Source organism: Bombina bombina, chromosome 2 (assembly GCF_027579735.1).
Source record: "Bombina bombina isolate aBomBom1 chromosome 2, aBomBom1.pri, whole genome shotgun sequence".
NCBI classification, from domain to species: Eukaryota; Metazoa; Chordata; class Amphibia; order Anura; family Bombinatoridae; genus Bombina; species Bombina bombina.
Window position 1 is genome coordinate 539,628,317 of NC_069500.1, and position 144,179 is coordinate 539,772,495.

The window sequence follows — 144,179 nt, forward strand, 5'->3', positions numbered from 1 at the left end:
AAATAGAGGCCAAAGTGTGCAAAAAGAGACTGCACACTGAGTGGCACTGGCCTTGTGGACAAGCACAGAAGTTTTTCTAGCTATTGTTCTGTCTCAGTGAGTGTGTCTCTCTATTTTCTTGATTAAATATAGAGGTGTGTAAGAAACACTACACATGAAATAGGTCATAGCATTGGGACATTCAAAAATGAAAAATAAATTATTACTCTTTACCTCAGCAATGTGAAGACAATGGTCCATATTTATCAAAGGTCTTGCGGACCTGATCCGACAGTGCGGATCAGGTCCGCAAGACCTTGCTAAATGCGGAGAGCAGGAGGACAGGGTTATGGAGCAGCGGTCTTTGTGACCTGAAGGCTCGCCAGAACACGGGGCATCAAGCTCCATTCGGAGCTTGATAGATAGGCCCCAATGACCGGCATTTATTAACTGACAGACAGACAGTGTTCGTTCACATGAGCCTGTCTGACTGTGATCGCAGAATGTGGGCAGCATATAGTAATACGCTGCCCGTATTTAACAATGCCACCTCCTGCTCAGACTAGCCCAATGGTGTGCGAGTAGGGGGTTATCAATCACCCCGGGGCAAACGTTTTCAGGTTGATTTATTCCGTCAACTAATAGCTGGAGTACTGGTTAGAAAGCTGCGGTCTTCTGACCGCTGCTTCCTAATTTTTGGCTGCAGGCTCGCTACACTTTGCATGTAATGTCTATTTAGATAGCCAATTAGCCTTTTATTTTTCTGCCTTTTTTCAAAATGTGTTGCTCATACTGCAGCTCATAAACACACTGTAGTTTATTGTATTAGAAATTAAAGGGACACTCTAGTCAAATTTAAACTTTCATGATTCAGATAGAGGATGCAATTTTAAATATCTTTCCAATTTACATCCATTAACAAAATGTGTCTTTCTATATTTACACTTTTTGAATCACTAGCTCCTACTGAGCATGTGCAAAAATACACTGAATATATAGATATATGCATTTGTGATTGGCTGATAGCTGTCACATGATACAGGAGGAGTTGAAATAGACATCATTTTGAAATTTGTCAGAAAATAAATCTACTACTCATTTGAAGTTTACACTAAGGGGTAAATTTATCATACCCCGGGCTGACATGATTCGATATAGTGAATCATGTCCACCATGCATTGCTGAATGCCGACAGCATACGCTGTCGGCATTTAACATAGCACAAGCAGTTCTGCAGATTCGCGGCCAATCGTATTCGATCGGGTGGATTGATGTCTGCAGCCTCAGAGGCTGCGGACAAGTTAAGGAGCCTGCTTCTTAACTCCTATTTCCTGCATTAGGCACCGTTCGGGGTTTGTTAAATCGGCCCCTACGTGCTATTGTATTGTCTTGTTATTATGCATTTGTTAATTATGCAAATCTACTGTATTTTCTGGTCCTTTAAGAGTTATGTGTGATTCACAATGTTGAGACTATTGAATTGTTTGTTATGACTTCAAGCAAGTATTGGCTGAAAAAAAACCCTATCTATATGTAACCTAGTAACAAAACAATATTTGTGTTATATAATTGGACAACCATATGCAATGTTCCTTTTAATTTTGTTTGCTCAATTGAACTGAATCTATAAACTGCATATTTAATTTTCAGATTGAATGTCATTTTGTTGTTCTTTTCTTATTTATTACACTTTCTTGTTTGCCATCTATCGTACTCATATTTCTGTGAAGTAAACTAAAATAATTAATAATATAACCAAATAAATACATTGTGTTCATATGATTACAGATAAAGTACAGTAGTAAATCAGTCAGTACTATTAACCTTCACCACAAAATATTAAAGGTACATGATCTTATTCTATAAGCCAGAGGCATTTTACAACTGTTATTGCTGTTTATGTTAGTCTGTTCAAGCAGAGATATATTGGATAAGATCAGCCTATGCTGTTTTACAGAAGTTGGTTATAAAACATTGCTGGGCTTTTCTAGAATAGTCACACAGACTACATAACCATGAGTATGTAACACTCCTCATTGCATAAATATCGTTTGGACCAAATAGCTGAGGAGTGTATATAATTAATCAGTGTCAGGTGATTTAAAGGTAAAAAAAAGGTTTGTTTCTGTATTTGCATAACACAATGACTTGTGTATGGGGCTTCCTAACAACATTACTGTATCAAGTACCAACACCAATATATAAGACAAATTAACTTTTTGACATCTGCATAGTTGTCTCTAGGGAGAGATGGGGGGGAAGCTGAATAATAGCTAACCCATGTGTGTAGAGGTAGCCCTCAGTTTACACAAGATTCCATTACTAAAGGAACTTCTATAAGTTAATAAGTTAATAAGTTGCATTTAAAAAAATGACTAAAGTTATAAAGTGCTTTGTTGAAAATGTAAAAACTACATTTTGTGATTAAATTTAAAACTATAAGCTTTGTAAATCTTTACACTGTAAACTAATTTGATACATAAAAAATACGTTACATCTTGCTAAATGTTGAAATTTGTAATGTAAAGATGTCTCCCCTTTAATTTGTTAAAAATGATCGATGTACCTGCCTTAAAGGGACACTAAACCCAAATTGTTTCTTTAATGATTCAGATAGAGCATGCAATTTTAAGCGAATGTCTAATTTACTCCTATTATCAATTGTTCTTTGTTCTCTTGCTATCTTTATTTAAAAAGCAGGAATGTAAAGAGCCGGCCCATTTTTGTTTGAGAACCTGGGTTATGCTTGCTTATTGGTTTGCTAAATGTAGCCACCAATAAGAAAGCGCTATCCAGGGTGCTGAACCTAAAATGGGCTGGCTCCTAAGCTTCAAATTCCTGCTTTTAAATAATGAAAGCAAGAGAATGAAGAACAATGAATAGTAGGAGTAAATCAGAAAGTTGCTTAAAAATGCATTCTTTATCTGAATTATTAAATACAAAAAATTGGGTTTAGTATCCCTTTAAACTGTTTACAGACAGCTTTTTTACTATAGCTGATTTTGCTTGTTGAAATTACCAGCTATACTGATAATACTGTAGTTATACTTAGAGAAAAGGCAGTCAAAATCAACTTCTCACTGGTTTGTGGAAGAGAGAGACCTCAGCAATTCACAGGGGAGAACGGGAAATGTTTGGCCCAGGGGACAAATACAACAGTCAATGGTATGCGAATCCGCCTACTTAAATTCTTTATTTGATTATGTATATTTATGTATACTGACGTGTGCAATTAAAGGGCACTATAATGACATTTAATGAGTGCTAGCCTGTTTGTTGAGTGTGCATCTATGTGTATCATATATATATATATACAGTATATATACATATATATATATATATATATATATATATATATATATACACACTCACTCACACAGATACATACCCAAAAAAGTCTGCAAAAATAGAAGAAATAAGCAACCTGCAGGCACTGCTTTCCACTGTAAGCACATCGCCAATTTTAAAGTGTGTCCTGTTTGCTTCCGCTGGCCCTGATTTCATTACTGATAGCGACCCAGGGGGAAATTGCCACCCTGCCCCCTGGCCCAGTCCACTACTGGCTCAGCACATTTGAAAGGTTGTTCATACAGCATCTTTTAATATAAAAAAACTAAACACACTCACACAGTTTTAGATAATTATGTATTGCTGATAATTTATTAACAAAAGCTCACAAAAAACTCCTCATGTTCCATTTTCGGATGTATGTTGCCAGTGATCTGAATACTATAACTTCTCACACACTGATACACACATACATACACACACTCAGAGACACATGCGCACATACACTCATAGACACACACACACACATTTACTAAAAAATTCACACACTAATACACACACACACACACTCATGCTCTTACACACTCACACATACACATACACACACTCATAGACACATAAACACACACACTTATAGACCCATGCACACACACACTCATACACACACTCACACACTAACAAATTCACACACATACACTCACACACATACACACTCATTCACACACTCACACACTAACATATTCACACACATACACTCACACACTGACACTTACACACTCATAGACACATATACTCACACACTCAGATACAGATGCATACACACACACACTCATGCAGACATACACTCATACACACATACACACACTCACACACACTAACACATTCACACACATACACTCGCACACTAATACACACATAGACACACACACTTACACACTCATACACACACACACACCCATACACACATATACACATACACACATGCACATATACACACACACACACACTCACACACACATACACACTCACACAAATACAGGTTACCCCTTCATTATTTAATTTGTAAGTTATTGGCATGGGCAGTTTTTAGTAGCCCCTCTATATCAGACTTTTTAACCCTACACACACATCCACCTCATCATCAAAAGTGTTGTTTCTGGACCTGACTATGGACAGTTGTTATCTATTTACAGATAGGGACCAATACCTGTTAAACTGTGAACACTTAGGGCCAGATTACAAGTGGAGCTAGAAGTAAGCTTTTTGTGCGTGTTGGGTAGTGATTGTATTAACAAGTTGAAAGTAAACTGTTTTCGCAGAGGCAATAACATCATGCGTGCAAAAAGCCAAACTTAGAATATCGCACGCGCAATAACGTATTTCCCCAAAGGAGTCAATGGAGCAAAAAAAGTTGAAAAACCCTACTTGCGCGCAAATCGCATATTCTCAAGTGCGCTAACCCGTAATACACTTACTGGACCCTTTTGCAGTCCAGAACATGGACATCACAGAAGTTTTCCCATTTTTGGTGGGCCAATCTTTGTTGATGTGATATTTTGTTTGGAGGATACTCCCTTTATATTCTATTGTTTTTCTAAGATATTATAGTATTGATAAAGGTCCAATTTGGGGCTGAAGCATGTCGACAATTACAGACATTTTCAGCTTGAGTTTTCCACTACTATTGTGGGGGTCCGGTAAGCCTATTAGGTTTAGGGCAAGAGCATCTATCACTTTGGTATTGCACATTTCCTTAGGTTCTAATTCACATGGGATCATTTAGACACACTGCAGATTATAATTATTTTTATTTAATATTTATTTATATTTTTACAATTTTTCATTGAGGAACATTTAATTACTATTTTTTGCCTTGTGGACATTTTATTACAATTTTACTTCATCTCAGGGGATTAGCAAGAAATAAGTACACCCCCTTTTTTGAGGATTATCTTAAAACTACTTATTTTTCTATGACTTTCCATTGATTTATTTATTTCAGGACACAGAGTCACTTATCACCTATCTCTATTTATAGTGACACAAATTTATATTCAAGGATATATTTTTCCGGCCCCCAAATATTTGGTCAGCCTTTTTTATACATGTACATATATTCTTATCTTATGTTTTTCTTTTATGTATGTGATTGTATCATCCATATAATATTGATTTGATTTATCTATATAAATAACCAGTATTTGTTTTGTATATACTATATGCTCACACTGAGCCTCATTAGACACTCTTATTATGAGTGTAACTGTACTTTGTAATGTATTTTAAATGTGTTTTGTGACACTTATTTGTTTTGTGAAACAGTAAACCAGAGCACTGAGGATGCGCTATCCCAGCGTGTGTTAACTTCAATTGCGCTAAAGGGATCATGTTTACTTTCAACTTGTAATACTCGCGATAAACTCTAAGTGCATGTGCGTAACTGTTAATGCGCCACTTGGACTCTGACACTTATTTAGGTAAATGGGACAATTTCACATTGAATCCTGAAAATATGATCGATATTCCTGTTAAAGGGCCACTGTAAGTAAATATTTTCTATGCCTGTTACTAACTAACTACCCCAAATATGCTTTTTATCAATAGCATTTCTTTAACATATCTCTACTGTATATCAGAAATCTTGTCTGCAAATTTAATTGTTTTCCAAACCCCCTCCATGGGTATCCTTTGCTCTGTACCAATCCGTTTACAATACCTAGGTTTCAAAATGGCGCTTTAAACACAAAGTTATTGGTTTAAGTATTTTGAACACTCAGTGCTGAAAATAGTGGGCAGGATAACGTGACATCATCGGCGAATAAAAGATATAACTTTTAGAACGTTATGAAACTTCGTTTTGGAGAAAATATAGGTCAGGAGGTTTTAATTAATGTTTATTAACTTTAATATGTTAGTTGTTTAGCTTAAAAATTATAACAGAAAGTAATCCTTTAAGGAAACACCAAAGGAACTTGAAAAATAAAGCAAAATAAATGTTTATTGTTCAGAATGAATAAACTTGTTAATATTAAAATATTGGCCACTGATCTAGCTTTAACTCGTTCCTGTGTGGGTTTTAACACGTCTTTGTATCAGCCTAGCCTGAAGTGCTATTTGGTTGTAAACAATGACGAGTTTCACTCATGTTCATAGAAACAGCAGCCCCCAAGAGAATTGGCATTTAACAAGCTTTTATTTTAAATTCCTGGTACTTGGCTTAATCAGAAAAACAAACAATAGCCACTTGAGCTAACTATGTCAAAAGCTTTTGATAAAGTGCATCATGTTCCAGAAAATACATTTTTGCAGAAAAAAATGGATGGTTGATATATTAATTGCATTCTGTAAACATTTTAGCTGTTATTACATTAATTCTTCATTAGGGTTTAAGCTTAACACTCCCATATGTAAAGATCTTAAAGGAATATTAGACTGTATGAAATTGTAAAATAAACTATTTAATTATGTGTAGTTAAAACAACTTTTCAATTTACTTTCATTACAAGTATAAAACCATTTTTCCAAACTGCTTGGGACTGGAAGAAGTTTAAAGTTTTGGAATAGTTTGAACTTTGAAAATGTGTATATTTGCATCTGTAAAATAGGACAGCTTGGAAAGGGAATGGGACCAAATATAAACGACAGTAGCTTCTGTCATTTAGGCAATATTTACATGTCATAATACTGCTTATACGTTATACCATTTGTAATACTTGTGTATACATAGTACCATCAGAAAGATATTACAGTACTGTAATCAGAAAGGTGATGGTCATTTTAATTATATATAGACTCATATTTGCATTTTAGAATCCAAAAACAAACCAAAGATGAAGGCAGAATTGTGTTTGGCTTGCAGGGAACATGGTCATTTAAAATATATATATATATATATATATATATATATATATATATATATATATATATATATATATATATATATATATATATATATATATATATATATATATAAATCAGAATTTCTGAAAAATTCTAGATTTTGGAATTTATTTTTCCAATTTTCTTGTGATTTTATAATGGTCATTGCTATATTTCAACTTTGGTCAGTTAGGGTCAGATTTAAGACAGGCAATAAGGCTGTGGGGAACATAGGATTATTTAAGTAATTATTTAACAGTGTTTCCACACAGCCTTGTTTACCTACTCTATTTTATTGCCCTACTTAAATCTGACTCAAACTATCCTCAGTAGAAGAGAGAGGTAAATAGAAAACTTAAGTTCAAATATGGTGGCGTCTGTTACTTTATAGCAACTAAAGCTCTTTATAGAAACTAAAGCTTTATACATATATTCAATATTTAAAAACTGATATAATTGTAAAAAAATATATCAACATGTTGTTCTCAGGCTAATCTTTAGCTGAATACATCATTATGGATAATATTTTTTTACTGCTTAAATAGCCCTTTAATAACAAAGCATAGAACTTCAAGGACGTTAAATGCAAATAAAATATGTAAATGCTGCATATAAAAGAGCTCTGTTTAAAGATGTTATTATTTTTTATCTATTTATTTATTTACATATTTATTTATTGTCAAATCATTATCCCCATGGGAGGTTGATTTCTGCTGTCTCCCGTTTACATATTTTTTCCAAATTGCAGTATTTAAATGTTCAGTATGCGTGTCAATTTCAACAGGCAAAAGCAGCTATTTCATGTGACAAAAGATTATCAGGAGTGGACCCATTATAAGGTGATAAGATTTAACATTACATTGTCCCATTAAAATGAAAATGTATTTGTTATGTTTACCAATAAGAATGGCATTCAAATTTGGCAAAAGGTTCAGTGGCAAGAGATCTGTCCAGTAGCAAAATTTGTTAGGGAGAAAGATTTCCTGATTACGGGTAAATGATGTCAGCACTTTGTATGTAGTGTACAGAGCCATGATATTACTTAATACCGTAAAGTGTAACTTACAGTATATCATAAGCTGCAATGTGTAACAACTGCCTGTTACACCATTTCCCATTTTAAAACCATTATTGTTCTGTTTTTCAATGATAGGGAAATGTTTGGATAGGCCACTGAAATGATGACCGCAGACATAAACTAACAATAAATAATGTACAAGTAATAAATGATAAACAATCACTATTCTTTAAAACTGATATGTCAAGGTAATAAATAAATATAATATTTTTAAAGTAACACTGTAGGATAAAAATATACATGTAACAAACAATTTAATATCAAACTAAAACCTGCATGAAACATATGCTACATACTGCAGCATTCATTATCACAGGAGGATAGAGACTACAGCTTTATAAGTGCATAGGAACAAACTTTCATAATTCTCATGAAAAAATTGGGAATATATGGCACATGAATATTTCTTTTTCAAGAAAAAATGTACAATATTTTTAAAAATTTTACAGGTAGAAAAAATACAATATGCATAAAATAAAACATGCACTCATTTTATTTACTTGATAAACATTGACATTATAGATTACATAATAAATAGAACTATAACCCATTCTAAAAAAAAATTAAAAACTGTCAGCTTTGCTTATTATCGCATTTACAGGTGAAACTCTAAAAATTAGAATATCGTACAAAAGTTAATTTATTTCACTAATGCTACTTAAAAGGTGAAACTAATATATGAGATAAACTCATTACATGCAAAGCAAGATAGTCCAAGCCGTGATTTGTCATAATTGTGATGATTATGGCTTACAGCTCACGAAAACCCCAAATCCACAATCTCAGAAAATTAGAATATTACATGCAATCAATAAAACAAGGATTGTACATACCTGTAGAACAGTGTCGGACCTCTGAAAAGTATAAGCATGCATACTGTATGTACTCAGTACTTGGTTTGGGCCCCTTTTGCAGCAATTACTGCCTCAATACAGCGTGTCATGGAAGCTATCAGCCTGTGACACTGCTGAGGTGTTATGGAAGACCAGGATGCTTCAATAGCGGCCTTCAGCTCTTCTGCATTGTTTGGTCTCATGTCTCTCATCTTTCTCTTGGCAATGCCCCATAGATTCTCTATAGGGTTCAGGTCAGGCGAGTTTGCTGGCCAATCAAGCACAGTAATCCCACGGTCATTGAACCAGGTTTTGGTGCTTTTGGCAGTGTGGGCTGTGGTGACATTTAAAATCCCTTCCCCCAGGTACACCTTTCTCTCTGAACTATAGACACTCCCAAGGGCCTCTTGAGTGGCAGTTGAAAGGCCACTCCCCTTTTGAATTGGGGTATAAAATACTGTAACACCAGAACCTCTCTCTCTTTTTTTTATCTTGGGCATGCTGTAAAGATGGCTGACACTCTGAAGAAATATGGCTAAGTACATTCCTATGATTATTTTAGCAGTATTGAACAAATTGGGGTTAGTGTAGTAAAGTTGCCCTGTATCTTAAAATGTGGACTGTATCTGTAAAATAGATTTATATATATATATACCTGTAAATATTTATCATATTATTAACATATATTGATTCCTAAATAAACTGTTTGGCAAATAATGGAGGCCCTCTTATAGAGTTTATTTCACAATTTATCTGTGTTGGTTTTAGTGGTTTCACCATAGAGATTTAGTATATTATATTTAGTAGAAAGTAAAGATTATTTTAAATTAATAGATAACCACATGGGCAGGTGCCAAGTCCTGCTAGAAAATGAAGTCAGCATCCCTATAGAGCTTGTCTGTGGAAGGAAGCATGAAGTGCTCCAAAATCTCCTGGTAGACGGCTGTGTTGACCCTTGACTTAATGAAGCACAGTGTACCAACACCAGCAGATGACATGGCTCCCCAAATCAACACAGACTGTGTAAACTTCACATTGGACTTCAAGCATCTTGCAGTGTGTGCCTCTCCATTCTTCCTCCATACTCTGGGTCCTTGGTTTCCAAATGAGATGCACAATTTGCTCTCATCAGAAAAGAGGACTTTGGACCACTGAGCAACAGACCAGGTCTGTTTTTCTGTAGCCCAGGTAAAACACTTCTGACGTTGTTTGTTGTTCAGGAGTGACTTGAAAAGAGGAATACGACATTTGAAGCCCATGCCCAGGATCCATCTGTGTGTGATGGCTCTTGTGAAAGTCCCCAACACTTTTGAATGGCCTTTTCCTGACAATCCTCTCCAGGCTGCGGTCATCCCTGCTGCTTGTGCACCTTTTTCTTCCACACTTTTCCCTTCCACACAACTTTCTATTAATGTGCTTTGATACAGCACTTTGGGAACATCCAACTTCTTTTACAATTACCTTTTGAGGCTTTCCCTCCTTATGGAGGGTGTCAATGATGGTTTTCTGCACAACTGTCAGGTCAGAAGTCTTTCCCATGATTGTGATTCCTACTGAACCAGACTGAGAGACCATTTAAAGGCTCAGGAACCCTTTGCAGGTGTTATGGCTTAATTAGCTGGTTAGAGTGGGACACTTTGAGCCTAGAATATTGCACCTTTTCACAATATTCTAATGTTCTGAGATTGTGGATTTGGGGTTTTCATGAGCTGTAAGCCATAATCATCACAATTATGACAAATCATGGCTTGAACAATCTTGCTTTGCATGTAATGGGTCTATCTCATATATTAGTTTCACCTTTTAAGTTGCATTAGTGAAATAAATTAACTTTTGCACGATATTCTAATTTTTCGAGTTTCACCTGTATTTTCCTTGTATTTTGTTTATTTTAGTTCCACCCCTCTAATGCACATAAGCTCTTACTAAAGACAATGCATATCCAATTGTGTGTGGCTTCCGGAGGTCCCTTTACCTTTGTCTCAGGTTTTCTCACTGTACTTTGGGATTACTAACCATTTCATGCTTTGCTATATACCTTCATATGAATTAATGTCACTTATCCTATATGTATATGCTTGACTTCTACTTTACAAATATAATTATTTTTATATTTATCATCAGTATCATTTATTTATTATGCACTGCCATGTACTTGCCAACTGTAACTAAGTTCCTTGGACAGTGCCAATTTTTGGCCTCCTTTCATGTGGTATAATTATCCCACGCTATAAAAATCTGCCCTGCGGTTGGTGCTTAGCATCAATGTCTGTGGTCATTGTAGTCCATCATAATGTCTTTTCTGGTCTTTTGTATATATTTGTTTGCATACTGTGGGTGGCATCTGAGTCTTCTGTACTTTATATTAGAGCTGCAAAATAATAAAGTAATACATCTAATTTGGTGAAACTTCTGCAGCTTAAAGAATGGACTGAATAATACTTTGTACATATTCTGTGCAATTTACTTTGCATGTTACGAGGTAGAGCGCTGAGGGCGGAGCTATGAAAACAGTAGGTGAATGTGGTCAATACTACCATAACCAGCTTTCTTGATTGCTTTGCTGCCATATGTTGTTGGAATGTATTTTTCTCAAATGTTGGCAACTATAGAGCTCCAATAAAACTCTATTAATCCATACTTCATGTGGCTTTGTACCTCACTATAGGAAGCTAACAATGATATAAAAGTACACTTACACCAATAATGTTTCCTTTTGACATTGTTTGGATATTAATTTCACACCCCTAGAAATGTTATTGCTGTAATGAAAGTATTTCACTGCAGTTATGTTGCATCTAACATTTACAATCCAAGAAGGTTAAGCTTCTATCTCCCACACTCAGCCTATACCCTATTCCTAATCCTCAACCTTAAACCTAAGATCTCAAACCAATGGTATTGGTGTTATGCAATCTTCCAAGTGCATTCTGTGTGCTATTTGGCCAGCAACATTTACACTGATATTAAAAGATGAGCTCCCATCCTAGATAAGAAGATCTGCAGAAGAACTACAGTGGTAGAAATAACGCTGCTTCCCATATTATCATAGCTCACTCCACAAACAGCACTTAAATATGCCACTATTTCAGCTACAGATCCAGAAAAGAATGAGACTGTGTAATAGTCAGATTCCTCATTGCCGACTGGGTGTCATGAAGGGTCAATGCCCCCTCCCTGCTGTGTAATGGTTACTGAGTGCATAAAATATATGTTGAAAGTCTCTGGAGGTTGTGCATACAGTGAAAGAATACTCAGTGGGTGAATGCAAGAGTAGGAGACTAGGAGAGTGCTCAGGGGTGGGCATAAGGTCTTCTGAATTTAAAAACATTTCCAATTTACTTTTATTATCCAATTTGCTTTGTTTGCATTTTATTATTTGCTGAACATATATCTAGATAGGTAGAGATCACTACACAGCAGGAAAAAGTGCTGCCATCTTGTGTTCTTGCTAATGAATAACAGTCTTTCAAAACTGATGAGATATAGTGATGTAGACATGTGTAAGATCTGAGTTTACCTAAAGGATAACAAGAAAACAATGAACACTTGACAATAGAAGTACATTGTATGTATCTGAATCATGGAGGAACATTTTGGTAGTTTATGTCCTTGTAAGGGTGGTAGAATGGCTGAATGTGAGTGTGAATTAGGGTGAGAAGAGGGTCTGCATTTAAGTATGTAAGCACGGGAGAGTGCCCACATTGGTACACAAGAGTGGGAGAGCATCTGGGGGTTTGCCTAAGGGTGGCCTTGTGTACGTTTTGTATGTGTGGAAGAGTGCTTCTTCCTTATTGCTGCCCTGGATACGTCCTCCATACCTGGAGGGTTCCAGGCTGGGTTATGATTGATGTAAGTGCAGCCCCCCTCTCAGGAATTTCTAAGCTATAACATTACTATAGGGGCAAGAAATGCATATATTAATTTCTCTATCCCTGTCATTAAGAGGCCTGGGAATTTGTCAACATAAAGGACAAATATCAAACATAAGGATCTTACATATATATTCCTTCTAGTATTGTACAACTGTATAACTCACACTCCTTTCTTTCTTTTTTTTTAATGGAAAGCATCTGCTCACTCAACATTAAAAGGAAGTATTATCAAATATATTCTATAAGTTATGCACAATAAGTTATGCACATTTGCAGAAACTAACATATATTAAATACTTAAGATAGCTAAGAAATTAAGCATTTTGTGGCTTTTAAACCATACTCCATCAGATCAGGTTTGAATGATACCTTCCCTACCCCTTTAGACTAGAGAACCTGGGTTTCTAAATAAAATGTAACTATTATTTTAATAATTCAGATCTACAGTCTGGGAGCCACAATGTGATTAACCAGCATATTTTATTTGTCCCTCAACTTGTGCAGCCTGCAAGCAAACTGTGTCTGAACAAGAAACAGATTATTGTTATTTATCTCATAATTGAAGTATTAATCTTCAAGCAGAGAAACTGCACAAACAGCCCTAGGAGAAATGTATTTGATTATTTGAGGGTTGTTTATACATAAATGCACTGCATATTTTATTACTATTTCTAGAAATTGGTTTACTATCTATCTATTTATCTATCTATCTATCTATCTATCTATCTATCTATGTGTCGTTGTTGGTTCATGTTATATTTTAACTTTTTGCCAATAAAGCTGTTTCAAAAATTGCACCACAACTGCCTGGGCAGAGTCTCTTAGGGAGGTTAAAGTGGATCCTTGAGACAATGGCGTCAATGAGTGCAACATAGCACTCACTATTAAAGTTTTAATTGCCAGGGCGCTCTTTAATTCAAAACTATAATATTTAAACTTAGAGCACACTAGTTGTATTACAATTATTATCACTTTTATTATTATTATATGTGAGGTTTCAGGGTATCACCCCTGTCTTCAGAAAAACTATTGTTTGAAGCAACTATATGCAATGCATTGCTCATCTGTTAGTCAGGAGGACTAGACTTCATTTCTGGAAGCATTGATAGTTGTCTATGGGTCCCTTTTCTCATAGGGAATTGCTTACTGACTGGTCAAATTATAAAATATTGTATTATCCTATCTATTATCTAAAATTTAGTATTTTGTCTAGTACAGCCAATAGGAAACCAGTGTACATCTGGTACTGATCATGGTTAACTGACGTGTTGTTCTCCAAAAATGAAACAAAATAGTAAAGACATTGTGTATCATAGATGGCAAAAAATCAGGTTGCTATGAAAATAAAATAAGAACTGGTTGATTTGTTCACTGTTCTTAAATGTTGTTTACTTATCATTATGATGATATTATATATTTAGAACCTAAGAAAGAAATTATATGAGGTATATCATGCCCATGCAAATTGCAGTCCTTGTATCCATGGCTATAATTGAGTATAATTAAGTATTTTTGTATGTCAGTGATAATTTCAAAACACTGTGTTGTACAAAAACACAATTAATACAGTATGTGGCACTCTGTTAAAAGTTTGATGAAATCTTTCTAGGACTGGATATATTGTTTACAAGCTGAAAAAAACATTACTGAAGACAATTTGTAAAATATAATTGCATTGTATGAACAAAGAGAGTACAGTCCCTGAAAACAGTACGTACAAAAGTGGAAAGGAAGCTTTAGCAGTATTTTATGTAAGTGTACTCAGTAACTTCAAGTGCGGACAAGTCCCCGCTCAATGCTGTAAACAAGACAGCTGCTGCAACTATCCCACTTGCAAGTTATGGACACCTGGATGTGACAAAGAAATCCATTTCATTATTAATATAAAATACAAATGAAAAGTATTTTATATAGAGTATAAGTAATCCCCACACCCGGCATCAGCGAGAAAGGGATACCCAAATGAAGCAGGCAAACGACAGTATATATACAAAAAACCTTTATGTAATAACAGAAAGACAAGGGCCTTAACCCATAATCAGGACGTTTCGGCTCTCACAGGAGCCTTTTTTTAAATGGAGGGCTCACACACATACACACACACATATATATATATATATATATATATATATATATATATATATATATATATACACACACATACACATACACATATATATATACACATACACATACACATATATATATACACATACACATACACATACACATATATATATATACACATACACATTCAGCACATACATATAAACAAAGTAAAACAAAATTAGTGCGACTGGATTAGTGCGCATATTATTATTAAGTTGAAAGTAAAATGTTAGCGCACAAGTGACTCGGGCGCACTAGCTCCATGATTTCAGATATTGCAACCTCACTAACCCCCTCTCCCCATAAAAGCATTTTTATTTATCACTCATGCGCTAACCAGACACTGCGCTAAAGCCAAAGATGCAATTCCTATGTTCTTCATTTAGAAAATGTTCTTTTATTTAAAAAAAACTTTCTCTCTCTCTCTCTCTCTCTCTCTCTCTCTCTCTCTATATATATATATATATATATATATGGGATATGAATTTTTTTGTAAAATATCTCTCTCTCTATATATATATATATATATATATATACAGTATATACAGATATATAAATATATATACATATTTTTATTTTTAAGTGAAGAACATATTAAATATGTTAAACATAATATGCATGTTTCAAGTTGTTTGACTGTGAAGAGCTCAAAAGTGTGTGTGCATATATGTGTGTGTGTGTATGTTTTTATATGTGTATATATGTATGCGTGTGTGCACATACATATTTACTCATATAAACACATAAATACACAGGTATATTACACACACACATACAGTATATATATATATAATTTTATTTGTATTAATTTTTTTCTAGCGCAATTTTGGCTTTTGCTTGAAATAACCAGCCTCATGACTTCACTGAAGGAGCAAAGAATTTTTCGGTTATTAAGAAAACACTGTTTTTTTCAGAAGAACAAAATATTGATTTTAATGTTTCCTTATAAATAGCTCAGATTTGTATTATTATTATTATTATTATTATTATTATTATTATTATTATTATTATATCATTTTTTTTTATTATTTCACTTTTATAGAACTGAACATGCGCATGTTACATAACAAGCCAAAAGCAATGGTTGTCTGAGTTTTGTAACCTATAGTAGTGGAGTTTGTAACATAAAGACAGTATTACAGAGTGGCACGGGGTATCCTAACTGGGTTTTACATCTGGCTTTGCAGCTGCAACAACAGAGCTAATTTATAATGGTCAGACTATTCGATGTGGCAGAACAGGTGCTAAACCGACTCTAACACTTGTGGTGCAAGTCAATCACAGGACAGAAGGAGTAGGATTATATTAGAGTGAGGCTGCTTAGATCAGTCAAACTGTGCACCCTAGAACCCAGGTATACAATGTTATGTGACTGGAGGTTCTACAAGAAGATTGCTCTCAAAGGTTTTCTACCTGATATTACATAGAATGAAAGTCTTGCTGCCCACTACAATGAGTCAGAGGATGCTCATTGGAGCAAGGATACTTCACATTAGCAGTTGTTGCTGGTTGACAGGATTACACATGTATGCTAGTATAGATGTCACCAGGTGCAGACTATGCTATACAATATTGAATAGCTAAGGGTCTTCTGACATTACAGAAACTGAGAGAGAGCAACACGTACATGTTTATGTAGCAGTTTTAGGGTGTTAGGAAGGTGAGAGGTTATGGAGAAAAACTGTGCATTTTTGGCTCTGAATTGAGTGTTTCGGGACCTTAAAGGACCACTCAATGCAGTAGAATTGCTTAATTAACAAGTACATAATAAAAAGGCAATGCAATAGCACTTACTCTGAATTTCAAATAAGCAATAGATTTTTTCATGACAAATTTATTTTTTTCTCCCATTTTCCGGCCACCTGTATCATGTGACAGACATCAGCCAATTACAGACTAGTGTATGTATACCCTGTGAACTTGTGCACATGCTCAGTAGGATCTTGTTCTCCAGAAAGTGTGAATATAAAAAGACTGTGTAAAATTTGATAATGGAAGTAAATTGGAAAAGTGTCTTAAAACTGCATGCTCTGTCTGAAGCATAAAAGTTTATTTTGACTTGAGTATCCCTTTAAGGGTTATGGTTTGCTAGGGGTTCTGCTGTTCTATCAATTCTTTTCTTGCCTTAAAAGATGAGAATAGCAGAATTAGTAAGGAAAACACTCATTTTTTCTTTGCATAAATGTTTTGTAGATTATCTATTTATATAGCCCATAAAGGTTTTTTTTTTTTAAATAAATGTATAGTTTTGCTTATTTTTAAATAACATTGCTCTGATTTTCAGACTCCTAACCAAGCCCCAAAGTTTTATGTGAATACCGTCAGCTACCTTCTCCAGTTTGCTCCTGTTTGTGTAAAGGGTCTTTTCATATGCAAAAAGAAGGGGGGGGGGAGTGTCTTATTCCCACTTGCAGTGGGCTTTCCAGCTACCTTTTCAACAGAGCCAAACTGACAGCTTCTAAGTAAGTTTTTAAACCGTTTTATACTGGATTTTTATATCAGTATCTGTGCATCTTATTCTTTATAGTAGTTTCTATTACATGCAGTTAAATGAAAATGAGTGTATACTGTCCCTTTAAAGGGATAGGAAACCTAAATGTGTTATTGATTCAGATAGATCATGTCATTTTAAACAACTTTACAATTAAAAGCTGCTCAGTAGCAATGCACTACTGGGAGCTATCTGCTGCTTAGTGGCTGCACATATATGCCTCTTGTTAATGGATTAGCAAATTTGTTCAGCTAGCTCCCAGTAGTGCATTGTTTCTCCTTTAACAAAGCATACCTAGAGAATAAAGAAAATTTGATAATAGACGTATATTAGAAAGTTGTTAAAAATGGTATGCTCTATCTAAATTATGAAAGAAAAATATATTGTAAGGCACCACCGTTTGTATGTTGTATATGTATCTCTCATTGTATGTAATTTAAGAAAGTAAATATATCACATTTTATTAAGAAAATTGAAGTAAGGTTGTAATAATTGCAGATTTGTGTGTTTCTCTTGCTTCTATGTGTTTTTGTCTTTCCAAAGCTGTCATTTTTTTCATTTAGAGTCACCACTTGACTGACATATCGAAGGAGTTGAAGCTGCTGGGGATTTCTTCAATAATACTCAGTTTGCTTAGATTAGTTACCTATCAATGGTCTAGATGTCATTTTGAATATGTTTAATGATCATATTATGAGCCAGAACATTCAGGCCTAGATTACAAGTGGAGCATTGTTGATAGCACGCTGGGCACTATCAATATAGCAGGCCTGGGCTAACTATAGAGTACAACCTGGTACTACAAGTCCATGGTAAAAAAAGGAATTGTTATTAGAATGTTTAGCGCGGCAGACATATTTTTAATACACCCTACACTTTAAATGGATAGTGCTGACGCACTAAACATCATCCAAATTGCAAGAGGTAAGTTATATGTTGTATTAGAGTGCAGCACAAAACAACTCTAAAAAAAGTTGGAATAAAAACCTGAAGTGCTAGGGATACCATAAAAGTATATAGAAAAATCTGAAAACAAATTCAAAAATGGTATATGACAAGCTGTTGGAACAGGAAGGGCTCAAAGGTGTGTGTGTGTGTATATATATATATATATATATATATATATATATATATATATATATATATATATATATATATATATATATATATATATATATATATATAAAACAATAGCAGATAATCCCCATGGCTGGCAATTTATTTTAAATTGTATTTAACTGGGTTCTTCAATACACGATATTGTGTACATCAGACATAAACTGCTAGTAAATATTCAGAAAAATAAATATTCAGAACCTTAATATTATGCATTAATAACACCATGTTTTAAATGTAAAAAATATATATAATATAAAATTCAGTGCAGCTTTATTCTATTAGATGTAACATTGTGTACTTCATTTGTTGCAAAATTAAGGAAAACGTAATAAATATGTAAAGCACACTTTACTTATCTTCATTGCAAAATACAGCAACACATTTGAATTGTTGCTGTATTGTAGTTGGGCCTTCCTTGTATCTATATGTTCTACTGAAGCAATTTCCCCTTTCTGAGGAGAATGTTTGCCATTTGTGTGTTCTGTCAGAGCTAAGCCAATCAATATTATGCAAGGACATGACATACCTCTGTTATGTTGTCACAGAAGAGAAAGGACAGCTGGAAGCCATACCTCCCATACAGCCTGGTCTACATCCTGAAGTACTCATACATGTTTAATGCTGTTAAAATAATTTATTTAAAGGGGCATTGTGGTATTTAAACTCTATTTCCATTGGAATATCCGTAAAAAAAAATTGGGAGCTACAATGCACCTCCAATCCTTATTTTTACATCCCCAAGACTCTAACTTGCCAGCTGGCCTGAATTGGCAAAGTAGTATCTTTTTACATATCCAGTGAACTATACATCACAAAGTGAAAGATAAAAGGGTACTTTTTTTTAATGAACCAAGTTTGCATAGTAAATTTTAAGGTATAGATAGAATAACTCCATACAACATGAAATACCCTTTTGCATCCACCAATAAGGCAGATGACTGTGTGTACAATAATTATAAATAATATTGTATGCACGTGCACAGCATTCAAGGCTAATTGATGAATAGTGCTGGGATCTCCATATGGAGTGAAAATATTTAAAATAACAATATTTTTCATAGTTGTAGTATATTTTGCATATGGAGCAGAGCTGTCCGTATTTAGATTAAATAATACAACTAACTCAATTTATAATTACAATGTGCCTTAAAGGGACACTGAACCCAATTTTTTTCTTTCGTGATTCAAATAAAGCATGCAATTTTAGCAACTTTCTAAGTGACTCCTATTATCAATTTTTTTTTTCGTTCTCTTGCTATCTTTATTTGAAAAAGAAGGCATCTAAGCTTTTTTTTTATTCAGAACTCTGGACAGCACTTTTTATTGGTGGATGAATATATCCACCAATCAGCAAGGACAACTCAGGTTGTTCCCCAAAAATGGGCCGGCATCTAAACTTACATTCTTACATTTCAAATAAAGATACCAAGAGAATGAAGAAAATTTGATAATAGGAGTAAATTAGAAAGTTGCTTAAAATTTCATGCTCTGTCTGAATCACGAAAGAAAAAAATTGGGTTCAGTGTCCCTTTAAGTTTGTGTTCTTTAAATTTAAATTGCCATGTTTGTTTTTGTTTTCTGGTGGTGGTGGTGGTGGTGTGTGTGTGTGTGGGGGGGGGGGGGGGGTTTACACTCTCAAGTCATGCTTTATTCATGCAGCAAATCATGCAGTCTTGGAGAAAACCCTGTAAAAAACGCTATCTAGAAAACAAAAAGTTAATGTACTAACATTTTAAAAAATTCTGAACTGAAGCAGTTTGTAGACATTTGTTTCTATTTAAACAAAACATTTAGGGATTTTTCTATGAGTTCCTCACACAAATCATATTTTCCCCGACACCTTCCTTAAAAGTTTGCAGAAATAAAATGAGCGGGGATATAATCTGTTAAAAAAAAAACCTTGTTACTTGTATACTTAAAATATAACAGTGAATAATTATCTATGCCTCTAGCTATGTGTGAATGAAATTAGTTCTTGGATTTGAAATCTGCTTTTTTTTGTGCTGTTTATTGGCAATGGCAGATAAGAACACAATTGAAATCTATGATTCTAACATAACAGTAAGTACAGTAATTAACATAAGACATGTAAAGAGTTGATTTCCAGTTTAAGGGTCTGCTAATGACAGCAACATACAATGAGGAGATATTGGATATTTCACCTCATTACCCATTAATCAATATGCAAGGGGGTGTGAATGCTGAGTCTGACTCATTCTCTGTGCAAAGGACAGTGTGTGGAGGATGTGTTAGACTTAGATGTGTTCTCTGACCTAAGGGACAGTGTACAGAAATTTTAATATTACTGCATATAATAGACAATAAAGAATAATATGCACAGATACTGATATAAAAATACAGTATATAACCGTTTAAAAACTTACTTAGAAGCTCCCAGTTTAGCTCTGTTGAAAAGATTAGCTGGAACACCCACTGCAAGTGGTTCTATAGCACAAAAACTGTGTGGAATATAACAGTGTTCTTCCCTTCCATTTCCAACAGGAACTGAACAGCTCACAATTCCAGAATGGAATTACAGGAAAAGGGTACAAAATAAATAATGAAAGTATATTGCAGAGTTTTTATTATTATATATATATATATATACAATTTATCATTTTATATTATTATCTCAAAGTATTTAATGTCTCTTTAAGAGAAAGTAAGAAGGAAAAAAAGCACAACGTTTTTAAGAGCAATGCAATTTTTAAGAAACTAAACAAAGGGTTATACAAAAAGACAAAACTAGGATAAAGAACTAGATAAAGTTGAAAACTAAGTAATTTTGTTGCCCAAGCAAATGTGCATCAAAGAAATTGACTGAGGAGAAATGGACCAATCAGTGTTAGGCTAATGCACATAGCTTGCTGCCACTTCAGTTAATTTAAATTGCACAATCTGCCACTGTATCCATTAAAACCTATTTGAAGAATAATTTCACAGTATGTAGAGAGGAACTGGTGATAACCTGCACCAGATGTGCAGAAGGCTAATAAGAACGCAGCCCAGACTAGCGGAGCCGTCTGATACCAAGCAGAGAACAGAACATAATGTACAGGGGCAGACTATCATTCTCTCTTCGTCACGTACATGTTCCTTTACTGTAACTCGTCCTCTGGTCCCCTATGTTCAGTTCATTCAGTCTGGTTGGCACAGTTTTTACTGTATTTAACTGAGCTGAAACACTGTCTCAGGGGAATACGTATGCTTATCTCTTTGCTAACCTACAGTGAAGACTAAAAGGCTGCTAATTAATGTTAATTACCCTTTATAATAAGTATAACACATTTCATTTAGTGTGTGTGGAAAATGGCTGAGCAAATAGCAATTAGACAAGCAAACAAAACTGACAAATGTCCATGACAGTTAATTCTCAGATAACCTTAGATTACAAAATTGCAACTATATTTTAACATGTAAGACATGTATATACAGATAGACAGACAGACAGATAGATAGATAGATATATAGATAGATAGAGGGGTCTATTTATGTAGGTGTGGACAGACATGATCCGCTATAGCAAATCATGTCCGCCGCACATCGATAAATGCCGACAGCATACGCTGTCGGCATTTATCATTGCACCAGAGGTTCTAGTGAACTGCTGGTTCAATACCGCCCCCTGCAGATTTGCTAGCAGGGGGGTGTCAATCAACCCTCAGAGGTGGCGGACGAGTTAAGGAGCAGTGGTCTTAACTTCTTAACTTCCGCTTCAGTCGGAGTTGAAGCGGAGAGGGTCAGAAGCAGCATCTGCTACTTCATAAATAGACCCCAGAGAGATAGATGATAGATTAGATAGATAGATAGATAGATAGATAGATGATATATTAGATAGATAGGGATAAGTAAACACAGGTATATATGTATATATATATGTGTCCAATATGATAAACAAGTATGGACCACTAATACATTTAAAGGGGCAGTCTACTTTAAAACATTTTATTGTTTAAAAAGATTTTAAAAAATCCCTTTATTACCCATTCCCCAGTTTTGCATAGCCAACACTGTTATATTAATATACTTTTTACATTTATGATTACCTAAATCTAAGCCCCTGCAGACTGACTAAGCCCCTGCAGACTGACCTTTACATCAGTGTTTTTTTTTAATCTTGCATTAGCACAATGTTAACTATATGGCACACATGAACTAGCAATGCCTGGCTGTTGTGTAAGATTGTTTTAAAAGTCTCCCATAAAATTTCCGTTTTTATATCTGGTGATGCATTCGTTTGTAAAAACTCTACCCATTTTATTCTTAGCCATGTCTTAAATTGTGTGTTGGCCACTAAATACCTGGGGAAGAAGAATCTGCTTAAATTACCTTCTTGTGGGTTTCTTATTTTAAGGTTTAGTGTAATGATGGCATGATCTGAGATAATAATTTCTTGTATTTCAGCCTTCATTTCTAATTTTAACAATTTTTCACTTATTAGAAAATAATCTATCCTAGACATTGTGTGATGTGCATATGATTCACACGTGTATTTTCTTGTGTCTGGGTTTTGCACCCGCCAGATATCTTTAAGACATAGTGGATTACAAAAGTTCTTGTAAATATTAATTTCTTGTTTGCTGTTCCTATTTAGTGCTGGTCTCAGTCTATCCAGGGTGGGGTGCCTGACTATATTAAAATCCCCTGCAATAATCAGGTTATCTGCAGCAATAGCAATTAACTTGGTCTGCAGGTTTGCCCAGAAAGTTCTATCTATTTTATTAGGGCCATAGATGTTACACACTATTAGACTGGTACCTGCTATCTCCAATTGTATAATAAGGTATCTTTCTTCCGGGTCTAGCTCTTTTCCTGTAATTTTATATTGAAGCTTTTTATGAAACAGAAATGTCACCCCCTTTTTCCTATTTGCACATGGTGTGCCTATGACTTCCCCCACCCAGTCGGATTTAAGTTTACTCAGCTCAATGTCGTTTAGATGTGTTTCTTGTAGGAGTGCGACGTCTATTTTATGTCTTTTTAATTGTGCTAGTATCTTTTTTCGTTTTTGTGGCGATGTAATACCCCCTACATTCCATGAGGCAAAATTAATAGAATTAATCATTTAACTATAAAATGGGGTATCATCCCAGCCTGACTCTTGCATGTTTAAAGCTCTAAGAAGCCTGGTGGCGCAGGGGGGCGAGAAGAGAGAGGGGTAGAGGGGGGGCAGAAGAAAAAAAAAAAAAGGAACACAAAACAAAAGGGTACGTAGGACCCTGCAGAAAAGAGAAAAATATTTGAGCATCATCTGGTTCTTTCACCTGTACATATTCCAAAGACAACATGATCTAAGGATTAAAGTTATCTGGCACAGTCATTTTATCTATCACGTTCTCAAAGTAGAATGGCTTTCAATTTTGCATATTCCCTAACTTCCTCAGGTGTGTGCAGAATCTTATTTTCGCCCTCTGTCAAGATTTTAATTTTAGCAGGGTATATGACCGTGGCTTTTATCCCTGCCTGAATTAGCTTTGTACATAGGGGCGTAATTTCTCTGCGTTTTAATGAGGTCTCTATTGAGTAATCTTGGAACATTAAAATAGATTTGCCTTCCCTTGAAAATGGGGCCTTCTGTTTATATTGTTGCATTAACTTTACCTTGTCTTGGAAATTAAGAAACCTGGCTATAATTGGTCTACTCTTAATTGTGCCATCCGGTAATGTTTTTAGTGGGCCTATACGGTGTACTCTTTCAATTACGAAGGGCAACTCGTTAATTGCTATTCCTAATTCCTGCGGAATAATCATTGAAATAAGCTTGTCTAGATCTTGGTTCACACTTGTCTCTGGTATCCCCAGGAATCTCACATTATTCCTGCGGACACGATCTTCTAGATCATTTATTTTATTTTGTAAATTTGCTATATGTGAACCTTGATCCTTCAATGTTTGATGTTGTACTATATTCGCATCTTCCAAATCGGAGATGCGATGTTCTGCCTCATTTAGCCTCATTGTGAATTGTTTAATTTCTACCGTTAGATTACTAATATCTGTCTTAATTTGTTCAAATTGTGGTAACATAAGTTCAGCTATCTGCTTCACTATGTCCTGTGGTTCGAAATTAGAGGCATCTGTACTGGTACCTAATAATGGGGTATTTACAATATTATCCATACTAGTTCTGTTTTTTTTTTGGTCTCTTGTTTTGGCCGGCATGTTTGATGGTTGTGTTTTATAATTGGTCATAAACCTCTCCATGTAGAAGAGAAGGTGGGCAAGAGGAGTGCAAAAAAAGTGAACAGGGTGAACAGGGTGCAATGAAAAAGACAAGGGTGTAATGAAAGACAAAAAAAAGGATTTTTTTCCCCTTTTTAAAAAGAGGAAAACATGTGTTTGTATTATCTATTTAAGTGTATTAACACTACTATGGGTGTTTTATCTATATGTGTATATTTGTTTATTTTTTTTTTTTATTATTTTTTTTTTATTTGTGTTTTTTGGTGTGATTGGATTGTGGTTCAAAACTATAGTAGTTCTTACAGGTTACAGAAGCTTACCTGTAAATTGTACAAATTCTTTTACAGGAGTAAGTTTGGCTACTTAGATAGACCTGTAGCTTAAGTGAGACTCTTATTATTTTCAAGCTATTTTGGCAAAAGACAGAAAAAAGGTAGAAAGAAAAGGGAGAAAAAAAAAAAAAAAAAGCACAGCAGGGCTATGGGGTCAACAGGGGTTCCCTTTCGAGTGTTATATGCTTTCCCGTTGAAACAATCAGCCAAATAATCAATTAGCCCTTATAGACAATAGATTATGGGTGTATCCCATGTACCAGTTTTGAAAACTAGCCCTGACTAGTATCAATTTGACATACTTTGACTAATATTAGTAAATCTGTATAGAACAATATACGTTAACCCTTTTGCATTATCTATCCATTTGTATATACACTGTATCATGAAGTAAGAAATAATTATAGGGTATTTTGTTATTTGTGGTCATACATTTACCTTATTGAAATACCGTTAACATCAGTCTATAACCATCAGCCTATAACCAATTTACTATGTATAGTCAATATTTGTTCTGGTACAATTAATAGAGGAACCCTTTCCCGTTTAAGGGAAAGCAGGGAGAAATATTAAGGAGGAATAGGTGTACACAGTATGCAATCTCCTATATCTAGCAGTGAGGATAACTCAAGTTAACGTATTTACAGTTATTGATAGTAGATCTATATTTTTTTATTTTTTTTTTATGTAACAAGCAAAATTATCCAAATACCAATCGTGTTGTCTGTTTACAGTCAAACATTGCCCCTATTATTTATATGCCACTATTCACATCAGGGTGCACAAGCAGATCGCAAGGGGTGGCATTCTGTACACAGGGGTGCGCATACATGTACTGTGTGAGGACACCACTGATAAGCGGGATGCAGTGTGGACAAGAAAATATCACAGTGCTAATTTAATCAGTTCCTTCAGTATTTAGGAATTTTTCAAAACGTTATTGTCCCTGTGAGAAGCAGGCAAGCACAAAAGAAAAAAAAAAAGGACCTTTTTCTGGGACAGTCTCAGTTGTTATTAGCCAGTCAGACTCCAAGTTATTAGCTGGGTAATAGGGAGTGCAACTGGGCCTGTGCAGTATACTTGTACTGGGCTTTAGACCAACTTTTCCCTCCTTCACCCTTTACTGGACTGACTTTGCTGGAATTCTCACTTGTACTCCAACACACTTGAAATCACAGATTTGTGCCCCTCTCAAGGTTTCTCTTATTAAACAGCAACAGTACCTTATATGTAGCTTGTAGGTGTGTGAGGCAATAGTCTTGTTGAGTTCAGTGACCAAAACTGCGCTCACCTCTCTTGGCCGCTGTATTGGCTCCCCTCTCTGATTTCCTTACCAGAGTCCACAAACACGCGGGGGGGATTCCTCTCGGCAAGTGGCTTGTTGTGTTGTGTAAGACGCTGTGCGGGTAATCACCTCCGTGCCTCTATCGTCACGGCTCTTGCAGGCTAGGTACGGTTCCAAGGCGCTGTGTTGGCGTTAAACTCACGCCCACCTCTAGCGTCGCTTCCGATGATACTCAGTAGGCCCAGGTGGCGAGCCTCCATACACCTGAGGTATAGGCCGGGTATTGAGCAGGTGAGTCCCAGTGTAGGAACTCTGGTGTTGAAACTGAGAGATTTCCAAGGGGTCGATTTAACAAGGGCCGAATGGCCCTTGGTCCCCTTGTTTCTGCGCAAGCCTTCAGACTCGCCGGAAACAGCAGTTATGACGCAGCGGTCTAAAGACCACTGCTCCATAGCTTGTCCACTGCCTCTGAGGCTGCGGTCTTCAATACGCCGGATCCTATACGATCGGGCTGATTGACACCCCCGCGAATCTACAGGGGGCGGCACTGAACAAGCAGTTCTGGTGAACTGCTTGTGCAATGATAAATGCTGACAGCGTATGCTGTCAGCATTCAGTGATGTCTGTCGGCATGATATGCTACAGCGTATCATGTCGGACAGACATTGCTAAATCTACTCCCAAGGCTGCAGTCAAGTTTAAAGTTATAACATGAATCATGCCTTACTGACTAAGAGTCTTTCTATGGAAATAGGTGATGTGCTTGTCTGTATATCCTTTGCAATAAATGCCAATACATGTAATTTCTTTGTTTGTCATATTTTGGGGGTTAAGTTTTATTACAGTAAACACTATGGCCTCTAGATATCAAGCCGTCGACTTTATTGCATTCGACGGCACCAATACGCTCGCCTAAGATCGCCTAACATCACTGCCGCGGACCTGAATACGTTCTTCAAAATTATCAAAAAAGCTGTCAAAAAGCCGCACACCAAGTACGGGGCGATGAGCAGAGGACTGTTGGTAACTAACAGTCATCAATCTCGCTGCTCTTCGGCTTTTTCACAGCTATCTTGCTACCCTGTCACTAAACACCCACACTATACTATACTGTTTACCCCTATACCGCCGCTTCCGGAGCCCCCCGCAACTAAATAAAAATATTAACCCCTAAACCGCCACTCACGAACCCCGCCGCAACTCTAATAAATGTATTAACCCCTAAAACGCCGCTCCCGGAGCACACCGCCACCTACATTATACTTATTAACCCCTAATCTGCCCCCCCTACACCACCGCAACTATAATAAGCATATTAACTCCCTAAACCTAAGTCTAACCCTAAACCTAACACCCCCTAACTTAAATCTAATTTAAATAAATCTAAATAAATATTCCTATCATTAACTAAATAATTCCTATTTAAAACTAAATACTTACCTATAAAATAAACCCTAAGATAGCTACAATATAACTAATAGTTACATTGTAGCTATCTTAGGGATTATTTTTATTTTACAGGCAACTTTGTATTTATTTTAACTAGGTACAATAGTTACTAAATAGTTATTAACTATTAATAGCTACCTAGTTAAAATAAATACAAAAGTACCTGTAAAATAAAACCTAACCTAAGTTACAATTACACCTAACACTACACTATAAATAAATTAATTACCTAAATTAAAATAAATTAATTACAATTAAATAAAATTAACTAAAGTACAAAAATAAAAACACTAAATTACAGAAAATAATAAACTAATTACAAGAATTTTAAACTAATTACACCTAATCTAATCCCCCTAATAAAATAAAAAAGCCCCCCAAAATAATAAAAATCCCTACCCTACACTAAATTACAAATAGCCCTTAAAAGGGCTTTTTGTGGGGCATTGCCCCAAAGTAATCAGCTCTTTTACCTGTAAAAAAAATACAATACCCCCCCAACATTACAACCCACCACCCACACACCCAACCTTACTCTAAAACCTACCCAATCCCCCCTTAAAAAAAAACTAACACTAACCCCTTGAAGATCACGCTACCTTGAGACTTATTAACCCAACCGGGCAGAAGTGGTCCTCCAGACGGTCCGAAGTCTTCATCCTATCCAGGCAGAAGAGATCCTCCAGACGGGCAGAAGTTTTCATCCAGACGGCATCTTCTATCTTCATCCATCCGGAGCGGAGCGGGTCCATCTTCAAGACATCCAACACGGAGCATCCTTCCAGGCCGACGACTACCCGACAAATGAATATTCCTTTAAATGACGTCATCCAAGATGGCGTCCCTTGAATTCCAATTGGCTGATAGAATTCTATCAGCCAATCGGAATTAAGGTAGGAAAAATCCTATTGGCTGATGCAATCAGCCAATAGGATTGAAGTTCAATCCTATTGGCTGATCCAATCAGCCAATAGGATTGAGCTCGCATTCTATTGGCTGATTGGAAGAGCCAATAGAATGTGAGCTCAATCCTATTTACTGATTGCATCAGCCAATAGGATTTTTCCTACCTTAATTCCGATTGGCTGATAGATTTCTATCAGCCAATCGGAATTCAAGGGACGACATCTTGGATGACATCATTTAAAGGAATATTCATTAGTCGGGTAGTCATCGACCTGGAAGGATGCTCCGCGTTGGATGTCTTGAAGATGAACCCGCTCCGCTCCGGATGGATGAAGATAGAAGATGCCACCTGGATGAAGACTTCTGCCCATCTGGAGGACCTCTTCTTCCTGCATAGGATGAAGACTTTGGACCGTCTGGAGGACCACTTCTGCCTGGTTGGGTGAAGACGTCTCAAGGTAGGGTGATCTTCAAGGGGTTAGTGTTAGGTTTTATTAAGGGGTTTGGGTGGGTTTTAGAGTAGGGTTGGGTGTGTGGGTGGTGGGTTGTAATATTGGGGGGGTAGTTTTTTACAGGTAAAAGAGCTGATTACTTTGGGGCAATGCCCCGCAAAAAGCCCTTTTAAGGGCTATTTGTAATTTAGTGTAGGGTAGGGATTTTTATTATTTTGGGGGGCTTTTTTATTTTATTAGGGGGATTAGATTAGGTGTAATTAGTTTAAAATTCTTGTAATTATTTTATTATTTTCTGTAATTTAGTGTTTGTTTTTTTGTACTTTAGTTAAATTTATTTAATTGTAATTAATTTATTTTAATTTAGGTAATTAATTTAACCCCCCTAACTTAGGTTAGGTTTTATTTTACAGGTACTTTTGTATTTATTTTAGCTAGGTAGTTATCAAATAGTTAATAACTATTTAATAACTATTGTACCTACTTAAAATAAATACAAAGTTGCCTGTAAAATAAAAATAAACCCTAAGCTAGCTACAATGTAACTATTAGTTATATTGTAGCTATCTTAGGGTTTATTTTATAGGTAAGTATTTAGTTTTAAATAGGAATAATTTATTTAATGATAGGAATATTTATTTAGATTTATTTAAATTATATTTAAGTTAGGGGGGGTTAGGGTTAGACTTAGGTTTAGGGGTTAATACATTTAATGTAGGTGACGGCGGTGTAGGGGGGCAGATTAGGGGTTAATAAATATAATGTAGGTGGCGGCGGTGTAGGGGGGCAGATTAGGGGTGTTTAGACTCGGGGTACATGTTAGGGTGTTAGGTGTAGACACTACCATAGGAATCAATGGGATATCGGGCAGCAGCGAACATAAGCTTTTGCTGCTGTCAGACTCCCATTGATTTCTATGGCATCCGCCGCCTCCAGGGCGGCGGATTGAAAACCAGGTACGCTGGGCCAGAATAGTGGCGAGCGTACCTGCTAGTTATTTGATAACTAGCAAAAGTAGTCAGATTGTGCCGAACTTGCATTCGGAACATCTGTAGTGACGCAACCATCTATCTGTGTCGGACTGAGTCCGGTGGATCGTATGTTACGTCACTATATTCTACTTTTGCCAGTCTGTAGGGTTTGATAACTAAGGTGAATCAGGCTATACGGAAAGGAAGCCGGCTAACCATCCGCCAATAAATCCAGAGAGGAATAGTAGGTAAGATGCAAAAAACGGGTTTATTTCACAGGTACAAACAGTGCTAAAAATCAAAAAGGGCTGCAGAGAAAAGCACCAAACGGAACAGGTCCGAAAGGTTACAGTACAGTAACAAACATACGTGTTTCGTGAGGGACTGCCTCACTTGTTCACTGCTTAAACTGAATACTGATCTGTAAGCCTATATAGAGGGGTGTCTATGTTAATTGAACAGCTGTGTTCTGTTAAATACTTAATCAGATTTTTAATTTGGTGAATCAGGCTCGCCACAAATACGCTGCGGAATTCCAGCGTATTTGCGGTTGACAGCTTGATAAATAGAGGCCTATCTCTTAACTGGCTATGGCACATGTGAGTAAAGAAATGAGGGCAATAAGGGAGAATCTCCTAAAAGATAAGAGTGAAAGACTGCACTATGAAGAGGTTCTGTTTCATGTCATCATCCTTCTTCTCATTCCTTTTATAGTCCTCACAGGAAAGGTGCACTGTACTTCTTCACAGCAATGGTCAGCCATCTTGGTACTGGGATACAGTGGTACAAATAAACATAGATACCATGTTGGCATTCTGTTTCTTGAAGAAAAAAAACTTTAATAAATGATTTGAGTTAAATTAGTACTAATGATAAGTATGCTGTCTTTTCATTAAATATAGAAGAATTGCTTAATGTGACAGCCATCAGCCAATAACAAAATGCATATATGTATATATTGTGCACTTTTGCACATGCTCAGTAGAAGCGAATATCTCAGAAAGTGTGCATATAAAAACATTGTGCATATTTTGATAAGGGAAGTAAATTGTAAAGCTTTTAAATACCGAATGCTCCATCTGAATCAGAAAAGTTTAATTTTAACTTTACTGTTGTTGTTATTGTTGCTGTAACAGAAGGAAAGTTATGAAAGACTTTATAGATAGTGAATAAGTCAAAATGATTGGTGGTTTTGGTGGTCTGGAACGTGTGAGTAGTAGGTGTATAGTGAATAGGTAGAGGGACTTACATATGTTTTAGTCTACAAGAGATGTTTAGACAATGGGGCCGAATAATCATTGTCTAACGTTTGGCCCTTGATAAATGGGTCCCAATTAGTGGTTTAGAGGAATAAACAATGCGGTGTATCAGGTGAACACTATTATACATGTGTTATGGATTTGTGCATTTACAGAGGAGGTTTGGAGGGAGCTTATGAAATGTGATTTGATTGATATGAGTCTGTATTAAATTATGAAATGAGGATGTATAATTTGTATAAGGAGAAACTGAGAGTTTTGTGGTTATCAGTGAAATATAAAAAGGAGGTTGAAAGGGATATTAGAAATATTCCGATCTTCTAACAGAATAGCAAACATATCAGAAAAGCAAACGGAAGTGACTTCCGTCAGCTGTCTGATCAAAAATACACACAGCGCATGCAAACCTCTGAAGCCTGTTTGTAGACGCATGCGCTCTAACAAGTATCCAACAATCTGATGGCTATGTTGTTAGTGCGCACGGCTGCACTAACAACATAGAATCTGATGGGTTGTGACGTGGAGGCATTGGAAGAGCACATTGGAAAAGCGCATGGGCGGTGTGTATTTTTGATCAGACAGCTGACGGAACGTCACTTCCGTTTGCTGATCTGATATGTTTCCTATTCTGTAAGAACACCGGCATCTGAGAGAGATACAGAGAGAAATCTGAGTTAAATAAGTATTTGGTATGACTGCAGGTAAGTCATTTTCATATTTTTCTTTGGAATTTAGGAGACTTAAGATGGCTGACTCTCAGGGTATTGATGTACATAACTTACATATAATGTAAATATATTCCTGAAGCAAAAATATGGTTTGCGTCTAGGTAAGATAAAAGGCTTAGCAGGCCTTGGGTGAAGGTTAGACAGAACCCTTAAAAGACAATATTAAGGTCTGGTTAAGGGTTAGTCTTGTAGGGGATAGGTGTGTATGTGTGTGGGGGGGCTCTAGTTTATAAAAACTGTTATTTTGGGAATTATTATTACGGCTTTAATAGTACATATTGAGCCAGCTTACAAGTGGAACGCTTATTAACGCTCCTCCTCGAGCGTTAAAGGTATATTTTAGCCAAAATTGGAAACCACATGGGGGCATTTCGATATGGAACATTAGCAAAAATGCTTCTAAGAAAATCTATAGCTGTTTCAAAAGTGTATTTAAGTATGCACCGTGCACCAGCATTTTAAACACAGCACTTGCTCAGAGCCTAAGGTGCTTGTACCATCTGGTAATAACTCAATTTGTTAATTTGCTGGCATGCTACAAGCCTCAATGATGATCTGGACAGCTGCATTATTTAAAATGTGGGTGCAGTGACAATATCCAGCTATGCTTCACATGCACGTGCAGAGAAAAATGTTAACACTAAAACAGTGATAACTTTTAATAGAAGCATTTTTACCATTACATGTATATTGCAAATATGTTTCTATTCAAAGATGCAATAAATCTATGTGCATTCAAATTTTGACTGGAATGTCCCTTTAATTGCGCTAGAAGTCAGCTTTTTTCTTGCGTCGGGTTGCTCTTGCATTATGAGTTGAAAGTAAACTGCTAACTCGAGGAGCGCAAAAAGCCAAACTTAGAATATTGCATGCACATTTTTGTTTTCACCCATAGAAGTCAATGGAGACTCCACTCTCGTGCAAACCCAATCGTATATTCACAAGTGCGCTAACCCGGAATGAAAATATGAATATTTCACATTCCACTGTTCTTCACATAACAGAACTGATTTTTTTTTGTACAATATATAACTTTACCTATATATATATATATATTTATAAATATATGATTATAGATATAGATATATACATGTATATATATGAATATCTATTTATAAATACATAAAATATATTCTGCTAAGTGTAGAACATTGGAATGACAAATATTTACAGTAAGTACATAGTTAAAACCTTTATTAAAAATGAATATTGCATAAATATGCTATTTTATATTTTCATTTACTTAACTGCAAAGGGTTCCAATGCAATGCACATATATACACATATAAATACATATATACACACATATTTAGACATGTATATGTATGTATGTATCTCTATGTTAAAGCTCTTCCATAACACCTGAGACCTCCTATCTTTGAGCCCTTATAAATTTTTTTTGTGTGCAATATTTCCTTTGGATAATGTTTATTATCCAGGGTGAGTGTAAGTGTACTGTGTAATGTCTTTTTGATATGTTGTGTGCAACGTTTTTGTTTTGCGAAACAGATAACCATAGCTATGAAGTCGCGGTAATAATTCTAGTGTAAATAGTGATTGCACTCAAGCGATCACATTTACTTTCAACTCATAATACCAGCTTTAATCCCAACGAGCGCAAACACCCACAATAAACCCCTTATTGCTTGCGTGCAAATGTTTGCGCTCCACTCGTAATCTGGCCCATTAAACTGTTTGAATGCTATATTGAAGGGACAATAAAGTCAAAATTAAAGTTAAATTGATCAGATAGAGCATGACGTTTTAATGTTTTAAACAATTTTCCAATTTACTTATCAATTTTGCTTTGTTCTCTTGGTATCCTTTAATGAGTAACCATAGGTAAGCTCAGGAGTGTGCACATGTGTTAAGCTACCTGGTAGCAGTTTTTGCACCATTTTTTATAGTAATGTTACATAAATAGTTATAACCACTGGTGCCATAGACCGTTATAGAAATATACACGCGCCTAAGCACCTATTAGTCGACCTAAGTTTAGTCTTTAACATGGAATATCAAACGAACAAAGCAAATTTGATAATATAAGTAAATTGGAAAGTTGTTTAACATTGTATAATCTATCTCAATCATGAAAGTTTAATTTTGATTTCACTGTCCCTTTAAGCATAAATATTTAGAGGTAGGCAGGTTCTAAAATGTGAGAGCAAAAATGGGAGGCATTAAGAACCTAATTTGCATATCATTACCCAGAACTCCATGATACAGTAGAAATTTTGTTTTCTGTACTAAAAATTACCTTGTCTGTTCTGATGTGCAGATGTGCCATACACAGTCACACATAAATACACACATGCACACACACACACACACATACTCATAAACATAAATACACACATGCACATTGCACACACATACACATAAATACACACATGCACACACATACACAGGCACACACATACTGTACACATAAATACACACATGCACACACATACACAGGCACACACATACTGTACACATAAATACACACATGCACACACATACACAGGCTCACACATACACATAAATACACACATGCACACACATACACACACATACTCATAAACATAAATACACACATGCACACACATACACATAAATACACACATGCACACACATACACATAAATACACACATGCACACACATACACAGGCACACACATACTGTACACATAAATACACACATGCACACACATACACAGGCACACACATACACATAAATACACACATGCACACACACACATAAATACATACATGCACATATATACACAGGCACACACATACACATAAATACACACATGCACACACATACACAGGCACACACATACACATAAATACACACATGCACACACATACACAGGCACACACATACACATACACATAAATGCACACACACACGCACACAAATACACACATGCACATACATACACAGGCACACATATACATAAGCAAACACTATACAGTATATATATATATTTTTGTAGAAAACTCAAGGTATTAATCTAGGCCCATTTTGGTATATTTCATGCCATTTTTGCCGCCAAATGCAATCATATAAAAAAATGTTAACTTTTTTTCACAAACTTTGGGGTTCTCACTGAAATTATTTATATTTGTGTGTTTGTATGTGTGTGATGATGTGTGTATGTCATGTTTACACAAATGTGTTTGCTTACATTTGTGTGTGTGTGTGCACTGTGCATCTGTGTTTGTGAAATGTGTTTGTTTAATTCTGTGTGTGTGTATGTGTGTTTGTGCAAATGTGTGTGTGTATGTGCATGTTTGCGCATGTGTGTGTAATCTTGTGCGAATGTGCATGCTTGTGCAAATGTTTGTGTCTACATTTGTGTGTATGTGTGTTTTTTGCTGTTTACACAAATGTGTATATCTAAATTTGTGTGTGTTTATGTGTATGTGCATGTTTGTGCAAATGTGTGTGTTTAAATGTGTGTGTGTGTGTGTATGTGCATGTTTGTTTGTGAATATGTGTGTGTATGTGTGTATTTGCATGCTTACATTTCTGTGTGTATGTGTGTGCATGTGTATAAGGGCATGTTTACATTTGTGTGTGTGTATGTGTGTGCTTGTGTGTATATACATGTTTACATTTGTGTGTGTATATATATTTGCATGTGTGTATGTGCATGTTTACACAAATTTGTGTATTTAAAATAGTGTGTGTTTATGTGTATGTGCATGTTTGTGCAAATGGTCGCCTAGATTACGTGTTTTGCGTTAACAGGGGTGCGTTGCTAACTTGCAGTTTTTTCTCACCACTCACTTCCCTGCAGCGCTGGTATTACGGGTTTTTATCAACCCGGTGTTAACAGGCAAGAAGTGAGCGTAGAGCAAAATTGTGCTCCACTCCAATACCAGCGCTGCTTAAGTCAGCGGTGAGCTGGTTGTACGTGCTCGTGCACGATTTCCCCATAGACATTAATGGGGAGAGCCGGCTGAAAAAAAGTCTAACACCTGCAAAAAAGCAGCCTAAAACTCAGTAACGCAGCCCCAATGATATCTATGGGGAAACTAAAGTTATGTTTACACCTAACACCCTAACATGAACCCCGAGTCTAAACACCCCTAACCTTACACTTATTAACCCCTAATCTGCCGCCCCCGACATCGCCGACACCTGCATTATACTTATTAACCCCTAATCTGCTGCTCCGGACATCGCCGCCACCTACATGATATTTATTAACCTCTAACCTGCTGCCCCCAACATCGCTGACACCTACATTATATTTATTAACCCCTAATCTGCTGCCCCTAACATCGCCAGCAACCTACCTACATTTATTAACCCCTAATCTGCCACCCCCAATATTACTGTCACTATTCTAAATTTATTAACCCCTAAACCTAAGTCTAACCCTAACACACCCTAACTTAAATATAATTTAAATAAATCTATATAAAATTCCTATCATTAACTAAATTATTCCTATTTAAAACTAAATACTTACCTGTAAAATAAACCCTAAGCTAGCTACAATATAACTAATAGTTACATTATAGCTAGCTTAGGGTTTATTTTTATTTTACAGGCAAGTTTGTATTTAAAGGACCAGTCAACACTTTAGATTTTCATAATCAACAAATGCAAGATAACAAGACAATGTAATAGCACTTAGTTTGAACTTCAAATGAGTAGTAGATTTTTTTATAACAAATTTCAAAGTTATGTATATTTCCACTCCCCTTGTACCATGTGATAGCAATCAGCCAATCACAAATGCATATACGTATAGTCTGTGAATTCTTGCACATGCTCAGTAGGATCTGGTGACTCAAACATTGTAAATATACAAGACTGTGCACATTTTTTTTAATGGAAGTAAATTGGAAAGTTGTTTAAAATGACATGCTGTATCTGAATCAAGAAAATTTAATTTAACCTGAGTGTCCCTTTAATTTAATTAGATAGAATAGTTACTAAATAGTACTATTTACTAACTACCTAGCTAAAATAAATACAAATTTACCTGTAAAATAAAACCTAACCTAAGTTACACTAACACCTAACACTACAATTAAATAACTTACCTAAATTAAATACTATTAAATAAATTAAACACAATTAGCTAAATTACAAAAAAACAAAACACTAAATTACAGAACCTAAAAAACAAATTATAAGATATTTAAACTAATTACACCTAATCTAAGAGCCCTATATAAATAAAAAAAGCCCCCCCCAAAAATAAAAAAAAACCCTAGCCTAAACTAAACTATCAATAGCCCTTAAAAGGGCCTTTTGCGGGGCATTGCCCCAAAGAAATCAGCTCTTTTACCTGTAAATAAAAAATGCAAATACTCGCAACCGTAAAACCCACCACCCACACAACCAACCCTCCAAATAAAACCCTAACTAAAAAAACCTAAGCTCCCCATTGCCCTGAAAAGGGCATTTGGATGGGCATTGCCCTTAAAAGGACATTTAGCTCTATTGCTGCCCAAAGCCATACCTAAAAATAAAACCCACCCAATACACCCTTGAAAAAAATCCTAACACTAACCCCCGAAGATTCACTTACCGGGAGAAGTCTTCATCCAAGCCGCAAGATGTCCTCAATGAAGCCAGCAGAAGTGGTCCTCCAGACGGGCAGAAGTGGTCCTCCAGACGGGCAGATGTCTTCATCCAGACGGCATCTTCTATCTTCATCCTTCTGACGCGGAGCGGCTCCATCTTCAAGACATCCGGCGCGGAGCATCCTCTTCAATCGACAGCTTCTTCGGAATGAATGTACCTTTAAGTAACGTCATCCAAGATGGCGTCGCTTAGATTCCGATTGGCTGATAGAATTCTATCAGCCAATCGGAATTAAGGTAGAAAAAATCCTATTGGCTGATGTAATCAGCCAATAGGATTGAACTTCAATCCTATTGGCTGATCCAATCAGCCAATAGGATTGAGCTCGCATTCTATTGGCTGATTGGAACAGCCAATAGAAAGCCAGCTCAATCCTATTGGCTGATTTTTTTTCTACCTTAATTCCGATTGGCTGATAGAATTCTCTCAGCCAATCGGAATCTAAGGGATGCCATCTTGTATGACGTCACTTTAAGAAACATTTATTCCGAAGAAGCTGTTGATTGAAGAGGATGCTCCACGCCGGATGTCTTGAAGATGGAGCCGCTCCGCGTCAGAAGGATGAAGATAGAAGATGCCGTCTGGATGAAGACTTCTGCCCATCTGGAGGACCACTTCTGCCGGCTTCGTTGAGGACATCTTGCCGCTTGGATGAAGACTTCTCTCGGTAAGTGAATCTTCGGGGGTTAGTGTTAGGATTTTTTTAAGGGTGTATTGGGTGGGTTTTATTTTTAGGTTAGGGCTTTGGGCAGCAACAGAGCTAAATGCCCTTTTAAGGGCAATACCTATCCAAATACCCTTTTCAGGCCAATGGGGAGTTTAGGTTTTTTTCGTTAGGGTTTTATTTGGTGGGTTGGTTGTGTGGGTGGTGGGTTTTACTGTTGGGGGGTATTTGTATTTTTTATTTACAGGTAAAAGAGCTGATTTCTTTGGGGCAATGCCCCGCAAAAGGCCCTTTAAGGTAAGTTATTTAATTGTAGTGTAGTGTTAGGTGTTAGTGTAACTTAGGTTAGGTTTTATTTTACAGGTCAATGTGTATTTATTTTAGCTAGGTAGTTATTACATAGTTAATAGCTATTTAGTAACTATTCTACCTAGTTAAAATAAATACAAACTTGCCTGTAAAATAAAAATAAACCCTAAGCTAGCTACAATGTAACTATTAGTTATATTGTAGCTAGCTTAGGGTTTATTTTATAGGTAAGTATTTAGTTTTAAATAGGAATAATTTAGTTAATGATATTAATTTTATTTAGATTTTTTTAAATTATATTTAAGTTAGGGGGTGTTAGGGGTTTTTAGGGCTAGGGTTAGGTTTAAAGGGTTAATACATTTAGAATAGTGGCGGCGACAGTGGGGATGGCAGATTAGGGGTTAATAAATGTAGGTAGGGGCGATGTTGGGGGCAGCAGATTAGGGGTTAATAATATTTAACTTGTGTTTGCGAGGCGGGAGTGCGGCGGTTTAGGGGTTAATATGTTTATTATAGTGGCGGCAATGTCCGGAGCGGCAGATTAGGGGTTAAAAAATGTATTATAGTGTTTGTGATGCGGGAGGGCCTCGGTTTAGGGGTTAATAGGTAGTTTACAGGTGTTAGTTTACTTTGTAGCACTTTAGTTATGAGTTTTTTGCTACAGCTTTGTAGCGTAAAACTCATAACTACTGACTTTAAAATGCGTTAGGAATCTTGGCGGTAGAGGGTGTACCGCTCACTTTTTGGCCTCCCAGGACAAACTCGTAATACCAGCGCTATGGAAGTCCCATAGAAAAAAGGCTTTATGAAATTTACGTAAGTTGGTTTGCGGTAAGGCCAAAAAAGTGTGCAGCACACCTATACCTGCAAGACTCGTAATACCAGCAGGCGTAAAAAGCAGCGTTAGGACCTGTTAACGCTGCTTTTTTACCTTAACGCACAACTCGTAATCTAGCCGTATGGGAGCAGAGTTTGCAACTATGTGTAAAATTGTTATAGACATTGTAGCAAACACTACTGCCAAACACTTCTACTGCTAAATACACATGCACGCTCAGGAGCTCACCTTGGATAACTCTTTAACAAAGGATGCCAAGAGAACTAAGCAAAATTGTTGAAAGAAGTAAATTGAAAAGTTGTCATGCTCTATTCATTCCATTTAAGTTTAGTTTTTACTTTACTGTCCCTGGATTTTTAACAACAATACCCTTAGTGAAAAACACAAGAAATATTTAGGGCTAGATTACGAGGGGAGCACAATATTGAGCTTACGCAATTGCAATATTTGCGCTCCACTCAGTAATACCAGCGCTCGAGAGCGCACTTCAATAGCTTTCAATGGGGAGCCTTGTTTAAAAGCTGATAGACACGGCAAACCACCTAGCGCAGCGCAGAGGGGAAATCGTGCAGCGTTGGGCAGCAATAGATAAATATGTATGTGCTTATATACATTTATATTTATGTGTTTATATGTATATACACATATTAACACATACATATATATGTGTATAAGCACATACATATATATTTATAGTGAAAACACAGTTCCCCATTGACCTCAATGTAAAGGCACTTTAGGTGGCATTTTTTTTTTTTTTTTTTCAAACTCCGCTCACTTTAACCCCTTATCAGTGCATTGTGCAGTTTTCTTTTTTTTTTTTTTACAAAAATAAAAATGCTAATATTTATATTCAATGATAATGTTTTTTTTCTTTTTAACCAACAATTGTTGTGTACAAAGTGAAAATGTTGTTACATTTGGAAAGGTGTTCTATACCTGCCAAGTGACAACCTTTAACAATGTAAAGAGTGGATGGAGGGCTAAATTACAAGTGTCAAGCTATTGGAATTATTTTTAAAGAAAACAAAAACATAAAAATAACATACAAATAAAGTATTACAATCACATATACACTATCTGGTACAAATTGTTATTAAAAATATTAAAGAAAATTATTTTATGGGTTAAAAGGTATATGGTTTATGATAATGTGTTTGACTAGAAAGGGCTATCATGTGTATATACACATGTCTAAATATGTATATGGGTCTGTATATATATACACATACAGTATATATATATATATATACATATATGTGTGTATACATGTGTATTTATGTGTTTATATATGTATATACATATATAAACACATAAATTCACATGTACACACACACACACACACGCAGACCCCTTCCTCAGACCAGATGATATATATATACACACACAAACTTTGGAGCCCTTTCCAGTCAAATACTTAAAAAAATGGATATACTTTTTTAATTAAATATTAATAATTATGTGTTTTTAATGTATACATATATAAACACATGTATACACATGTACACACACACACACACACACACACACTTTGGAGCCCTTTCCAGTCAAATACCTGAAAACATGAATAAAGTTTTTTTATTAAATATTAATGTTTATGTGTTTTAATGTGTTTTACATATACATATTTTAGAATCCAATATTCTTCACATAGAAAATGTTCTTTTTATTGCTAAATATTTGTTATATATATATATATATATATATATATATATATATATATATATATATATATATATATATATATATATATATATAAAGATAAAACAAACATTTTCTTAAATGTAAAGAACATTAGAATGTAAAATTCCTTAAAGGGATACTAAACCCATTTTTTTTTTCTTTCATGATTCAGATAGAGCATACAATTTTAACCCTTTGAGTGCTAATGACGGCTCTGAGCCGTCACAGAGTTTCCCACTCTGGTGCTAATGACGGCTCAGAGCCGTCACTAGCACTCTCCCACCTTGAGGGAGATCTGGGGGCTCCCACCCGCTCCTACCCCGGCGATCGTGCCTGCATAGTGACAGGCATCACCGGGGCTTCCCGCCGCTTTGTGTGGTGACGTCACGCGCAATAACGTGATGACGTCACCGTGCAACTTTATTAGGAGCAGGGAGCATGCTGCTTAGAAGCCTGTATCTCAGGCATCTAAGCAGCTACAGACCCACAGGACCCACCATTGGAAAGGTAATCGCCTCACCTTTCCAACAGTGTAAGTCTTGGGGTTCTAAAAAAATAATAAAAAAGTTAAAAAAAAATGTTTAAAAAATAGAAAATAAAAAAAAACATTAAAACCTCTTAGCACCCAGATGGGAAAGTGCTTAGCACTCAAAGGGTTAAGCAACTTTCTAATTTACTCTTATTATCAATTTTTCTTGCTATCTTTATTTTAAAAGCAGGATTGTGATGCATAGGAGCTGGCCCATTTTTGGTTGAGAACCTGGGTTCTGCTTGCTTATTGGTGGGTAAATGTAAGCCTCCAATAAGCAAGCGCTATCCATGGTGCTGAACCTAAAATGGGCTGGCTGCTAACATTTACGTTCCTGCTTTTAAAATACAGATAGCAAGAGAACGAAGAAAAATTGATAATAGGAGTAAATTAGAAAGTTGCTTAAAATGTCATGCTCTATCTGAATCATGAAAGAAAAAATTTGGGTTCAGTGTCCCTTTAAAGTTAGCACTGTAGGTTGAATGCGGTGTGGGGGTTTCACTTGCTCAATAACCTTTTACATTTAACTTATAATATGAAAGCTAACTCGCCTGCGTTACAAGTTTACTTTCAGTAGTATTAGTGCTTGAGCGGTAGCGCTAAATCTAGCCCACAATAAGAAAATAGGTATATTTAATCATACATCACTTCAACAAATTGTTTTTCTACAGCTCTATAACTTTAAATATAGAAAGGTCAAAGTTAAATGTGCATGGGTGCATTTAAAATTTAAAGGGACATAATACTCATATGCTAAATCACTTGAAACTGATGCAGTATAACTGTAAAAAGCTGACAGGAAAATATCACCTGAGCATCTCTATGTAAAAAAGGAAGATAATTTACCTGTGTAAAAATTTATACTCAGCTGCTCCCAGCTGCAGGTAAAAAAATTTAAAAAAATGAAGAAATGAACAGCAGCCAATCAGCATCAGCAGTGCTGAGGTCATGAACTCTTACTGTGATCTCATGAGATTTGACTTAACTCGCATGAGATTTCATAGCAAGCTTCCTTTACCTGATTGGTGAAATAATATGAGAGTGCACGATGCTCATCCCTTCAGATGTCCCAGGACAGACACACTAAAATGCTGCTTAGAAATCCTTTACAATGGGAGGTGGCTACTGAGGAACTTTTGAGGTAAAATATCTTTCTTTTTTACATAGAGATGTTCAGGTGATATTTTCTAATCAGCTTTTTACAGCTATGCTGCATCACTTTCAAGTGTTTAAACATTTGGGTATTATGGCCCTTTAATTATAATTTTTGTTTTGCTTATGCTGTGAATATCCCATCCACTAGCATTTGAACACCTCAGGGCCCATTTATCAAGCTCTGTATGGATCTTGAAGGGCCATGTTTCTGGCGAGCCTTCAGACATGCCAAAAACACCAGTTATAAAGACCGCTGCTCCATAACCTGTCTGCCTGCTCTGAGGAGGCGGACAGAGATCGCTTGAAATCAACCCGATCGAATACGATCAGGTTGATTGAGACCCCCTGCTAGCGGCCAATTGGCTGTGAATCTGCAGGGGGCGGCGTTGCACCAGCAGTTCACTAGAGCTGCTGATGCAATGCTGAATGCAGAGATCGTATTGCTTTCTGCATTCAGTGATGTCTGTCGGACATAATCCGCTGATCGGATCATGTCGGACAGACATTTCATAAATAGGCCCCCTCATCCTCTCCAAGAGCAGTGGCTTGTTTGACACAAATGAATTTTTCACTGATGTAATACTCATCACCGTCAGTTCCCTATGCTTCACATCACAAACCTTGCCATATATCTCTCCTTAATTTGCAGTTTGCTATCTTAAGTTTTCCGCTGATGACAAACAATGGATATTGAATTAACACAATGACAATGACAAGCCCTGACTTCTTCACACTCAAGTCCAGATTGGTTACTCCAAATAAGGGAACTGGTGGCTGGAATTTTACCACTTAAAAAACTGTTAATCTGCTGCAATATAGTTCAGACTCCAATGTCTGTCATGCGCTCTTACAGATGTCAGAACTGGAAACTCCACAATTTTCATGCTTAAATTACAGGAAAGGGGTCTGAATAAGTAATGAAAATATATTGTAAACTTTTTTTACTATATATAGTTTAACTTTTTATGTTGTAATATCGAAGAATTTTTTTCATCTTTAATGGTCTCTTTTAGACATATTAACTTGCAGTTTTCGGGAGGGAGGTACTGCCATTCACTACTGTAGCACTCCAAGTCTTAAAGGGACATGAAACCCAATTTTTTTATTTCATGATTTAGAAAGAGCACACAATTATAAACAACTTTCTAATTTACTTCTATTATCTATTTTGCTTCATTCTCTTGATATTCTTTGCTGAAAAGCAAATCTAGATATGCTTAGTAGCTGCTGATTGGTAGTTGCACATAGATGCCTCCTGTGATTGGTTCAACTTGTGCATTGCTATTTCTTCATTAAAGTATATCTAAAGAATGAAGCAAATTAGGTAATAGAAGTAGATTGGAATACTGTTTAAAGTTGTATTCTCTACCTTAATCATGAACGAAAATGTTTGGGTATAGTGTCCCTTTAACAGTGCCAGATGCCAAGAATTTTTAAAGGGACATTGTACAATAGAATTTTCTTTGCAGAAATGTTTTGTAGATGAACCATTTATATAGCCCATCTGGGGGTGTTTTTCTAACAATGTATAGTTTTGCTTATTTTTAAATAATAGTATGCTAATTTTCAGCCCCAAAGTTTTATATGTATACTGATGTCCACAGACTCCTGGTTGTGTAATGGGTCTTTTCATATGCAGGGGAGGGGGGAGTGTCTGCTCTTCTTGCTTTTCTAGCCCCTAGGTCTTATACTGGATTTTTAAGTCAAAATCAATGCATATTCTTATGTATAGTGGTGTTGTCTATTACATGCAGTTATATGAAAATTGGTGTATAGAGTCCAGAATTAAAGCAAAGAGATGGGTGATTTAAAAAAGTAGATTTTATTAGGAATACATAGCAGAAAGGTGACTTCCCCACAAGGACATTCTGCACCCTTGATATTTAGTTTTGGGGTCAAATTTTTCCCACCCCCAGATTTTAATTTATTTTTTTAGAACAATGAAATTAAAACAAATCACATTGTATGCAGCACTGTAAGTGTTAAAATATAAAAGATTCTGCTGAAATCACAGCTTCACTTAGCTTGTGTTCTTATATTATATAGTGCATGATCAGAACGAGATATGTACTCAGCCAAGTGTTTTATAATGCATGAGTACTGTACATTAGTCATATAACACCCCCTTGGTGATCAATATATTGGTCATGATTTCATAGTACAGCATATTTTATGATCCAAGTCTACTCCTGTTAATTAGAAAAGTAATCTCTTTTCACAAGTAACTGGAGAGTCTGTGGGCGACATGTGAGCTCTTCGCTCTATGGTAGGGGTAATACTGTTATGTTTGAAAAGGTCATGTGTTGTTAATAAAGAGACAGAGCTGGATGGATAAAAGCTTTACTGCTTGTAGATAGGATTTTCAAATGATTTCTTATCTAGCAAAGGACTAACTGAGGTTGTTGAAATATGCAGCAGTACATGTTAATATGTGAAACAGAGCAGCATTAGTGCTACAAGATAGACTGATCTCTAACTACTAACTGCAGAGTATTAAATGTATGGGAAATTACTCTTTTATGTTTATTTTTGTATTTGAAATAACTGTTTGTACTATAAAACCACCGCACATTGTTCTCAAAAACATGCCCATTCAAATGTGCTTAAAACATAGGAAATTCTGACCTCTTTATATTTTCTATATCTATATAGACAAACCAATTATAAATGTGGTACTCATTTTCCCCATCCCCACTGGGTGGCAGATTTATCCTGCTGCCTCTAGGTTACACAGCTTTTCTATAAAGAATACTGCAGTATTAATAATACAGGCTGTTTCAACAGGCAAAAACAGCTATTTCATTTGACAAAATAAAAGTAAAGGAGCTATTTGTAAACATCAAATACACTCCAACAGGTTAAAATACATAATTGGGAACATGTTAAAGAGGGGGAAATACTATACAATGTCCCTTTAAGAGTATTGCACTGAGACTCAGACATACCAGGCTTTAAAAAAAATGCTAAGAAAAGGGCTAGACAATGACCTGTTGCAAGACAGACCACCTTGCTTCCAAAGCAAGTTCTGTAATATTCCTTAGATTTCCACTTCTGCCAGCCAAAACTTTTTTTTTTTTTGTAAAGATCTACGGAAATGTTTTCCCCTGAGCTTCTCCTATGTTTAGCAAGCAAATGAGACAGCTCTTTGATCCGTTACCAGACAGTCAACACCCCTTGGCCTGAACATAAAAAAGAATAAGCAAAAATTGGGGATTTTGCTCTTATCAAGGAGGAAAGGGAGCCACTAACAGTAAAATGATTTTATATTTTTCTTTTTATCTTAGATTTGTTTTTAACCCTTCCATTGCATTATATGGTTGTAACATTAAACACATCTAGATACTTTATTATTGGCACTTTTTAATAGCAAAGTTTAATGCAATAGCTGGGTTATGGCAAGAATTTTAAACCCTGCTAAAAATAGAATGCTACCTTTTAAAAGCTGTACGTTTACTTAAAGGGATGTAAAAACCCCACATGTTTCTTCCATTATTCAAATAGAGCATACAATTTTAAATAACTTTCCATTTTACTTCTATTATCAATTTTACTTCATTCTCCTGAACAAATCAGTAAGCCAATGACAAGACACATATATGTGCAGCCACTAATCAGAAGCTAGCTCCCAGCACCTGAGCCTACCTAGGTATTCTCTTCAACAAAGGATAACAAAAAACTAAGCAAATTAGAAAATATAATAAATTGGGAAGTTATTTAAAATGACATGCTTTATCTGAATAATGAAATAGAAATGTTGTGTTTCATATCCCTTTAACGGCTCTTGTGACATTGCTAAAATGAGCTAGATAGACAGTATGGGCCCTGTGATAGGTTTGCAGGACCATAGGTCTGATATGTGGTATGTAACAATAAGTGGGACTGTAGTTAGGAACTTGTCCCACCTTGAATGTCGCCCCTGACTAGTTCTGTGTCTTTGTGTATGATGAGGTTATGCTGCTCGGAGGCTGCGACTTCCCACCATAAAGATAGAGGACAGGAGTGGTCTGTGCTTGACAGAGTCTGACCCAGTCACTGAAGTGCTGCCCCTTGTGAAGTGCTGCCTAGGTCCAGTGGACCCACTTGGTCCCATGGCTGAGCCGGCCCTGCACAGTTGTGTTACAAATGAGCAGCATTAAAATGTTCCAAATCAGCTCAGCACATGGGACTTCCATCAGACCCACAACCTTGTAGTTCTGGTCAGCTTTGTGCCAACAGCATTAGTTGCATGAGGGTAGGCAGGCTTTGTAGTAGACTTGTGCACGGCGGAAAAATTAGTTTCAGTTTGGATCGATTCGGATGTTTTTGAATTTCGGTTCGGATCGATTCGAATTTGGAAAAATTTGAATGAATTGGTTTCGGATTTGTTTCGGATTAATTCGGATTCGAATAAATTTGTTTTGGTTCGATTCGGAAATTCGGAATTTCGGTATGTGTTAGGTGGGATGTGCTGTGTATTTGACTAGTATTATGTACTGTATATTAGGTGTAACCCATAGCAGAGTGATATAACCTAATATACTGTACAATACTAGTGTAATCCATGGCCATCTGAATGTAACAAATAAATCCGAACTAATTTGGATTTATTCGGTAGATTCGGTACTACCGTAATTCGGAAATTCGAATCGATCCGAATCTCCGAATTTAACAAATTCATCCAAATTTCGATTAGAAACTAATCGAACCGCACATGTCTACTTTGTAAGGTCAGCAGCCAGTTTAGCAGGTTGATATGCTAATCAGTAATGTCACTACCGAGTGGGGCATCATTTAATTCTCGGACCAAGGCAGCAAAATATATTGAGCCAGCCCTGCTACCATGGGCCATTTTTCAGTGCAAAACCTACACATATTGTATTTGATTTTTTTTTTTTTTTTCAGCAGACCCAGCAGATTCAAACTGTACCATTATTTTATATATATATATATATATATTTTTTTTTTTTTAAGTGAGAAATCTACAACAAAAGGTGTGCAAAAATATATATTTTATTAAAATTTTGATAAACAAGGTTGTAAGCTATATTATTATTATTATTATTATTATTATTATCGGTTAGTTGTAGAGCACCAACAGATTCCGCAGCGCTATAAACATAGTTGGAATACAATTATAGGGATCAAACGGTTAGAGGGCCCTACCAAGAGTTGCACTGTTGTAGTCAGCTCTTAAGAAGGTGATCTACAAACAGCTGGACTCTTAGGCTTACATGCTAAGGGGATTCAAAGGGATAGCAATGGAGGAGAGGAACTGGTGTAAAGAAAGGTTAGTGTAGGTTGTATGCATCCCTGAACAGTAGAGTCTTTAGGAAGTGCTTGAAGCTTTCAAAAATAGAGGAGAGTCTTGTAGAGCGAGGCAGAGAGTTCCACAAGATGGGAGCCAGTCTGGAGAAGTCCTGTAAACGGGAGCGTGAGGAGGTAACAAGAAAGGAGGAGAGTAGGAGGTCAGGAGCAGAGCAAAGGGGACGGGAGGGAGAGTATCTGGAGACAATTGGGCCGATTTACCAAATGGCGGGCGGACATGATTTGCTGTAGCGAATCATGTCCGCCTAACATCGCTGAATGCCGACAGCATAAGCTGTCAGCATTTAACATTGCACAAGCAGTTCTGGTGAACTGCTTGTGCGATGCCGCCCCCTGCAAATTCACTGCCAATCGGCCGCTAGCAGGGTGTGTCAATCAACTCGATCGTATCTGATCTGTCTCTGAGGTAGTGGGCTGGTTTAAGGGATACTGAACCCAATTTCTTTTTTTTTCGTGATTCAGATAGAGCAAGCAATTTTAAGCAACTTTCCAATGTACTTCTATTATCAATTTTTCTTTGTTCTCTTGTTATCTTTATTTGAAAAAGAAGGCATCTAAGCTAAGGAGCCAGCAATTTTTTGGTTCAATACCATGGACAGCACTTGTTTATTGGTGCTGTCCAATCAGCAAGGACAACCCAGGTTGTTCACCAAAAATGGGCCAGCATCTAAACTTACATTCTTGCTTTTCAAATAAACATACCAAGAGAATGAAGAAAATTTGATAATAGGAGTAAATTAGAAAGTTGATTAAAATTGCATGCTCTATCTGAATCACCCTTAATAAATCGGCCTCAAGATCTGAGATATAGGGGGGAGCAGTGCAGTTGAGGGCTTTGTATGTGAGAGTGACAATTTTGTGTTTAATCCTGGAGGCAAGAGGAAGCCCGTGAGCCTGTGAAGGGATTGGCAGAGAGGTGCAGCAGATGAAGAGCGACGTGTCAGGAAGATGAGCCTGGCAGAGACATTCATTATAGATTGTAAAGGAGTTAGGCGGCAGATGGAGAGACCGGAGAGGACAGAGTTGCAGTAATCGAGGCGGGAAAGGATGAGAGAGTGGATTAAAATCTTAGTTGTGTCTTGTGTAAGGAAAAGTCTAATTTTAGAGATGTTTTTATGGTGGAGGCGGTAGGATTTAGCCAAGGACTAAATGTAAGGAGTGAAAGAAAGATCTAAGTCAAATGTGACCCCAAGACATCGAGCATGCAGGGTAGGTATAATGATGGAGTTGTCGACAGTTATAGATGGATTGGGGTGGAGATTTTGGAAGAAGGGGGAAAAATTAGGAGATCAGTTTTGGAGAGATTTAGCTTGAGGTAGTGAGAGGACATCTAGGAAGAGATGTGAGAAAGACCGTTAGTGACACGGGTTAGCAAGGAGGGAGATAGGTCTGATGAAGAGAAGTAGATTTGGGTGTCGTCAGCATACAAATGAAAATGTGTGGTTTTTTTTCTAAACTCTATAGTAATAAGAAGAAAGGTTTATCCCATAGGTGTATGGAGCTGATTTTATTAGGGTGTGCTCTTAGAGATTTTTTTTTAGGTGACAAAATACATGAAAAGCAAGGATATTCATTTTAATTCATTATAATGAAAATAAAACTACATGAACATTTAAGGGAAGAACTTTACTTTAAGATACATTCACAACAAATATTACACAAAATGCCAACATTTCCTAGTAGTAATAACCAAAATTTGTATAAACTGAGAAAACTATCTTTATACGGACCTAAAGCAGTGGATCTCAGCTCCGCCCACACAGGCTGCCCAGCTGCAGTGTAGGGAGACAGTGACTGCCAAGGGCACTAAGATATTGCCTCCTTGTGCGGCTGAGGCTGTTGACTCATGCTAAAAACTGTGCATGACATGGAGACTACTAGCCATGCTGAAATTAAAGCACAATGGTAGCTACAGCAATGGCAGGGAGTTAATTGTGCCCTAGTCTAGAGGGTGAGCAGGGCCTGCCCTTGTCTCCTGATGCCAGTGACCCTTAACACTCCCTATTGCTTCTGAGAGATTGTGGTGTCATTCAGCTTAGTCTAGTGACTTGCTAGTGTCAGCTGCATTAGGGAGTGCCTGTACGCACACTTATGGGTTATCCTTATATAAATAGGGGCCTTTATATAGTTTTGATCTGCACATGCCCCATGAGCCTCCATGCAAATAAATTGATGCCAAGTGATTACAATTACCTCAATGATTACCTAGCTGTTAGAACCTACATAGGGGCTTAGTTTAAAGATGACATTTTGGCCTTTAAAATGGTGTGTCTTACGGTTTATTGGCCTTTTAATGGCCTGCTATAAGTGCCTAAAACACCTCGTTAATTTTTTTTCTTTTTTAACCAAAAGACACACACTTTAAAACAGAAGGGGTTGCCTTTCAAATGGTTTTCAGGGGTTTCTACAGCTTATGGGAAATTATTGATGGGTTTGAATGCTCCCTAAAGCTGTTTGTAGCAGCCTGACACTTCCCTGACAATGCTAAGCCTGACCACCTCGCATAGCAGGAAGTGGCTGAGGTTAGTTCCAAATAGTGGTGCCCCCTGTGTTGATGACATATAGTCGCCATGACATCATCCACTCTAAAAGCATGATGTAGGCACATAGCTGACTGGCGCTAACAAGGCTATGTGTCTGATCTGAGGGCTGATGTGAGCATATAGTTAACAGGGGCTTGAAGGCTTTTGGTCTGATCTAAAGTCTGACATGTTATGAGTCTGTTAAGGGGTCCGATATAGACAAATAACTGGCATCCTATTTATTCTAGGGAAATGTTTAAGGCAGTCATGAAGCTGCACAATTGTCCCTTCCCTCAGCTATCACTGCCTACAGACTCTTTTCACCAGGAGTCACATCTCTTGGGCATTGCCAATAGGGCTACAATGTTCTGTAGACCAGCTGCCTGCACAAGTCATCCGTTCCCTCGACCAAAAAAAGGAGTGAAGTACTCATAGCAGATCACAGACCATAAATTAAAGCATAGTGAAGTTAAATAAGGACAAACTGGGTTATTTGGTCTTCCAGAGGAATTTGAAATGTTCAGAAATGTACACTATTCAGCTGCTGTGGCCTCCCAATGAATGGACCTAAGAGCAAGAACCAGTTTGCAAAATGTTAAAACTTAATCCCATTTTATATTTGCTATGTATTTAAGATCTCTTTTTCTTTTTTTAAATTATTTAGCTATGTGTAACTTCACATTAACTAGGGGAAAAGTGAGAGTCATTTAATTAGTGCAAACTACCTTTTAACCCCAATTAACCCATTGTTTTTCAAAGAAGGGTACAGTACATCAGTTTAGTTTGTTATTAGAGACCAGGATTTTCTAAAGCAGTGAAGATCTACCAATATCAATAAAAGGGGGTACCTATGCAGACCCCAAAGTCCTCCAAAGGGCTCTATTGCACTTTTATTTCTTAAATCACTAGGATAGCAAAAGTTTAATTCCCAAAAGTGTGACAGTAGATTAAGAATGTATTATTATTGTTATTTTTATCGTGGAATTTACCCACCAAAATTCCAAAGATTTAAAAATGTGCCCAAAATCTAAATTCCTAAATCATTTACAGCATGAATAAAGTTTTTTAGATCACAATACAAATCCACAAGATGTTTATTTCTATTGAGTTATATTTGGCTGAGGGGAAACACGGAGAGAAAGTGGAAAATGATTCCATATTTTTTTTCTGCTGAAATCCAGGGAGTTTCCCTGACAAACAGTTAGAATCGTTGAGTATATGCATAGAGTGTCTGCAGCATTCCTGGCGTCTTGACAGATGACCCATCGTGTCTCTCTCTCTGACTGAGTCATACTGAGTTTCCCTGCACCTAGTGTTGCTATTACTGAAACTAGGAGTTAACACAAATAAGCAGACAGGTTTCATGGGAATTTACCTCCCTTTCGACTGCTTTAAAATAGTAATTACCAAGTGCATGTTGTCTGTCTTGTCACAAGCTTTGCTTAAAAAAAGATTTAGTTTTTTTCTCATTTTGAGCTGTATTGAACCATTTAAGGAGCATAAAGAGATGAGTTTCCTTTCCAGGAAGTCATTAGACTCCCTGTCTAGCTAGCAGTAAAATAAAACTTTGTATGTATATTCTCACATGTCCTCTTGATATAAAAACACAATAGCTTTCAGATGTAGCTAATCTTGTTAGTGAGTGACAATATTACTTCCCCTTCTCATAGGAAACTGGACATTAGCACACAGTAATAGCTATTAATATTATAGGTAAAGCTAATATATTCGCATAAATGTTGTAACTGTTAGAGCAAACAAATACAATTAATTATGTTACGCACAAAAGAAAGTGTTTTGGTTAATCTGATCAAATGAACAGGGCTGCATTTCTCAAATTAGATAAGTAATTTCATACACCTTATCTCAGAATGGCACTTGTCTGGCAAATCAAGGACCATTTGATGTGAATGGTAACTGCAACTGTCAGTACCCTCTGGAGAACTGTTGAAAGTTAAAGAGGGTGCGGTGTGTGTGCAGTGAGAATGAAAGTGCTCAGAATGCAGTTAAAATGAGGGTGCTGTGTGAGCAGTGAGAATAAGGGTGCTGTGTGTGCAGTAAGAATAAGGGTGCCTTGTGTGCAGTAAGAATAAGGGTGCCTTGTGTGCAGTGAGAATAAGGGTGCTGTGTGTGCAGTGAGAATAAGGGTGCTGTGTGTGCAGTGAGAATAAGGGTGCTGTGTGTGCAGTGAGAATAAGGGTGCTGTGTGTGCAGTAAGAATAAGGGTGCCTTGTGTGCAGTAAGAATAAGGGTGCTGTGTGAGCAGTAAGAATAAGGGTGCTGTGTGTGCAGTGAGAATAAGGGTGCTGTGTGTGCAGTAAGAATAAGGGTGCCTTGTGTGCAGTGAGAATAAGGGTGCTGTGTGTGCAGTGAGAATAAGGGTGCTGTGTGTGCAGTAAGAATAAGGGTGCCTTGTGTGCAGTAAGAATAAGGGTGCTGTGTGTGCAGTAAGAATAAGGGTGCCTTGTGTGCAGTAAGAATAAGGGTGCTGTGTGTGCAGTAAGAATAAGGGTGCCTTGTGTGCAGTAAGAATAAGGGTGCTGTGTGTGCAGTAAGAATGAGGGTGCTGTGTGTGCAGTAAGAATAAGGGTGCTGTGTGAGCAGTGAGAATAAGGATGCTGTGTGTGCAGTAAGAATAAGGGTGCTGTGTGTGCAGTGAGAATAAGGATGCTGTGTGTGCAGTAAGAATAAGGGTGCCTTGTGTGCAGTGAGAATAAGGGTGCTGTGTGTGCAGTGAGAATAAGGGTGCTGTGTGTGCAGTAAGAATAAGGGTGCTGTGTGTGCAGTAAGAATAAGGGTGCTGTGTGTGCAGTAAGAATAAGGGTGCCTTGTGTGCAGTAAGAATAAGGGTGCTGTGTGTGCAGTAAGAATAAGGGTGCCTTGTGTGCAGTAAGAATAAGGGTGCTGTGTGAGCAGTGAGAATAAGGATGCTGTGTGTGCAGTAAGAATAAGGGTGTTGTGTGTGCAGTGAGAATAAGGATGCTGTGTGTGCAGTAAGAATAAGGGTGCCTTGTGTGCAGTGAGAATAAGGGTGCTGTGTGTGCAGTGAGAATAAGGGTGCTGTGTGTGCAGTAAGAATAAGGGTGCTGTGTGTGCAGTAAGAATAAGGGTGCCTTGTGTGCAGTGAGAATAAGGGTGCTGTGTGTGCAGTGAGAATAAGGGTGCTGTGTGTGCAGTAAGAATAAGGGTGCTGTGTGTGCAGTAAGAATAAGGGTGCCTTGTGTGCAGTAAGAATAAGGGTGCTGTGTGTGCAGTAAAAATAAGGGTGCCTTGTGTGCAGTAAGAATAAGGGTGCTGTGTGTGCAGTAAGAATAAGGGTGCCTTGTGTGCAGTAAGAATAAGGGTGCTGTGTGTGCAGTGAGAATAAGGGTGCCGTGTGTGCAGTAAGAATAAGGGTGCTGTGTGTGCAGTGAGAATAAGGGTGCTGTGTGTGCAGTAAGAATAAGGGTGCTGTGTGAGCAGTAAGAATAAGGGTGCTGTGTGTGCAGTAAGAATAAGGGTGCTGTGTGTGCAGTAAGAATAAGGGTGCTGTGTGTGCAGTAAGAATAAGGGTGCTGTGTGTGCAGTGAGAATAAGGGTGCTGTGTGTGCAGTAAGAATAAGGGTGCTGTGTGTGCAGTAAGAATAAGGGTGCCTTGTGTGCAGTAAGAATAAGGGTGCTGTGTGTGCAGTAAGAATAAGGGTGCCTTGTGTGCAGTAAGAATAAGGGTGCTGTGTGTGCAGTAAGAATAAGGGTGCCTTGTGTGCAGTAAGAATAAGGGTGCTGTGTGAGCAGTGAGAATAAGGATGCTGTGTGTGCAGTAAGAATAAGGGTGTTGTGTGTGCAGTGAGAATAAGGATGCTGTGTGTGCAGTAAGAATAAGGGTGCCTTGTGTGCAGTGAGAATAAGGGTGCTGTGTGTGCAGTGAGAATAAGGGTGCTGTGTGTGCAGTAAGAATAAGGGTGCTGTGTGTGCAGTAAGAATAAGGGTGCCTTGTGTGCAGTGAGAATAAGGGTGCTGTGTGTGCAGTGAGAATAAGGGTGCTGTGTGTGCAGTAAGAATAAGGGTGCTGTGTGTGCAGTAAGAATAAGGGTGCTGTGTGTGCAGTAAGAATAAGGGTGCCTTGTGTGCAGTAAGAATAAGGGTGCTGTGTGTGCAGTAAAAATAAGGGTGCCTTGTGTGCAGTAAGAATAAGGGTGCTGTGTGTGCAGTAAGAATAAGGGTGCCTTGTGTGCAGTAAGAATAAGGGTGCTGTGTGTGCAGTGAGAAGAAGGGTGCCGTGTGTGCAGTAAGAATAAGGGTGCTGTGTGTGCAGTGAGAATAAGGGTGCTGTGTGTGCAGTAAGAATAAGGGTGCTGTGTGAGCAGTAAGAATAAGGGTGCTGTGTGTGCAGTAAGAATAAGGGTGCTGTGTGTGCAGTAAGAATAAGGGTGCTGTGTGTGCAGTAAGAATAAGGGTGCTGTGTGTGCAGTGAGAATAAGGGTGCTGTGTGTGCAGTAAGAATAAGGGTGCTGTGTGTGCAGTGAGAATAAGGGTGCCTTGTGTGCAGTAAAAATAAGGGTGCCTTGTGTGCAGTAAGAATAAGGGTGCTGTGTGTGCAGTAAGAATAAGGGTGCTGTGTGTGCAGTAAGAATAAGGGTGCTGTGTGAGCAGTAAGAATAAGGGTGCTGTGTGTGCAGTAAGAATAAGGGTGCTGTGTGTGCAGTAAGAATAAGGGTGCTGTGTGTGCAGTGAGAATAAGGGTGCCTTGTGTGCAGTAAGAATAAGGGTGCCTTGTGTGCAGTAAGAATAAGGGTGCCTTGTGTGCAGTAAGAATAAGGGTGCTGTGTGTGCAGTGAGAATAAGGGTGCTGTGTGTGCAGTAAGAATAATGGTGCTGTGTGAGCAGTGAGAATAATGGTGCCGTGTGTGCAGTGAGAATAAGGGTGCCGTGTGTGCAGTGAGAATAAGGGTGCTGTGTGTGCAGTAAGAATAAGGGTGCTGTGTGAGCAGTGAGAATAATGGTGCCATGTGTGCAGTGAGAATAAGGGTGCCGTGTGTGCAGTAAGAATAAGGGTGCTGTGTGAGCAGTGAGAATAAGGGTGCTGTGTGTGCAGTGAGAATAAGGGTGCTGTGTGTGCAGTAAGAATAAGGGTGCTGTGTGAGCAGTGAGAATAAGGGTGCCGTGTGTGTAGTGAGAATAAGGGTGCAGTGTGTGCAGTAAGAATAAGGGTGCCGTGTGTGCAGTGAGAATAAGGGTGCTGTGTGTGCAGTGAGAATAAGGGTGCCGTGTGTGCAGTGAGAATAAGGGTGCTGTGCGTGCAGTGAGAATAAGGGTGCTGTGTGTGCAGTGAGAATAAGGATGCTGTGTATGCAGTGAGAATAAGGGCGCCGTGTGAGCAATGAGAATAAGGGTGCCATGTGAGCAGTAAGAATAAGGGTGCTGTGTGAGCAGTGAGTATATGGGTGCTGTGTGTGCAGTGAGAATAAGGGTGCTGTGTGAGCAGGGAGAATAAGGGTGCTGTGTGTGCAGTGAGAATAAGGGTGCCGTGTGAGCAGTGAGAATAAGGGTGCTGTGTGTGCAGTGAGAATAAGGGTGCCGTGTGTGCAGTGAGAATAAGGGTGCTGTGTGTGCAGTAAGAATAAGGGTGCCGTGTGAGCAGTAAGAATAAGGGTGCTGTGTGAGCAGTAAAAATAAGGGTGCCATGTGTGCAGTGAGAATAAGGGTGCCATGTGTGCAGTGAGAATAAGGGTGCTGTGTGTGCAGTAAGAATAAGGGTGCCTTGTGTGCAGTAAGAATAAGGGTGCTGTGTATGCAGTGAGAATAAGGGTGCCTTGTGTGCAGTAAGAATAAGGATGCTGTGTGTGCAGTAAGAATAAGGGTGCCGTGTGTGCAGTGAGAATAAGGGTGCCTTGTGTGCAGTAAGAATAAGGGTGCTGTGTGTGCAGTAAGAATAAGGGTGCTGTGTGTGCAGTGAGAATAAGGGTGCTGTGTGTGCAGTGAGAATAAGGGCGCCGTGTGTGCAGTGAGAATAAGGGTGCCGTGTGTGCAGTGAGAATAAGGGTGCCGTGTGTGCAGTGAGAATAAGGGTGCTGTGTGTGCAGTAAGAATAAGGGTGCTGTGTGTGCAGTGAGAATAAGAGTGCCGTGTGAGCAGTGAGAATAAGGGTGCTGTGTGTGCAGTGAGAATAAGGGTGCTGTGTGTGCAGTGAGAATAAGGGCGCTGTGTGTGCAGTGAGAATAAGGGTGCCGTGTGTGCAGTAAGAATAAGGGTGCCATGTGTGCAGTGAGAATAAGTGTGCCATGTGTGCAGTGAGAATAAGGGCGCTGTGTGTGCAGTGAGAATAAGGGTGCTGTGTGTGCAGTAAGAAGAAGGGTGCCGTGTGTGCAGTAAGAATAAGGGTGCCGTGTGTGCAGTGAGAATAAGGGTGCCGTGTGAGCAGTAAGAATAAGGGTGCCGTGTGAGCAGTGAGAATAAGGGTGCCGTGTGAGCAGTAAGAATAAGGGTGCCGTGTGAGCAGTGAGAATAAGGGTGATGTGTGTGCAGTGAGAATAAGGGTGCCGTGTGAGCAGTAAGAATAAGGGTGCCGTGTGAGCAGTGAGAATAAGGGTGCCGTGTGAGCAGTAAGAATAAGGGTGCCGTGTGTGCAGTGAGAATAAGGGTGCCGTGTGAGCAGTAAGAATAAGGGTGCCGTGTGAGCAGTGAGAATAAGGGTGCTGTGTGTGCAGTGAGAATAAGGGTGCCGTGTGCGCAGTGAGAATAAGGGTGCAGTAAGAATAAGGGTGCCGTGCGTGCAGTGAGAATAAGGGCACCATGTGTGCAGTGAGAATAAGGGTGCCGTGCGTGCAGTGAGAATAAGGGCACCATGTGTGCAGTGAGAATAAGGGTGCTGTGTGTGCAGTGAGAATAAGGATGCTGTGTGTGCAGTGAGAATAAAGGCGCTGTGTGTGCAGTGAGAATAAGGGTGCTGTGTGAGCAGTGAGAATAAGGGTGCCGTGTGTGCAGTGAGAATAAGGGTGCTGTGTGTGCAGTGAGAATAAGGGTGCCGTGTGCGCAGTGAGAATAAGGGTGCCGTGTGTGCAGTGAGAATAAGGGTGCTGTGCGTGCAGTGAGAATAAGGGCACTGTGTGTGCAGTGAGAATAAGGGTGCTGTGTGTGCAGTGAGAATAAGGGTGCTGTGTGTGCAGTGAGAATAAGGGTGCTGTGTGTGCAGTGAGAATAAGGGTGCTGTGTGTGCAGTGAGAATAAGGGTGCTGTGTGTGCAGTGAGAATAAGGATGCTGTGTGTGCAGTGAGAATAAAGGCGCCGTGTGTGCAATGAGAATAAGGGTGCTGAGTGTGCAGCGAGAATGAGGGTGCTGCTGCTGAGTGTACAGTGACAATGAGGATGCTGAGTGAGATGTGAGAATGAGGGTGCTGAGTGTGCAGGGAGAATGAGGGTGCTGAATGTGCAGTGAGAATGAGGGTACTGAGTGTGCAGTGAGAATGAGGGTGCTAACTGTGCAGTGAGAATGAGGGTGCTGAGTGTGCAGTGAGAATGAGGGTGCTGAGTGTGCTGTGAGAATGAGGGTGCTGAATGTGCAGTGAGAATGAGGGGGCTGAGTGTGCAGTGAGAATGAGGATGCTGAGTGTGCAGTGAGAATGAGGTGCTGAATGTGCAGTGAGAATAAGGGTGCTGAATGAGTAGTGAAAATATTCTTTGGCTGCCCATGGGGGTGTCTCTGAACATGGAAGGAACAGTGAGCGACATGGGGGTGGGTGTCACCTGGAGTTACTTTAATGCTATAAGTTTTACAGTTAATTACAATGTTTATTACACAGGGTTACAGTAACTTACAGGTAAATGGAAGCAAACATATTTTATGTATATTAGAAGTCCAGGGGTGATAGGTTTATATGTGAGCTACAGCGGAGTCCTGAGGCTGCAGTTGCACCCTGAAGACAGTCATTTAATATGCACAGGAAGCAGGAACAGTAAATATTTTTACATTGTTCACAGGTTCAAACTGTGGCCATTTATGAGAAAACGCTGCTGAGGATGTCTTGATCAGGGATCAGGACTACAGGAAATTTAAAGGGCCATAATAATAAAAATATGAGATGCTCTAATTTGTTAGAGCATCTGTAATTGTAAGACTATCAACCCTGCACTACTGTGTGCTTAACCCTTGCCAAGTGGTTAAACACACAGTAGAAGCAACACTTGGAACCTGCAGAGCTCTGGAAAATGCTGCTGATCTAATCAGCATCTCTAGTTCAACATCTGAGTCATGCAAGTCTGTGAATAGTGCAGCTGATCAGATCAGCTGTGTTTTCTGCTCGGGACCGGCAGTCCTGTGTGTGACCCGAGCAGTACTTCTACTGTGTGTTTAACCCATCTGCAGCAGTTAATCAGTAGTGCAGGGTTGATAGTCTTAAAATCATATGCTCTAATGACTTAGAGCACTGGTTTTGAAACCTGTGCTCAGGTCTCTCCAATAGACCAGATTTTCAGGATTACCTTGGATGTGAGCAGGTAAAATAACCAGTTTTACAAATCAGATGATAATTTCACCTGTGCTCTAGTTCAGATATCCTCAAAATCTGTTCTGTTAGAGAGGCCTGAGGACAGGTTTGAAAACCAGTGAGAGAGAGCATGTCATTTTTCAACTATTATGGCCCTTTAAATCTAAGGAAATACATTATCTGTATATTAGAAGTTCACAGGCGATGCCATGATATGTGAGCTACTGTGCAGTCCTAAGGCTGCAGCTGCTCCCTGGGGACAGTACTTTAATATTCTGAGGAAGCAAAAACAGTCAATGCATTATTACAATTTTCACAGGTCCAAGCTGTGGCCATTTTAGTTAAGGGAAGCTAAGAGAAAACACTACTGAGCAAGTCTTCTGTTGTTTTTTTTTCTACAAACTAAGGCCTAGATTTAGATTTTGGCGTTAGCCGTGAAAACCAGCGTTAGAGGCTCCTAACGCTGGTTTTAGGCTACCGCCGGTATTTGGAGTCACTCAAAATAGGGTCTAACGCTCACTTTCCAGCCGCGACTTTTCCATACCGCAGATCCCCTTACGTAAATTGCGTATCCTATCTTTTCAATGGGATTTTTCTAACTCCGGTATTTAGAGTCGTTTCTGAAGTGAGCGTTAGACATCTAACGACAAAACTCCAGCCGCAGGAAAAAAGTCAGTAGTTAAGAGCTTTCTGGGCTAACGCCGGTTTATAAAGCTCTTAACTACTGTACTCTAAAGTACACTAACACCCATAAACTACCTATGTACCCCTAAACCGAGGTCCCCCCACATCGCCGACACTCTAAAAAAAATTTTTAACCCCTAATCTGCCGACCGCCACCTAGGTTATCCTTATGTACCCCTAATCTGCTGCCCCTAACACCGCTGACCCCTGTATTATATTTATTAACACCTAATCTGCCCCCCTCAACGTTGCCTCCACCTGCCTACACTTATTAACCCCTAATCTGCCGACCGGACATGAGCGCTACTATAATAAAGTTATTAACCCCTAATCCGCCTCACTAACCCTATCATAAATAGTATTAACCCCTAATCTGCCCTCCCTAACATCGCCGACACCTAACTTAAATTATTAACCCCTAATCTGCCGACCGAATCTCGCCGCTATTCTAATAAATGTATTAACCCCTAAAGCTAAGTCTAACCGTAATACTAACACCCCCCTAAGTTAAATATAATTTAAATCTAACGAAATTAATTAACTCTTATTAAATAAATTATTCCAATTTAAAGCTAAATACTTACCTGTAAAATAAATCCTAATATAGCTACAATATAAATTATAATTATATTATAGCTATTTTAGGATTTATATTTATTTTACAGGTAACTTTGTATTTATTTTAACCAGGTACAATAGCTATTAAATAGTTAAGAACTATTTAATAGCTAAAATAGTTAAAATAATTACAAAATTACCTGTAAAAGAAATCCTAACCTAAGTTACAAATAAACCTAACACTAGACTATCAATAAATTAATTAAATAAACTACCTACAATTAACTACAATTAACCTAACACTACACTATCAATAAATTAATTAAATACAATTGCTACAAATAAATACAATTAAATAAACTAGCTAAAGTACAAAAAATAAAAAAGAACTAAGTTACAAAAAATAAAAAAATATTTACAAACATAAGAAAAATATTACAATTTTAAACTAATTACACCTACTCTAAGCCCCCTAATAAAATAACAAAGCCCCCCAAAATAAAAAAATGCCCTACCCTATTCTAAATTACTAAAGTTCAAAGCTCTTTTACCTTACCAGCCCTGAACAGGGCCCTTTGCGGGGCATGCCCCAAGAAATTCAGCTCTTTTGCCTGTAAAAAAAAACATACAATACCCCCCCCAACATTACAACCCACCACCCACATACCCCTAATCTAACCCAAACCCCCCTTAAATAAACCTAACACTAAGCCCCTGAAGATCATCCTACCTTGTCTTCACCATACCAGGTTCACCGATCGGTCCAGAAGAGCTCCTCCGATGTCCTGATCCAAGCCCAAGCGGGGGGCTGAAGAGGTCCATGATCCGGCTGAAGTCTTCATCCAAGCGGGCCAGAAGAGGTCTTCCATCCGATTGAAGTCTTCATCCAAGCGGCATCCATCCGGAGCGAAGCGGCAGCATCCTGAAGACCTCCACCGCGGAACATCCATCCTGGCCGACGACTGAACGACGAATGACGGTTCCTTTAAATGACGTCATCCAAGATGGCGTCCCTCGAATTCCGATTGGCTGATAGGATTCTATCAGCCAATCGGAATTAAGGTAGGAATATTCTGATTGGCTGATGGAATCAGCCAATCAGAATCAAGTTCAATCCGATTGGCTGATCCGATCAGCCAATCAGATTGAGCTCGCATTCTATTGGCTGTTCCGATCAGCCAATAGAATGCAAGCTCAATCTGATTGGCTGATTGGATCAGCCAATCGGATTGAACTTGATTCTGATTGGCTGATTCCATCAGCCAATCAGAATATTCCTACCTTAATTCCGATTGGCTGATAGAATCCTATCAGCCAATCGGAATTCGAGGTACGCCATCTTGGATGACGTCATTTAAAGGAACCGTCATTCGTCGTTCAGTCGTCGGCCAGGATGGATGTTCCGCGGTGGAGGTCTTCAGGATGCTGCCGCTTCGCTCCGGATGGATGCCGCTTGGATGAAGACTTCAATCGGATGGAAGACCTCTTCTGGCCCGCTTGGATGAAGACTTCAGCCGGATCATGGACCTCTTCAGCCCCCCGCTTGGGCTTGGATCAGGACATCGAAGGAGCTCTTCTGGACCGATCGGTGAACCTGGTATGGTGAAGACAAGGTAGGATGATCTTCAGGGGCTTAGTGTTAGGTTTATTTAAGGGGGGTTTGGGTTAGATTAGGGGTATGTGGGTGGTGGGTTGTAATGTTGGGGGGGGTATTGTATGGTTTTTTTTACAGGCAAAAGAGATGAATTTCTTGGGGCATGCCCCGCAAAGGGCCCTGTTCAGGGCTGGTAAGGTAAAAGAGCTTTGAACTTTAGTAATTTAGAATAGGGTAGGGCATTTTTTTATTTTGGGGGGCTTTGTTATTTTATTAGGGGGCTTAGAGTAGGTGTAATTAGTTTAAAATTGTTGTAATATTTTTCTTATGTTTGTAAATATTTTTTTATTTTTTGTAACTTAGTTCTTTTTTATTTTTTGTACTTTAGCTAGTTTATTTAATTGTATTTATTTGTAGCAATTGTATTTAATTAGTTTATTGATAGTGTAGTGTTAGGTTAATTGTAGGTAATTGTAGGTAGTTTATTTAATTAATTTATTGATAGTCTAGTGTTAGGTTTATTTGTAACTTAGGTTAGGATTTCTTTTACAGGTAATTTTGTAATTATTTTATCTATTTTAGCTATTAAATAGTTCTTAACTATTTAATAGCTATTGTACCTGGTTAAAATAAATACAAAGTTACCTGTAAAATAAATATAAATCCTAAAATAGCTATAATATAATTATAATTTATATTGTAGCTATATTAGGATTTATTTTACAGGTAAGTATTTAGCTTTAAATTGGAATAATTTATTTAATAAGAGTTAATTAATTTCGTTAGATTTAAATTATATTTAACTTAGGGGGGTGTTAGTATTAGGGTTAGACTTAGCTTTAGGGGTTAATACATTTATTAGAATAGCGGCGAGATTCGGTCGGCAGATTAGGGGTTAATAATTGAAGTTAGGTGTCGGCGATGTTAGGGAGGGCAGATTAGGGGTTAATACTATTTATGATAGTGTTAGTGAGGCGGATTAGGGGTTAATAACTTTATTATAGTAGCGCTCAGGTCCGGTCGGCAGATTAGGGGTTAATAAGTGTAGGCAGGTGGAGGCGACGTTGTGGGGGGCAGATTAGGGGTTAATAAATATAATATAGGGGTCGGCGGTGTTAGGGGCAGCAGATTAGGGGTACATAGGGATAATGTAAGTAGCGGCGGTTTACGGAGCGGCAGATTAGGGGTTAATAATAATATGCAGGGGTCAGCGATAGCGGGGGCGGCAGATTAGGGGTTAATAAGTGTAAGGTTAGGGGTGTTTAGACTCGGGGTACATGTTAGAGTGTTAAGTGCAGACGTAGGAAGGGTTACCGCATAGCAAACAATGGGGCTGCGTTAGGAGCTGAACGCGGCTTTTTTGCAGGTGTTTGGTTTTTTTTCAGCTCAAACAGCCCCATTGTTTCCTATGGGGGAATCGTGCACGAGCACGTTTTTGAGGCTGGCCGCGTCCGTAAGCAACTCTGGTATCGAGAGTTGAAGCTGCGTTAAAAATGCTCTACGCTCCTTTTTTGGAGCCTAACGCAGCCTTTATGTGGACTCTCGATACCAGAGTTATTTTTATGGTGCGGCCAGAAAAAAGCTGGCGTTAGTTTTTCGGGTCGTTACCGACAAAACTCCAAATCTAGGCCTAAGTAAAATTTAAAAGGACAGTAAACACCTTGCAATTACAAGCCCTATCTGTTGTGGTGCTAAAGAATAACATATCAGCTAAATCTAAATGTTTTTAAAACAAATTCTGCAATTATGTTTCAATAGCCAAACTCCACCCTCAATTTGCCTTCTTTGGAGGAGCTCACCTGGGCTTTAATCAGCAGACTACCAGGCTATCCATGGTCATAGAGTTAGCATAAAATGTATTTATCTGCAATTGTTATCAGTTAAAGCCAATTAGGGCCATATATGTAGCAGAGTTAGCCTTGAAAGTCAGCAGGGTACATTTCAAGCTCTAAGTATTAGAAATTGCTCAATTTTCAGAGCTAAATTACAAGAAAAAGGGTCAAAATAAATAATGAAAATATATATTTCATTACACATAAATTAACATTTTATATAAAATCTCAATGTGTTTACTGTCCCTTTAAAAGGTTGGGCAAGATTACATATGCGGCGTCTCCTGCAAAAGCCGGTGACGTCGGTTTTTACGTGGTTTTGGTATCACATATACAGCGCCGCATATAAATGCGGCGCATATATTTCACCTGTTGCCCGCAATTTTTACTCCCATAAGCTAACATAGAACCGCGTCGCAAATCGGTATCACATATTCAGCGCAAGGACTTACGCAGCAAAAATGGAGACATTTTACTCCATTTTACCTCGCCACACATAGGCAGACGCAGCAAGCTTTATGCTGAAAATGTGAGCACCGGAACTCTTGTAACTGCCTGAAAATATTAACTAACACCTAACGCATGCGCAATATCTATCTACCTGTCAACCGCCAACCCCCACCGCAATAACTAATAAACTATATTAACCCCTAATCCGCCAACCCCCACATAACAAAACATCTAATTAACCTATTAACCCCTAATCCACCAACCCCCCACAAAACTATATACCTAATATTGTGATTAACCTCTAAACCGCCATTACCCCACAACGCAAAATATACCTTAATAAACTATAAACCCCTAATCCGACATTCACCCATATCGCAAAGTACCTATTAAAACTATTAACCCCTAAACTGCCACCCCCCACCAATACAACAAACCTAACAAATCTATTAACCCCTAATCTGTCAACCCCCCCAATTTAACACCCCCTAAATTAACCCCAATTATCTAAATTAAAAAAATACTAAGTTACAAACAATTAAAATAAAAAAGCTAACTTTACTTAAAAAAATTTAAAAAAACTAAGATTAAATTAATCTAAGATTACAAAAAATAAAAAATTCTAACATTACATAAAATAATAAACCAAATTATCAAAAATCCCACCAAACACCCCAAAATAAAAAAAAACTAACACTGAGAAATCCTAAACTACCTATTTCCCCTAAAGGCCAATTAAATCCCTAATCTAAAAAAAAAAAACAAAAAAAAACTTCACTGTTCCAGAAGTCCGGCGGTGAAGTTTTCTTTCAAGTGGCGATATCATCTATCTTTTTCCATTAACAAGCTGGCGTGGAGCTCAGCGCAGAACTGAAGACCCGCGACCGCGGAGCCATGGAGCATGGAGATCCTCTTTGTATGATTACCGCCGCACACTGAGGATTGAATTCAAGGTACGCGTTTATATATCGGTTACCTAGCATTCCTATTGGCTAATTTGAGTCTTCAAATTCAAATGAGCCAATAGGATGAGAGCTACTGAAATCCTATTGGCTGATTTGAACAGCCAATAGGATTTCAGTGCTCTAATCCCATTGGCTAATTTGAATTTGAAGATTTAAATCAGCCAATAGGAATGCAAGGTACCCCATATTATCCTTGGTCTTCCTTGGGTATGTATTCATACAGTTGGCCTCCTGGATTACCTTGTAATGCCTACTGGGCTGTGTAATGCCCCTGCTGTCTTCCAAGCATTTGTTAATGATGTCTTCCGTGACCTCCTTAATCGCACTGTCATCGTCTATTTGGATGACATACTCATATTCTCTTCCACCCTTGAGGAGCTTCACGAGCATGTAAAACAGGTACTTCTTTGCCTCAGAAACAATTCTCTAGTAGCCAAAAAGGAGAAATGTGAGTTTGATCAAGTTCAGATCCAGTTCCTTGGCTATGTCATCTCGAAGGAGGGTTTTGACATGGATCCTACAAAGCTAACCGCAGTTCTGGAATGGACTCAACCCACCTCATTAAAGGAACTACAGAGATTCTTGGGGTTCTCCAACTGTTATCGCAAGTTCATTAGAACTTTTCACAAATCGTTGCTCCACTCACTGAGCTGACAAAACAAATCAGAGACTGCAAGAATTGGCCTCCTGTAGCTGTGGATGCTTTCTCTCATCTGAAAAAAGTATTTTGTTCTGCTCCTGTGCTCCGCCATCCTGATCCTGACCTGCAATTCACTTTAGAGGTTGATGCCTCCGAGAAAGGAGCTGGTGCAGTCTTAACCCAAAGGGACCCTTTAACCTCCAAGTTGCACCTGGTGGGCAATTGTGAACTCTTAGCCATTAAGATGGCCCTGACTGAATGGTGTCATTGGCTAGAGGGTACCACCAACACCATTCAGATTCACTGACCACAAGAATCTGACGTACCTAGAGACTGCTCATCAACTCAATCCTCGACAGGCCAGGTGGGCCCTATTCTTTTCTCGTTTTAATTTTATAGTCTCTTACCTTCCTGGGACCAAGAATAAAAAAGCTGATGGCCTTTTCCGTCAGTTTCCCCAGTCTAGTGACTATTCTGAAACTCCTATCGAGCACATTATATCCCCCTCCTGTGTGGTTGCTTAGCTCAACACCTCTTTTCTTCAAAGACTGCAATGAGCCCAGTCAAGAAAACCTACTGAAGCCCCTGCGGCTACTGAGATCCATTATGTTACTCCAAACCTTCGCTCTCCTGTATTATCCTGGGCTCATGACAGCAAGCTGTCAGGTCATCCTGGTTTGACAAGAACCTTTAAACTCCTTTCCCAACATGTGTGGTGGCCTACAATGAAGTCGGACTCTCAGGATTATGTGAAAGCTTGTCAGACTTGTGCTGTTAATAAGACTCCCCATTCCCTACCACATGGTCTACTTCAATCATTGTCGATACCTAAACAACCATGGACACACATAGCTATGGATTTTGTTGTAGACCTCCCTCCTTCTGACCATCATACAGTCATATGGGTGGGGGTGGATCGGTTCTCCAAACTTGCTCATTTTGTACCTTTAACGAAGTTACCTAAGTGGTACAACTACATGGTATACCCATAAATACTGTCTCAACAGAGGACCTCAATTTATTTCTACCTTTTGGAGAGGCTTTTGCAAATTGCTTGGAACCACTGTTTCTTTGTCCTCAGGATATCACCCCCAGACTAACGGGCAGATGGAGAGAACCAATCAGGATCTTGAAGCTTATCTTAGAGCATATGTTAATTCACAGCATCCTAAATTGTCTGGTTTGTTACCCCTAGCTGAACTTGCAAAGAACACTTATTGGCATTCTTCTCTACGATGCTCTCCTTTCCAGGCCACAGCTGGTTATCAGTCTCGTGTTTTTCCTCTTTCTGCTCAATCCACAGGAGTCCCTGCTACAGAACATCGCTTCACTGACCTCACTACCCATTAGCAATGAATACACTCTCAGTTACACTCAACCACCTCCATATATATGAGGTTTGCCAATATTTGTGCCTTTGTTGCCGGTGATCGTGTCTGGGTCTCTACCCAACACATCCGCTTATGTCAAACTTGTCACAAATTGGGACCTCGGTATATTGGTCCTTATAAAGTCCTCAAAAGACTTTCTCCTGTTGCCTACAGAGTGGCCTTGCCTAGGACCTTGCACATTCACCCAGTTTTTCACATCTCCTTGCTCAAACCCTACGTCACAAATAGGTATACTCGACTCAGACGTCCTCCTCCACTTCTTATTCATTGCAAACCAGAGTATGAGGTTGCCAAAATCCTGCATTCCAGAATCAGGCACAGGCACATCCAATACCTCATACACTGGAAGGGATACTCTGTGGCGGAGCATTCCTGGGTTTCTGCTTGTAATGTGCATGCTCCATCTTTGGTCTCTAAGTTCCATGCTGCTCATTCTTCGAAGTCGACTCTGGTTCCCGGAGGGAACCCTTGAGTGGGGGGCTATGTCATGCCACTCCTTGCGCCGTTCTGGCTGTTGCCAGTGACGTGGTGGTTGCTGTGAGTGTGCGGCGATGATGTCATCGCCGCACGTCTATTCCCCTCTCAAGCCGGATCCTTTGAACTCCTGTCTACAATGAATACTGCTTACCTCATTTCTTACACTCGCTTTGTTCTGGGATATTTCCTTATCCTTCCACTTGATGCTGGGATAAGAAGACTATTGGCTAAATTTGGTCTGATAGGGAAATATCCCACAAGCATTACACCCACAGTCTTTCTTTCTTTTTTATGAACCATAAATGTATTTATTGAGCTAGTGAATAATGATGTAAAAGCATTGAGAGACAATCTAATACAAAAACAAATATATGGGAGGGTTAATAATAAAAGTAACTTTCTAAGGGAGACCATAAAGCACTAGAAAATATAAAAGAGAGGGTGTAATCTCATGTTTGATGTTTACACAAAAGAGACTGATAGAAACACATTATTAAATTATAACAGCTTTTACCCTAAGAGGCTAATAGATTATTTACCTAAAAGCCAACTTTTAAGGGTTAAGAGAATAGTGAGCGAAGAAAGTACATTAGAGAAAAGACTAAGGCCCTGGTATTCAAAGGTTCTCCAGCTTGGAGAAAAATTGCACTACAAACTTCACAAGGGCTGAACTCACTGAATATTCAAAAGAAAAAGGGCAGAACTTTCCAGCACTGCAAGATCTCTCTCATTTCTTTATATGAAGGAGAGAGAAGTCCAGTGCAATACAGCACTGCATGATATGAGAGTTTTGTTAGACTTCTGTGTTATTTTAACAAATTAGGATCCTACTTTGTATATTTCTGTTTATATATACAAATTGCATTGCACCTTGAATTTCCTGCATTGCAAACTAATACTGACACTTTCAGAAAGTGGGAGGAAGAGGGCAGATCCCTGGGCAAAAATGAGTTCCCAGGGTATGTCTAAAGCTCTCTCTCCAGTCTTGTGAAATTTTCTAAGCATTTTTTTGTGTTTTATATATATATATATATATATATATATATATATATATATATATATATATATATTTATATTTATATATATATATATATATATATATATATATATATATATATATATATATATATATATATTTATTTATTTAACAATAGCTTTTATTGAAGATTGTACAGAGCCACCCCAATGGGGTTTGTGATACATACATTGAGTGTCATCATTAACCAATAAGTCAGATATGAGTAAAAAATTAAATGGTTAGACAATCAATCATCAATATAACAAGAGTCTATGATGTGAAACAATGTGGAGGAAGAAACAAATCTCTGGTTGATGTTGATTAATAGTTTATGCCATGTGCACTGGTGCATAATAAATAGCCAAGGAGATAGTGGGATTGCAGTGTCCAGTAGAAAATTTAAAGTTCAATGCGTTGTAGCCACTAGTATAAGTTGCTATCTATTGTTGAATATTCAATGAAGACCAAGGAGTGGGAACATAGAAAGTTGTTAGAAAACAGAAGGAGTAAAGAGAAAGGAAAACAAGAAATTGGAGCAGGTTAACAAGACAAGGAATGCAGACAATAAATATGAGGCATTGTCTCTAGGAAGTCTAGATTTGGGAAGGGAGTTGGGGAGGAGTGGATGAGGGGTTGATATGTTAGGGATGGGGATTGAGGTAGGATGAGGGGAGTATAGTATGGATGTGATATTGCATCTATGATGAGGGGAGTTGTAGCTCTACAATGGCTGGGCTGGGTGGCATATTGTCTCCCAATAAAATTGAATGTCTGTTAAATATGAGGTCATATTTCTCCTATAGTAGCCATACTCCTCTAGAAGAAGGTGTTCATCCGGTTTTTGGAGCCATAGGTCTAATGTTGGTAGCTGAGGTGACTTCCAGAGCAGAGCTATAAGTAATTTTGCGCTGTTCAGACCTATTCTCAATAGGGTAGATCTAATTCTGCATTTTAGTGGCGGGTGTTCATTTAGTAGGACTACAGTAGTGGTTAGAGTGAAATCCGATACTAATAGGACCTGGAAGGTTTGCGCTGTGTTAATACCAGCATAGAAGGATCTTGTAATTTAATTCCATAATTCAAAGTGAGGTGGAGGACTTGCAGGTGTTGTGGAAGATTTGCTGCCAGTTTTTGGTGTTGATGAGGGTATTTAATTTGAGGTGCCATTGTGTGGTGTACGAATGGAGGAGATTACATTGAGCTGAGTGCAACATATTTTTAGCCAGTGAAAGGAAGCTCTTGGATATCTTTGCAGAAAGACATACTTGTTCGAAAGGGGTAGGGGGTCTAAGGAGATCCTGTTTGTGTTGAGCCTTTTGTATGAAATGATGTAACTGGGAATATTTTAGCCAGGATGTGAAGAAGCCATGTAGTGTTTGCTGTAAGTATGTCCTTGATTTTAGTTTACCCTGGCTGAGGAAATTGGCAATGGGGAGGTTAAAGTCTTCTTTTTATTGTTATTATTATTTTATTTTTTTTGTGCAGTGTAGTAATCCCTTTTCAAACAGCTCTCTAACCCTCCCCTCTCCCCCTAGTGACAACCACCTGACGCCCCCCTTCCCCCCATTCCATCCTTTTTCTGTAGTGCAGCTCCCCATCCCTCCTTCTCCAAGTCACTTGGAACACATTAAGGGGAAAACATTTTATAATGTCCATTTAAATTGCTGTCAGAAGCTCTTGTGAACTGGTCTGCAATACCAATTGTGCAGACGAATATTTTAATACTCAAAACATTGTAAAAAAATGTACTGCACTCTGCCATATGACACCTCTGTGGTCTCAGCTGCTTTGTGTATATGAATCACTCATCACCATGTCACATTTTTAGCTTTTTTTGTGGCAAATATGGATGGGTGACCAGAGTAAGGATCATATTTACATGATGCTTTTTCCTTATTAAACGTATCAATCATATTGTTATGGATTTCTGCAGTAGTAAAGTTTTGTTTAATCGAGTATTTGATGACTGCAAAACATTTGCTTTGCTCCATTTTCTACAAATTTCCCAACTGTCCACAATATGGGGCATATGTATCAAGCTCCGAATGATGCCCCGTGTTTCTGGCGAGCCTGCAGGCTCGCTAGAAACACCAGTTATGAAGCAGCGGTCTAAAGACCGCTGCTCCATAACCTGTGCGCCTGCTCTGAGCAGGCGGACAGACATTGCCACAATACAACCCGATTAAGTACGATCGGGTTGATTGACACCCCGCTGCTGGCAGCCTATTTGCCGCGAGTCTGCAGGGGGCGGCGTTGCACCAGCAGATCTTGTGAGCTGTTGGTGCAATGCCGAATACGGCGAGCGTATTGCTCGCCGTATTCAGCGAGGTCTGGCGAACCTGATCCTCACTGTCAGATCAGGTCCGCCAGACCTTGATACATATGCCCCCAAGTGTACTATAAATAAAAAATAAATTAAAAGATTAACATATACTTTTAGCAACAGCAAAACATGCTTTTACTGCAGTAATATAAAACTAGAGGTTTCCAATTAGGACTTAAAAGGACAGTTACTACAAACGTTTCTCCCCTTTAATGTGTTCCAATGATCCATTTTACCAGCTGAAGTGTATTCAATTGTTTACAAATAGTTTATCTTTACCTTTATTTTGTCATTTGAAATATCTGATTTTGTCTGTTAATACCACCACATATACTAAAAATGTCAATATTGCAGTAATGGGTAGAGAAAAGCTATGTAAACAGGAGCCAGCAGAAGTAAGTATACTCTCACTGGGGGTGGGAGAGATAGGTACTAAAATGTTAATTTCCCTTTGTTCTCTCTAAGTTTTGAGTTTGTATATACAGAAATAGGATAAGGAAACATTTGTGTGTATAGAGAGTTATAAGGTCTCCCTTCAAGATCAGTCCATTTTAATGGGTTGTGGTTTTAAAAACAAAAGCAGCTATATATATATATATATATATATATATATAAAAATAAACATAAAGGAACAATTTCACATACATTTTAAACTCTGCAACTGGTAAAAAAAATAATTGGAAACATTATTATTATTATTATCAGGTATTTGTAGAGTGCCAAAAGATTCCACAGCGCTGTAAACATAGGCGGTATACAAGATAACATTTATAGGGATCAAATGGGTAGAGGGCCCTGTCGAGAGTTGTGCTGTTGTAGTCAGCTCTTATGAACAGCTGGGCTCATAGGTTTTCATGCTAAGGGGTTCAAGGAGATAGCAATGGAGCTAGGAAGGTTAGTGTAGGTTGTATGCACCCCTGAATAGTAGCGTCTTTAGGGAGTGCTTGAAGCTTACAAAACTAGGGGAGTGTCTGGTAGAGTGAGGCAGAGAGTTCCACAAGATGGGAGCCGGTCTGGAGGAGGAGAGTAGGAGGTCATGATCAGAGCAAAGGGGATGGGAGGGAGAGTATCTGGAGACAAGGTCTGAGATGTAGGGGGAAGCAGTGCAGTTGAGGGCTTTGTCAGAGGGGAACCCAATGTTACAAGGCTACCCTTGTAAGTAGGACTATATTTATGGTACAAGTGAGACATACTGTATGTTATAAAGAGGGTTAGTTCAAGATCTAGGATAGGCTAACAGATTTGTTAAAGCAATGTAATTGTACGCGATGCATGATTTATTTATTTAAGTACATAACGCATCAAATATTAATTATCATTATATTTATTCTGATACTATAAAAATGACCTTTGAATTCTATTATAATACACAGCTATGGCAGTGGCTTTCTGTTTTCTACCCCTTTGCAGTCATTAAACAGTTATAGACAGCACTAGTACAATAAGAAAATGCTCTAACAAGTGTTCTTATTGCACATTGTTCATTTGTAATTCACATAGTGACCTTACAGAACTGTCTGACCTGCTGGCAAAGGATTTGCATCAGTATTACATGCCACAGAGCAAACAGTGAATTGAAAAATGTAAGAGTTTATTACAGTCTGAACTTAGCCTTACTGCCCTAGTATATGTTTTATAATTGTATGTATAAAATGTATTGTGCAACCATACTAGATGCAGTTCTTTTTAGATTAATATTAACTGGTTCATTATTACAACCTGAGAAAAGAGGATTGCATGCAAATAGTCACCATAAATACAAATCTGAAAAAAAATGTTTTGCCTGCCTTTTTGGGAAACACATTGTAAATAGCACATAGGAAGATGCTATATAATAAAGGACAGTGAGGTATAAGTTAGATTTCATGATTTGGATAGAGCGTGCAATTTTAATCAACTGTCCAGTTTGCTTCTATTATCTAATTTGCTTTATTCACTTGATGTGCTCAGCTAGCTTCCAGTAGAGAGTTGCGGCTCCTTCAACAAGGGATACAAAAAGAATGTAGCAATGCAGTGTTTAATTGCTGTTACATACTATACAATATTTTCATATTAGACCACAATAGTGTCAATTTCCAGCCATGACAAGTCATAACACATAAACATATAGACTCATTCAAAAGGCCTTTCAATGTGTGTATCCTGGACCTGGAAAAAAATGGATGTTTTGCCAACAAAATGCCAGAGAAAAGTACTTTGTGTGCATTGATAAACTTAAGGGTTACATGCAGAAAGCAACGCAATTTGCCAGGAACGAACAACAACTGGGAGTAGTTTCTTTTAGCCCAATAGTGCTTTTTACAGAGGAAAACTTTCCTGAAGTATATCAGTCTGATCCCACCTAACAAGGTCAGTCTAGCTCTTGAATACCAGGCAATTATCCTCTGAACAAGGGAAATGGCAACCCCAGATGATCATTTGGGCCTCATCAGTGAGGTGCAGTCATTTCCCTCTAAGCACTTTGGGCAACTAGTCAAGGTCTGGTTTCCCCCCTGACCCTTAGGGAGACTTTTCCCAGGGTCATAATACAAATACATACATAAAGAGAAGAAATTTGCCAGGAACAAACAACAGCCTAGTGACTTTTCTATGGTTCGGTTACTACCTGGGAGTAGCTTATTTTAGCCCAGTTGTGCTTTTCACAGAGGAGAACTTTCCTGAAGTATATCAGTCTGATCCCATCTAACAAGGTCAGTCCAGCTACAAAATACTAAGCAATTCACTTCTTAAAAAGGGAAATTGCAACCCCAGACAATTGTTTTGGCCTTCTTTGGACCTCGTCAGTAAGGTGCAGCCGTATCCCTCTAAGCACATTGGGCAAGGAGTCCAGGCCTGGTTTCCCCCATGACCCTTAGGGAGACTTTTCCCAGGGTCATAATACAAATACATACAGAAAGAGAAGCAATCTGCCAGGTATAAACAACAGCTCAGTAGCTTGTTCTATGGGCCGGTTACGACCTGGGAGTAGCTTCTTTTAGCCCAGCTGTGCTTATCACAGGGCTTGTTTATATATATCCTTAGTTACAAATAGCAAAGGAAGTATGATAAACAGCATTCAAAGGGCTTTTCAATGTGTGAAAAAAATTGGATGTTTAACCAACAAAAGTCCAGTAAAATGCAGCTTGTGTGCATGGAATGACTTAAGGGTTAACCCTCCTTCTATAGTGAGTGTAAGTGGAAATATTTGTTGCAAATTTGTGGGCGTGTTATCTTTATAACTTTATAAATTGCTGTAGATCATGTTCTCTTTTTCTTGGCTGTTTTTCCCCACTGATTTTTCCCTCCCTCCCTGTAATGTGTTCTTTGTTGCAGGTACAGATGTGGCGACACTGAGTGTACTTCAGCTCCCTTAGGGTCTCCTTGCCTTAGCTGTTTCTGGCGGGAGCATGTTTAGTCGAGTTGCCTTTTAAAAGTCCAGGGTTATTGATTTCTTTACACTCCATGTTCTAAGGCTTGCACTGATGGTGTTCCTTATGGCATGGAGTGCTAGTACCAGCTGACTTTATGGAGGCCCACATGTTAGGTAGAGCCCAGAGGGATCATGGGTAGAGTCAATGAGAAGTAGGAAGATACCTCAGGTCAGAGCCCGTGGTGCTCCTCCTTATGGGATGGTTGATCCTTGGGTGTCTTCCTCACTGTAGGGCAGGCCCAGCAGGGGCCCAGTGAGATGTTAATTTTGACCACTTACCTTGTAACTTTTGGAGTAGTTTAGGGAGCTCAGTTGACCCAACCAACAAATTAATTTTCTAAAATATTTAGTGTTTATTATCCACAACCATGACTTATCTTCTCCTACAATGGTGTTTGCTGTTTTCATTTATGGGGAAGATAAAGGTGGGGTTAGGGAATACTCCTCCCTGAGTAATGTGATATAGGAAAGACAGAATCTGGGGTTTAATCCCATAAAACAGTTGTAAATGCTTTTAAAGCATGTATTTTGCATGAAGAACTTTTTAAAAAATGTCTATAATTTCTGATGCATAAATAAAAAAAATGAATGTCCCTTTAAGTACTGATAAGGAGAAAATATAAAACAAAGAAAGATGTATCTGGAAAAAAAAATCTATAAAATATGGAAGTATTTAGCATTTAAAGGAAAAGGATGTGAGTTAGGGAACCAGATTATGATATGTGAAACTTGTGGGAAGCTTTCTATAGTTACATGTGAAGAAAAACAGAAAGAGCTGATTCTTAGAATTGTCTTATTGTGAAGATTATACAGGAAGTTGAACACACTGTGCATTCACATGAGACTATGCTGAGAAAAAAAGTCCAAAGACAATGTAAAAAAATGGAACATTAGGAGATCAGGTGGGCAGAGGAGAATGATTAAATTATTTTGCTATTTAAAGGGATAGGAAAGTCAAAATAAATATTTGATGATTCAGATACATTGTAATTTTCTACTACAAATGTACTGAGTTCTCTTGGTATCATTTGTTGAAAAAGAATATGCACATATCCTACACTACTAAGAGATAGGGGTCAATTTATTAAAGTCTGGCAGACATGATACGCCGTAGCATATCATGTCCGCCAGACATCACTGAATGCGGACAGCATACACTGTCCGTATTCAACATTGCACAAGCAGTTCTAGTGAACTGCTTGTGCAATACCGCCCCCTGCAGATTCGCAGGGGGTGTCAATCAGCCTGATGATATAGGATCGGGCGGATTGCTGTACGCATCCTCAGAGGTGGCGTATGAGTTAAGGAGCAGCGATCTATAGACCGCTGCTTCTTAACTCTTGTGTCAGGCGAGCCTAAAGGCTCGCACAGAAACAGGGTGAATTGGCCCAATTCGACCAATAATAAATTAACCCCTTAGTGATTGGTGGCTACACACATTTGTCTTGGGTCATTGGTTCACCATATGCGTTCAGCTGGCTCCCAGAAGTTTGTTGCTGATGTGGAGCTGACTTTAACTATGTGTTTAATTATTTTGCAGGAGTTAAACAGACAATTGTTTACAGTAGTGCAATAATAATATGCTCTAACATATTACCATTTTCATGCTTCCAATGTATGTGTGTAATTATTTTATCTTATTTATATAGCAGCCATGGGTGTCCAGAGGGGGACAATAGAGGGTGACTCTTGTTGCCAATAAACCACCATTTTTAAAATGATGAGCAGCTCATATGAAGAATAAACAACTCCCAACTGATTTGTATATGTTCCAAGGTATTTTATCTTCCATGCCCCCCACCCCCGAAAAAAAATCTGCAATCGTGTTTTATGTATAGGCATATAAAGGGCAAAGAGGTTGTAAACTAAAAGGATGCACATAGTTCTCAAATGCATAACTTAACAGGACAGTAAAGTCATTTTTAACAACTTTTCAATTTATTTTTATTATCTAAATTAAATTGTTCTATTGGTATCCTTTGTTGAAAATCATAACCTGATAGGATCAGGAGTAGCCATGCACTACTTTGAGCTAGCTGCTGATTGGTGGCTACACATATGCCTCTTATCATATGCTCATCAGATGTGTTTAGCTAGGTTCCAGTAGTGCATTGCTTCGCCTTCAATAAAGGATAACAAGAAAGTGAAACAAATTTAAGGTTTCATGTGCCTTTAAAGTTTCATGAAGTTATAGCATTATCACTTGACTATGCTTCCCTGCAGATCCCCTTTGCTTTTTTTTCTAATACAATATTGCTCAACCTAATTACAAAACTTAAAGGACACTAAACACCTCTTGCTTTTGTGTAAAAATGTGCTTGTTCCACAAAAGAAACCAAAAAGCAAATTCTTTAACCTATAAATACTGCAAAATCAAATAACTATTTTAGGCAGTGAGATAAAGCATACATTTACACAAAAGCAATAGATGTTTAATATACTTCTCCTCTCTGAGGCTGCTTTCATTTGAAGCTTTGAATGATTATTAGTGTCACTGTTATTATTATCACAATGAAAGTGAATTCAGCAACAAGTGTCTTCAAAAAGCCAAATCCAGCTTAGTGGTACTAGACATATTAGTGTAGCAAACATGAACAAAGAAATGTGATAAGTAAATCAGAAAAAGAACAAATCTTATGTATCCAAAGCAAATTCAGATTAAACACAGCTGACCATTCAATCAATAAAACTATTGTTTGAAAACCTTTGTATCAGTCAGAAATTGTTAGAGCAGGTCTGCTGAAACCTATAAGCCTTTTAGCCTTAAAACAATAGCGTGACAATATTTGGAGCGTTACTAAGAGATCCAATTGAAGAATTCATTTTGGAGAACAAGATTACTAGTGATAGCCAGGGGTGTTTTATAAGGAACAATTCATGTTGAGCTAACTTAATTAACTTTTACACTGAAGAAAGTGGGATGAAAGCTGCACAATGAGACTTCTCGGAATAAGCTGTCAATATATTGTCATATTGTAAGGTTAAGTGGTAGGTTAATTGAATTTTGAGTAGTAAAGTCTATGATTTGATTAATCACTGATTTAAAGCTAAGAAACAGAAAGGTATCAAAAACACCATTAACAGTTGGGCTGCAGCTTTAAATTGGGAAATACACTAAAGAATAGAATTGAACAACACATTAAATATTGTTGGGTTATCTGTACATACTTGATAAATATTAAATAATGTAATACATTTGGCAGGAAATTATTTCTTGTAATGGTGAAATATTATTAAAATGTATTACTATAATTTGTTTGCCATAATGTATACCACACCTCATTTCCTAATACCACTGCAATTTATTAAACACAACACTACATACATAACTGTGTTTAATGCATTTTTCTCTTGCTTCATATTTGGATGATATGGGGTCCTAGAGTTCATATAGCCCATGAATAACATAGACTGTGCAGGTGAAAAGGGTTATAGAGTTATTACCCCGTGATCCCAACTCTCTCTGAGTTCCACTGTCGCGGCTTTCACAGGGTTAGTGATACATTTTATTATTATTATTCTTTATTTATAAAGCGCCAACAGATTCCGCAGCGCTGTCCATGGGTACAAAGATAAAAGTACAGTACAATACAATATAGAAGACACCAAAGTTTAACAAAACAAATACAGGGGGAAATGAGGGCCCTGTTCCCGTGGGAACTTGCAATCTAGATGGTAGGAGGGTGAGAAACAGGAGGTGGGGACTGCCAAGGTGAGAATGATGTTAGTGTGGAGTTAGATGGGGCAGCAGTTAGAATTAATTTTTTACTGATTTAGAGATAGGCTTCCATGAACAGAAAGGTCTTTAGGGAGCATTTAAAGGAGGAAAGGTTAGGGGAAAGTCTAACAGCTCTGGGAAGTGCATTCCAGATGGTTGGTGCTGCACGAGAGAAGTCCTGTAGCCTGGCATGGGAGGAGGTGATGTTAGAAGATGCAAGGAGCAGGTCATTGTTGGATCTTAGGGGGCGGGCTGGAGTATATTTCTTGATGAGTGAGGACAGGTAGGGGGGGGCTACGTTGGTAAGGGCTTTATAGGTCAGGATGAGAATTTTGAATTTAATTCTGCTGTGGATGGGTAGCCAGTGAAGGGACTCGCAGAGAGGTGCAGAAGATACAGAGCGTCGGGAGAGGTGGATTAGCCTAGCAGAGGCATTTAGGATGGATTGAAGAGGGGAGAGGCGGGAGAGAGGGAGGCCAGTTAGTAGGTTATTACAGTAGTCAAGTCGGGAGATTACCAGGGAGTGGATTAGCTGTTTAGTAGTTTCAGCTCTCAGAAATGGATGGATTTTGGAGATATTGCGTAGATGGTTGCGACAGGAGGAAGAGAGCAATTGGATGTGGGGAATGAAGGACAGATTGGAGTCAAGTGTAACTCCTAGGACACGGACTTAGGGTGATGGGGAGATAATGGTATCACCAACAATGATTGAAAAGTTAGGAACCGGGGTAGAATTAGAGGGGGGGATTAGAAGGAGCTCAGTCTTGGACATATTGATTTTTAGGTGGTGAGAGGCCATCCAAGAAGAAATGCCAGATAAGCAGACACCGATGTGAGCAAGGACAGAAGGAGAGAGTGAAGGGGCGGATAGGTAGATCTGGGTATCATCAGCATAGAGGTGGTAGTTGAAGCCATAGCTACTGATAAGTTTTCCCAGTGAGGATGTATAAATAGAGAAGAGTAGGGGACCCAGAACAGAGCCTTGAGGTACTCCAACAGACAGAGGCAATGGAGAGGAGTCGCCACCAGCAAAGGAGACAGAAAAGGACCTATTAGAGAGATAAGAGTGGATCCAGGAAAGGGCAGTGTCAGAGAGCCCAAAGGAGCTGAGAGTCCGTAGAAGAAGGGGATGGTCAACTGTGTCAAAGGCAGCAGACAAATCAAGTAAGATAAGTATTGAGTAGTGGCCATTTTTTTTAGCAGAAAGAAGATCATTAGTAACTTTGGTGATAAAGAATGTCCGAAGATTAGCTAACCGGTATATAAAACAAAGGCTTACCGCACTGAGCAAAGTCCTGTCAGGAGAATCTAGGGAAAGTTATCTTCCGATTATTACCTCCATTTGTTGACAGCGTCCTCTTCACAATGCTTACGGCGTGTATCACCCAATTCACACTGAGCGTGTAGCCTCGTTTTGGTGCAGACACTGTTAGAGCGGCATCAGCTGGAACACCTAGACCGCTAGGGTTCTCCACTTCACCCCCAAAACAATTCAGAGCTTAAAACAAAGCAACAATGTTGCGGTCTCTGTGTAAATAAGCCAGGGGATCAATTTATTGAATACAATATGTTAAAAACGATAAGGGCACAGCAAACAGGTGCTGCAGTGCCTATCTACTGTGCCCTTACCGTTTTTAATGTAATGTATTCAATACATTGATCTTTTTAACTACTTGAATCTCCCCTGGCTTATTTACACAGAGACCGCAACATTGTTGCTTTGTTTTCAAGTCCTGGGGTTCAGTCCAGGGCAATTGAGGTTCACTCACCTGGAAGTTAAGAACACAGGAAAGTGACAGTAAAAAAGGAAATGCATAACAAGTGTACCAATACATCCTTATTCTGGCAGCTGATAACAAAATCTACATTTAGATGTTGAGAAAATAAAAACATTTTACAGGGGTACAATTTGGATTAGACCAGCTTGGCCTGTGCCTACGCCAACAGGACTTGTAGGGGACCAGTTTTAAGCTGTAGTTCTATGGCATGATGGCTTAACCGCCTATGTCCGGCAAAGTTTGTTTTAGTTATTATTTTTTGGGTTAAACCAGGGGCAGAATTAGTAGTGGTGCAGCAGCACCAGGGCCCAAGCGCTGGGGAGGGGGCAATAGCAGCCAGTCTATACATATGTGTGTGTCTATGTGGTCATATATACTCACATCAGTATACTGTACAGCATACTCATCAGTGTATAGATACTCACATCATTATACTGTGCAGCATGCTTATCAGTGTATAGATACTCACATCATTATACTGTACAGCATACTCATCAGTGTATAGATACTCACATCATTATACTGTACAGCATACTCATCAGTGTATAGATACTCACATCATTATACTGTACAGCATACTCATCAGTGTATAGATACTCACATCATTATACTGTGCAGCATGCTCATCAGTGTATAAATACTCACATCATTATACTGTACAGCATACTCATCAGCATATAGATACTCACATCATTATACTGTGCAGCATACTTATCAGTGTATAGATACTCACATCATTATACTGTACGGCATACTCATCAGTGCATAGATACTCACATCATTATACTGTGCAGCAGCATACTCATCAGTGTATATATACTCACATCATTATAATGCACAGTATACTCATCAGTGCATAGATACTCACATCATTATACTGTGCAGTAGCATACTCATCAGTGTATATATACTCACATCATTATACTGTACAGCATACTCATCAGTGCATAGATACTCACATCATTATACTGTGCAGCAGCATACTCATCAGTGTATATATACTCACATCGTTATAATGCGCAGTATACTCATCAGTGCATAGATACTCACATCATTATACTGTGCAGCAGCATACTCATCAGTGTATAGATACTCACATCGTTATAATGCGCAGTATACTCATCAGTGTATAGATACTCACATCATTATACTGTACAGCATACTCATCAGTGTATAGATACTCACATCATTATACTGTACAGCATACTCATCAGTGTATAGATACTCACATCATTATACTGTGCAGCATACTCATCAGTGTTTAGATATTCACATCATTATACTGTACAGCAGTGATTTTCAACCTTTTCTTTGCCACAGCACATTTTTTTACATTAAAAATATTCTGCGGCACACCCCCATCCCAAAATTTTACAAAATCACACGTAACCTAATACAGCGCATATATATATATATATATATATATATATATAAACAATTTAGTCAATTCAATTAAGCTTTATTAGCATGACAGTCACTACAACTGTATTGCCAAAGCTAGAGGCACAATAATAACAATCAAAAGTTCCACGTATTGAGGCTGTTAGGGGGATACTAGTGATGAAAATAAATTCTTAGGTGATATGCAGTAGTTCCATGCAAGTAAAAGTTCCGCTTGTTAGGGCAGTAAGCAGTGCACAAGTATTGAGCCCAAAAGCAGAAACTACTGGGGCCCAAGTCATCCTACTGTTAAAGTCCCTAAGCCTTGGGGCACCAGTATAAGACTTTCACAATCAGTGTAGGATAAGCATAAATATGGGGTCCACAAAGGAGCATCAGGGCTTGGCAATCAGGCAATGATGAGAGTAAGCTGAAAAATTACAAAAGTTAAGCCATAAAATGCATATGATGGTAAACAGAAAGGTCTCACCCAGTTAAAGCAGATGTCTTCTTCTCTATGCTGGAACAATATAATTAATATCCAGGGCAATTCTCCCTGAGCTTAAGAATCCAGGAAGGGGAGGTAAGTGGATCTGTAAAACTGCGACTGTTGGAGTGTGTAGGCCGCAATTGATCAAAACACCTCTGCAGACACAGAAAGAAAATGGCGGCCGTTCCCGACACTTCGGCCCACTCTCCTCTATTCTTCAAGGCGACTATCAATCCGGACTCCGGTAAGTAACACGTACCTCCTGGCCAGTTACCCCGTTCGGAAGTTTTGGAACAAGTGAATGTAGGCTCCTAGGCCTCAGAGCAGGCCGCAGTGATATGTGAGCTGTCAATCCCTGGCAATAACAGTCCTCCGCAACAGGGGGGGGGGGGGAGAAAAAAAAGGTGTGCAGCTGTTTGCTTGACCTCCAGAGCGGAGCCCCGACCGTCTAGAGTGTTGTATATCTTTTTTTTAGATCTCTCAGTAGTCCCGTGGCTATCATAGCAGATAGCAGATGCCTTCAAATACATGCGCCGCCTCCAAAATGCACATTCGCTTGACGGGTCTTCTTTTGCTCAGATCTCCTTGATAGGAACTTTTGTAATGCAGCTGAGGCGAGTGAAATCTCCGGAGCGGAGCCCGACCCTCCGGAGAACTGTGTGGAAGTTGAGAGAGTCCCTGCTTGTCCGGATGAGTGCATAGGGTAGCAGCAGCTACCGGCTTCTGTTCCGCTTCAGGAGTGCACTTTAGCAAGAAGAGACCAATTCACGGCGGCACACCTGACGATCTCTTATGGCACACTAGTGTGCCGCGGCACAGTGGTTGAAAACCGCTGCTGTACAGCATACTCATCAGTGCATAGATACTCACATCATTATACTGTGCAGCATACTCATCAGTGTATAGATACTCACATCAATATACTGTGCAGCATACACATTACTGTATAGATACTCACATCATTATACTGTGCAGCATACTCATCAGTGTATAGATACTCACATCATTATGCTGTACAGCATACTCATCAATGTATAGATATTCACATCATTATATTGTGCAGCATACTCATCAGTGTATAGATACTCATAATCATTATACTGTGCAGCATACTCATCAGTGTATAGATACTTCATTATACTGTGCAGCATACTCATCAGTGTATAGATACTCATCATCATTACATTGTGCAGCATGTTAACTATCAGTGTATAGATAATCACATCATTATACTGTGCAGCATACTCATCAGTGTATAGATACTCACATCATTATACTGTGCAGCATACTCATCAGTGTATAGATACTCACATCATTATACTGCACAGCATACTCATCAGTGTAAAGATACTCATCATCATTATACTGTGCAACATACTAATCAGTATATAGATACATCATTATACTGTGCAGCATACTCATCAGTGTAAAGATACTCACATCATTATACTGTGCAGCATAATCATCAGTGTATAGATACTCACATCATTATACTGTGCAGCATACTCATCAGTGTATAAATACTCACATCATTATACTGTGCAGCATACCCATCAGTATATAGATACTCACATCATTATACTGTACAGCATACTCATCAGTGTATAGATACTCACATCATTATACCGTGCAGCATACTCATCAGTGTAAAGATACTCATCATCATTATACTGTGCAGCATACTAATCAGTGTATAGATACATCATTATACTGTGCAGCATACTCATCAGTGTATAGATACTCACATCATTATACTGCACAGCATACTCATCAGTGTATAGATACTCATCATCATTATACTGTGCAGCATACTAATTAGTATATAGATACATTATTATACTTGCAGCATACTCATCAGTGTATAGATAATCATCATCATAATACTGTGCAGCATACTCATTAGTATATAGATTCATTATTATACTGTGCAGCATACTCATTAGTGTATAGATACTCACACCATTATACTGCACAACTTACTCATCAGTGTATCAATACTCATATGCATCATTATACTGTGCAGCATACTGATCAGTGTATAGATATACTCACATAATTAAATTGTGCAGCATACTGATCAGTGCAGCTCATAAATACTCACATCATTATACTGTGCAGTATACTCATCAGTGCATAGATACTCACATCATTATACTGTGCAGCATACTCATCAGTGTATAGATACTCACATCATTATACTGCACAGCATACTCATCAGTGTATAGATACTCACATCAATATACTGTGCAGCATACACATTACTGTATAGATACTCACATCATTATACTGTGCAGCATACTCATCAGTGTATAGATACTCACATCATTATGCTGTACAACATACTCATCAATGTATAGATATTCACATCATTATATTGTGCAGCATACTCATCAGTGTATAGATACTTCATTATACTGTGCAGCATACTCATCAGTGTATAGATACTTCATTATACTGTGCAGCATACTCATCAGTGTATAGATACTCATCATCATTACATTGTGCAGCATGTTAACTATCAGTGTATAGATAATCACATCAATATACTGTGCAGCATACACATTACTGTATAGATACTCACATCATTATACTGTGCAGCATACTCATCAGTGTATAGATACTCACATCATTATACTGTGCAGCATACTCATCAGTGTATAGATACTCACATCATTATACTGTACAGCATACTCATCAGTGTATAGATACTCACATCATTATACCGTGCAGCATACTCATCAGTGTATAGATACTTCATTATACTGTGTAGCATACTCATCAGTGTATAGATACGCACATCATTATACTGTGCAGCATACTCATCAGTGTATAGATACTCACATCATTATACTGCACAGCATACTTATCAGTGTAAAGATACTTATCATCATTATACTGTGCAGCATACTAATCAGTATATAGATACATCATTATACTGTGCAGCATACTCATCAGTGTAAAGATACTCACATCATTATACTATGCAGCATACTCATCAGTGTATAGATACTCACATCATTATACTGTGCAGCATACTCATCAGTGTATAAATACTCACATCATTATACTGTGCAGCATACTCATCAGTGTATAAATACTCACATAATTATACTGTACAGCATACTCATCAGTGTATAGATACTCACATCATTATACCGTGCAGCATACTCATCAGTGTATAGATACTCACATCATTATACTGCACAGCATACTCATCAGTGTAAAGATACTCATCATCATTATACTGTGCAGCATACTAATCAGTATATAGATACATCATTATACTGTGCAGCATACTCATTAGTGTATAGATACTCACACCATTATACTGCACAACTTACTCATCAGTGTATCAATACTCATATGCATCATTATACTGTGCAGCATACTGATCAGTGTATAGATATACTCACATAATTAAATTGTGCAGCATACTGATCAGTGCAGCTGATAAATACTCACATCATTATACTGTGCAGTATACTCATCAGTGCATAGATACTCACATCATTATACTGTGCAGCATACTCTTCAGTGTATAGATACTCACATCATTATACTGCACAGCATACTCATCAGTGTATAGATACTCACATCAATATACTGTGCAGCATACACATTACTGTATATATATTCACATCATTATATTGTGCAGCATACTCATCAGTGTATAGATACTCATAATCATTATACTGTGCAGCATACTCATCAGTGTATAGATACTTCATTATACTGTGCAGCATACTCATCAGTGTATAGATACTCATCATCATTACATTGTGCAGCATGTTAACTATCAGTGTATAGATAATCACATCATTATACTGTGCAGCATACTCATCAGTGTATAGATACTCACATCATTATACTGTACAGCATACTCATCAGTATATAGATACTCACATCATTATACCGTGCAGCATACTCATCAGTGTATAGATACTTCATTATACTGTGTAGCATACTCATCAGTGTATAGATACGCACATCATTATACTGTGCAGCATACTCATCAGTGTATAGATACTCACATCATTATACTGCACAGCATACTTATCAGTGTAAAGATACTCATCATCATTATACTGTGCAGCATACTAATCAGTATATAGATACATCATTATACTGTGCAGCATACTCATCAGTGTAAAGATACTCACATCATTATACTGTGCAGCATACTCATCAGTGTATAGATACTCACATCATTATACTGTGCAGCATACTCATCAGTGTATAAATACTCACATCATTATACTGTGCAGCATACTCATCAGTGTATAGATACTCACATCATTATACTGTACAGCATACTCATCAGTGTATAGATACTCACATCATTATACCGTGCAGCATACTCATCAGTGTATAGATACTCACATTATTATACTGCACAGCATACTCATCAGTGTAAAGATACTCATCATCATTATACTGTGCAGCATACTAATCAGTATATAGATACATCATTATACTGTGCAGCATACTCATCAGTGTATAGATACTCACATCATTATACTGCACAGCATACTCATCAGTGTATAGATACTCATCATCATTATACTGTGCAGCATACTAATCAGTATATAGATACATTATTATACTTGCAGCATACTCATCACCAGTGTATAGATAATCATCATCATAATACTGTGCAGCATACTCATTAGTATATAGATTCATTATTATACTGTGCAGCATACTCATTAGTGTATAGATACTCACACCATTATACTGCATAACTTACTCATCAGTTTATCAATACTCACATGCATCATTATACTGTGCAGCATACTGATCAGTGTATAGATATTCTCACATAATTAAATTGTGCAGCATACTGGTCAGTGTATAGATACTCACATCATTATACAGTGCAGCATACTCATCAGTGTATAGATACTCACATCATTATACTGTGCAGCATACTCATCAGTGTCAGGGTTGGCTCTAAGGGGGGGCATTGGGGGGCAATGCCCACCCAAATGGAATGCTGTTCCCCCAGGGCAAAATAATAGATTTTTTTTCAAATTTTTTTTGTTTTTTTACATTTTAAAAGTGACGGAACGTCCAGGGTCCCAAATGTCGCATAAACCATATGCAGCCACTGGACCCTGGAGATCCGCCACTTAGGAGGGCCCAGCTAATCTCTTTACTCTCCTCTATTTAAAACCAGATAACAAATAAAGTTGAATTTCCCTGCTGGTGCTCTCACAGTTAACCGAGGACTTGCACTGCCCCTCCTCCTGCTAGCCCACTTACTACGGAGCTGACATGAGATGATGACATCATCAGACCTCTGCAGGAAGTGCTGGGAGAAGCTAACAGTCAGTGAGAGGGAAGGCAGAAGTAAGTTTGTGAAAACACAGCCGTATAACCAATGTGTGTGTGTGAGAGTAGTATCCCTTCCCTATTGTGCTTTATATCCTGGCAGCCACAGATAAAGAAGCAAATTGGGAATTCCTTGGTTTCCCCACTGCAGGTCACACAAAACAAGTGTGCATTGTGCCTGCTTTATCTGCAGTGATCAGTGTAAAATGTGTGTCAGATTATAGGTGCTCACATACACACACTTCAAATGTAGCTGTGAGACAATGAGTGAAATAGCCCTATGTTTATTATTTACATGTTACAAAACATCTCCTATTTATCCCCAAGGTTGTTTTATTATATATATATATATATACATATACACATACATACACACACACAATACACACACTGTGTGTATATTTATATATTGTTTGTGTGTATATATATATATATATATATATATATATATATGTGTGTATATACATATATACTGTGTGTATGTGTGTGTGTATATATATATATATATATATATATATATATATAAAATTGTGTGTATATACATACTGTATATACTGTGTGTGTGCTGGTAAATATAATTAATAATATCTGTACAAGTAATGTACTGCTTGGCACTCAAACTTATTGTCACATAAAAGCTTATTTGATCATTAGTAGGGTCATTGGTAGAGCTACACATGCAAACAGTGTCCACTGGCTGTGTCATATGTGGGAGACATTCCTGAGATATGACAAATGTAACCCCTGCACTGCCATAAATCTGGTAAATGTAACTGCGGAGGCACTGCCAGACATCTTATAAATGTAACCCCTATACTCCTTGAGATATGACACATGTAACCGCTGCACTTCCAGAAATATAAACAAATCTAACTCCTGCACAGCCAGAGATCTGATAAATGTGACCCCTGGACTGCCACAGTAGGTCTGCTCTTATTTTGACTCTCATACATGATTTTTAAATGCGTGCCCCCTGGTGAAAAAAAAAATGCCCCCCCATTTCATTCGTTCTGGAGCCTACCCTGATCAGTGTATAGATACTCATATCATTATACTATGCAGCATACTCATCAGTGTATAGATATTTACATCATTATACTGTGCAGCATACTCATTAGTGTATAGCTACTCACATCATTATACTGTGCAGCACACTCATCAGTGTATAGATACTCACATCATTATACTGCACAGCATACTCATCAGTGTATATATACTCACTTTATTATACTGTGCAACATACTCATCAGTGTATAGATACTCACATCATTATACTGTGCAGCATACTAATCAGTATATAGATACATCATTATACTGTGCAGCATACTCATTAGTGTATAGATACTCATCATCATTATACTGTGCAGCATACTCATTAGTTTATAGATACTCACATCATTATACTGTGCAGCATACTCATCAGTGTATATATACTCACTTTATTATACTGTGCAGCATACTCATCAGTGTATAGAAACTCACATCATTGTACTGTGCAGCATACTCAGCAGTTTATAGATACTCCACATCATTATATTGTGCAGCATGTTCACTATCAGTGTATAGATACTCATCATCATTATACTGCGCAGCATAATAATCATCAGTATATATAAACTCACATCATTATAATGTGCAGCATAATCATCAGTGTATAGATATTTACATCATTATACTAATAATAACTATTTAATAGCTACCTAGTTGAAATAATTACCAATTTACCTGTAAAATAAATCCTAACCTAAGTTACAAATACACCTACACTATCAATAAATTAAATAAACTACAAATATCTAAACTACAATACAATTAAATAAACTAAACTAAATTACAAAAAACCCCCACTAAATTACAAAAAATAAAAAAAGATTACAAGAATTTTAAGCTAATTACACCTATTCTAAATTACACCTATTCTAAGCCCCCTAATAAAATAACAAAGCCCCCCAAAATAAAAAAAATTCCCTACCCTAATCTAAATTTAAAAAGTTAACAGCTCTATTACCTTACCAGCCCTTAAAAGGGCTTTTTGCGGGGCATGCCCCAAAGAAATCAGCTCTTTTTCCTGTAAAAAAAACACAATACCACCCCCCAACATTACAACCCACCACCCACATACCTCTACTCTAACCCAAACCCCCATTAAATAAACCTAACACTACCCCCCTGAAGATCTCCCTACCTTGTCTTCACCCAGCCAGGCCGAACTCTTCATCCGATCCGGGCAATGTCTTCAATCAAGCGGCAGAGAAGAAGTGTTCCATCCGGGCCATGTCTTCATCCAAGCGGCAAAGAAGAAGTCTTCCATCCGGGCGATGTCTTCAATCAAGCGGAAAAGAAGAAGTCTTCCATCCGTGCGATGTCTTCAATCAAGCGGCAGAGCAGAAGTCTTCCATCTGGGCTATGTCTTCAATCAAGCGGCATCTTCAATCTTCTTTCTTCGCTGCTCCAACGTGGAACATCCATCTGGCACGACGACTTCCCGACGAATGAGGTTCCTTTAAATGACATCATCCAAGATGGCGTCCGTCGAATTCCGATTGGCTGATAGGATTCTATCAGCCAATCAGAATTAAGGTAGGAAAAATCTGATTGGCTGATTTAATCAGCCAATCAGATTCAAGTTCAATCCGATTGGCTGAACCAATCAAAAATCTAACTATTATCACTCGCTCGCTAACCCGGCAGGAGTTAAACCTACAGCGCCAACCTGAAGGTAGTTATGAATATTTTACATTCATTTTTTTTCACATAGAATAAAATGTTCTATATATTTTTATATATATATATATATATATATATATATATATATATATATAAATATATATATATATATATATATATATATATATATATATATAGTTCCATAGATGAGCACTCTCACTTCCAATTTCAGCTGCCAGGGTGCTAATGAATAGTAGATACCAGTAACAAAAACTTGCACTCACTGGTCTTTCCAAACAACAAACATTTATACAATAAATGTTTGTTGTTTGGAAAGACCAGTGAGTGCAAGTTTTTGTTACTTATATATATATATATATATATATATATATATGATATATTTGTAAAATATTTACAGTACATACACAGTAAAACCCAATTTAAAATTAAATAAAAATGATTTTTCATGTTTTCAGTGGAAAGGGCTCTAATGTACAGTATATATACATATGTGTATATATGTGTATAAATGTACTGTATACATATATACATATACAGTATACACAAATAAACATAAATTCACATGTATACACATATTATTTATACATACACATGTATATGTATGTATATATACAATATAGCCCTTTGTTATATACCATATATCTTTGAACCCTTATTACTTTTTTTTTAATATTTATATGAACTTTTTTTATTATATAATGTATATATGAGTGTAAGTGTTAATTGTAATGTATGTTGTGATGTATGCAACTTTTTTTTAGTCCTAACCCTTAACCCCATTTAGTTTGCGTTCCTGTGATCGCATTTGCTTTCATCTTGTAATACCCGCACAAGTTAACAAGGATGCAATATTTTAATATTGCATGCGCTAAAGTTAGTGCACCACTTTTAATCTAGCCCTTTATGTTCTAAATTTGTGTAATTCTCACAATCTTATCATCACTTTTTTTTGGGGGGGGGCTAAAAACCTAGGGTTAGTAATGAAAAAAAATGACACCCTCAAAAAAAAAATAAGAGCATGCACTTTTCTTTCATGTAATTGGCAAGAGTCCATGAGCTAGTGACGTATGGGATATACAATCCTACCAGGAGGGGCAAAGTTTACCAAACCTCAAAATGCCTATAAATATACCCCTCACCACACCCACAATTCAGTTTTTACAAACTTTGCCTCCTATGGAGGTGGTGAAGTAAGTTTGTGCTAAGATTTCTACGTTGACATTCGCTTCTCAGCATTTTGAAGCCTGATTCGTCTCAGAGTACAGTGGATGTCAGAGGGTTGTGAAGGGAGTATCACCTATTGAATGCAATGGTTTTCCTCGCGGAAGATCTATTGCATAGGTTCTCTGTTATCGGTCATAGAGATTCATCTCCTACCTCCCTTATTCAGATCGATGATACACTCTCATATTCCATTACCTCTACTGATAACCGTTTCAGTACTGGTTTGGCTATCTGCTATATGTGGATGGGTGTCTTTTGGTAAGTATGTTTTCATTACTTAAGACACTCTCAGCTATGGTTTGGCACTTTATGCATTAATATAAAGTTCTAAATATATGTATTGTACTTATATTTGCCATGAGTCAGGTTTATGTATATTTCCTTTTGCAGACTATCAGTTTCATATTTGGGAGAAAAACATATTTAGGAAAATATTTTTCTTACCTGGGGTTAAGTCTTTTTTCAATTCACTGTTTTATCATTAAATTTCGCAGGCAAAATTAGGCTCGCGAGGGCGCAAAATGCCAAAGTTTATTGCGTCATTCTTGGGGCAATAATTTTTTGCCGTGAAGGTACGTCCGATGATGCAAAATTGTCATTTTTGGCATCTTATTGATGCCGAGTTCCTTGCACAAGGTTGCATCTACAATGACGCGAGTGTGTCATTTCCGGATGTTGTTATCGCCCAAAAATTTTCAGTTTGTGTTGTGCGTCATACTTGGCGCCAAATAATTTCATTATTTAAAACCCCATTCCTATATGCCTCTTGCCTTTTTCTATATCAGAGGGCTATGCTGTTTACATTTTTTTCCCATTCCTGAAATTGTCATATAAGGAAATTGATAATTTTGCTTTATTTGTTGTTTTTTTCTCTTACATTTGCAAGATGTCTCAATCTGATCCTGTCTCAGAAACCACTGTTGGAACCCTGCTGCCTGATAACAGTTCTACCAAAGCTAAGTGCATTTGTTGTAAATTTGTGGAGATTATATCTCCAGCTGTGGTATGTAATAGTTGTCATGATAAGCTTTTACATGCAGAGAATGTGTCCATCAGTAATAGTACAATGCCTTTTGTTCCTTCAACATCCGATCTAATGTACATGATATACCTGTGAATATAAAATATTTTATTGCTGATGCGATTCAGAAGGCTTTGTCTGCCATCTTCTAATAAACGTAAAAGGTCTTTTAAAACTTCTCATCAAGTTGATGAAATTTCAAATAAACGACAACATACTGAATTATCTTCCTCTGATGAGGGTCTATCTGATTCAGAAGATCCTTCCTCAGATATTGACACTGACAAATCTACTTATTTATTTAAAATGGAGTATATTTGTTCCTTGTTAAAAGAGGTGTTGATTACATTGGATATTGAGGAAACTAGTCCTCTTGATACTAAAACTATTAAACGTTTAAATTCTGTTTATAAACCTCCTGTGGTTACTCCAGAGGTTTTTCCAGTTCCTGATGCTATTTCTGATATGATTTCTAAGGAATGCAATAGGCCTTGTACTTCTTTTATTCCTTCTTCAAGGTTTAAAAAATCGTATCCTTTGCCATCAGTTAGATTGGAGTTTTGGGAAAAGATCCCCAAAGTCTTGCTAAACGTACTACTATTCCTATGGAAGATAGTACTTCTTTTAAAGATCCTTTAGATAGGAAACTTGAATCCTATCTAAGGAAAGCTTATTTATATTCTGTCCATCTTCTTAGGCCTGCCATTTCTATGGCTGATGTTGCAGCTGAATCAACCTTTTGGTTGGAAAGTTTAGTGCAACAGGAAATGGATCTTGATTTGTCTAGCATTGTTTGCTTACTTCAACATGCTAATGATTTTATCTCTGATGCCATTTTTGATATCATCAAAATTGATGTTAAATCTATGTCTTTAGCTATTTTAGCTTGAAGAACTTTGTGGCTCAAATATTGGAATGCTGACATGGTATCTAAGTCTAGATTACTATCTCTTTCTTTCCAAGGTAATAAGTTATTTGGTTCTCAGTTGGATTCGATTATTTCAACTGGGGGAAGGGAGTTTTTTTGCCTCAGGATAAAAGACCTAAGGGTAAATCTAAGGCTTCTAACCGTTTTCGTTCCTTTCGACAAAGTAAGGAGCAGAAACCTAATCCTTCCCCCTAAGAATCTGGTTCCAATTGGAAACCTTCAAGTTGGGGTAAATCCAAGCCGTTTAAGAAACCAAAGCCAGCCCCCAAGTCTGCATGAAGGTGCGGCCCTGATTCCAGCTCAGCTGGTTGGGGGCAGATTAAGATTCTTCCAAAACATTTGGGCAGATTCTGTCCAAAATCAATGGATTCAGAGTATTGTCTCTCAAGGGTACTGAATAGGATTCAGAGTAAGACCTCCTGTGAGAAGATTTTTTCTCTCACGCATCCCAGCAAATCCAGTAAAGGTTCAGGCTTTTCTGAAGTGTGTTTCAGACCTGGAGCTTTCAGGGGCAATCATACCAGTTCCATTTCAGGAACAGGGTCTGGGGTTTTATTCAAATCTATTCATTGTCCCAAAGAAAGAAATTTCATTCAGGCCAGTTCTGGATCTGAAAATTTTGAATCGTTATGTAAGAGTGCCAACTTTCAAACTTTTGTTCAGCAAGGGCATTATATGTCCACAATAGACTTACAGGATGCATATCTTCATATTCCGATTCATCCAGACCACTATCAGTTTCTGAAATTCTCTTTTCTAGACAAGCATTACCAATTTGTTGCTCTTCCATTTGGCCTAGCGACAGCTCCAAGAATCTTTTCAAAGGTTCTTGGTGCCCTACTCTCTGTAATCAGAGAACGTGGTATTGCGGTGTTTCCTTTTTTTTGATGATATATTGGTACTAGCTCAGTCTTTACATTCTGCAGAATCTCACACAAATCAAATAGTGTTGTTTCCTCAAAGACATGGTTGGAGGATCAATTTACCAAAAAGTTATTTGATTCCTCAGAAAATGGTCACCTTTTTAGGTTTCCAGATAGATTCAGTGTCCATGACTCTGTCTCTAACAGACAAGAGACGATTAAAAATGGTTTCAGCTTGTCAGAACCTTCAGTCTCAATCATTCCCTTCAGTAGCTATGTGCATGGAAGTTTTAGGTCTCATGACTGCAGCATCGGACGCAATCCCCTTTGCTCGTTTTCATATGAGATCTCTCAAGTTTTGTATGCTGAACCAATGGTGCAGAGATTATACAAATATATCACAATTAATATCCTTAAATCCCAATGTTCGACTCTCTCTGACTTGGTGGATAGATCACCATTGTATAGTTCAAGGGGCCTCTTTTGTTCGTCCAACCTGGACTGTGATCACAACAGATGCAAGTCTTTCAGGTTGGGGAGCTGTCTGGGGATCTCTGACAGCACAAGGGGTTTGGAAATCTCAAGAGGTGAGGTTACCAATCAATATTTTAGAACTCTGTGCTATTTTCAGGGCTCTTCAAGTTTGGCCTCTGTTGAAGAGAGAACCGTTCATTTGTTTTCAGACAGACAATATCACAATGGTGGCATATGTCAATCATCAGGGTGGGACTCACAGTCTCCAAGCTATGAAAGAAGTATCTCGGATACTTGCTTGGGCGGAATCCAGCTCCTGTCTAATTTCTGCGGTTCATATCCCAGGTATAGACAATTGGGAAGCGGATTATCTCAGCCGTCAGACTTTTCATCCGGGGGAGTGGTCGCTCCATCCAGATGTGTTTTCTCAGATTGTTCAGATGTGGGGTCTTCCAGAAATATATTTGATGGCTTCCCATCTGAACAAGAAACTACCCAGGTACCTGTCCAGGTCCAGGGATCCTCAGGCGGAAGCGGGGGATGCGTTAGAAGTTCCTTGGTGTTACCAACCTGCTTATATCTTCCCGCCTCTGGTTCTTCTTCCACAAGTAATTTCCAAAATCATCATGGAACAATTGTTTGTGTTGCTGGTAGCTCCAGCATGGCTTCACAGGTTTTGGTATGTGGATCTTGTTCGGATGTCCAGTTGCCAACCTTGGCCACTTCCATTAAGGCCAGACCTTCTGTCTCAAGGTCTGTTTTTCCATCAGGATCTCAAATCATTAAATGTGAAGGTATAGAAATTGAACGCCTAGTGCTTAGTCATAGAGGTTTCTCTGACTCAGTGAATAATTCTATGTTACAGGCTCATAAATTTGTTTCTAGGAAGATTTATTATCGAGTTTGGAAGACTTATATTTCATGGCATTCTCATAAATTCTCCTGGCTTTCATTTAGAATTCCTAGAATTTTACAGTTTCTTCAGGATTGTTTGGATAAGGGTTTGTCTGCAAGTTCCTTGGAGGGACAAATCGCTGCTCTTTCTGTTTTATTTCACAGAATGATTGCTAAGCTTCCTGATTTTCACTGTTTTGTACAGGCTTTGGTTCGTATCAAGCCTGTCATTAAATCAATCGCTCCTCCTTGAAGTCTTAATTTGGTTTTAAAGGCTTTACCGGCTCCTACGTTTGAGCCTATGCATTCTTTGGACATTAAACTACTTTTGTGAAAAGTGTTGTTCCTTTTGGCCATCTCTTCTACTAGAAGAGTTTCTGAATTATCTGCTCTTTCTTGTGAATCTCCTTTTCTGATTTTCCATCAGGATAAGGCAGTTTTGCGGACTTCATTTAACTTTCTACCTAAGGTTGTGAATTCTAACAACATTAATAGAGAAATTGTTGTCCCTTCTTTGTGTCCTAATCCTAAGAATTCTTTGGAGAGATCCTTACATTCTTTGGATGTTGTAAGAACTTTTAAATATTATGTTGAAGCTACTAAAGATTTCAGGAAGACTTCTAGTCTATTTGTTATCTTTTCTGGTTCTAGGAAAGGTCAGAAGGCTTCTGCCATTTCCTTGGCATCTTGGTTAAAGCTTTTGATTAATCAGGCTTATTTGGAGTTGGGTCAGGCCCCGCCTCAGAGAATTACAGCTCATTCTACTAGATCAGTCTCCACTTTGTGGGCTTTTAAGACTGAAGCTTCAGTTGATCAGATTTGCAAAGCAGCAACTTGGTCTTCTTTCCATACATTTACTAAATTCTACCGTTTTAATGTATATGCTTCTTCGGAAGCAGTTTTTGGTAGAAAAGTTTTTCAGGCAGCTGTTTCAGTTTGATTCCTCTGCTTATGTTTGAGTTTTTTCTTTTCATTATGAGAATAAACTTATATTTTCGGTCGTGGGTTTATTTTTTTCAGCGGAAAATGGCTGTTATTATTTTATCCCTCCCTCACTAGTGACTCTTCTGTGGAGTTCCACATCTTGGGTATTACTATCCCATACATCACTAGTTCATGGACTCTTGCCAATTACATGAAAGAAAACATAATTTATGTAAGAACTTACCTGATAAATTAATTTCTTTCATATTGGCAAGAGTCCATAAGACCCACCCTTTTTATGGTGGTTATGATTTTTTGTATAAAGCACAATTATTTCCAAATTCCTTTGTTGATGCTTTTTACTCCTTTCTTTATCACCCCACTACTTGACTATTCGTTAAACTGAATTGTGGGTGTGGTGAGGGGTGTATTCATAGGCATTTTGAGGTTTGGGAAACTTTGCCCCTCCTGGTAGGATTGTATATCCCATACATCACTAGCTCATGGACTCTTGCCAATATGAAAGAAATTAATTTACATAAATTATGTTTTTGAATCATAATGTCACATTGAAGCAAATCTAATTATGTCCAAAATTCTCAATTTTCCAATTTTTCCTTCTGAATTAACAGAGTATACGTCTCTGTATCACTTTAAGAAATGCACAAAATACCCATTTTATGTCTGGACAAGATGAATTTAGTTTATCATTTGTGTATTGCTTGGGATGCAAAATCAAACTTAAAATATATATATATTGTCAGAAAATATAACAATTCTAAATATTCTTTAAAGGGACATTGAACCCCACATTTTTCTATCATTTTTTAGATAGAGCATACAATTTTAAACAACTTTCCAATTTACTTCTATAATCTAATTTGCTTCATTCTCTTTGTATCCTTTGTTAAAAAGAATACCTAGATAGGCTTAGTAACAGCAATGCACTTCAGGAAAGCCAACTGCTGATTGGTAGCTACAAATAAATGCATTTTGGTATTGTCTCACCAGAAGTGTTCAGCTAGCTCTCAGTAGTGCATTGCTGTTTCTTCCACAAAGAATAACAAGAGAAGGAATAAAAATTGATAATATAAGTTAAGTGGAAAATTGTATAATATTGTATGCTTTATCTTAATTATAAAAGAAAAAAAATGTGTTTTTATGTACCTTTAACTGAAGATTCCTCAGAGCATTGCATTGTTAATGATTTATAGGCCCTGACCCTGCAATACAAGAAGGTTCATGAAGGTGAAATAAAATCTATACTATAACCCATGAAGAGACACAAAAAAGCAACCCCAGTACAGCAAAGAGCAGACAAGCAGACTTTGGTATTCCAATGCAGACTATTTTCTTTCCATAGCTATCTTTTCTTGGGAGGTATTAAGGCTAAACGCCTGTCTGGGAGAATGAACGAAAAACAACTTTCCTCTCTCCAAACATTTACTGAAGTCTGTGTTGTGGTATTTTAGTCAGCGCAGCAGTGAAGTTGGATGGCAGCCATGTGAAATGCCTGCTTTAACACAGCTTCTATTTTGAGAAATATTTTTTTTTTTCTGCTGGCATTCCTCATAGTGAACATATGAGGTAGACTGGATAACAACAACTGCAAAGAAATTCCATTTCTACAAAGTTATGCCTTATTCACTTTTTGCCCTTGTATGCATTGGATTCAAATAGTTTAGCAAGAATTTAGTAGACGCAACTATCAAATTAACATATATATGTCCCCTACTGCAGTTGCAAAATAGGTAATTTGCAATACAGTGTATATCACTCTAAAAGCTCATAAAAAAGAGAAATTGCACATGCACACATCTGATAAGCTTTCACCTAACGTGAAAAAAACATATTTTAAAAGATACTTTAGTGATATATTTTCTTGTGCGCACAACCAGCTCCTAATACTTTGATAGGCAGTTCATATGCACAATATGCTCCTATGCATACTCTGAATAAGCAACAACAAATCCTCTCAGACTTTAAAGTAACATTATGGGCTTGATTTATCAACCCCTTCTCTAAACTTTGACTGCAGGTTCGCACAAGAAAACCTGCAGTCAGGATTTATCAAGCAACCGTCATCCTTTTAGGGGTCGATTTATCAAAGGCTTCACAAGTCATTTGACCCACTAAGGTTGCAGGTTCTCACAAGACCGCTGCTTCCCTAATAATTCGCCACTTCTAAAGTGGCGAAATTCAATGTCTGCGGTCTAGTCCGACCGGGGAGATTGACAGCTCCTGCCCGCACGTGATCGGCTGTGCCTGGGCAGGGGGCGGGATTGCAAAATAGCGCTCATTTGCAATGCTGAATTCCGCTAGGGAAATTCAGCCCGCCAGAGGTGAGCTGCGGCGGACAGGGGCGCGTATGTGCGCCCCTGGCCGCCTCAGATTGATAAATCGCCCCTTAAGGTGGAGAATTTCAATCTCACGGTCACTTCCGACCAGGGAGATTGACAGCTCCTGCCTGCACTTGATTGGCTGTGGGCGGGCATGCACACAAGCTCTCATGTGCAATGGTAAATGCGAGCAGTGGATTGCTGATCACCAGAGAAGAAGCTGGGTTGAGAGGGGGGAATATGTCCACCATTGCCCGCCAGGAAATAATAAAATGAGCTCTATGGGCAAGATGTATCAATTTGCGAGCATCGTATCACAAATTGTGGGGTGAATGGGTTTCCCATATTTATTATTGCACTAGGGAACACTCATGCAATACCACCTCCCTACCCTCATGCAACCAATTGCGCCAGAGTAGGGCTTGTCTGGCGGAAGGCGTTAATGAAGCATTCACCCTGTCATAAATCTTACCCTATATCATAGAAATAAGCAGAAAACACATATATTTGGTTATTTATATTTTTGCGTAAAGAACGGGTTGAAGATAAGTTTGTATTAGAATAGCATCTAGCTAATCTACTAACTTTTTATGTAATTATCGTCCTGTGTTTTTGTTCCATACAATACGCTGTACACAATACAATTTCACAGTAATGAAATCGTTTTTAAAAAAGTTAATACATGAGTTTCATTACCAACGTGACTTTGCCATAAAGTGCAGCAATTAGTAAAGTGAAGAATTACAGCACATGCTTACTCCTGCATCATACAATTACTGTATTATTTAAACTTAGCAAAAGAAGCGTAAAAAAAAGTGAAACTAGGATTTCAAGTGTGTGTCTAATTTTTCTATTTTTAGAATTCAGCATGGGAGAGGCAGAACTGGCTATCGAGCAACACGTTAAACACTTTTGGAATGAATGGAACGTGGATAAGAAACCAAGGCGTACATAGCATGGATTGTGTAATCCTCATGTTCTCACACAGGATCTGTTAAAGTTGAAGGAGTTGTACATTCACTTCCCAATTAGGAAATACCAAGTAACGTGATCTGAAAGAAAATATGCTCACATGAAATGCCACCGCGCAAACTTGTTTTTTGAACAAACATGTTTATTGTTGTTCTAAATTATATAAAAAAAACATTCAGACCATTAATCAGCAATTCTCATGCATGTTATTGGGACACCCAGAGGTATCACAGCACTAACTCAAGGTGCCACAAAGATTTAGGGCTAAAGGGGGGGCTAATTGCTCATGGAACCTGTCTTTGTGCACAACCACTCCTAATGATGCATATTGTGTAATTCTGCCTAACTGTAGCTCCAAATTCACACTATTTTTTTATGTCAGCATATTGTGTTAATGGATTCCACAAGCATACACAGAATGAAACATTACAAGGGTGATTACCTTGTATCTAAGCCTCGACAGACTGCCCCTTATCTCAGTTCTTTTGACAGACTTGCATTTTAGCTAATCAGTGCTGACTCGTAAATAACTCCATGGTAGTTAGCACAATGTTATCTATAGGGCACACAACATGAACTAGCAGTGTCTAACTGTAAAAAAACAGTCAAAATGCACTGAGATAAGGCTAAGAAATTAGTTTGAGCCTACCCAGGTTTAACTTTTAACAAAGAATACCAAGAGAACATAGCAAATTTGATGCTAAAAGTAAATTGGAAAGTTGTTTAAAATTGCATGCCCTATCTGAATCATGAAAGTCTAATTTTGACTAGACCGTCCCTTTAAGCATTCAGACTTTTTAACATAAATGTTATATAAATAGAATGAAATGCTCTCTCTAAACATGAATATGTATCTATATATTACATCTATCTATCTATCTATCATCTATCTATCTATCTATCTGTCTGTCTGTCTGTCTGTCTATCATCTATCATCTATCTATCTATCTATCTATCTATTTCTCACTATCTATCTCTCCCTCACTCTCTCGCTCTATATCTATATATCTATCATCTATCCATTTATCTTTGTTTATTTTTTGCAGCCAGGATTTTAAATACATCAAGTTTTCTACACACTTACGGTGGTTATAAAAGGAGGGTACAATTTTGTATTTATTTTTTTGCTCAATTTTCAAGTTGCAATGTTGCAGCAAGTTTTTTTTACTTTCCATAAGGTATTAGTTTTACAAACATTTTTCAATGAGAATAGGCCAATGATTCATACACTTACTGAAAAGGAACTCTAACTTACCTGAAACTAGATATATCCCAGACTAAGGGGGGGACACGTGCCCCTGTCCGCCGCAGCTCGCCTCTAGCGGGCTGAATTCCCCTGGCGGAATTCAGCATTGCACACAAAAACAATTTTGCGCTTGCGTGCAATCACGCCCTCTGCCCTCAAACAGCCAATCACGCGCGGGCAGGAGCTGTCAATCTCCCCAGTCGGACTATACCGGGGAGATTGAAATTCGCCACTTTAGAGGTGGCGAAAGGTTAGGAAAGAAGCGGTCTGATGAACGCTGCTTGTTAACTATGGCGTGCAGGTTCTCTTGTGAGAACCTGCAGTCATATGGGGTCGAAAGGCTTGCGAAGCCTTTGATAAATCTACCCCTTAATGCAACTGCTTAGTGAGTTTTCTAAAATAAGTATATTCTCATATTATAGCCTGCTTTGGGTTCTTGTTTCATTATGTGAATTCCAACATAAAATCCAAACATTTTATATCATGATTCAGATAGAGCATGCAATTTTAAACAACTTTAAAATTTACTTCTTTTATGAATTTTGCTTCATTCTCTTGGTATCCTTTGCTGATAGCTAGCTGAATATATCACGTGAGCCAATGACAAAATGAATATATGTGTATCCACCCATGACCAGCTAGCTCCCAGTAGTGCATTGCTGCTCCTGAGCCTACCTAGATATGCTTTTCAACAAACTATACCAAAAGAACAAAGCAAACTAGATAATGGAAGTAAATTGGAAAGTTGCTTATGCTCTATTTCAATGATGAAAGTTTAATTTTGACTTTATTGTTGCTTTAATAAAGTAATAGAAAACTGTAGGCCCAGGGCCACTTTTGGTCCTTGGTAGCTTTCTGTGGCTCCAACAGGGAATGACGCCTGCTTTTTACACCAACATCTTTCCTTTCCCTATATATTTATTTTCAATTAGCAACACACAGAGCATTTATTTTGAGCATTTTTTTTCTGTCAGTGAAATTTCTGATACTGAACCCAAGGACCTACTTGAAATTAAACAAGCTATATTTCTGAGCGGTCATTTTTAGTTACTTACAGAATTATCTCCTTTCAGCATAAACGGTGTATTGCACATGCGCAAATCGCGGGACCACGCAGGATCGAGTAGTTTCATGGTGGAGATGAGTACATAATCAGGATGACGCTTGGGGGTAGGAGGGCTCAGGCGGCCATCTCAAAATGGCCGAAGATGGACTAGTAACTATTTTTACTTTCACACTACATATCTATTCACATTGGGATAATGTTTGCAGTACTAATCGTTGCAAACATTATCTAAATAAGTTGGAACATTTTTTAGGTTGACTGTCTCTTTAATATAACCATGTTGGTTATGCAAAAAAGGGAAATGGGTAATAAAGAGATTATCTATCTTTTTAAACAACAACAATTGGAGTAGACCGTCCCTGGTGAATTTGGGTTAAAAGTTCCAAAGAAGGGTACAAATGCCCAAATCCGGAATCTGTTGGCGCTCTACAAATAACCGATAATAATAATAATAAAAATCCAAACTTATTCTAAAATCCAAAAGTTTTAATTTATATTTTTTTCTAAAATAAAATTATCAAAAAATACTTTTATTCTTATGCCTATAAGTCACAATCTTCTCTGCCTGTGTCTTTGATTTGATTTTTTTTTGTGTTCTAAAATGCAAATAATAGACTATATTTATTTAAAACAACAAACAACCTTTCTGATTACAGTACTGTACTATCTTTCTGACAGTACTAAGTATACAAAAGTATTAAAAATAATATAAAACTACCTTTAGTTTGCATGTATAAGCTGTATTCTGACATGCTTATATTTGTTGCAATATTTATTGCCTTAACCCCTTCACAAAGTTAGGACGTTCCATGCCACCCTAACAGCACTGGGCTTTAACGCCATGATGGCGGCATGGAATGTTCTACCATACATGGCGTCCTGCGGCTTCCCCCTTTGAGGAAGGCAAGGATCGTCTTCGGGGTGTGCCTATCAGCATAAGCACTCCCCCCATGATCCGATTCTGGCCTTGGAATTACGTGATTGCGCCAACGATCACGCAATTACATTTTTACTAATAGAGTTTACATGAACACTATTGTACCACCACGAAGAGGTTAATAACATAAGATATTGTTGTTTACGCTTGGATTCATCCCCTTTTGAAACGGTCCCATTTTGCAAATATTTCAAGATCCAAAATATTCCGAAATCCACACCTTTACTGGTCCCAAACAGTTTGGATAAAGGGTTTTCTATCTGTAGTTTTTATGTTTACACCTGCATTGCACAAGCAATTACAGAAAAAAATAAATTTATGAAAGGTCTGGGGTTTGGCAGAAATGTTCTTTCACATGGGTGGGACATGAAATGCTGCCATATTTTACTTTAGTTGAAGAATGTTCCTTGTGCAACAACTTTTTTTTTTTTCTCTTAGCACATTCAGTTACTTGATCTTGGAGACAAAGATAAAAGAATATGACATTTACAGTACATATCATCTCTGTGACACCACTGATACAATATGACACATGCGCTTGTTTCTATGTACCGCACATAGGCAGGTGCCAGGTAACTCTCTGCCTGGTTGGTTTGCACATACTGTACACAGGAATCACAATAAACCACAGATGTTTGACTCATTGTTTTGCTCATAGTGAGAATTCCAAACGCATTATTTGTATGCTTTAATTTAATAATGTTTTGAATGATCAGCTTGTTTTGCTAATTAATTAGACACTATCTCTGGGATAAAGCATTCACTGTGTAAGTGTGTATGGAGTTCTATAAAAAGTATTCTCTTGTTTTATTTACTTGGAGCTGCAGATACTATCATTAAGTTGGCACACCCTTACATCTCTACAGTGCAGGACCAGTTTCATTTACAGTGTGTGATAGGAGATGGTATCGACAGCAGGCACATCACATCACACCTCGGCATATCACACCTGATTAACCCTTTAAGGACACAGCTTTCAGTTTGCTCAATTGTTTTATGACGGAAAAATTCTGTCATATGTCCTTAAGAGGTTAATTGCTTTATTGACTTTAAAAGCCTGTTTATACACATGCAAATGAACATGAAACAGTTTGGGATTGTAATTTAAAATACTGAATTATGTATCTTAAAAATCAACTTTGCAATATACTGTATTTTCATTATTCATTTTGCCCCCTTTTCATGCAATTTAGCTCTGAAAATTGCATGAAAATTTGGTGCTTGATCGAGTTGATTTCCGGCGATTCCTGTCCGCCTCATCAGAGCAGGCTGACAGGGCTATGGAGCAGCGGTCTTTAGACCGCTGCTTCATAACTGGTGTTTCTGGCGAGTCTGAAGTCTCGCCAGAAACACGGGGCCACAAGCTCCTTACGGAGCTTGATAAATGGGCCTCATAGGGTACAATTTTACAGATCTTTCCATGTGACCTCTATAATTAATTAATTCACTTCTTTCTTTTGGAATCCTTAGTTGAATCTTAAAGGGGCATTTCAGTCAAAATGTACATGCACATAGATGTATTACATATTTGAATAGAAACATATGTGCAATATACATCTATTGGCAAAAATGCTTCAAGTAAAAGTTATCACTGTTATAGTGTTAGCATTTTTCTCTGCACGTGCCTGTGAAGCATATAAGGATATTCTCAGCGCACCAGCATGTCAGTAATTAATAAATCAAGTCATTACCAAATGGTACAAGCACCTTAGGCTCTCTGTGCAAGTGCTGTGTATAAAATGCTGGTGCACGCTGCATACTTAAATACACTGTTGAAACAACTAGAACTTTTATTAGAAGATTTATTTTTTGCAAATACATATATATTACAAAACTGCTTTTATTCAAAACTGTAGTGCATCTATGTGGACTCCAATGTCTATTTAAGCGCCTTTTCATTAAAGCATACTGAGGTAGCCTCAGGAGAATGCACCTGTCTTGAGGACTATATTATAACATTCTTACAGACTGCTATAATATAGTAGTCAAGACACATGCACACTTCTGAGCCTATCTCTGTACGCTGTCATATTTTATTTTTAAACTGTACACTGTGTTATGAAAGTTTAATTTTGATTGTCCCTTTAATATCCTGATCCATAGCAAAAAAACATACAAGGTTGGCACAAAATCACAGTTTACATCTTTCCACAACTATAGATGCAGTACAAGAAAAAGCAATAGTGCTTAAACCGTAATGATTCATTTATTGACGTAAAAGGCTACAGAGGTTTTGAAATTAGAATCATGTGATTACTACTAAGGCTCTGAAATTTCCCAGATCTTTCTTCCCACTGCTCTTAAGAAAGAGGAAATCATAGTCTCCTGGACTCCTGAGAGTCAAGTGAATTATCAGCTGCCAGAGCAGCAACAAATAACTTCCTTTCCCAGAACAGTAAAACAGAGATAGAAGCGGCAGCTCATGTTGGGTTTTCTTTAAAAAGCCAAAGTAGTCAGAAAGAAGTTAGAAAGTAGTGATTAGCCTGTTCCTGGCTAGAATTCATCAGCAAATGGGTATCCTGACACTGAAACAAATCCCACTGCTGATTATGTATTTCCCAACACACTATAATAAGGCTCTTCAAATGTATTAATCGAGAACTGTAATGTCCTGTTTAAAAGGGACATTAAACACTTTGAGATGGCAATAGAAAATGATAAATCGTATATATTAAAAAAACCTTTGCAATATACTTTATTATTTATTTTGTCCCCTTTTCCTGTAATTCCATTCTGAAATTGTAAGCTTTTCAGTTCCTGTTAGAAATGGAAGTGCAAAACACTGTTGTATTCCACACACTCTAGTGACTATTTATAACTGTCCCTAATTGGCCACAGCAGGGAAGGTAACCTAAGTTACAACATGGTGGCTCCCATTGTTTTTTTTTTTTTGAAAATAATTTTTATTGAAGTTAAAGCATATATCATCTAAACAAACACTCGCCCTAAGGCAAAAGTTACAACAGAGAGAATAATACATTGTCTATACAAAGGCATTATTGAGAAAGCAATATGCACATACAGCAAGAAAAAATACATTTCAAGTCTGGTTATGAAGATAGACAATATCTTTGGCGAGATATAATAGAACTTCTTTTTATATTATCAGCGTATGAACTCCACATTCTAGTAAAATATTACCTAAGACCAAAATATCAGCCTGTGGAGGGTTAACATAAGTACCAGCCACTCTTGGGCCGTGATATATAGGGGGAGGGGGATATTCAGCGGGTAAGCACCGCTATATGCATAGGAAAAGGGGTGGGGGGACGGAGCCATATATAAGTGTAAGTAGCATAGGGTACCAGGAGTGGGCCTAGGAGTGCCCGAACGAAGAGACTGATGGCCTGGTATCTGGGTTACTAAAAAGATAAATTAGATATGTCTTGGAAAAGTAGTCTACTTAAGAGTAGGTAGTGGGGCGTAGTGGTATCTTAACACTAGGTGGAGTAGCTAAATAGTGGCAAAAGGCTACTCTGGTGATTCATTCATTAAGGGAGACTCATACGTTACAAAAATAAACTATAAAGAAATGCATACATGTCACAATGATAGCGATTCATATAGGTGTTCAGGACTGACCTAAAGAGTAATGAGAAAGGTAATATATAAACTTATCCAAGCATTGCATATCCTACTTGTCCACTAGCTGAAATGGAGTATGATATAAAATATACATTTCCATATAACCTTTGAGAAGATGGTAAACAGTTATGTCTTGTAAATATAAGAACAAGTGACATAAGAAGCAGGGTTCAATACCATCTTGGTAATTTCATACCTCGAGTTGGGGGGTCTGTTACAACTGAGTGCTTATGGTGTGACTTTACCTTCTAAAGGATTAGTGTGCAACATAAATTATGCAGCAATCAAATCTGGTCCTACAGTATAGAATATGTGGGACAGAATAGATATAGGGCATTAAACTGTAAGATTTAATTGACAACCACACTCAACTGCAAGTAAAATTGCGTGTTAATTAAAGTTAGCCTTATGATATGTTATCCCGAAAGCTTTTTATATACAGGGCGTTAAACTTGAGGATCCAATTGTCAATAAGGAAACTTAGGAAACAGTCCAGAAGGAGCTGGAGATACATGCAAGTGCCTGTCTACACTCAGGCTGGATGGCTGGGACTCTGTTTCTGAGAGAGCTGTCATAAACATTGTAAGAGTCAAATATAAATACTCCGCCAATATATGCCACAATTAAAAGCACACATATGAGTATGTTATCTTTGCTTCAGCATAGAGTGTTTTTGGACCTGTTTATAAACTAGCTAAATTGTCAAACACCCGGTCATTTGGAGTCTAAGACATAAAAATGAACATATCACGTATATAGTATAACCTATTCACTCCTCAGCAGGGGTAGTTAGGGCTATAACGATTGGACATTTAAACTAGATTGTTTAACACCTAGACATCTAAAGTAGTAAGCAGCTTAGTCATATATCTTCAATAATGTGATATAGCCGGTATACTAAAAATAACTAATAACAGGGAGGGTTAATATTAAACCAAACTGCCTGCTGAGCTAGTAAGGGAAGAAAAGTCTCCCATATAGCAGAGCATTATAACAAACAAAACCTCAGTCTGAAGTATTCAAACTTATGGGCCCTCATTAGGTTATAGTAGGTCAGATTGAGCAAAAATGGGGGACAGTATCCTAGTAATAGCCAGGCATTAGTAAAAGATCAGTATTGTAAAGCTTCAAGTATTTGTGGGTATTGCAGGTATATATATTAGTAAAAATACAGACAGTCCCACCAAGTCTAGGGAGTCCCCTTGCACAAATAACAATGTATAAAAACAATATAAGTAAATGTATGAGCATGTTATTTCTGCTTCAGCACGGGGTGTCTATAAACCTGAATATAAACATATAAACTAGTTAGATTGTCAAGGACGTGGTCACGACTAAGACATGCATATGAGTACATCACTTATATAATCTAACTTATTCATTCCCCAGTAGGGGAAGTTAGGTTCTTAGTAATTTGAACAGTTAAACTAACATTAACCTAGATATATTTTAACATAAAGATATATACAGCATTTGATAGACAGAGGAATTATACCATATTTAAACCCAACTAAATATGACTCTCATAGGCACAGCGTTCATCAGTCTCTGTGTTGGCTCAAACTATAGAGTGAGACTAATAGATCCGGGGGTTCTTTCCATATGTAGAGAATAGCGAAACATCTCTTTTAAAGCTTATACATAAATACCAATTTGAATTTTAAGCATAGCACTAACATACAGGTTAGAGGGTCATTTAGGATAGATCTAAATATACATGAGACTGGGCCAGTGTATGGAAAGAAATCCAGCAGGGAATGGGGATAGTTCATACATTAAACCAGGAAAGACCTTCTAAGCCTAGTAGTATCTAACATTAATTAAATCATTAGAAGCAGTGGTAAACTCCAATAGTTTTACGTAATTGCTTATATATAGGTAGGGATTAAATTCAGTGACCCTGAGAAAGACTAAGCTTCTTTATCCCTGGGGAGATGTCTCATGCCCTATTATATTATGCAGCAATTGGTTGGGTCTTTATCTTTCTAATGTAAGGCTCTAGACTTGACAATAATAGGGAGTTTTCAGACTATTTTAGGATTGTGCAAACATAGGAGAGACAAACTATATACAATGGACTGTACATCCATATATTATAGGTGTAGCGTAGTAGCTTAATATATTTTAATGTTTGAAGCAAAACTGTAGCCTGATATTCTTAATCTACAAGATAAATTGTTATATCCCATTTTTTCTTTTTTTTCAGGCCGTTAGCCATCATTTAGAATATTGATATTCCGCAAGTATGGGATATGTATGCGCCTAAAGCAAACAGAGTCTAGAGTCTGGGAATGTACATGAATTAGTGAGGCTTCATAGGTTAACCCACAAGCAGGTAGTCCGTCGCCGAACTAAAGTCTGACCTGATTCAACCTACTCCGGTTTTCATGGCATGTATGCTGTAGAAAGAAAAACACCATGCTTGTTTTGCTAGTGCTCTGTCTGTGAGCCGGAGGTGCCTAAAAGGTAAGGCGCTACAATCTTGATTGCCGCTGTCAACTGAGTTGGGCCTAAGATCGAGATCCTGCATAGTAACAGCCAGACCATGTCGGGAAAGCTTCAGGCTGATGCTAGTTGCGCATCGCGCCTTATCTCCTTCGCTATTGATCCCACGCTCCCCAGGCCGCTCCAGGGCAGCATAGCTTAAGTGAGTTGCGTCGGCTTTTTTCTCTGTGGAAGCTTCCCGGGAGACTAAAAGTGTATAATGTTCCTTACAGGCTGTAGGATGCGACTTGGGTCCAGAGGGCTGTCGTGACTCACTGCTCAATGAGGCCCAAACCGGCACTATAGGGACAGCCGTTGCAGCTGCAGTGGAGACATCAGAGTACGGGTCGCAGTGGGTTGGAGACATATCCCCAGTGTCTTCATCATAACTGTTTAGTTGCAGAGGTTGGGGAAGCGTAATTAAACTTATTCCGGCCATTTTCGCCCGCGTGTCTCCAGGTTGCTTACAAGTTAGGGTTCTGCATTCCGTATCCCGCGGTGCCAAATCTAGCGTGGCTGATAGATCTAAAAAGCAAGTAGTCATCTGTCGATCTAGGGCTTGTATTAGGGTACACAGCAGCTCTTGATTGTCCACCATATTGCAAAGTGCCCTATATTCCTTCTAGAGATCGTGTCAGGGAGAGTAGGCCCAGGTTCGTTCCCCCAGAAAAAGCAGATAATCACCCGATCAGTCACACAAATTGGTTCAGGCAGGTTGTCCTTCGCTTAAGGACTAAATAGCAGCTGTCTACACATAAAATCGGATCTATCTTTGCTGAGAATAAAGCTTATTTTTTAATCTAGGCCTAAGAGCACAAAATTTGCACGTCTGTCTATCTCGGCTGTTGTCTCCGCCCCCCCCCCATTGTTTTTTTTTATAGACACTAAGGCCTAGATTTAGAGTTCGGCGGTAAAAGGGCTGTTAACGCTCCGCTGGTTTTTTTCTGGCCGCACCATAAATTTAACTCTGGTATCGAGAGTTCAAACAAATGCTGCGTTAGGCTCCAAAAAAGGAGCGTAGAGCATTTTTACCGCAAATGCAACTCTCGATACCAGAGTTGCTTACGGACGCGGCCGGCATCAAAAACGTGCTCGTGCACGATTCTCCCATAGGAAACAATGGGGCTGTTTGAGCTGAAAAAAAACCTAACACCTGCAAAAAAGCAGCGTTCAGCTCCTAACGCAGCCCCATTGTTTCCTATGGGGAAACACCTCCTAAGTCTGCACCTAACACCCTAACATGTACCCCGAGTCTAAACACCCCTAACCTTACACTTATTAACCCCTAATCTGCCGCCCCCGCTATCGCTGACCCCTGCATTACACTTTTAACCCCTAATCTGCCGCTCCGTAAACCGCCGCCACCTACGTTATCCCTATGTACCCCTAATCTGCTGCCCTAACATCGCCGACCCCTATGTTATATTTATTAACCCCTAATCTGCCCCCCACAACGTCGCCGACACCTACCTACACTTATTAACCCCTAATCTGCCGAGCGGACCTGAGCGCTACTATAATAAAGTTATTAACCCCTAATCCGCCTCACTAACCCTATCATAAATAGTATTAACCCCTAATCTGCCCTCCCTAACATCGCCGACACCTACCTTCAATTATTAACCCCTAATCTGCCGACCGGAGCTCACCGCTATTCTAATAAATGTATTAACCCCTAAAGCTAAGTCTAACCCTAACACTAACACCCCCCTAAGTTAAATATAATTTTTATCTAACGAAATAAATTAACTCTTATTAAATAAATAATTCCTATTTAAAGCTAAATACTTACCTGTAAAATAAATCCTAATATAGCTACAATATAAATTATAATTATATTATAGCTATTTTAGGATTAATATTTATTTTACAGGCAACTTTGTAATTATTTTAACCAGGTACAATAGCTATTAAATAGTTAAGAACTATTTAATAGTTACCTAGTTAAAATAATTACAAATTTACCTGTAAAATAAATCCTAACCTAAGATATAATTAAACCTAACACTACCCTATCAATAAAATAATTAAATAAACTACCTACAATTACCTACAATTAACCTAACACTACACTATCAATAAATTAATTAAACACAATTGCTACAAATAAATAACATTAAATAAACTATCTAAAGTACAAAAAATAAAAAAGAACTAAGTTACAGAAAATAATAAAATATTTACAAACATAAGAAAAATATTACAACAATTTTAAACTAATTACACCTACTCTAAGCCCCCTAATAAAATAACAAAGCCCCCCAAAATAAAAAATTCCATACCCTATTCTAAAATACAAATATTACAAGCTCTTTTACCTTACCAGCCCTGAACAGGGCCCTTTGCGGGGCATGCCCCAAGAATTTCAGCTCTTTTGCCTGTAAAAAAAAACATACTATACCCCCCCCCCCCAACATTACAACCCACCACCCACATACCCCTAATCTAACCCAAACCCCCCTTAAATAAACCTAACACTACCCCCCTGATGATCTTCCTACCTTGTCTTCACCATGCCAGGTTCACCGATCCGTCCTGGCTCCAAGATCTTCATCCAACCCAAGCGGGGGCTAGACATCCACTGAAGAAGTCCAGAAGAGGGTCCAAAGTCTTCCTCCTATCCGGCAAGAAGAGGACATCCGGACCGGCAAACATCTTCTCCAAGCGGCATCTTCTATCTTCTTCCATCCGATGACGACCGGCTCCATCTTGAAGACCTCCAGCGCGGATCCATCCTCTTCTTCCGACGACTAGACGACGAATGACGGTTCCTTTAAGGGACGTCATCCAAGATGGCGTCCCTCGAATTCCGATTGGCTGATAGGATTCTATCAGCCAATCGGAATTAAGGTAGGAATTTTCTGATTGGCTGATGGAATCAGCCAATCAGAATATAGTTCAATCCGATTGGCTGATCCAATCAGCCAATCAGATTGAGCTCGCATTCTATTGGCTGTTCCGATCAGCCAATAGAATGCGAGCTCAATCTGATTGGCTGATTGGATCAGCCAATCGGATTGAACTATATTCTGATTGGCTGATTCCATCAGCCAATCAGAAAATTCCTACCTTAATTCCGATTGGCTGATAGAATCCTATCAGCCAATCGGAATTCGAGGGACGCCATCTTGGATGACGTCCCTTAAAGGAACCGTCATTCGTCGTCTAGTCGTCGGAAGAAGAGGATGGATCCGCGCTGGAGGTCTTCAAGATGGAGCCGGTCGTCATCGGATGGAAGAAGATAGAAGATGCCGCTTGGAGAAGATGTTTGCCGGTCCGGATGTCCTCTTCTTGCCGGATAGGAGGAAGACTTTGGACCCTCTTCTGGACTTCTTCAGTGGATGTCTAGCCCCCGCTTGGGTTGGATGAAGATCTTGGAGCCAGGACGGATCGGTGAACCTGGCATGGTGAAGACAAGGTAGGAAGATCATCAGGGGGGTAGTGTTAGGTTTATTTAAGGGGGGTTTGGGTTAGATTAGGGGTATGTGGGTGGTGGGTTGTAATGTTGGGGGGGGGGGTATAGTATGTTTTTTTTTACAGGCAAAAGAGCTGAAATTCTTGGGGCATGCCCCGCAAAGGGCCCTGTTCAGGGCTGGTAAGGTAAAAGAGCTTGTAATATTTGTATTTTAGAATAGGGTAGGGAATTTTTTATTTTGGGGGGCTTTGTTATTTTATTAGGGGGCTTAGAGTAGGTGTAATTAGTTTAAAATTGTTGTAATATTTTTCTTATGTTTGTAAATATTTTATTATTTTCTGTAACTTAGTTCTTTTTTATTTTTTGTACTTTAGATAGTTTATTTAATGTTATTTATTTGTAGCAATTGTGTTTAATTAATTTATTGATAGTGTAGTGTTAGGTTAATTGTAGGTAATTGTAGGTAGTTTATTTAATTATTTTATTGATAGGGTAGTGTTAGGTTTAATTATATCTTAGGTTAGGATTTATTTTACAGGTAAATTTGTAATTATTTTAACTAGGTAACTATTAAATAGTTCTTAACTATTTAATAGCTATTGTACCTGGTTAAAATAATTACAAAGTTGCCTGTAAAATAAATATTAATCCTAAAATAGCTATAATATAATTATAATTTATATTGTAGCTATATTAGGATGTATTTTACAGGTAAGTATTTAGCTTTAAATAGGAATTATTTATTTAATAAGAGTTAATTTATTTCGTTAGATAAAAATTATATTTAACTTAGGGGGGTGTTAGTGTTAGGGTTAGACTTAGCTTTAGGGGTTAATACATTTATTAGAATAGCGGTGAGCTCCGGTCGGCAGATTAGGGGTTAATAATTGAAGGTAGGTGTCGGCGATGTTAGGGAGGGCAGATTAGGGGTTAATACTATTTATGATAGGGTTAGTGAGGCGGATTAGGGGTTAATAACTTTATTATAGTAGCGCTCAGGTCCGCTCGGCAGATTAGGGGTTAATAAGTGTAGGTAGGTGTCGGCGACGTTGTGGGGGGCAGATTAGGGGTTAATAAATATAACATAGGGGTCGGCGATGTTAGGGGTAGCAGATTAGGGGTACATAGGGATAACGTAGGTGGCGGCGATTTGCGGTCGGAAGATTAGGGGTTAATTATTTTAAGTAGCTTGCGGCGACGTTGTGGGGGGCAAGTTAGGGGTTAATAGATATAATACAGGGGTCGGCGGTGTTAGGGGCAGCAGATTAGGGGTACATAAGTATAACGTAGGTGGCGGTCGGCAGATTAGGGGTTAAAAATTTTAATCGAGTGGCGGCGATGTGGGGGGACCTCGGTTTAGGGGTACATAGGTAGTTTATGGGTGTTAGTGTACTTTAGGGTACAGTAGTTAAGAGCTTTATAAACCGGCGTTAGCCAGAAAGCTCTTAACTCCTGCTATTTTCAGGCGGCTGGAATCTTGTCGTTAGAGCTCTAACGCTCACTGCAGAAACGACTCTAAATACCAGCGTTAGAAAGATCCCATTGAAAAGATAGGCTACGCAAATGGCGTAGGGGGATCTGCGGTATGGAAAAGTCGCGGCTGAAAAGTGAGCGTTAGACCCTTTAATCACTGACTCCAAATACCAGCGGGCGCCCAAAACCAGCGTTAGGAGCCTCTAACGCTGGTTTTGACGGCTACCGCCGAACTCTAAATCTAGGCCTAAAACTTTACACTTATTTTATCAATATTTAAACAGCTTATAATTTTTTTCTTTGAATGTATCATTCTATCTTGCATTTATTTAGTGTTTAATGTCCCTTTAAGGGAACGTTAAATCATTTATTTTTTTCATATTACGTAGTAGATATAACAATTACCGACAGTGATGTAAAAATAAATGCATGAGAAACGTTCTCTTAGTTTTTGCATTTTTGTGCAATCAGTTAATGGACATAGCCATCGAAAAGCCTCTTGGGTATGTTTCTATTACCTCCACTGTGGTGGCAAATTGAGGACAGGAATCAATTAGCTCCTGTACTTTTCAAACAATCACAATCAAAGCTGCCAAATGCAGAAGAAGGTGTCTGCTTGCGGCCTTCGGGTGTTTCCGTAGCCGGATTTATTCTGGTGAAAGGAAACACACCAAGATCTGTGCAAATCCAAATCTTAGTGCATTGCGTTTTCACAAGAAGAAATCCTGCATTTGGCGGCTAACAAAACTACTGAGTAGGGTTAGGATTCCTGCAGAATGCATTACCTCTCCGGGGAACCAATGAAAAAGCACTATTTTAAGTTGCAGAAAAAGCAAACAAAATAAATATAAAGAATATTTTTCTTACTACAAGTGAATAGACACAGTATTATGGAAATTTAAAGCTTGGCTTTAATGCTCCAATTAAGGATCTCTATGCTGGAAACCTTTATTACAACAGATAATCTTGTTTTACATGTTTAAGCAGAGTAAACACTTTGTAATATAAAATGCATAATTTTGCATAGTAAACAGATTTGCAATATACTTTCATTATTTTTACTTCCTTTTCCTGTATTTTAAGTCTGAACATAGCAGATTTTCCAGTTCCTAAAACTGAAATAGAACATAGCAGTCTTCGCAAGTCTAACCTTACCACATATCTAATCCTAATTTGCATTTTATGATTTTGCCATTTCTGCAGAAGCCATGCAAGAGAGAATGTATTAACACAATGACAGTCCAGTAGTGATGTCGCAAACATAAAATGTTGGGTTCGCGAACGGCGAAGGCGAACTTCCGCAAAAGTTCGCGAACCGGGCGAACCGCCATAGACTTCAATAGGCAGGCGAATTTTAAAACCCACAGGGACTCTTTATGGCCACAATAGTGATGGAAAAGTTGTTTCAAGGGGACTAACACCTGGACTGTGGCATGCCGGAGGGGGATCCATGGCAAAACTCCCATGGAAAATTACATAGTTGATGGAGAGTCTGGTTTTAATCCATAAAGGGCATAAATCACCTAACATTCCTAAATTGTTTGGAATAACGTGCTTTAAAACATCAGGTATGATGTTGTATCGATCAGGTAGTGTAAGGGTTACGCCCGCTTCACAGTGACAGAGCAAACTCCCCGTTTAACGCACCGCAAACAACCGCAAACAGTCCATTTGCACAACCGCAAACTCCCCATTTGCACAAGGTTGGATACCAAGCTAGCCATGTCCCATTCCTTGTCCTCACTGATGTCATTGAAGGTCTCTTCCTCCACCCAGCCACGTACAACACCAAGGGTCCCCGAAAGGTGACAACAAGCCCCCTGGGACGCCTGCTGTGTTTGGTCTTCCACCTCCTCAAAGCCACCTTCCTCCTCTGACTCCTCTTCTTCAGACTCCTCTCTCTGCGTTGCCTCTCTCTGCGTTATTATAAGGTGTGTTAAGTAGTACTATTCCTATCAGTTTAATCCCTGTTATGTGCCTTTTTTTTAGGTTTGGTTTTTGAAGCCACAGTGCAGCACCAGAGGCCAGAAAAATTATACATGTACACATGCCTGAAAAATGAGGTATTGTTGCAGCCGCTGCTGTAGCAGAGGCCAGAAAAATTGATGTTTGTTTCCCAGGCAGAAAGGGCCCTAAAACATTGCGGTTTGAACCATAGTTGGTGGCGGATAAGTCATGCAAGTCATCCGGCATTCAGAGATAAAATACATCAGCGTGTGGACCATTTTTAGCCCAAGGCAGCTCATCTCATCAGGCCTTTTTTAATCGAATGTATCGCCCACGGTCAGTCCCTTCGGGATCCATCCCTCATTCATCTTAATAAAGGGGAGGTAATCTAGACTTTTTTGACCTAGGCGACTTCTCTTCTCAGTGACAATACCTCCTGCTGCACTAAAGGTCCTTTCTGACAGGACACTTGAAGCGGGGCAGGCCAGAAATTCTATTGCAAATTGGGATAGCTCAGGCCACAGGTCAAGCCTGCACACCCAGTAGTCAAGGGGTTCATCGCTCCTCAGAGTGTCAATATCTGCAGTTAAGGCAAGGTAGTCTGCTACCTGTCGGTCGAGTCATTCTCTGAGGGTGGACCCCGAAGGGCTGTGGCAATGCGTAGAACCTAAAAAGCTTTGCATGTCCTCCATCAACAACACGTCTGTAAAGCATCTTGTCCTTGCCGGCGTGGTCGTGGGAGGAGGAGGATTACTTTCACCTCTTCCCCTGTTAGATTCCCGTTGTGCTGTGACATCACCCTTATACGCTGTGTAAAGCATACTTTTTAATTTATTTTGGAACTGCTGCATCCTTTCCGACTTGCGGTAATTCGGTAACATTTCAGGCACTTTATGCTTATACCGGGGGTCTAGTAGCGTAGACACCCAGTACAGGTCATTCTCCTTCAGCCTTTTTATACGAGGGTCCCTCAACAGGCACGACAGCATGAAAGACCCCATTTGCACTAGGTTGGATGCAGAGCTACTCATGTCCCGTTCCTTGTCCTCAGTGATCTCACTGAAGGTATGTTCTTCCCCCCAGCCACATACAACACCACGGGTACCAGATAGGTGACAACGAGCACCCTGGAATGCCTGTTGTGGTTGGTCTTCCTCCTCCTCCTCAAAGCCACATTCCTCCTCTGAATCCTCTTCCTCACAATCCTATTCCAGCGTTGCCGCAGGTCCAGCAAGCGATGCTGATAAGGCTGTTTCTGGTGGTGATGGTGACCACAACTCTTCCTCTTCACGCTCATCTATGGCCTGATCCAGCACTCTTCGCAGGGCACGCTCCAGGAAGAAAACAAATGGTATGATGTCGCTGTGCCTTCGGTGCGACTGACTAGGTTTGTCACCTCCTCAAAAGGACGCATGAGCCTACAGGCATTGCGCATGAGCGTCCAGTAATGTGGCAAAAAAATTCCCAGCTCCGCAGAGGCTGTCCTAGCACCCCGGTCATACAAATAGTCGTTAATGGCTTTTTCTTGTTGGAGCAGGCGGTCGAACATTAGGAGTGTTGAATTCCAACGTGTCGGGCTGTCGCAAATCAAGCGCCTCACTGGCATGTTGTTTCACCGCTGGATATCTGAAAAGTGCGCCATGGCCGTGTAGGAACGCCTGAAATGGCCACACACCTTCCTGGCCTGCTTCAGGATGTCCTGTAAGCCTGGGTACTTATGCACAAAGCGTTGTACGATCAGATTACACACATGTGCCATACACGGCACATGTGTCAACTTGCCCAAATTCAATGCCGCCAACAAATTTCTTCCGTTGTCACAAACCACTTTGCCGATCTCCAGTTGGTGCGGAGTCAGCCACTGATCCACCTGTGCGTTCAGGGCGGACAAGAGTGCTGGTCCGGTGTGACTCTCTGCTTTCAGGCAAGTCAACCCCAAGACGGCGTGACACTGCCGTATCCGGGATGTGGAATAGTACCTGGGGAGCTGGGGGGGGTGCCGTTGATGTGGAGCAAGACGCAGCAGCAGAAGAGGACTCAGCCGAGGAGGTTATGGAAGAGGATGGAGTAGGAGGAGTAGAGGAGGTGGCAGCAGGCCTGCCTGCAAGTCGTGGCGGTGTCACCAACTACTCTGCAGAGCCACGCATTCCATGCTTGGCAGCCGTCAGCAGGTTTACCCAATGCGCAGTGTAGGTGATATACCTGCCCTGACCATGCTTTGCAGACCAGGTATCAGTGGTCATATGGACCCTTGCCCCAACACTGTGTGCCAGACATGCCATTACTTCCTTTTGCACAATCGAGTACAGGTTGGGGATTGCCTTTTGTGCAAAGAGATTTCGGCCGGGTACCTTCCACTGCGGTGTCCCAATAGCTACAAATTTTTGGAATGCCTCAGACTCCACCAGTTTGTATGGTAAAAGCTGGCGGGCTAAGAGTTCAGACAAGCCAGCTGTCAGATGCCGGGCAAGGGGGTGACTTTGTGACATTGGCTTCTTACGCTCAAACATGTCCTTGACAGACACCTGACTGTGGGCAGATGAGCAGGAACTGCTCAAGGCGAGAGATGGATTTGCTGATGGTTGAGAGGGGGCAAGGAGGACAGCAGTGGTTGATGTGGCTGAAGATGCTGGACCAGGAGGAGGATGGCGGCTTTGAGTTTGTGTGCTGCTTGTACTCATGTGTTGATCCCATAGGCGTTTGTGATGTGCGATCATGTGCCTTCGCAAAGCAGTTGTACCTAGGTGGGTGTTGGACTTCCCACGACTCAGTTTCTTTTGGCACAGGTTGCAAATGGCATCACTGTTGTCAGAGGCAGACACACAAAAAAAATGCCACACTGCTGAGCTCTGCAATGACGGCATTCTGGTGGTGGCAACAGCATGCGTTGATTGGCGTGCTGTCTGGCTGACACCGGGTGCCGATGCATGCTGTCTAACTGTGCCACTAGCTCCTTGCGACGACTTCCCCCTGCTTCCAACTCGTCTCCTCCTCCTCTCTGTCTCCCCATCTGAACTTTCCCCCTGTTCTTCTTCTCTTCTAGCGGGCACCCACGTTACATCCACAGATGCATCATCATCATCAACCGCTTCACCTGTATCTGACAACTCAGCAAAGGAAGCAGCAGCGGGTACATCATCATCATCATCACACCGTATGTCCATTTGTGTAATGCTGCCTGACTGAGACATATCCCTGTTATCTACATCCTCTGTCAATAATGGTTGCGCATCACTATCACTCATTTCTTCCAACTGATATGTAAATAACTCCTCTGACAGATCAAGTGAAGTGGCTGTGGTGCTAGTGTTGGTGGTGGCGGCAGGCGGGCGAGTGGTAACTTGAGAGGTGCCCGAAGCTAAGCTGGAGGAGGATGGTGCGTCAAGGTTCCGAGCGGAAGCTGTAGAAGATTGGGTGTCCTGTGTTAGCCAGTCAACTATGTCCTCAGAACTGTTCGAGTTCAGGGTACGTGGCCGCTGAACACTGGGCATTATTCTAGGGCCAAAGGGAATCACAGCACCACAACCACGACGGCCCCTGCGGGGTGGCCTGCCTCTGCCTGTCATTTTTTTTTCAATTAGTGGTACTATGCGTGCAAGCTACTGTGACAACAGATATGAGTGGCACTGTGCACTGGCAGAAGTTGGCAGAGTAGACTCTGTAGGCCTGACACACACGCTTGCAGACAACTAACTGCTATTCAATCTATTTCAGTCAAAAAAAAAAATTTTTTTTAAATGTACACTACTGTTACACCAGATATGAGTTGCACTGGGGTGACACTGTGCCCTGGCAGGCACTGAAACGTACACGCGTGAAGGAAACTGACTGCTATTATTTCACAGTCAAAAAAGTGTTGTTTTTTTTAAATGTACCCTACTGTTACACCAGATATGAGTTGCACTGGGGTGACACTGTGCCCTGGCAGGCACTGAAATGCACAGGTGTGAAGGAAACTGACTGCTATTATTTCACAGTCAAAAAAGTTTTTGTTTTTTTTAAATGTACACTACTGTTACACCAGATATGAGTTGCATTGGGGTGACACTGTGCCCTGGCAGGCACTGAAATGCACACGTGTGAAGGAAACTGACTGCTATTATTTCACAGTCAAAAAAGTGTTGTTTTTTTTAAATGTACACTACTGTTACACCAGATATGAGTTGCACTGGGGTGACACTGTGCACTGGCAGGCACTGAAACGCACACGTGTGAAGGAAACTGACTGCTATTATTTCAGTCAAAAAGTGTTGTTTTTTTTAAATCTACACTACTGTTACACCAGATATGAGTTGCACTGGGGTTACACTGTGCCCTGGCAGGCCCTGAAACGCACACGTGTGAAGGAAACTGACTGCTATTATTTCACAGTCAAATTTCTAGTTTTTTTTTAATGTACACTACTGTTACACCAGATATGAGTTGCACTGGTGTGACACTGTGCCCTGGCAGGCCCTGAAACGCACACGCGTGAAGGAAACTGACTGCCATTATTTCACAGTCAAATTTCTAGTTTTTTTTTAATGTACACTACTGTTACACCAGATATGAGTTGCACTGGTGTGACACTGTGCCCTGGCAGGCCCTGAAACGCACACGTGTGAAGGAAACTGACTGCTATTATTTCACAGTCAAAAAAGTGTTGTTTTTTTAGCCCCTTAATGACCACAGCACTTTTCCATTTTCTTTCCGTTTGTGACCAACGCTATTTTTACATTTCTACGGTGTTTGTATTTAGCTGTAATTTTCCTCTTACTCATTTACTGTACCCACACATATTATATACCGTTTTTCTCGCCATTAAATGGACTTTCTAAAGATACCATTATTTTCATCATATCTTATAACTTACTGTAAAAAAAAATTATAAAATATGAGGAAAAAATGGAAAAAAACACCCTTTTGCTAACTTTGACCCCCAAAATCTGTTACATATCTACAACCACCAAAAAACACCCATGCTAAATAGTTTCTAAATTTTATCCTGAGTTTAGAAATACCCAATGTTTACATCTTCTTTGCTTTTTTTTCAAGTTATAGAGCCATAAATACAAATAGCACTTTGTTATTTCCAAACCACTTTTTTTCAAAATTAGCGCTAGTTACATTGGAACACTGATATCTGTCAGGAATCCCTGAATATCCATTGACATGTATATATTTTTTTTTTAGAAGACATCCCAAAGTATTGATTTAGGCCCATTTTGGCATATTTCATGCCACCATTTCACCACCAAATGCGATCAAATAAAAAAAATTGTTCACTTTTTCACAAGTTTTTTCACAAACTTTAGGTTTCTCACTGAAATTATTTACAAGCAGCTTGTGCAATTATGGCATAATTGGTTGTAAATTTTTCTCTGGGATCCCCTTTGTTCAGAAATAGCAGACATATATGGCTTTGGCGTTGCTTTTTGGTAATTAGAAGGCCGCTAAATGCCACTGCGCACCACACGTGTATTATGCCCAGCAGTGAAGGGGTTAATTAGGGAGCTTGTAGGGGTAGTTTTAGCTTTAGTGTAGTGTAGTAGACAACCCAAAGTATTGATCTAGGCCCATTTTGGTATATTTCATGCCACAATTTCACCGCCAAATGCGATCAAATAAAAAAAAACTTTACATTTTTCCAAATTTTAGGTTTCTCACTGAAATCATTTACAAACATTTTGTGCAATTATGGCACAAATGGTTGTAAATGTTTCTCTGGGATCCCCTTTGTTCAGAAATAGCAGACATATAAGGCTTTGGTGTTGCTTTTTGGTAATTAGAAGGCCACTAAATGCCGCTGCGCACCACACGTGTATTATGCTCAGCAGTGCAGGGGTTAATTAGGGAGCTTGTAGGGAGCTTGTAGGGTTGATTTTAGCTTTAGTGTAGTGTAGTAGACAACCCCAAGTATTGATCTTGGCCCTTTTTGGTATATTTAATGCCACCATTTCACCGCCAAATGCGATGAAAATAAAAAAAATAGTCAACTTTTTCACAAACTTTAGGTTTCTCACTGAAATTATTTACAAACAGCTTGTGCAATTATGACACAAATGGTTGCAAATGCTTCTCTGGGATCCCCTTTGTTCAGAAATAGCAGACATATATGGCTTTGGTGTTGCTTTTTGGTAATTAGAAGGCTGCTAAATGCCACTGCGCACAACACGTGAATTATGCCCAGCAGTGAAGGGGTTAATTAGGTAACTTGTATGGAGCTTGCAGGGTTAATTTTAGCTTTAGTGTAGAGATCAGCTTCCCACCTCACACATCAGACCCCCTGATCCCTCCCAAAGAGCTCTCTTCCCTCCCCCACCCCACAATTGTCCCCGCCATCTTAAGTACTGGCAGAAAGTCTGCCAGTACTAAAAAAAAAGGTGTCTTTTTATTTATTTTTAAAAAAATTTTTTAGCATATTTACATATGCTGTTGTTTAGGATTCCCCCCTTAGCCCCCAACCTCCCTGATCCCCCCCCCCCCAAAAAACAGCTCTCTGCCTTATTGGGGGCCATCTTGGGTACTGGCAGCTGTCTGCCAGTACCCAGTTTGCAAATAAAATGTTTATTTTTATTTTTTTCCCCCTTTTTTCTGTAGTGTAGCTTCCCCCCCCCCCCTCAAGACCAATCTCCCACCCGCTCCCAAACGCACACGTGTGAAGGAAACTGACTGCTATTATTTCACAGTCAAAAAAGTGTTTTTTTTTTTAAATGTACACTACTGTTACACCAGATATGAGTGGTTGCACTGGGCAAGTGGGCACAGTATACGCTGTGAGCCTGACACACACTCTGGCCAGGGCCGGACTGGGAATAAAAAGCAGCCCTGGAAAAATATGAAGACCAGCCCTATTTTCCATTGAGTCGGTAGAATTCACAGGCCCCATTTTTCTTAAAGAAGATTACTGGGATACTCCCAATTGCAGCCATTAATCTCCCCTTTAAATTGTAGCTTCCCAGCCCCAACTACTGCAGCCCACCGGGAAATTTCCTGGTATCCTGGTAGGCCAATCCGGCTTTGACGCTGGCAGGCAGGCAACTGCAATTAGATTACACAGGAAAAAAAAAAAAAGCAGACTGATGTTCTAGCCCTAAAAAGGGCTTTTCGGGGTGCTGTCCTTACAGCAGAGATCAGATGAGTCCTTCAGGACTGTAGTGGACACTGAATACACTAGCCTAGCTATCGATTTCCCTATTAAATCAGCAGCAGCTACACTGTCCCTCCTCTCACTAAGAATGCAGATTCCAAATGAATCTAAAATGGATGCTGTCCAGGAGGTGGGAGGATTTGGGAGGGAGGGTCTGCTGCTGATTGGCTGGAATGTGTCTGCTGACTGTGAGGTACAGGGTCAAAGTTTACTCAATGATGACGAATAGGGGGCGGACCTAACATCGCATATGTTCGCCGTTCATGGCGAACGCGAACATGCTATGTTCGCCGGGACCTATTCGCCGGCAAACTATTCGTGACATAACTACAGTCCAGTCTAGTCTGACTTCTCCAAATAACCAAAGCTGTGGGTGAAGTTTGAACATAAAAAGACAAATTAATTCATCTGTTCTAACAACATTTGGACTCTGCTAATATGTTCATCTATTGTAAGACTGCATTTAACAAGGTGTACTGCCCCTTTAAATCCTAGCCTATTTGCACATGTAACCTATAATAATGAGCTCACAAAAATGTCACACAGTACAAAAGCGGATGCCGGTTCTTGATGTTTTTGACCAATCTAAACGTCAGCCAGAGTTTTGCACTCACCAATTCAGCCAAACTAACTTTTCTGATAGACAGACAATTATACAGCCTTTAAAGGGACATGAAATCCAATATTTGTCTTTCATGATTCAGATAGAGCATGCATCTTAAACAAAAGAGACGTAAGCTGTGAACGTGTTTTTGCAAGAATGTTATACATTTGCAAGAGCGCTATGTCCTGCCATATAGTGCTTCAGGTGCCTACCTAGGTATCTCTTCAACAAAGAATACCATGGGAATGAAGAAAACGTGATAATAGAATTAAACTGAAGACATTGTTTAAATTGTATGCTCTGTCTGAATCGTAAAAAGGACATTTTGGGTTTCATATACCGTTAGGTTACAGTAAACAGTGCACAATCGCAGACTATTGATAAGAGGCCAGTATGTGTAGATCTCCGTCTGAACGCATATGGGGCCACATTACGAGTGAAGCGCTATTGTTTGCATGTGAGTGATATTGGGTTTTTGAGTTTGCATGCAAGTTAAATTGCGCTCGTATTACAAGTTTAAAGTAAATGCAAACGTGTGAGCACAATCACGATTTGTGCTAGAATGATTACCGCGTCCACAGAGCTCTGGTTAATTGTTTTGTAAAACAAAAAAGTGTCACAAAACACATTAAAATACATTACAAGGTACACTTACTCTCATAATAACACCGGCTAATAAACATTATTCAAAAAAATTGCACAAAAAAGTTATAAGGACTCAAAGATAGGAGGTCTCAGGTGTTAGAAAAAAATAAAAGGCAGGCAAAGGACTTTAACATAGAGATACATACATAAACATCTCTAACTATGTATATGTCTATATATGTGTACATGGTACATGTGTATTTATATGTGTATATATGTATTTACAGAGATATATTTACATAAATACATATGTACACATATATAGACATATATAAGTACATTGGAGCCCTTTGCAATTAAGTAGATGAAAACATGGTAAAACATATTTATGCTATATTCAATTTTAATAAAGGTTTTAACTATGTATTAAGTGTATATATAAGTATAGAGATTGAGTGCTGGGTCCTTAGTATTAATTTATAAGTATAGATATATATTGCACCAAAAAAAACATCAGATATATGTAGAAACATGTTTATGAATAAATAGAACATTTTCTTCTATGTGAAGAACATTGAAATGTGAAATATTGATATTTCCATGTCGGGTTAGCGCACTTGAAAATATGGGATCAGGTTTGCACGGGAGTTGGGTGTTTTTTTCCAACTTTTTTTGCTCCATTGACTACTATGTGGGAATACGTTATCGCACATGATATATTGCTATATGAGACAGGTTAGCGCACAAGCAAAAATAGTTTTTTTAAAACTCATAATATGAGCGCAGCCTGACACGCAAAAAGCGTACTAGCATAGTCAATGCTCGAGCGGGAGCATTAAATTGTGCTCCACCTGTAATCTGGCCCATAGTGCATTAAAACAACAACCACTGTATCCCACCTGCAGTTAAAATGGGAGATACTTACATTATGGCCTGATACTGGCCCTGGAAGAAGGTTCTTCCTGCTTTTGCATTAGCAGGTGTGGAGATCACAAACCCAACCCTGCTTCCTGCAGGGACAGGAGGCTTTACTAATGGAAAATGTAACTTAGTCAATGGTTCTATAATAAGCAACGAATATCACTCCAAAGGATCTGTAAGTTACTTTTTATTGTGTGATGGGCCAACAGCAGAAGCACTAAAACAAGCAAAACCAAGAGTATTTTTAAACCCTTTTGTTGTTGCCAGAAAGGGCTTAGAACATACAAAACAATGGAAGCCAAGTCTGTAGAATGGAGTATCCGTTCACTGAAAAAAACAGAAGTAAAATGGGTAAACATTTCTATTCAGGATTTGTTTACAATAAATTATGAAAGTAAAATTGCAAAGAGTTTTTCTTATACATAATGTAAGTGATGTAAAACAGCAGTGCATGGTACGTCAGCCGTGTTTTCTTGGACAGCTATGAGTTACACATGCTGCAGGGTGTGCAGGGAATGACATGGGTAGTGCAGCCTTTATCTTGTTTCTATTTCTACTAGGTATGGGCAGAAATTTGTATCCGGCATTCATTGACAAAATGTAAAATTAACTAATTTTAGCTTAAAAGAACATTAAACTGATGTTTTCATGATTTAGATAGATAGAGAATAGACTTTTAAACAACTTCCAATTGACTTCTAGGGGCCAATGTAACATGCTGCGAATGCAGCGAGACATCAGTTAAGAAGCAGCGGTCGTAAGACCGCTGCTCCTTAACTTGGCGGACAGCAACCATCCCAATGAGATACGATCTTGATGACTGACACCCCCTGCTAGTGGCCGATTGGCCACGAATGTGCAGAGGGCGGCATTGCACAAGCATTTCACCAGAAATGCTTGTGCAATGTTAAATGCTGTTAACGTTCAACATTTGTTAAATTGGCCCCCTAGTATCTAATTTGCTTCATTATTTTGGTATATTTTGTTGAAGAGCAGTAATGCACTATTGGGAGCTTGCCAAACACATAGGGTGAGACAATAACATGAGTCATATGTGCAGCCACCAATCAGCAGTTTTTAAACATTTCTGGGTATCCTTTCCAACAAAGGAACAAAGCAAGTTAGATATGAGAACTAAATGGGAAAATTGTTTAAAATCACCTGCTCTATCTGAATCATAAAATAAAAAAAAATGGGTTTGATGTCCCTTTAATGGTGCACCCATTTAATAAGTTCTGGGAAGAACACAATATGCAGTCTCAAAGGTACTTTATCAGAAATTGTTATTTTTGTTATGCAAATACTAGAAATTGGGAGAGTCCAAAAATGACTCTTCATTACAGATAATATACTACAGATAATGAAGAACATTATGAAGGGAAATCAGATGCTATGATTGTTTACTCACTGTGATACAATCACAAATGTATTGCTGTCTAAATGAATTAGGATTGTGTTAAAGGGACAGTCTACCATAGAATTGTTATTGTTTTAAAAGATAGATAATCCCTTTATTACTCATTCCCCAGTTTTGCATAACCAACACAGTTCTATTAATGTACTTTTTACCTTTGTGATTACCTTGTATCTAGGAACCTTCTTCCAGCCCCCTGATCACATGACTGTGACTGTTTATTATCTATTGTCTTAAATTTAGTATTGTTTTGTGCTAGATCTTAAATAACCCCCTGTGCCACACAGTGTTATCTATATGGCCCACGTGTACTTTCTGTCTTTGTGTTGAAAAGAGATTTAAAAAGCATGTGATAAGAGGCAGCCCTCAAAGGTTTAGAAATTAGCATATGAGCCTACCTATGTTTAGTTTAAACTAAGAATACCAAGAGAAGAAAGCAAATTTGTTGATCAAAGTAAATTGGAAAGTTGATTAAAATTAAAAGTCCAATCTGAATAATGAAAGTTTAATTTATACTTGACTGTCCTTTTAAGTGCAATTTGTGTTTCCCCTAAATGTGAACCATTGTGTGTTTCATATGTATCAATAAACAATGTGAAAACACTGCAGCAAAAGTTTTCTTTTGTTCTATGGTGTGTAAAACAGAAGTGTGTAACACACGTAAAAATGTCCTCTTTTAGCTTAACCCTACTGTCAACTGGAGGGGCTTGCAGTATCTTTAAAGCCAACATATAATTCTCATAAAATGTTTAATTGTCCCCTCCCCCCCCCCCCCCCCCATAATTCCAGGTCTTGGTTCTGTAACATTGTTCACGATTGGTTGATAAAAGCAGGACTAATGTATACCTGTTCCTAATTGGCTTCAGCAAAGGAGATAACTGCATCCTTGGACTGCAAAAAAAAAAATGCATAAAATGTAATTGTTTTTAATGTATTTATTTTGTTTGCAGGGTGGATTTAATTTAAATCATGATTTATATTGCTAGTCAGTAAGACTGATTTAAATCAATTTAAATTGTGGTTTTCATTTTTCAGTTATATCAGACTATTACTGATTTGGTTATATATCCTTAGATGTGTATAGACAGATAATTGAAATTAATGAAAATATTAGGAGGTGAACTATCTCCATTTTAATAGGTTAATACATTAATCATATTTGATCAACTTTTCAGCAATAGTTTATTGGAAGGAGAAACATAATGATTACGTTAAATAACAATTTTAGTAGTTTTATTTAAAGGGCCAGTCTATACCAGAATGGTTATTGTTTAAAAAGTAGATAATCCCTTTATTACCCATTCCCCAGTTTTGCATAACCAACACTGTTATATTATTATACTTTTCACCTTTCTGATTACCTTGTATCTAAGCCTCTGCAATCAGTGCTAACTCTTAAATAACTCCATGGAAGTGAGCACTATGTTATCTATGCTGTACACATGAACTAGCACTGCCTGTCAAAATGCACTGAGATAAGAGACAGCTTTTAACAGTGATTCAGACAGAGCATGCAATTTTAAGCAACTCTCTAATATACTCCTATTATCAAATTTTATTCATTCTCTTAGTATCACTATTTGAAAAGCAAGAATTTAAGTTAGATGCCGGTCCATTTTTGGTGAACAACCTTGGTTGTTCTTGCCGATTGGTAAATAAATTCACTCACCAATAAACAAGTGTTGTCCAGTTTACTGAACCAAAAATTGTCTGACTCCTTAGCTTAGATGCCTTAGATAGCAAGAGAATGAATACAAATTGATAATAGGAGTAAATTAGAAAGTTGCTTAAAATTGCATGCTCTATCTGAATCACAAAAGAAAAATGTGGGTTCAGTGTCCCTTTAAGGTCTACTTCTCAACTTTATTTTATTTAATAACATGTTTGCTGTGAAGAAGAGGCATGTATTCACAATTTATTTATTAAGTAGTCAGCTATTTCAAAAACAATTCACCTCACAGGCATCATTTCAGGTTTGTTTTGGTTTTTAGTTATACATACTGCAACCTAACACAAACATATACATTTTGCTGTCCCTTTAATACATACAATTTATGTGGCTGTGCTCACGTGCATGGAGATTTCAGATATTGCAAGGTTAAAACACTATTGATCTCTGTATAAATATAGTGACTGTGACCTAATCGTGCATTACTGTGTGTTAATTACCTTACTGTATCTCCTAATGAGGGCTACTCAACAAAGAAATCATTGCATGTTTCTTGGCAACTGTATAACAGCCCCAAGTTTTTTCTTATTAATTATATGATGTCAATATTTCTAATGGGAGTTAAAAATGAGATCTACCTGAAACCTCAGGCCAGGTAACATCTATGCAAATATTCTTCTTTTATATGCAAATCAAGTGCACACAATTTGCATTGGGGAAACCAAACTCTGATCCACAATATGTGTGGTTTAGCACTTTAGCAGCCAAGAAACATCAATAAAGGATAGGATTGTTTTAATGGTCCTTGGAATAATGCAGCTGTTTATTACAGTTAAAAAAAATCTGTTAATACACTACTGTGTATTTAATTGCATTGCATTATAAATTGTGTGCGTGTCTGTAGACCTGACACAATTGACTTTGATCACACACACACACACATATATATATATATATATATATATAATATACTTTTTTTGCACACTATAAATGTGGTGCACTATTCAGAGAATGTGGCATTGATTTACTTCACAAAACTCTGTTTCTCTTTGCCTTGGAGACAGAACAAACTGACCTCTCTCCTAGAACACTAGTACCGTGTAAAGAACTTCAAAGTATCATTGGACAAGTTAGAATACCTAAGATTGTTCCAAGTTACTATTCCATAACACTTTTTTTTCTCTTTTGGCAGTTATAACTGTGTGACCAAGGCTCACTGTTCCTGTGCTGGGACACAATGCTTTTACAGAGCACAAACTCTTCATAGGGAAAGTTCCAGGAAGCACTACAATTAATCAGAGTTGTAAATAAAGACCACGTCATCTTATCCCTGCAGATTACATGCCCTACATTAACTCTATGTTAATTGTATGTATTTTTATTGGTCTAAATTGTGTATATTTGTAGCTTGATTAGTCTTCCTTGTAAGATTTTATATATATATATATATATATATATATATAGCACTTTTATGGATTTCTGAAAGAAACATTTTATTTAAAACTTGTTTTTCTTTCAAATGAAACTGCACAGTTTTTGTTCAAATGAAAATTTGCCTTCAGTGCTGGTGGTGGGGGGGAGGGGTTGTGGCTTCTGGTTGTGGGGAATCCCTTGTTAAGACACAGGGCCAGCTGCACAACTTATTATGATTTTTTTCTTTGGTAAAACAGAAACTTATCTTTCTAAAGGCCAACTTGCAGATTAATACACTCATTAAGCATGCAGGCCCTCCGTCTTGCAAGCTGTTGCGATAAGCAGCTGTTGCAAAAGGGGCGAAAGGTCAAATTATCGGGTTGAATAGAAAGCATTAGCTGCCTCAGCCAAAGGCTTATCTGAGGCAGCCAATCCCCCAACTCTTTCTTTGTAATGAATAGTGTTCTGCTAACAAAGGAAGGCAGCTATAGTCAGTTAAGTTTACTAAATATATTTGCAATATAAAATGTCACCCCCTTATTAAACATTATACTCTGTAAATGAGTTTACTGTAAGCACTGTATCATTGCAGACTACTGTATATTCTGTGTGTGCGCAGCACTTAACCCACATATAAATAAAGGAAAGAAAAGGGAAATAGGTTTAAAATTTGTTTATTGAAAATGCATTAAAAATATATCCAGTTAAGTGAAAAGTAAAAATGTATCACAATCACTTGTAGAATATAGTTCATAATATACTTAGTATCTTAAGTCTTTGTATGATGTAGGATAGTTGGTAATTCTATAGCACTGCTCTAACAAGCAGAGGTTGCAATTTAAGAGCATAAATTCAGTCTCATTTTACAGTCCAGAGCTTCAATTTCACTGTCCAAATTCTTCATCTGCCATTATATATGGCTTTATTTCTCTTTTCCTTTACATGTAAGCAATCCAGGAAGATCCAAACGATTTCATCACATGTTCACTCAGCACTTTACTTCTACGCAGCCAAATGTGCTGCATTGCCTTTGAAAGATTTCACTTTGCATCAGTTCCTTCAGTCCAGTAAACATGCAAATACTCCATCTCCAATGTAGTATAGTCCCTTCCCCAGTGCACATATGATGGGAGCCTTTGCACTGGTATGAAACCATCATTTCTGCAGATCAGTCCTGTTTAAGTTTCCACCTTTACTCTTTTGCTCCACAAGAGCCAACATCTTGCCAGTCTTGGCGACATAATCCGACCTCGACCAGCTTAATCCACAGATTTAGGAATGCAGCTGGCTCGTCCAGGTGCACAACACCATGATAATGCAGAAAGATTTCACAATCTTATGCACAAGACAGATCTTCACTCTGGAAGGGTAATAACAGGCACCCAGTCGTTAACATTACGGCTTTCCTCACAAAACAGTCCAAGCTTTTCCAATGCTGGGTCTTTCCATGCATCCTGATTGGGATTCTAAGAAGAGAAGAGGAACAGAGAGTTCATGAGTACAATGTGCTTACAAGAAATTGCTTCAGTCAGTGCCAAGGGCATGGAGCCAAGTCAGCAGAGATAATAAGCAGGAACATGAAACTTACCGTAATAAGGATGCAATGCAGGTCTTTGGTTTCTCCAGACTCCTCGGTACTGCCCAGAATTTGTGCAAGTTTCTCTGTGTCATTCAGTCTAACTATGTTGATGTCATTTTCACAGCAGAAGGCTTGAATCAGAGTGAAGTGGATCTGCAGGGCTATGTCCCCCTCATCATACTCATCAGCAGCCAGTATACAGAATGTCACATTATCTGGATCACTGTAGAAAAGAAACACAAGACATTAGCACTGCTGTCAGGAGCCCACAATCAGGTCTGTGTGTGGGATGCACGTATGAGCAATGTGCGTGTGTGGGACGTGCACAAGGGAGTAAAGATACTTACACATTCATTACTTTGGCAGACTCATAGACTCCAACGGTCAAGCACTCCTGTCTCTGGGCTGACACCAGCAGCTCATGCAGGGCTTTGCCAGCACAATGCATCCTTTACAAGACAAAGGAAAAAAAAGAGCATTTAGAACCAGAACTACAAATCAGTACATTAATAGCATGCAATAAAAATAGCTCTCTACGTATAATATTCCTTATATGGTGCTAAAAGGCGTTAGCAATACTATCAATTATCTCTGGGTATGCGGGGTGTATAACCGATACTTGCATACAAAATAATCGTTTAGATTTCTAATGCAATAAAATAATTATATCAACAAAAAGCATTATCTGTTCAGTTCTTAAAAAATGCTGCGCAGCAGCCGAGATGTTGCCTAAATCCTTACACAATAACTAAACCATCCCGGCTGTATCCCGCACGTCCCTAGTGAAATAACCCAGGATGATAAGTACCTGTCAGTGCTTTCAACAACGGTTTCCTGTCCGTGAACCTCTTCAAGAGTCATGATTTCTTTAAAGTAAATCCAAGAAAAGCAAGCAAAGATTTGCAGATAAAAAATCCAAAGAGATTCCAAATATAGCAGAGAGCAAATTCCCAGTTAGATTAGAAAGATCCGATGCTAGTAAGCAGTGTGAAGAGTCTCTGGCGAGCCGCCGGTATTTATACAGTGAGAAGTATGGGCGGGGACTCTCTCACTCCCTCTCCCTGATTGGACAAGCGGGGGATAGGCTTTTTAATGCTAATAGAGTAACAGAACGCTCTGGCTCGTGCCAGAAGGCCACGTGGGGGAGGGGGCTGCAAGAGGGGGAGCAGAGTTTGGTCCTGGGGTGGGCGCACTGGGGGGATTTTTTACAATGACTCAAATCTGCTATGCTTTTGTGATGCTGTTACCAGGCAGACTGGAGCCTAAGGATTTGATCTTTACAAGAATTGAAAAAAAAGAACATCAAAGATCAGAAGAAAAAAAAACTTACATCTCATTGCCCTATTTGTTACAGTGCTTAAAACCACCAATTGCAAACATTTTTAGTGTGTTGTATTGGGACTTTTTGTACACTTCATATTAATCTTTGTAGTGGGGATGCAAAATGCATCATCACAGACTATGATCTTTAACTATTGCACGACTGCAACTGTTATGGGACTCATTATAAGTCCCAAAAAGTAATTATTATATTAAATGTGTTTCAATTATCATGCAGAAATGTTAGACTGGTTTCTTTTTTTTTTAATGAGGGCACAAGCCTGCATATATAATGAGGTTGCTGTATGGAGCAGATTGTTAATGGCACACGCTGCTAGTTTGCATTTGTATAGAAGTCACACAATAGGAGAAATCTGGCGTGTGGCAGTTTGGAGATTAGACAATTGGTCCTTTTTTTTATATAAGGGACACTGTCCACCTGCCGCTGGGGATGGGGCTCTGCAAAGACAAATGCATTTTACAATCTGCTGCAGATGAAAATCCCCCTTCTAGCAAGTTTACTGATTACATTGGGGGTTTTCCTACCCACTTTAACCCTTTTGCTGCCAGTGAGGTCTGCAACGTTCTGACAGTCACGGGTTACATTTGTTACACTGACACAGGAATTATTTGCACTTGCATAAAACATGCATGAAGTATATAGTAATCCCACCACGTTATCTTTTTAATGATTCCAGCCTTTACAGACAGCTATCCCCATGGGTGAATCATGTTATGCTCTGGCCTGCAGATAGTCTGAAAATCAGCAATTGCAAAAATATTATTGCGAAGTTCTAGACACAGACTACACTAGACTAGACAGAGAGGAATGTAAGAGGACCATTCGTTTACTAGGTTGTACTAGAAGTAAAGCAGCCAAACCTAACTCTCGCACGCACGCTGTGCACAATACAGTAAATACATTTTCAGATTGCAAAGAGGAGTTTGCGCAAGGTGTTTTGTATGAGCAGGTGACAACAGAGTAAACATAAATACGGTGTAAAGCTGTTACATGGGATCAAACAATTTTGCAACTGAAATTGGTTAACATTTTCGATGAGGAGAGCTGCTGTTGATATACAGGACCGTGGACGTTACCAAAAGCTATAAGAATACGTCCCCAAATGCATGTTTATCACTTTGCACTGTGTCCCTGCATGCGTGACATATTGCTTACCCAGTAACGCCACCTACTGTACATTATAAAAAACACGTTTGACCACATGTAACCTCTAACTATACACATAATAAACACAGCAACTTGTCCTGAAATCCCTTGTCCAATCAAGAAAACATGTAACATCCTTGAATAACCTACATATACATCAATATGGTCAGCGAAATCTGGATTTAAGTGTGAACTGTCCTCAACCAGCAAACTTTCCTGACATTTTGTATTAATACTAACCTTCCAGTATTATTCTCTCAATAGTGCAATGCATGTAATTAAAAACTATGCATTCAAATTGATAATTGAGATCTAAAGTGACTAATGTCCAGGAATTCTATTATTCATCTGCCAAGTCTTTTATAGATCCAGGTAATGGCATCTCATCACTCTGGCATCAGTATATAATGGGAATCCTTACAATAGATTATTGGGTTGTGGACTATTCTGGCTATATCCAAGATATATATATATAATATATATATATATATATATATATATATATATATATATATATATATATATATATATATATATATACACTATATATAAATATATATATAATGGATTATATATATATATATATATATATATATATATACATACATATATAATCCACTGAAATAAGTGCACTCCCATGAACAGTAAAATAAAAAGAGTTTTATTCCATATAAACAAGTGACGTTTCGGGATGTTCACCCCTTCACCTGATGAAGTGGTGAACACCCCAAAACATTACTATTTTATATGGAATAAAACACTTTATTTCACCTGTATCAAGTCCAGTGAGTGCTTGTGTTATAACTTGGATATTTGAACTTTCTATAGCACCCTGGCAAAATTGAAATTTACTGTTCGTGGGAGTGCACTTATTTCTGTGGATTTATATATATATCAAAATAACAAGAGTATTGCATTGAGCAATGATACTTTTTTATTGGACTAACTATACATTTATAAGTTGACAAGCTTTCGGAAGAGTTCCTTCCTTTATCAAGTCTGAAGCAATACTGACCAATTCAGACTTGATAAACCATTCAGACTTGATAAAGGAAGGAACTCTTCCGAAAGCTTTTCAACTTATAAATGTATAGTTAGTCCAATAAAAAAAGTATCATTGCTCAATGCAATACTCTTGTTATTTTGATATCTAAATCTCTGGACTAACATGGCTACTCCAATCAAGGTTTGCAAGAAGGCACTCACTGGTCTTTAGTAAAAAACAACTTTTAATTCATAGATTTAAAAAGCAATTACATCCATAACGTTTCGATGTCGTTATGACATCTTTGTCAAATGTTCTGCTAACATCACCAATATAGGACAAACATGTTTCCAAAGTAGAAAATCGCTGTATATATATAACAATGTCGAATACCAAGCACTCCGCCTTATATAGTACACAAATGACCTGGATGCAATCCAAAATTGCACTCAAAGGGTTTAAAATGTAATTCAAGCTTTATTGAAGAAATATTTAAAGAGTCAACGTTTCGGCCTTAAATCAGGCCTTTATCAAGACATCATGTCATAATAGCATAGCTGGATACGGGCACAAAAGGAAGTTCTTTCCTTTTGATGCCGAGAGGGTGGCTGGTTGCCGCTGCTGTGTCCCAATCCAGCTAAAACGTCGACTCTTTAAATATTTCTTCCATAAAGCTTGAATTGCATTTTAAGATCTGTGAGTTCCCATTCCTATGAGACTACTATATACCATATATATATATATATATATATATATACATATATATGTCTCCTGTCTTTGGCTCACCAGATGTGTTCAACTAGGACCCAGTACTTGATTTCTACTCTGGATCTGACTTTACTTATGTGTTTAACCACTTGTAAGCAATATGCAGCAAATATGCAGTTATAAAAAAATCTAACAAATTATATAATTTCTTTTTGCCCTTTTATGTCCTTTAAATATAGACAAATGCCTATTTATTATTAGACTTCTATATTCTTAGCACACACACATAAAAATACATACACCAGTGAAATCCAGAGGGCATTTTATAAGCACACCCACTGACTGAAGTGGCTGAAATTGCATAATTGAGTGAAAACACAGAAATGATTTTGGCATTTATTAGTCACAAATAACACATTATTGCCTTCTTGCAATGCATTTAAATGAGCAGATGGTTTCAGGTTATCCTGAACTATCAACCATCCATTTGAAAATCTCTTCCCTTTTGACATCAGTTGAGATCACCCTAGGGAATATCTGCTGTGAGGAGACATATCAAAGCAGAACTGGAGTTCCTCCAATTATATGTAACCATCTGGTCTGTAGAAATAATCCACACGAAGCAAATTCTTTGAATGCTGGATAATCATATCAAATCAACCTTAAATTAATAGAAATTTTGTTTTTTGTTTCTACCACATTTTGTTTTTGATTGCCTTAATGGTACAGTTTTGTTGTTTTTTTTGTTTTGTTTTTCAGGTCCACTAAAACAATATGTGCATTCTACAAAAACAAAAACAAACAAACACAGAACAGAAGTTGAGATCAGAATTAAACCAAAGCCTAATTATATATTATTGGAATAATACACTTCATATTATTATTCCTCTTGTAATGAGCAGATATATGACTGTAAAGGTGCGCCACCTAGTGTCAGGAGGGGGAGAACAAATATGTTTGTAATGCAGAAATCATACTTATTTACATCTATAAAACACATTTTATTTCCTGCAACAACAAATTAATAAATAATCATAAGCAATAGAAAGATTCTCTCTAAAATGATGTCCCCATTTTTTCTCTAGCATGTAATCTCAGAAGCCTACCTGTGCTCTGTAGCCCCTTACATTTGGGTAATTGTATTTTTAGAAATTTTGTGCAATCATTATACCCATTATTATATTGCTACACACTTTTTGGTGCTTTATTAATACATAATAATAACAAATAAAGAAAGAAATGAAATAAAGAAATAATAGAGTCTTAAAAGTTAAACGTAAAATATATTAAGAACAGCCTATAATTAGTGTCAGTGTGCTCAATTTGATCAAGTTGTATAGTATATGGCACCAGGGGTGCTGCTATGGAGGGCTGAAGCCTCAGTATTCTCCAGAAGATGCTAAAGAATTCAAAGGATATGATTGGTTCACAGTTTATGACAGAATTGTTTGTATTTATTTCCTCAAACAACAACTCACCACTGGTTATATGAAAGGCTAAAGGCTGTACGCCTGCTGTGTGTGGAATTGAATGGTGCATTCCTGTTTGTAGAATTACATGCTAAGTACCTGATATTACTTTATGGATTTATATAAGGCTAAAAGAAGGGGAATGATCAAGAGCAGAACAAGAGTGCAATTTGCCCCATGTGTTTTAGTTTGGATTCTATCCCTATATATTTTTGGAACTTTACATCTGTGTCAAGCACTGTTGTGTAGGAATATTATACCAAGAGAATACTGCTTTGTGTATGACACTATGACAATATGGACCAATACACGTGAGGAGAATAGAATTAAAGTGAAAGTCAACCATAGCGTTTTTTAATAGATACTTCATGCAGAAAGTGCCTTTATTTGTTTCAAATGTTCGCCGTTCTTAGCTGCTACAGCAGCCCACAGCAAAAAAATATTTTGCTAAGAGGTGACGTTTTCACCTCTAATAGCATATAGCTGTGCGGTAAATTCGGCTTCCATGGGTGCCAAACCGGATTTACCACATGGCTATTGGCTAAGAGGTGAAAACGTCAACTCTTAGAAAAAGGAAATGTTTTGGCCGTGGGCTGCTGTAGCAGCTAAGAACGGCGAACGGTTGAAACGAATAAAGACACTTTCTGCATGAAGCATCTTATACTTCATGAATGAAAGTGCCCTTTATTTGTTTCAACAGTCAACCCTAGCGTTTCAAAAACGCTAGGATTTATTTTCACTTTAAAGGGACAGTAAAGTCAAAATTAAACATCCATGATTCAGATAGAGCATGCAGGTTTAAACAATGTTTCAATTTACTTTGATTAGCAGATTTACTTTGTTGAAGACTAAACCTATGTAGAGTGGTAGGAGGTTAGGAGCGTGCACGTGTCTATAGCTGTCTATGGCAGCAGTGTTTGCAGCCTTGTTTATAGCAATGTTATACATAGTTGCAAACACTAAAGCTATACATACAGAGAGAGAGATTGTACAGAGATTTTAATCTGTTCATATAAAATTTATACATGAAATATTTATTTGCATTTCTCACAAAAAATAAATTTAATAGACTCATTGTTATGCAATTGATCTAAGTATTGGCCTTTATGTCACCCAGGCTGGACTAGATGATATCTTCTTCTATTTCTTGCACTTGCAAACCAAATAATAAACATGAAAACATGAAAAAACTATCCAAATGTTGCAATGCTATGAAATGTTCCTATTTAAAAAAAAAACACTTTATTATCTTTATTTGTGCTAAAAGTACTATAAAATAATTAGAAAAATTCCATAATCTGAACTTTTGAAGATTTTGTCTGCACCTCACATCTGCCTCTATAGTTCAGACCACTCCATACCTAAATGCAAACAGACTTTGGTAGTGAGCAGCTGTTGTCTTTTTTCCAGAAGCTGAACACACATGCACATTTTAATCAAACTCTAAGCATGATCCTTAATTTAAAAAAAAGTCTCAAATTACACAGAAATGTGTCATATTTGGTTAATAGTTTTCACTCCACATCAGATGACATTAAGAATTTAAATGGACAGTAAAGCCAAATGGAAACTTTTATAGTTTAAATAAAACAAGCAATTCTATAGGGACTATATACACTAAATACATCCATGTACCTCCCTCTAATCATAAGCTGCTAGGTTACACTGCAGGTATCTGAAGGAGAGTTACTGCACATGTGCAAACACATCAGCACTAGAATATAGTAAAAGACAGATTTTATCATGGCGGCACCCATTACTAGAGGGAGGTGGGGGATAACCTCAATATTATGCTAAGAAAATGTATTTCGTGTTTAATGTCCCTTTAAACAATGTTCCAATTTACTTCTATTATTGATTTTGCTTTGTTCTATTGGTATCCTTTGTTGAGGAGTAAACTTATTTAGGCTGATAGGAGCTTAGGAATGTACAAACATCTTTAGCATTCTATGGAAACTATCGGCTAGATTATGAGTTTGGCGTTAGGCTTAAAAAGCAGCGTTGGCCAGTCCCAACGCTGCTTTTTAACACCCGCTGGTATTACGAGTTTTGAAGGTACAGGTGTACCGCTCACTTTTTTGGCCAGACTTGGAAATACCGCAAATCCATTTACGTCAATTGCTTATAGTATATTTTCAATGGGACTTGCATAGCGCTGGTATTATGAGTTGGTTGTGTGGGTGGTGGGTTTTAATGTTGGGGGGGATTTGTAATTTTTTACAGGTAAAAGAGCTGATTACTTTGGGGCAATGCCCCGCAAAAGGCCCTTTTAAGGGCTATTTGTAATTTAGTGTAGGGTAGGGCTTTTTTATTTTGTTAGGGGGATTAGATTAGGTGTAATTTGTTTAAAAATCTTGTAATTTGTTTATAATTTTCTGTAATTTAGTGGGGGGGTTGTACTTTAGATACTTTTATTTAATTGTATTTAGTTTAGGGAATTAATTTAATTATAGTGTAGTGTTAAGTGTAATTGTAACTTAGGTTAGGTTTTATTTTACAGGTACTTTTGTATTTATTTTAGCTAGGTAGTTTATTAAATAGTTAATATTCTACCTAGTTAAAATAAATACAAACTTGCCTGTAAAATAAAAATAAACCCTAAACTAGATACAATGTAACTATTAATTATATTGTAGCTAGCTTAGGGTTTATTTTATAGGTATGTATTTAGTTTTAAATAGGAATAATTTAGTTAATTATAGTAATTTTATTTATATTTATTTAAATTATATTTAAGTTAGGCGGTGTTAGGGTTAGACTTAGGTTTAGGGGTTAATAAATTTAGAATAGTGGCGGTGACGTTGGGGGCGGCAGACTAGGGGTTAATAAATGTAGGTTGGTGGCATCGATGTTAGGGCCGACAGATTAGGGGTTAATAATATTTAACTAATGTTTGCGAGGCGGGAGTGCAGCGGTTTAGGGGTTAATATGTTTATTATAGTGGCGGCAATGTTGGGGCAGCAGATTAGGGGTTAATAAATGTAGGTAGGTGGCAGCGACATAGGGGGGGGCAGATTAGGGGTTAATAAATATAATGTAGGTGTAGGCAATGTTGGGGGCTGCAGATTAGGTGTTCATAAGTATAATGTAAGTGGCGGCAGTGTCCGGAGCGGCAGATTAGGGGTTAATAATTATAATGTAGGTGTCGGCGATGTCGGGGGTGGCAGATTAGGGGTAAATAAGTGTAAGATTAGGGGTGTTTAGACTCGAGGTTCATGTTAGGGAGGTGTAGACATAAATTTGATTTCCCCATAGGAATCAATGGGGCTGCGTTAGGGAGCTTTACGCTGCTTTTTGGCAGGTGTTAGACTTTTTTTCAGCTGGCTCTCCCCGTTGATTCCTATGGGAAAATCGTGCACAAGCACGTTACACCAGCTCACCGCTAACGTAAGCAGCGCTGGTATTGGAGTGCGGTAAGGAGCAGAATTTTGCTCAACGCTCACTTCTTGTCTGGGTTGTAAAAACCCGTAATACCAGCGCTGTCTGTAAGTGAGCGGTGAGCATAAACTGCTCGTTAGCACCGCACAGCTCAAAACGAAAAACTCGTAATCTAGCCGTATGTTTGCAACTATGTATAACATGGCTATATACATTGTGAGGCACATGCACGCTCCTGAGCTCTCCTAGGATTACTTTTTAGCAAAGGATACCAAGAGAACTAATCAAAATTGATAATAAAAGTAAATTGGAAAGTTGATTATTATTTCATTCTCTATCACTTCCATTTAAGGTTAATTTTTTTTACTTTTTTGTCCCTTTAAGTCATTAGCTGCCAGATATTGCTGTAAATAATTGCAATACAGCATATTGCATATTTTTCTGACAAACAAGTGTTTATTAACATTTATTTCTATAATTTAAGATGTAATTATAACAGTAACATTTCACATATTTTAAATGACTGACATTTGTTTTGAGATAATACTTATGTAACACGTACAGTAACAAATATATTTTGAATATTCAAACTAAAAGCTCTGAGTTTGCAGAACTTGAAAAGGCTTCATCTGCAGACTCTGTAATTCCTCTAAGAACATTTCTAAATCAATTCATTTTGAGTTAACAGATGCTAGAACCAAATCCCTAAACCAATGATTATTTCACACATTACCAAACCAACATGTTACACAAACCCTGTTAAACACTCTGCTATTGTATTGTAAAGAGTGACCTCTAGTGGTTGAAACAAGTTTCTAAAAATTAGCATTGTGAGTGTAATACTGTAAAATATCCAACTGATGCTTCAATGATTAAAGGGACGTTTATAGTCCAAATTAAATTTCATGATTCAGACAGAGCATGCAATTAAAAAAACTGTTGTGTTTTTTGGTATCTTTGTTGAAGAGTAAACCTAAGTAGCCTCATAGGACCTCAGTAGTGTGTATGTGTCTTCAGCACTCTATGGTATCAGTATTTGCAGCACTGTATAACATTTCTACAAACATTGCGGCATATGCTGCTGACATAGACTGCTAAATAAGTGCATGCTTATTAGTTTCTCTGAGCAGCTGCATATCTGGGTTTATTCTAAAGCAAAAGTAACCAAGCGATCAAAGCAAATTTGTTCATAGAAGTAAACTGGAAGTTTTACATGCTCTATCTAATCCATGGAAGTTTCATTTTGACTTTACTGTCCCTTTAAACAGCCCAACCATCAAGTTCAGAAAGATTAACACAACAGGAGAACCACCTTATTCAAATGTACAATCTGCCCATGGAATAAAGAGGGATTACTATCACTTTATTAAATAACAGGCATCAAACCAGTTTAAGGCTATATTACAAGTGGAGCTGTATTGTGCATTTTTGCAATAGCAAAAACTCCATTAGTGTTTTCATTTTTGCACTAGTCAGATTGTGCTGATATTACAAGTTGAAAGTAACCCAAATCGCGCTTAAAGTTGAAATTTGAAAATCGTGATCGTGTTTTTGCATTCCCACATAGAAGTTAAGGGAGAAAAAAAGTTGAAAAAAACCTAACACCCACTCTCTCGCACAAACACCATGACATATTCTCATTAGCACTAACCCAACATATTCCAATGTTCTCTACGTAACAGAAGATGTTCTATTTATTCATAATTAAATATTTCTACATATATCTGATGTTTTTAAAAATATATATACAGGTGGCCCTCGTTTTACAACGGTTCAATTTACACCGTTTCAGAATAACAATCTTTTTTTCCAGTCATGTGACTGCTATTGAAAAGCATTGAGAAGCAGTGCATTTATTAAAATAGCCAGTAGATGGAGCTGTCCGCTTGTGTTGCAGCAAAGCCAAGTAAGCTGAAATTAATCAGTTTAACCAGTCCTGTAACTATTAATTATATTGTAGCTAGCTTAGGGTTTATTTTATAGGTATGTATTTAGTTTTAAATAGGAATAATTTAGTTAATTATAGTAATTTTATTTATATTTATTTAAATTATATTTAAGTTAGGCGGTGTTAGGGTTAGACTTAGGTTTAGGGGTTAATAAATTTAGAATAGTGGCGGTGACGTTGGGGGCGGCAGACTAGGGGTTAATAAATGTAGGTTGGTGGCATCGATGTTAGGGCCGACAGATTAGGGGTTAATAATATTTAACTAATGTTTGCGAGGCGGGAGTGCAGCGGTTTAGGGGTTAATATGTTTATTATAGTGGCGGCAATGTTGGGGCAGCAGATTAGGGGTTAATAAATGTAGGTAGGTGGCAGCGACATAGGGGGGGGCAGATTAGGGGTTAATAAATATAATGTAGGTGTAGGCAATGTTGGGGGCTGCAGATTAGGTGTTCATAAGTATAATGTAAGTGGCGGCAGTGTCCGGAGCGGCAGATTAGGGGTTAATAATTATAATGTAGGTGTCGGCGATGTCGGGGGTGGCAGATTAGGGGTAAATAAGTGTAAGATTAGGGGTGTTTAGACTCGAGGTTCATGTTAGGGAGGTGTAGACATAAATTTGATTTCCCCATAGGAATCAATGGGGCTGCGTTAGGGAGCTTTACGCTGCTTTTTGGCAGGTGTTAGACTTTTTTTCAGCTGGCTCTCCCCGTTGATTCCTATGGGAAAATCGTGCACAAGCACGTTACACCAGCTCACCGCTAACGTAAGCAGCGCTGGTATTGGAGTGCGGTAAGGAGCAGAATTTTGCTCAACGCTCACTTCTTGTCTGGGTTGTAAAAACCCGTAATACCAGCGCTGTCTGTAAGTGAGCGGTGAGCATAAACTGCTCGTTAGCACCGCACAGCTCAAAACGAAAAACTCGTAATCTAGCCGTATGTTTGCAACTATGTATAACATGGCTATATACATTGTGAGGCACATGCACGCTCCTGAGCTCTCCTAGGATTACTTTTTAGCAAAGGATACCAAGAGAACTAATCAAAATTGATAATAAAAGTAAATTGGAAAGTTGATTATTATTTCATTCTCTATCACTTCCATTTAAGGTTAATTTTTTTTACTTTTTTGTCCCTTTAAGTCATTAGCTGCCAGATATTGCTGTAAATAATTGCAATACAGCATATTGCATATTTTTCTGACAAACAAGTGTTTATTAACATTTATTTCTATAATTTAAGATGTAATTATAACAGTAACATTTCACATATTTTAAATGACTGACATTTGTTTTGAGATAATACTTATGTAACACGTACAGTAACAAATATATTTTGAATATTCAAACTAAAAGCTCTGAGTTTGCAGAACTTGAAAAGGCTTCATCTGCAGACTCTGTAATTCCTCTAAGAACATTTCTAAATCAATTCATTTTGAGTTAACAGATGCTAGAACCAAATCCCTAAACCAATGATTATTTCACACATTACCAAACCAACATGTTACACAAACCCTGTTAAACACTCTGCTATTGTATTGTAAAGAGTGACCTCTAGTGGTTGAAACAAGTTTCTAAAAATTACTGTAAAATATCCAACTGATGCTTCAATGATTAAAGGGACGTTTATAGTCCAAATTAAATTTCATGATTCAGACAGAGCATGCAATTAAAAAAACTGTTGTGTTTTTTGGTATCTTTGTTGAAGAGTAAACCTAAGTAGCCTCATAGGACCTCAGTAGTGTGTATGTGTCTTCAGCACTCTATGGTATCAGTATTTGCAGCACTGTATAACATTTCTACAAACATTGCGGCATATGCTGCTGACATAGACTGCTAAATAAGTGCATGCTTATTAGTTTCTCTGAGCAGCTGCATATCTGGGTTTATTCTAAAGCAAAAGTAACCAAGCGATCAAAGCAAATTTGTTCATAGAAGTAAACTGGAAGTTTTACATGCTCTATCTAATCCATGGAAGTTTCATTTTGACTTTACTGTCCCTTTAAACAGCCCAACCATCAAGTTCAGAAAGATTAACACAACAGGAGAACCACCTTATTCAAATGTACAATCTGCCCATGGAATAAAGAGGGATTACTAT

At 38.1% G+C, this 144,179-nt stretch overlaps 1 protein-coding gene across 1 annotated transcript; it reads right to left on the reverse strand.

Annotated features, from left to right (window-relative positions):
- Window positions 1–130,186: 130,186 nt before the first annotated feature.
- On the reverse strand, window positions 130,187–132,085 carry GADD45G (growth arrest and DNA damage inducible gamma). Its single transcript, XM_053700589.1, has 4 exons — window positions 131,916–132,085; window positions 131,455–131,556; window positions 131,117–131,330; window positions 130,187–130,994 (listed from the first exon to the last, which is right to left on the reverse strand). The coding sequence occupies exons 1-4, from the start codon at window positions 131,966–131,968 to the stop codon at window positions 130,884–130,886; spliced, it is 480 nt and encodes a 159-aa protein (XP_053556564.1). The 5' UTR covers window positions 131,969–132,085; the 3' UTR covers window positions 130,187–130,883.
- Window positions 132,086–144,179: the final 12,094 nt, after the last annotated feature.

Coding starts and splice junctions, on each gene's coding strand:
- GADD45G (XM_053700589.1), bottom strand. CDS start 131,968: ATGACTCTTGAAGAGGTTCACGGACAGGAAACCGTTGTTGAAAGCACT. Junction 131,557..131,915: donor GTTGTTGAAAGCACTGACAG/GTACTTATCATC, acceptor TGTCTTGTAAAG/GATGCATTGTGCTGGCAAAG. Junction 131,331..131,454: donor TCTGCCAAAGTAATGAATGT/GTAAGTATCTTT, acceptor TCTTTTCTACAG/TGATCCAGATAATGTGACAT.